The 144,179-nt window shown below is 35.6% G+C and overlaps 10 protein-coding genes and 1 pseudogene across 11 annotated transcripts; 6 read left to right on the forward strand and 5 right to left on the reverse strand.

The window, feature by feature from the left end:
* The first annotated feature begins 13,785 nt into the window (after positions 1 to 13,785).
* Positions 13,786 to 15,103, forward strand: LOC132622128 (heavy metal-associated isoprenylated plant protein 26-like). Its single transcript, XM_060336669.1, has 2 exons — positions 13,786 to 13,996; positions 14,434 to 15,103. The coding sequence occupies exons 1-2, from the start codon at positions 13,904 to 13,906 to the stop codon at positions 14,818 to 14,820; spliced, it is 480 nt and encodes a 159-aa protein (XP_060192652.1). The 5' UTR covers positions 13,786 to 13,903; the 3' UTR covers positions 14,821 to 15,103.
* A 6,441-nt stretch (positions 15,104 to 21,544) lies between these two features.
* LOC132621096 (vacuolar protein sorting-associated protein 35A-like) lies at positions 21,545 to 31,148 on the forward strand. The gene is made up of 22 exons (XM_060335248.1): positions 21,545 to 21,854; positions 21,932 to 22,028; positions 22,123 to 22,246; positions 23,898 to 24,083; positions 24,250 to 24,337; positions 24,530 to 24,586; positions 24,686 to 24,775; positions 24,872 to 24,994; positions 25,465 to 25,539; positions 25,614 to 25,673; positions 26,355 to 26,471; positions 26,731 to 26,970; positions 27,044 to 27,109; positions 27,228 to 27,317; positions 28,770 to 28,859; positions 29,114 to 29,203; positions 29,472 to 29,540; positions 29,621 to 29,701; positions 29,813 to 29,920; positions 30,008 to 30,111; positions 30,244 to 30,357; positions 30,451 to 31,148. The coding sequence occupies exons 1-22, from the start codon at positions 21,762 to 21,764 to the stop codon at positions 30,674 to 30,676; spliced, it is 2,388 nt and encodes a 795-aa protein (XP_060191231.1). The 5' UTR covers positions 21,545 to 21,761; the 3' UTR covers positions 30,677 to 31,148.
* A 1,001-nt stretch (positions 31,149 to 32,149) lies between these two features.
* LOC132621097 (ubiquitin-conjugating enzyme E2 10-like) lies at positions 32,150 to 33,856 on the reverse strand. The gene is made up of 4 exons (XM_060335249.1): positions 33,657 to 33,856; positions 33,189 to 33,316; positions 32,949 to 33,053; positions 32,150 to 32,568 (listed from the first exon to the last, which is right to left on the reverse strand). Exons 1-4 carry the CDS (start codon positions 33,724 to 33,726, stop codon positions 32,425 to 32,427), a joined length of 447 nt encoding a protein of 148 aa, XP_060191232.1. The 5' UTR covers positions 33,727 to 33,856; the 3' UTR covers positions 32,150 to 32,424.
* Positions 33,857 to 37,078: 3,222 nt separating this feature from the next.
* On the reverse strand, positions 37,079 to 40,435 carry LOC132621231 (rac-like GTP-binding protein ARAC11). Its single transcript, XM_060335415.1, has 7 exons — positions 39,840 to 40,435; positions 39,096 to 39,183; positions 38,860 to 38,969; positions 38,712 to 38,775; positions 37,732 to 37,796; positions 37,561 to 37,626; positions 37,079 to 37,469 (listed from the first exon to the last, which is right to left on the reverse strand). The coding sequence occupies exons 1-7, from the start codon at positions 39,936 to 39,938 to the stop codon at positions 37,368 to 37,370; spliced, it is 594 nt and encodes a 197-aa protein (XP_060191398.1). The 5' UTR covers positions 39,939 to 40,435; the 3' UTR covers positions 37,079 to 37,367.
* A 1,654-nt stretch (positions 40,436 to 42,089) lies between these two features.
* LOC132621230 (3-dehydroquinate synthase, chloroplastic) lies at positions 42,090 to 47,622 on the reverse strand. The gene is made up of 8 exons (XM_060335413.1): positions 47,147 to 47,622; positions 44,787 to 44,937; positions 44,530 to 44,697; positions 44,020 to 44,246; positions 43,404 to 43,527; positions 42,974 to 43,036; positions 42,670 to 42,813; positions 42,090 to 42,589 (listed from the first exon to the last, which is right to left on the reverse strand). The coding sequence occupies exons 1-8, from the start codon at positions 47,461 to 47,463 to the stop codon at positions 42,458 to 42,460; spliced, it is 1,326 nt and encodes a 441-aa protein (XP_060191396.1). The 5' UTR covers positions 47,464 to 47,622; the 3' UTR covers positions 42,090 to 42,457.
* Positions 47,623 to 52,218: 4,596 nt separating this feature from the next.
* On the forward strand, positions 52,219 to 61,560 carry LOC132621229 (cell cycle checkpoint protein RAD17). 2 transcript variants are annotated; one of them, XM_060335411.1, is made up of 12 exons: positions 52,219 to 52,662; positions 54,780 to 54,837; positions 55,673 to 55,752; positions 55,831 to 55,878; positions 57,528 to 57,581; positions 57,716 to 57,818; positions 57,935 to 58,242; positions 58,554 to 58,884; positions 59,470 to 59,595; positions 60,287 to 60,485; positions 60,558 to 60,618; positions 61,187 to 61,560. In XM_060335411.1, exons 1-12 carry the CDS (start codon positions 52,462 to 52,464, stop codon positions 61,400 to 61,402), a joined length of 1,785 nt encoding a protein of 594 aa, XP_060191394.1. In that variant the 5' UTR covers positions 52,219 to 52,461; the 3' UTR covers positions 61,403 to 61,560. The 2 variants fall into 2 exon arrangements, with proteins under 2 accessions (XP_060191394.1, XP_060191395.1); XM_060335412.1 differs by having other exon boundaries at positions 52,573 to 52,662; positions 54,780 to 54,827.
* Positions 61,561 to 62,252: 692 nt separating this feature from the next.
* On the reverse strand, positions 62,253 to 66,288 carry LOC132621228 (protein ALTERED PHOSPHATE STARVATION RESPONSE 1). The gene is made up of 4 exons (XM_060335410.1): positions 65,164 to 66,288; positions 64,886 to 65,067; positions 64,575 to 64,798; positions 62,253 to 63,423 (listed from the first exon to the last, which is right to left on the reverse strand). The coding sequence occupies exons 1-4, from the start codon at positions 65,873 to 65,875 to the stop codon at positions 62,643 to 62,645; spliced, it is 1,899 nt and encodes a 632-aa protein (XP_060191393.1). The 5' UTR covers positions 65,876 to 66,288; the 3' UTR covers positions 62,253 to 62,642.
* Positions 66,289 to 72,721: 6,433 nt separating this feature from the next.
* LOC132623929 (L-ascorbate peroxidase 3-like) lies at positions 72,722 to 76,368 on the forward strand. The gene is made up of 9 exons (XM_060338746.1): positions 72,722 to 72,946; positions 73,030 to 73,154; positions 73,938 to 73,987; positions 74,142 to 74,207; positions 74,307 to 74,355; positions 74,888 to 74,970; positions 75,071 to 75,150; positions 75,247 to 75,349; positions 75,949 to 76,368. Exons 1-9 carry the CDS (start codon positions 72,834 to 72,836, stop codon positions 76,144 to 76,146), a joined length of 867 nt encoding a protein of 288 aa, XP_060194729.1. The 5' UTR covers positions 72,722 to 72,833; the 3' UTR covers positions 76,147 to 76,368.
* An 8,158-nt stretch (positions 76,369 to 84,526) lies between these two features.
* On the forward strand, positions 84,527 to 94,881 carry LOC132623401 (L-ascorbate peroxidase 3-like). Its single transcript, XM_060338147.1, has 9 exons — positions 84,527 to 84,974; positions 85,716 to 85,765; positions 85,977 to 86,042; positions 86,126 to 86,177; positions 87,453 to 87,491; positions 90,231 to 90,316; positions 93,615 to 93,718; positions 93,810 to 93,906; positions 94,289 to 94,881. The coding sequence occupies exons 1-9, from the start codon at positions 84,740 to 84,742 to the stop codon at positions 94,667 to 94,669; spliced, it is 1,110 nt and encodes a 369-aa protein (XP_060194130.1). The 5' UTR covers positions 84,527 to 84,739; the 3' UTR covers positions 94,670 to 94,881.
* A 34-nt stretch (positions 94,882 to 94,915) lies between these two features.
* Positions 94,916 to 100,655, reverse strand: LOC132624640 (cell cycle checkpoint protein RAD17-like; annotated as a pseudogene).
* Positions 100,656 to 119,715: 19,060 nt separating this feature from the next.
* On the forward strand, positions 119,716 to 120,748 carry LOC132624641 (L-ascorbate peroxidase 3-like). Its single transcript, XM_060339388.1, has 3 exons — positions 119,716 to 119,990; positions 120,037 to 120,133; positions 120,518 to 120,748. Exons 1-3 carry the CDS (start codon positions 119,716 to 119,718, stop codon positions 120,746 to 120,748), a joined length of 603 nt encoding a protein of 200 aa, XP_060195371.1.
* Positions 120,749 to 144,179: the final 23,431 nt, after the last annotated feature.

Raw genomic sequence — 144,179 nt, forward strand, 5'->3', positions numbered from 1 at the left:
TGTTTGTCATCGTTTCATTTTTTTTCGGTTTGGAATCGTTAAATTAATTACAAGACAACACTTTGTAAAATCTTTATTTTTTACATATTGATTATTAATTGTCTTTACATAGTATATGTTGTACTAGTTATTAAATTAGAAGCCCAAAAATAATTAAATAGCGGAGGAAGGATCAACAATTCTCAGCCAAATTAATGGCCCAAAATACAAACACAATATTTTCAACCCAACAGACCAGCCCATTGGATTAAACTTAAATCAGCCCACATTTTACCCGGTCCAGCCCAAACGAAATTGACCCGATCCGGCCCACTACAATTAAAACCCCTAAAACCCTTCTCATTCCTTTCTCCTCTCTTATCTCCTCACCGCCGCACCTCTACCCTCTTCTCCCTCCTTCGTCTCTCTTTCATCGTCATCTTCACGCTCCCCTGTCCCCCACGTTACCCGCTCCTCTCCACTCACCCTTGTTTCCCCACGCCTCTGTCATACACTACTCTCTCTCATACGCTCCTTCTTTTTCCTTTTCTTTAGTACAAAATGAAGCTTATAAGTAGAATCTGGGTGGAATCATTTAGGGGGACACGAGTATTTTGTTACAAACACCGTTGATAGCAATCTTTACTTTCTACTTCCTAGCGTTTTCATTCAATTCGCCAAAAATGAATACAAAACTTTAGTTCACAAAAATCCGCAATACTTTCGTTCGAACTCGTTTGGCTCAAGGTTCGGGTCTATTCATAACGAGAGAGTAGATTCGAGGCCATCGACAACTCAGTTCACTGCACCCACAAAAGGTCGGTGAATCTTGAAGCTTTAATTTTTCCTCTGTTTTCTTTTTATTGGTAGTGCGTAATGAATCTGTTCGTTTGGAATAAAAGCATGAATTAGAGTTCTCTAGTGTAAAATCATGCCTTCGGAATATGTTAATGTCGTATATCTGATGCTTGTGTTGATTTTTGACATCTGTTATGTATGGTGAGAATAGAAGTCGAGCATTCCTCTAGTTTGATACCTGTGTCGTCTGGATTAAATCATGTGGTTATCTACTGTTTTTTAAAAAACTCTAAATCAGATGGTGTTCGGATGTAAATAGCAATCGTGCCCTCAACTGAAGATTAAGTGTAGACATTGTGCTAGAAACCATGCTTAGGGGTTATATTCTGGTTTGTATGGAATGAGCTATTTCGCCTTGACGATATGCCGACGCCTTTTATTTATTCTAAGACTCATAGTCATTTGGAGATGTCTAGTCTGTGTTGAGTAAATCTGATTTTGCTTTGTTCGTTTATACCCCCCCATGCCTACTGTTTTTGCTGGTTTGGAAATGCCATGTCCATGATTTTATCTTCGTGTGTTCCTAATGCAAATTTTTAAAACATAAAGATGATTCTGTTGTACTTGTTTAACTATGACTGTTGCATATCTATGTTGTCCTGTGCTACTGTTTCCTTCTTATTTTTGGCATAACACTCCAGCTCCTTTTTGACTTGCCTTCTTGTGTTTGTATAAAATTAGTTAAGTGCTCTCTCTCTTCCTTGGTATGTTATAAAGGTCTAAAAGGAACTGAAAACTAGGAGACAAATTGGAGGATTAGAATATCTAAATCAGTGGGGAATAAGTGTTGGTTCCTTGATAAATGATTCAGTTTAAACAAGATGTTTAATTTAAATTTGAATTTGGTTCCTATAGAAGAATAGAGCGCACGGAGTCATAGTCAAAATATTAGGCATAATTAGCATTGTTCATTCTTGTTGTTAGAAGATGGTAAAAACAGTCCAGCAGGGAGTTAAGGCTGACATTACATATTGAGCATCGAAATTGTTAGCTTCCCTTATATGATTTTATGGTTTGGCATTTCGATAAGTTCTCGTCTCTTATGCAAAGAGTTAAAGTCTAGATTCAGAATCAAAAGCCTGCTCTAAGTTCAAAAATGGAAACTGTAAACTAAAACATGGTGTGTATATGTGAACTATATCAAATAAAGTATGATGAATCAGTTCCCTATGTTTGAAACAAATATCATTTTGCTTTGTGTTATATGCAAATTCCTTTGATAAAGTGAAATTTTTCTCATTTGGTATTACTTTATATAACACCTGTCGAGTTCGAAAGGGAATTAACAAAACCAGCATTTTCCTTTAAAACTTGCTAGCTGTTTTCTGCCTAAAAACTGATTCACATTTATTCCTCATGAAACATCTGTTTGCACTTATGTTGTTGTGCTTCATTTGTTTAGTAAAGGAATAACTAAGTATGTTGTTTGTATAGCCTATGTCTGGATAGGTCAAGTTGCTTAAATCTGTTGAAATGAAGTGATCATTTTTCTCCCAAATACAGATTAGCTTGGATGTGGAGTTCCATACCTTAGTTGACATGCTAAAAAAACTATTACATGATAATTCATTTGATTCATACTCTCTTACTGTGGTGATGTTTCTTCCTCTCCATTGAATTACAAGTCTGTAGGACACTTCAAGGTCTCAGTAGGTATAAAAGATGAAAATTATATGAGGTTTATATGCTAAAAGGTGAATTCTAGTCTTGTGCATGAGTCAACAGATGTTTCTGTGCATTTTGGCTTCTTTTCATTACGTTTGGTCTTTGTACACTTTCCTATTACTACGTTGTGCTATGACTACAAAGGATTATAAGTATCACTTCCCTATAAGAGTATCCCAGAACAGACCATGAATTATCACCTACATGAAACATGTTCAAAGCAACTTGGATCCTGCTATGTCCTCTCCAAGTGTGAAATGATAAATGTGTGATCAATATATAAGATTCTAGACTGTTAGCATGTGTTGAATATGTGCTTAAGATGGAACAAATATAATACTTGTTTCAATGCCTGAAAAGGACCCGCCTGATTCAACTAATTTACACTTTAGCCTAAATATGCACGTTGAAATTTGACAAGATGAGCATGGTCCCCTATCCTACGTTTTCTTCCTTCACTTCTGAAAACTTTTGAGTGTCAACTAAGATGGCTTTATTTCAAAGTAATTATTACACAGTGTATGAGTTTTCTGCCAGTTTAAGGATTTGTGCTTGTTCCCTTTAGCTTTGAAATGCCTTTATTTTAGTGGTTTAAGGTTACTTTATGATTATATCCTGCACAACTTGGATATAATTTTTCATGAATCAAAAAAAATAATTCTTTCTTTGTATCCCATGTTGAATTCAAACAGCAGTACGAGAATCATGTGTTATAAGTTAGGAATCATTGTAATAGTTTTCAGTTGTTAAGAAGAATTACAAAACATACCTTCTTTTATTTGGAGATCATGCTTATATAGGATGATATTAATCTTTACTTTGAATGGATGTCATAATGTTGCTCTGTGCCAGCGCTATAAACATTTTTTTGTTTCTTGTGTTACCAAGAATCATATTTCCCCTCTATACCTCTTTATGAATGGGTATACATGAGACATACTCGAACATATACAATATATACATAATCTACTGATTTGTTTTGAACTTATATTTTACATGTTTAATCTTATTCGTTGAGTAGATACTAATCTTTTTTTTTTTTTTATGCATGACCATCGTATACGAGTCCGAGGACTCGTCATCTCTTGCATTCGGTGTTGGGTCAAAGCCCAACAAAAATCTTCTTCTCGAGTCAGCCCCATCCGCAGCCAAGAAATCAAAAAAATATTCTGGGCTGAGGCCCATAACAGTGGCAGCGAACAACAGCAATCCAGCCCATTTAAATCATTTTACTTCTTTATTTTATTTTCTTTGTGCATTTACTTTGTAATTACGTGACTAACACTTTTTTCTTATTTTGTCTTTCCTTAGCTAGAATGAACCTTCGTGGCATTAAGGGTTTAGTTTAGTAATGGGTAGTTAATTCCACAAATTACATTCACTTCTATTTTTTTTAAAACTATTTATAGTATCTATAACATTTATTTGAGTAATGGATTTTCAAAATAGCATGACTACATCATTTGGGTTAAAGGGATCATTTCTCATTATTACCACCTTAGGAATTTCAAAATATCACTAACACACAAAATATGAATCCAATTGTATTTTTCATAAACATTTTTCAAGATTTACTCAATTATACATATTTTTAGCCGAAATTTGTTAAATAAATAATGATAAAAACGGAAAGAAATTCATGACCTTTTCATCATATTTAAGAACATAAGTCCAGGCATTCATATTCATATAATATCATTTTTACTTAAAGATCACTTTGGTCAAATTATCTTTTAAAAGACTATTATTTATAGGAAAATCATCCTTTTTTTTTTACAAATTTTATTTTTTGAATAACATTACTATATTTTTTATTTAGGGCCTTAGCAATATCTTTTAGTATCATTTAACATTTAGAATCTTCTCTTACGCAAATTATTATGTTTTCACAAGTATTATTTTAAACAACACTATTATACTTTCGTTTAAAACCTTAACAATATTTATAAGTCGTATTTTAAAATAGCTTTCGAAGTATTCTTTTATACAAATTATTACCTTCTACAAATCCTATTTTTCAAACAACATTTCTATATATCTATCTGTAACTTTAGCTATATTTACAAAGCTATTTTCTTTTTTTATAATACTATATTTACACTTAGCCTAATTAATTATAAGTCCGGTCGGTTAACCATTGTTAATGGGTCTTAAAGGGTGCTTAATACCTTCCCTTTAGACTAATTGAACCCTTACCTAGAATCTTAAGTTTCGCAGACCTTAAACAGAGTTAACTTTAAACATAACTTTAATAAACTTCAGGTGTCCTAATTCACCGTAAATAATTAGGTGGCGACTCCTTAAAACAAACCAAACAAAAACAGGAATCTCCAATATGTCGTACTTCTATTTTAACCCGGTTAAAATGGGGTATGACAACTACCTGTCACCGCAATGGTGAGAATGACTTTCAAGCAGGTTGTGGAGCGATTTGTTGTTAGGACAAGGCAAGCTAGAGCGATATTAGCCGACGGCGGGACATGGATGCCAAAGCCCTTCAAAAATATGGAGCATTATAGAAAAAAAAGCGAGCATCACCAAATGATCGAGTATGACCCAATTCAACATGTGTATGAAGTTAGGACGGGTTATCGCAACGGTAAGGGTGGAAACGTGCATACCGTTTATGAGGCAACAAGAACATGCACTTGCGGTAAGTGGCAAACGTACCGCATGCCGTGTTCTCATGCTGTCAAGTGCTTCGAGAGAATGAGAAAAACGGTAACAAGTTATATGGCAGGGGAATACAAGGTCCACAGTTACCTTAGAGCATATTCCGGCCAATTCCACCCACTTGGTAATGAAGCTTATTGGCCAAACGAGCCGTTTTCGTTGGTTGCTAACAAGGATTACATCAGGAAATTGGGCATTAACTCACGGAGTCGTAGACCCAATCAAATGGATGTTAGTGAAAGAACTTATTCTCGCAAGTGCTCTACATGTAAGCAATATGGCCATGACAAGCGTTTGTGTGGGCAACAAGGTCGTGGTAGTACAAGCACGTCTCGAAGTAATAGAGCCTCTAGAACTTGAAGATTGTATTATTATTGTAATTTATTATTGTATTGCTTTGAATTAGTATTGTAATTAAATGGAATGAATTATTTTTTAATTAGTATAAACCTCTCGTATTGGATGAATTATTATTAAATCAAATATTTATATTTGTACATTCAAATTACTACTATATAGAAGCATGGGTCTCAACCCATGCTTCGTCGTCCGTAAGCATTAAAAAAAATTGTGTGGTCCCCATATTAAACACCAACCAATATTAAAAAAAATTAAAAAAAACACCAACCAATATTAAAAAAAAAAGTAAAAAAAGTGGAACCCGCCATCTCCAAACTCACGGAAAAAATAGTGAACCCCATATTAACAAAATCAAGCAATATATAAAAAAAAAAAACGAATCCCATATTAAAAAAAACAAACAATGTCAAAAAAAAGTGCAAAATTTGTATTCATAGCAAACACTAATATAATAAAGTTTTAAATACGGAGCACAAGCTACAATGTTATATTAATCGTGTTTTGAACATAGTATCCCATATTGACAAAATCAAGCAATATAAAAAAGAAGTGAATCCCATATTAAAAAAACAAACAATGTCAAAAAAAAAAATGCAGACTTTGTATTCGTAGCAAACACTAATATAATAAAGTTTTAGATACGGAGCACAAACTACAATATTATATTAATCGTGTTTTGAACATAGTATATATATATATATATTAAAAAATCAAACAATATTCATGTAATTTTCAAAGTATCTCATTAAGTCAATAATGATGGATTCATTGTCACGCGCGTATTCGTAGCAAACACTAATATAATAAAGTTTTAAATACGGAGCACAAACTACAATGTTATATTAATCGTGTTTTTAACATAGTATCCCATATTGACAAAATCAAGCAATATAAAATAAAAAATAAAAAAAAGGAAGTGAATCCCATATTAAAAAAACAAACAATGTAAAAAAAAAAGTGCAGACTTTGTATTCGTAGCAAACACTAATATAATAAAGTTTTAGATACAGAGCACAAACTACAATGTTATATTAATCGTGTTTTGAACATATATATATATATATATATATATATATATATATTATATGCATAAAAATAGTGCAATCTAATAATGTCCAAAAGGGTGGGCCCCATACTAAACAACACCAAGCAATATAAAAAATAAAAATAAAAAAAAGAAGAAACTATATGAAGCATGGGTCTCCGTTGTCCCTTAAAAAAAAGGGTGGGCCCCATACTAAATAACACCGAGCAATTAAAAAAAAAGGAAGAAAAAAAAGTGGAACTCGCCGTCTCCAAACTCATGGGAAAAAAAAAGTGAACCCCATATTATCAAAATCAAGCAATACCCCAAAAAAAAAAGTGAACCCCATATTAAAAAATATAATGTTAAAAAAAAGTGCTGACTTTGTATTCGTAGCAAACACTAATATAATAAATTTTTAGATACGGAGCACAAACTATAATGTTATATTAATAGTGTTTTGAACATAGTATATGTATAAAAATAGTATAAACTAATAATGTCAACAAAAAAAAAAATTGCACCCCATAAAGGGTGGACCTCATACTAAACAACATCAAGCAATAAAAAAAAAAAGTGGAACCCACCATCTCCAAACTCACGGTAAAAAAAAGTGGACCTCATATGAACAAAATCAAGCAATATCAAAAAAAAAAGTGAACCCCATATTAAAAAAAAAAAATATCAAAAAAAAAGTGCAGACTTTGTATTCGTAGTAAACACTAATATAATAAAGTTTTAGATACGGAGTACAAACTACAATGTTATATTAATCGTGTTTTGAACATAGTATGTATATATATGCATAAAAATAGTGCAAATTAATAATGTCAAAAAAAAAAGTGCACTCCATATTAAAAAATCAAACAATATTCATGTAATTTCCAAAGTATCTCATTAAGTCAATAATAATGGATTCATTGCCACGTGTGTATCAATTCATTAGTGGGAGCAAATGAAATTGCTTTTCTTCAAAAGGTTAAGTAGTCAAACCATACAATTTTCTTTCTTTTTTATATTAGCCTGAGATCTAATCTACATATTAAACTATTGTATTTGCTATTCCGCCATGTCATTTATTTGTTTTGTTTACTAAAATAAATATACTTAAAGTATTTATATTTTAAAATAAGATAGAATAAGTAAAATGAGCTAAATCGAAAATATTTACCAAAAATTAAAAAATAGTATTTCTTCGTTTAAATAGAAAATCAATTTCTACTTTGTTTCGTTTTAAACATGTAAAATTAATTTAATAATTTGAATTAGAATTATCCAAATCAAAATTTGATAAAAAATAATAAGTATTTTACACCTTTAAATTAATCAAAAAATTGAAAGTATCAACTGATGCTTAAATATTGCTATTGTTTTATCTCAAAGAGAGGAAAATAGTTTCGTTTTAAACAAGTCTTCTCTTTTAAAAAATATTAATAAATTTGCCGATTTTGTATTCGTAGCAAACATTAATATAATAAAATTTTAGATACGGATCACAAACTACAATGTTATATTAATCGTGTTTTGAACATAATATACTATATATATATATATATATATATATATATATATATATATATATATATATATATATATAATCACTATTTAAAGACAACCACATACACATAGATGCACTATAATCTAAAGTGTTGGGCCCGTGCGCAGCACGGGCATAGGCCGTCTAGTATAATAAAACACTTAAATCAAAACCCTATAAATATGACAAGTTTCAAAACTTACTTCGGGGCACTTTAGAACCCCTAAAACGACGATCCAAACGTTTAGGTGGACTTGATATAATGAGCCGACATTATTGTACTCAAAAAAAGATATTAAGTTTTATATAAAATATTGATATTTTGGAGTTTTGAAACATGACTAATCTTTGCCCAAAGTATGGAAAAAAATGTGATTTGAAAGGTAACACCAAAAAAAAAAAAAAACAGAAGAGCTGCTTCACACACGAAATTCGTGCGTGAAACCTATTAATTTTTTTTTATACTAGTTTGGTTCAACTATTTTTTTGTGCTAGAAAAGTCGCGGATTCTGATCGAGCAGATGAACAGTGAGGAACAAAAGCCACGAGAGAATTGATTTTCAAAGACAATGAAACTAAACAGTGCAACTCTTTACCCAGAGTAGCTATGCCTAAAGATGTGACCATTGGGCTGTTGCCCAGCGTTGCTTTTTCTATAATAGGTATATTTAGGTTTAAGGAGGGTATTTTTGTAATTTAACTTTTAAGTTAGAATTTTTTGCTTTTTATATAGTATATATATATATATATATATATATATTACACGTGTTGTTTATATGTTCACAACAAACGTGCAAATTTTGATACTATTTTCATTCGGCTTATCTTGTTAAATTGTCTATAAGTTCTACTAGACTGATAAAAACTAGCGTATATTGTTTAATCATTCATATTTGACGAATGGAAAAAACTTAATACTATTTTCATCCAATTTATCTTCTTAAAATGTCACAAGTTTTGTTAAATTATTGGCAAATAGTTTACTGTAGTTCAATTATTCATATCTTTGATTATATTCCTTTCTATTCTTGCTAATGAAGATTACCAAGTTAATTATAGGATCTTCAGTTCATTGCCTATGCTTAACTAATATTTTAAATCCAAAATTTAAAGGTTGATTTCTCATATGGTCATTTAATTAGCTAATAGTTATTACCTCAGTAAGTTATATTTTTTTAATTCTAATTTTCTTCAATAACAAAAGTGTGTAAAATAATAACTATTTAGTTGAGTGGTTATATATGAGAAAATCTAATTACCAAGTTTAACATGCTTTTATCAGTAAGAGAAGCTTCAAGCTAAGGTCATAGAAATTCAAAACGAAAAGAAGGTGCATATAGCTAGTAGAGTCTTTTGCTTATTAATTAATAAACATTGCTTATTAATTGATTTACATTAGCTAGTAGAACTCCATGCGATTAAGTTTTTTGCATCAAGTTCACGGTCTAGAAGAGCGCAACTAAGCATCAACTCTTGTACTTCCTTTTTTTAGCAAAGCGAGGAAGGAGGTCTCCCACAATAAATTGTCAGGCAATATTTATTTATGACAAAATTCAAACAGCAAAGTCAGCTGTTTTCTTATTCGGTAGGGAGTTGCAATTTGAGCTCGTGGATTCTTGAAAGACCAAAACAAATTCTCGTTACTTCTATGTAATTAGCTTGTGTGGCACTCGCCAGCACTTCCAAAAAATAGCCACGGAATCCATGCATTACTTTGAAGTTTCTAGTTTGTATTTCTTGCTTTTCCTGTGCTTGTCTCATATTGTCCATCTAGGATTCTCTCACTTTTTCGGCTTTTGTCTTTTTGAGTTTTGACACGACACTTTTTTAGTGGTTAAGATAGCATAAGGAATCAAATAGAACAGATCAATGTATAGAAATTTGGAGTATCCGTTTACTCTGTGAAATCTTTGATTATTTATCCTAATTAGTTGGGATATTTGTAATTATTGGGATGTAAGTTTGGCAGCCGTGTAGAGTTCCCGTATTTAACGTAGAGTTCCCGTATTTAACTTTTTGTAATATGTTCAAGTACCCGGTATATCTCCATTATTTTGATATGAATCTAGATTTATATTTTGGGGACCAGGAATAAAAATTAAAGTAGATTCAACTGTGGGGACCTAATTAAAGATTCTTGGCTTTATACTAGTGGTGGTGGAGCAGGTCACTAGAATAGTTGTTAGGGTCAAGGATACAGTGAATAAGAGTGCTTATATTACGTGATAAATTGGATGTATATCCTACTATTATTGCGCTACATTATTAACACTTATAATATGCAGTGCTCAAATAAATTAATTTTTTATATGGTTTTTGCTAGAAGATTAAAAATCAAGAAAACCGTAGCATTGCCAAAATTGTTTGATTTGACATGGTAATTATCTTTGGAACGGCTTCGATAAAGTCTTGGAGCCCATCAATTGCAGTGTTGAATAAATTCATCGGTTTATCAACCAAAGCTGGCCATATAGAAGCCACCAGTTAAGAGATGTACATGAAATTGATCAAGTGATAAGGCCCCCTAATTGATTAAATCTAATTGGATTTCCAACACTGCCTAATTGCCGCTTTAAATCAATGACATTTGGCTAGATTATATGTACTACGATTTAAGCCTCGTTGACCAATTGCAAATTAAGATCCCCGCTGGACTTGTTCGCTTCATTCACATTGATCAAAAGTTAATAGCCCAAGTTGAGACGCCGATATGCCATGCACAATTTTTAATCAAATGCGATTTTAAAATAAATTTTATGGGTTGAACTAAACTTATTGTCTTTGACCCGAACTCTCTCTCTATATATATATATAAAATATGACGTCACACACCGTATTGGTGCAGGGTGGATGAAATAGAGGCTTGCCTCTGGAGTGTTGTGTGACAAGAAGGTGTCACCGAAACTTAAAGGCAAGTTCTACAAAGTGGTGGTTAGACCGACTATGTTGTATGGGGCGGAGTGTTGGCCAGTCAAGAAATCTCATGTTCAGAAGATGAAAGTGGCGGAAATGAGAATGCTGCGATGGATGTGTGGGCACACTAGGAGCGATAGGATTAGGAATGAAGTCATCCGAGACAAGGTTGGGGTAGCCTCAGTGGAAGACAAGATGCGGGAAGCGAGGCTGAGATGGTTTGGGCATGTGATGCGGAGAGATGCAAATGTCCCAGTGCGGAGGTGCGAGAGGTTGGCCAGTGACGGTTTCAGAAGAAGTAGAGGTAGGCCGAAGAAGTATTGGGGGGAAGTGATTAGACATGACATGGCGCATTTCCTGCTTACCGAGGACATGACCTTAAATAGGAGGGTATGGAAGACTCATATTAGGGTAGAAGGCTAGTAAGTAGTCGTGTTTATCCTTTCTTACGAGTAGCTATGTTGCTCTATAGTTTCTTGTCTCTTCATTTCTGCGAGTATCTGTTGGTTTATAATGACTTATTTACTTTCATTGTTTTCATTTTCATAACTGCTTTGATTTGTTTGCCCGTATATGACCTTTCTTATGCTTTCTCTTGAGCCGATGGTCTTCCGGAAACAGCCTCCCTACCTAAGGTGGGGGTAAGGTCTGCGTACACTCTACCCTCCCCAGACCCCACATTGTAGGATTCACTGGGTATGTTGTTGTTGTTGTTGTTATGTATATGTACACGTATAATAATGTTATGTTCATTCTGAACTCGCTAACTTCAAATTCTAATTTCGCCTTTTATTTCGAGTAGTAAATGGTTCTTTGACCAGCAATTCTATTAGGCTTGTTTATTAAAAGGTGTTCTTGTAGATTAACGCTATGTAAGTACAAATTAAATATTCAGTGAAAGCTTTAGGGCATGTTTGGAAAGCCACCAGGTAATTGGAATTTGGTGCAATTGAATGTAATTACACAGTTTGGCTTGTCCGTTTAACTAAGTAATTACACAGTTAGGTAGAAATTGAGTGTAACTGAGAGGGTGTAATTACACTCTTCAATTCTCAAGACCCATTCTCTGTACTAACAATAGGATCAATTATAACCAGTCACACACTCATACTCCGGAAATACAGAAACAAAGAAATTCCATGATCGAACTACCAAAAGAAAATAGAATGGACTAGAACCAATGGGCGATGCTTGGTTACAATTTCAAATGCGTTATTATATTTTTGCTCTAGTTTTTGTTGTTTTTGATGTTGAAACAATTACACTCTTCAATTCTTTAGGGGGGGGGGGGGGGGGTAGTACTGAGAATTGAGTGTAATTATACCCTGTAATTACAGGGTTACATGTTAGTTTCTTTCTTTTTTTGTTTTATTTTAATTTCATTTCTTTTTAATTTTTTTTTATTTCTATTATTTTTTTTACTTTTAAATTATTTTAATTTTTTAATTTTTTTTTACATATATTATTTATCTTTCATTTCCTTTCTTCTCATTCGCAACCTTAACTTCTTGTAGTTCCATGTAATTGCTCGTATTTTTTAATTGTTTTATTCATTTAGCATAACCGTGTTATTATTCTAATTTTTGAAACTACACCTCTTAATATTAGAAAGAATGAGTCATTAATAAACTTGACATATAACGAGCGATGTTAGTAAAGTAGAATTTCACTGTGAATGAGGTTATAGACTTATAATTTCCCTTTATTTTGAATTATATTTACTTAAGTTGTGTTTGAACTTACTTATGTAATGTTGGAATTTGACATAAGAGTATTATGTTAAAAAATTTCTTTTGGATTTTGAAATTAGGTTATATTTTCGATTTTAATTTATTTGTTTTAGTACTATTGACTTGTTATTTCACATTGCATGCTGTTTTTTTCACTTACAATTCATAGATTTTTTTTGTCAAACATTTGAATAAGGTTATGACATTATGTTTATAAATATTAATTTTTTTTGGGTCAAACATCCAATCCATTATGTTCGCACAAAAAAAGTTTGCTTTTAAGTTTTATAATTAACTAAAATTAAAATATTATTAATTTGAAAAATAGATATCAATTATTTTTTACAATATTAGTTATAAATATATGGTTAAAATTAATATATTTTCAAGAAATAATGTGCTATTAAATAACTAAATTAATATCATTTATAAAGGCACATATTTTGAAATTTTAATTTTTATAATTAAATTTTATTTTTAAATTAAACTAACTATGTAATTACACTTGTGCAACCAAACAACATGCTTGTAATTACATTGTAATTACATTATGACAAACAAATAAGTCATTATAATTATAATGCTGTGTAATTATTAAGTTGTGTAATTACTACCCTACTAATTACACCAATTCCAATTTTCAGGTGGCTTTCCAAACAGACCCTTAATCTTACAAGGAAATACACTTTAAGAAGCTTTGATTTCGACATAATCTATGAGCACATCTAGGAACAAAACACAATTATGGTTTTTAGTCAAAGAAATGTACAGCATGTCGTAGATTGTTAATATATCGCGTCCATATATCTGAATATTTCATCATTATTTCATCATTAATCATTAATCACTAATCACGGAAAGGACATTAGCTGATAGCTCTACTTTTTGGACTGCAATAAGAGGATAAGTCTCCAGATTCCCACTAGATGAAGAAAGTAGGGACCCCCCACATAAGTTTTGCCACATGGTTCCACCACGTCACCACCATGGCTTTTAACCCGTGGCTTATTTGTACAAGCTGCACGTACAGATCAACATATTGCTAAGCTGCTTCCCCTTATATATTCTTATTACACCGTCTTGGTTACTTGCTGTCCATACTAGTATTCTCTAACGTTGCCAAAACTAATTCAGTGTACTTGCTCAATCATTTATGCAACAGAAATGGGCTTTCTAGATCATCTTTCTGAGCTCTTCGAATTCCATCGCGGCACCAGCAAAAGGAGGCTCAGTAAACTAAGGAAAAATGAACTTGAGGTATGTATGCTCATAAATACATGCATGCTTTAATTCCATATATACTACTCTACTGTTGCCTGTTTGATCAAGTTTTTGGAAAGTAAAAGATGCTTGTTTTAGAGATGATCAAACTTTTATTAGTGATTTTGGACAGTAACATGCAGAAGCTGAAAAAAGTATGTTACTTCTCATAAGTACTTTTTGATGCAGAAGCTGAAAAAAGTACGATGCTTCTCATAAGTACTTTTTGCAAATTTGCTCAAACATAAATTATTACTTTAACATAAATAAAAGTGTTTTTCCAATTGATTAGTCATAACTCAAATGCTAGTCTCTAAAAGTTCTTTTTTCTCAAAAAATATTCTCAAAACATTTTTCAAAGCAAATTTTGAAAGCTTGACCAAACAGTACATAGAATACTTAATCTTACTTTCTCTGATATATTAAATTTGTAGATAGTGGAGATAAGAGTGAAAATGGACTGCGAAGGATGCATAAGGAGGGTGAGGAAGTCGGTAGAAGGGATGAAAGGAGTAACGAAAGTAGAAGTGGAACCAAAGCAGCACAAGCTAACAGTAACTGGTTATGTGGACCCAGATAAAGTGTTGCGACGAGTAAGACATCGTACAGGAAAGAAGGCTGAGTTCTGGCCATACGTTCCTTACGATCTGGTGGATCATCCTTACGTACGTGGTGTTTATGATAAGAAAGCTCCGGCAGGATACGTTCGCAACGCCTATGATAACCCGCAGACTGCAAGCCTTGCAAGGGCGAGCTCTACTGAGGTCAACTATATTACTGCGTTTAGTGATGAAAATCCACAGGCATGCATGATTATGTGAGAAACATGTCCAGTGGCTTGGTTCATTTCGAGCTCTAACGAGAAGTACTGGCAGATACAAATTAAAAGTTGGTGCTTAGAGACTTCTGGATCCTGATCCCCTGAAGAGAGTGACGCGTGCAATAAATTAACTAGTCGATGTAACTTGTAATTAAGGTTGTTAATTAAGGTAACTTATTTTAATTTGTAGTATTAAATACGATGACAGTCAGCAGTTGTATCATATTATATAAGTTTGAAGTTACACATGGTTCACTACTTGAATGAACATGTATTGATCAATTTATTCATGAGTATGAGTTATTATTTGTCAAACCAATCCTAATATTCTCTCTATTTCAATTTATGTGAACTTATTTTCTTATTAGTTTGTGTCATATAGAATGATCTATTTCTATATTTCGAAATACTTTATTTTTATGTAATGAGTCATAGCCACATAAAATATATGTGACTCATTTAAGATTACAATTTTAAAAGTCTTTTTTTTTTAAACTCCGTATTTAATTAAATGGGTTCACATACATTGAAACAGAGGGAGTATATTCGATTTCTCTCTCATGAGAACCAGGGTTACGTTGCAAATTATATACTACTACTAATTTAGTTTGGGCGCTACATGGGAATGACGAAATTAAATCTAATAAATTATGATATATTAAACTTTAAAGGCCAATTTCCTGCATAAGACCAGCTAAAAGGGGAAAATAATTTCAACTTGTGCAATTTAAGTGACAAACTGGCAACTTGTTCAGATCAAGGAACTAAAGAGATTAAGTATAACATATTGGTGAGATAAAAATTGTGCCCTTTCAAGGAATTGTTCCTTTCAGTGGAAGGCATGAAAGTCCGATCAGCTTGTGCAATTTAAGTGAAAAACTGGCAACTTGTTCAGATCAAGGAACACTAAAGAGATTAAGTGTTTAACATATTGGTGAGATAAAAATTGTGCCTTTTCAAGGAATTGTTCATTTCAGTGGAAGACATGAAAGTCCAATCAGCCGGCCGCCATCGGAAGTATCACTTTCCATTTGAGTTGGCAAGCACGGGCCCAATTACATTCTCAGAAGTAAATGTTTCATGCTTAACTTGCTTAACTTTTTGTTAATATGGCGATATTTTTCCCTTTTTCTCCTTTACTAACTATATTAACATACTACTATAAGAAATTATATAGCATTTACTGATAAAAAAAACTCTGGAAAATAATAAAATTACCTACTTAATAACAATAAAATATGGTTGAATTTTGAAACAATAACATAAAATTAAAGAACTTTAAATAATTAGATTGTAAACAGTAATGTATTAGCTGCAAATAATAAGCGATTATATCATGGTTCATGTATTTTCATTTGATTTACAGTTGAACGTCGTCGTTAGTCAAATCTCTTTATAATGATGTCATTTGTCTCAATATTTTTTGGCTCAATAATGAAATATTATTATATAAAACATATAATACAACATAACATGATCAGTTTGAAAAAAAAAAATGATCGTGCAATGAATTTAATTAAATTGGGAACTACTTGAGAAACCAGGTGAAAGAACTGGTTCTCTGAAAGATCGTTGGTCCTTCACTCCTTCTTTTACTTTTTGAATACGTTCTACTCTAATTTTCGGCTATTTACTTTTGCTTTACTCGCTCTTTTTTAACGGTTGTATCTTTTTTTTTTTTATGCCCAACAGCCTAACATAAATAGAGTGGAAAAATAATTTTCTCAATTTAAGCTTGTATTTTCATTAAAAAGTATAAGTTACAATTATAATTCATTTTCCTTTGTTTCCTTTTCTAACACAATGTACGTTGTGATAAATTTTGAATCCGAAATTGAGCTCAACGGTAAATTGAACAAAATTTTGCTTAAAATAAATAAAATGTTGATGAAGTACTTTTATTTCAAGACAATAAACCCTTTTTTTTGTGTCGAAAAATATGTTTACTTTTGATATGCAAAAGTAATTTTAACTTCAAGATTTCTCATTTATCTTGAAATATATAATTTATAATCACACAAATATGTATGACGGTATTTAAATCACAAGTTTCAAGTGATTTTATTTTTTAAGCTTTGTGTGTAGTAAAAAATGATGTCATAGAGAGAATACCAAAATTACGAAATTGAATGTGTTGTAATTTTATAATATTATTTGTCCTACCAATTTAAAACATTAATACACAATTCTTAATTCAAATACTAACTTACATGTAGAAAACTAGATTAATCTTAATGAATGTAACATGGTATCAATTGAAATCTAACATCTAACATTATGATATATGTGATAATAATCAAACAAAAACCACAAACTTTTCAAGATAATTAATTAGCACAATGCTAAATGGCCACGTGGCTATGAAAGAGAAAAGTAAAAAAGAAGTGGTAATAAAGGCAGCAACATGGAAGTGATGACATAATATAAGGGCAATTTGGTGAAGACACATAAAAGTTTCTTCAACAGTAGCAGTAAGTGTCTTTTTTTTTCTTTGCCAATCATTTTATGTCGTTTTTTTTTAGTGAAAATGATCAGACTGCCGCTGCCCTCCAAATCCCAAGCAGCATGTTGACTTGCTGCCTACTAACTCCCTCTTATTAGATAGTAAAAAGGGTACTTACGTGTAGAAAAACCACATCAATCTTAATGAATGTAACATGGTATCAATTGAAATCTAACATTATGATTTATGTGATAATAATCAAACAAAAACCACAAACTTTTCAAGATAATTAGCACAAGGCTAAATTGCCACGTGGCTATGAAAGAGAAAAGTAAAAAAGAAGTGGTCTAAAGGCTGCAACTTGGAAGTGATGACATAATGACATAATATAAGGGCAATTTGGTGAAGACACATAAAAGTTTCTTAGCAGCAATAGTAATTTTTTCGGAAAAGGCTCATAAATACCCCTAATCTATTGAAAAAGGCTCATAAATACCCTCCTTCCACCTTTTGGTCTAAAAATACCCTTCCATCCACCTTTTAGGTCTAAAAATACCCTTAAGGTTTGTTTTTGGCTCAAATATACCCCTCAAACTAACAAGTTAAAATTAACTCTTTTAAAAAGCCAAATGGCAATTTGTAATTGGTCAATAATAAAATTCCGTAATTTTTAAAAAAAATCCAGATTTAAAAAAAAATTGCCAATAATAAATTGCCAGTAATTTAAAATTCCAGATTTAAAAAAAAAAATTGTCAATAATAAAATTCCGTAATTTACATTTTTTTTTTAAAATTGTGTGGAAACTTAAAAATTAAAAACTAAAAAATTTAAAAATATGAACGAAACTGATTTTTTTTTTTTTTGCATTTTGTGAATTAATCAACGAAATATGTTTGTTTTTTTGCATTTCGTGAATAAAAAAACGAAATAGGAAATTATAATTTTTTTTTTTGCATTTCGTGTATTAAAAAATGAAATAGGATAAAAAAAAATCGTTCATATAAAAACGAAATTGGAAAATTGGACAAAATATATTTTCCAATTTTGTTTTTATATGAACAAAATTAATTTTTTTATCCTATTTCATTTTTTAATACACGAAATGCAAAAAAAAAATATAATTTCCTATTTTGTTTTTTATTCACGAAATGCAAAAAAAAAAACATATTTCGTTGATTAATTCACGAAATGCAAAAAAAAAATCAGTTTTGTTCATATTTTTTAATTTTTAAATTAAATAATATATGTGTCCAATCACAAAATGTCATTTGGCTTTTTAAAAGAGTTAACTTTAACTTTGTTAGTTTGAGGGGTATATTTGAGCCAAAAACAAACCTTAAGGGTATTTTTAGACCAAAAGGTGGAAGGAGGGTATTTATGAGCCTTTTTCAATAGGTTAAGGGTATTTATGAGCCTTTTCCGTAATTTTTTTAAGCCAATCATTTTATGTCATTTTAGAGAAAATGACCAGACTGCCCTCCAAATCCCAAACAAGCATGTTCATCTGCTGCCTGCTAACTCCCTCTTAATAGATACTCCCTCCGTCCCATTATAAGTGTTATCTTAGCTAAAAATACGCATATTAAAAAATCAGTAATGCAATGAGAAGTTTACTAAATTACCTCTATATAATAAAAATAAATTACTTTTTCCTCTTGATTAGAGCATTTGACATTGGAAATTCAATTCTTGATCAGAGCATGCACAAGTAGTATTCATTTTGACATTGGGAATCCAACAATTCTAAGTTACTATGTGGTTTTTCCAATCATCATTTAGCTGCTACTTTAACTTGTTATTTTTTATCTAAGGGTAGAGTTGGAAAAAACTAGTCAATTATGTCTTGGTTTCCTAAGGTGACACTTATTGTGGAATAATTTTTTTTGGCTAAAGTGACACTTATTATTTGACGGAGAGAATACTAGTAGAATGTCATCCTGAGCTAGAATCAACTTGATGAGGTTCATAACGGCATTATTTATGATTTTTTCATTTATAGATAAGCGACGACAACAGAATTATCTTTTCAGGCATAATTTGTATCAGAATACAAATTATATTTACGTTGAGCTCGCTTCCAAAAATATATATAGTTATCGTTGTCCTCTTACGTTCATGAGCTTCTTATTCATTCTTTTTGAACAATGCCGGAGGAACAATCCAACTAAAAAAATCACGTCAAGTTTATGATACTATGATAATAAGATTCGAATAGACGATTTTCATCACTTGGTAGCTTACTTTCAAGTCACTACTAAATGACCATTTATAGTAATAATTGACTTAAAATAAATTTGTCTTATTTACTAAAATACTAGTTTAGAGGTTTTGGGTATGTCCGTCAAAATTCGGATAAATCAATTAACCCGCTTAACAAATGATCGATGAGATTCTCGATTGATTTGACAGAAGTCTTTCTCACTATATACTGGACCTTTTGGGTTATTTCTTTCTCCTTTCTTCTGCCTTCTCCCTTTCCCATTGAAAATAGAACTGATTCATCGATTCTAACTCCTAAGTCAAATTTTTTTTTCAATTATCAAGTTATAATGTTAAATCAAATTTATTTAAGTGCAAGGCCCACTATATAAGCTACATTAATTTCAGGTTTGTTTGACCAAGAAAACAGATTTTCTTTAGATATTTTTTTCTATCTTTTAAAAAATATATTTATCAACTACTTAGATCGACTTTGGAGTTCCATCTCAAAATGTAAGGCTGATTTGAGTAGGTTCTATCTCGAAGTGTAAGGAAATCATCAACCTTTCGTCACTCTTCCCGCCTATATATAGGTTTCTGCATATAAGCTTAGATATGGACAAATGAATTGATTATTATTACCATATTATTTTACTTCATGACTTGAAGAAACTAGTAATACTTCTTAATTCAATCCTTTTTCTTATGTTATTTGACATTATTACTTAATTAGAAAATCAAACAGTATTTTCTATATTTTTACGAGACCTTTGTATTACTCTTAAAATTAATAGTTCTAATAATGTAATATAAAAGAAATATAAATTTTAAGAATAATTCTAATAATGTAATATAAAAGAAATATAAACATTCAATGTCTGAAACTGCAATTACAGTAAAGGAGTTTGACATTGTATTCTGATCTACATTTATCTCCAAATTTCATCACCATTCTCCATATATATTTAAGAAAAAAAAAAAAAAGTCAAAAGAGCAAATAAATGAAAAAGGAAACGTTTTTTTGCGCGGATTGCCCTTCATATAGACCGGTCTTAATTACTTTTTGCCTCTCAAATTGCTGGTCTTTTATTTTTGCTTCCACTTCTCATTTAATGAAAATTTGTGGCCAAAGTTTCTTTATTCGTTGGTTTATGAAATTAGAGATTATGGGTTCAATCGCCGGCAGAGGTGATGAATTCGTTGTTTTCTTAACAAAAAAAAAATTGACAAGCAATAAGTTTAGAAAACCTTTGTCTTGTCCGACACAAATTCTGTAGGAATTAAATTATCCGGCATAAGTAGTGCGGTAACTAATTCGCAATACATAAGTTTATAGAAATTTTGCTTTGTCCGACAGAATTTCTGTAGGAATTAAATTTTCCGGCAAAAGTTGTATAGTGCCGAGTGAATTAGTTACTGAACATCTTATTGAAAATTTAATTCCTGTAGAATTTATGCCTCATGAAATTAGATGAGTAGGCAATTTTTTTTTTTTTTATTATTATTTGAAACCAGAGGACAAAAGTTAAAGATCAGAGATTTGAGTGACAAAAATTAAAGACCACCCAAGATAGGGTCATTCGTGCGAATGACACGAAAGGAAATGGGACTCTTGATCATTTTTTTGCGCGGATTGTCCTTCTTTTGGAGTGGTCTTTAATTTTTGACCCTCAAATTACTGGTATTTAATTTTTTTCCTTCACTTAAAAATAAATAAAAAATACTCAAAGTTTTTGGGTTCGAACTTCCGCTCAGTTAAAAAAAGAAATCACAAGACAAGGCTTTGAGAAAAGTCTGTCTTATGCCGCATAGGTTGCCTCAAAACATAATTAAAAGTCTGCCTTATAAGACAACCTATGTCGTATCAGCATAAATTTAATTATTTCTTAAGGCAACCTCTGCCATAGTTGCCTTAAGACATAACTAAGCCTTATAAGGCAATTTTTATCGGATCCGATAGAACTTTAGTTGTATCTTAAGACAATCTATGCCATATAAGACAGATTTTTTTAAAAGCGTTGCCTTATAATTTTCTTTATTTTTATGCCTAAATTGAGATTCAAACCCTCCGGGACAGTTGAGCTACGAAAATTAAAGACCACCCGAATAAGCGCATTCCTGCGAATTGCCCACTTTTGACCCCTGACCCGGAAGAGGAAAAAATTAGAAATCGGGTTTTAACGTTTAACAGAGTTCGAATTGCACGACCACTCCAATACAGAAAAGGAAAGGACCCTCACTAGCAGTTAGCAAAAACCATACTCCAAATCCCCCAAATTTGCAACGAACAATCCAAAATATGATAACTAGTGGAATTGAAGACGAAGAGAAATGGCTTGCCGCTGGGATCGCCGGCCTTCAGCAGAACGCATTTTACATGCATCGCGCTCTTGTATATCCCCTCAAAAACTCTATACTCAAAATTTGAGATTTTTTTGCATTCAAAACCCCTAATTTTGTGATTTTCAGGATTCGAACAATATGAAAGATGCATTGAAATACTCAGCTCAGATGCTTTCTGAGCTCCGAACTTCCAAGCTTTCTCCTCACAAATATTACGAGCTATGTAAGTGATTTTCACTGATCTGATTTGCTCTTAGTTAGGAATTGAAGATCCTTTTGACTGAAGTATTGGAATTGTGCGGTTTGATTTGTTTTAGATATGCGAGCATTTGATGAATTGAGGAAGTTAGAGATGTTTTTTAGGGAGGAGACAAAGCGTGGCTGCTCTATTGTTGAGTTGTATGAGCTCGTGCAGCACGCTGGCAATATTTTGCCCAGATTGTAAGTTGTTATGGCGATCCACTATGCTCTGATTTCTGAAAGCTTAATTGTGTCTTTGAGTTCTCATAAGATAATTTGATATTTTTGTGTATGATGGACTTATCGAAGGAAAGGAATTCGAGATGCTTTTGAAGGGAGTTCTAATTCAGTTTCGAATTAACTGTCTAATTTTGTTTTCCATTTTGGTTTAGAAGTGGAGTATGCAAATTAGGCCAAGTGTTTGCAAGACGCTATAGCGTAATTTGAAATATACTAGTGTTTGCCTTTTGCATTTTAATCGCATTGTAAATATTCCATATTACTGTTTGGTCATCAATGGAATCTTATTTTACTGATAAAAATAGAGTTTGCTAAAAATTGCAGTGTTAGTTTAAATATTTCAAATGCTGAATACCAAACAAATAGTAAAGCACATACTATCTGTTAACACCAAAAGTTTAGCACCAAAATGGGTTAGTCCAATTGGGGTTCAACCTATATGGATCTAGGGAAAGGCTACCAGTTGGACGTTTCAGTCCTTACAACTCAGAGTCTAATTAGACTAGACTAAAAATCAAGTGCAAAAACAACACTTCCACATTAAGCAAAGAAGTTACCACATCTGACTAAACCTCATGAGTTGTTCGCCACAAGAAGGACCTGGTCAAGTAACTACTTCACCACAACTTGGGAAGCAAGCGCAGTTGGCCTAGTACTACCAATCACTTGATTACATTTTGGTCCATTTTCTCCATGTTTTGTTTAGAACTCAGTTTTTTTTTTTTGAATGCAAGTTTCACTGCTCTAGCAGTTTGGAAACTGGGAATCTGCTAGACGTTGCATTTAGAGTATTTGTAACTGGAAAATGTCTCATAGATATGTGAGTATTAAGAAAGCAAGCCATAGGGTAATTAGCAATAGGCCAGTATCCTTTTTTTTTTTTTTTTTTTATAAAGTAAATAGGCTGGTATCCTTTTATGAAGTAAACTTACCAAATTTTGTGAACTGGTGATTGCTTTTCAAAATGGGAGGGATTTTTTTAGATATTATGCTTGCTTTGCAGTCATTTTAGATGGGCAGACAGAACAGGAGGTTGTCACAAGAATAGCTGAAGACCTCAAGTTTCCCACCCAGGGATGCTGAGATACAAATTCAACTTGTCTCAGATTTGCATTATAAATTTTTTCTTGATAAGATAATATTTTGTTGATGTCCTGGGGTAGTGGAACCCTGTACACAAGTAGTATACCAAAAGCTAGGGAACCTACTGCATTACTAGTATAAGAGGGCTGATTGCATTCAAGATCATGATACAACGTCGAATGGTGGAACTGTTATAAGGACACTTTATGCGATTATTCCTTTGTCTTCGGTTATGTACCTTGAATAAAAAGAATGCTAATACTGTTATAAGAACACTTGATTTCATTAATCCTTTGGTCTTCAGTGATGTACCTTATTTATATTAAAGAGAAATGCTAATATGGTTAGAAGGGCACTTGATTTTATTATTCCTGGGATCTCGGTTAAGAGATTAAGAGAATGTGCACTCAGATTTGTGCTACTAGTATACAAGTCACTGATTGCCTTCTTAAGCTTATGCTAATTCTGTTCTTATATCACTTGCATGTCAGTATTTTCATGGTTTTTACCCCTGCCTTTTCTTCCTTAGGTATCTCCTTTGTACAGTGGGGTCAGTATACATTAAATCAAAGGAGGCTCCTTCCAAGGATATTCTCAAAGATCTGGTGGAAATGTGTCGTAGCATACAACATCCATTACGTGGGCTCTTCCTAAGGAGTTACCTTTCCCAAGTCAGCAGGGATAAATTGCCTGATATAGGATCTGAATATGAAGGGTAAGGGCATCACCCAGCTGCTTTATCATCGATTTTGGTATATTATTATGCGTCAGATGCCCGAATTAGATGGGTTACCTAGCAATGGTCTAGTTGCAAAGTTTACGCGCTTTTGAAGAAAATCACAAAACTTTAGTTGCATACCCCTGACATGCTGTTCCCTCAGGGATGCTGACACTGTCATGGATGCGGTAGAATTTGTGCTCCAAAATTTCACAGAAATGAACAAACTTTGGGTGCGAATGCAGCATCAGGTTGGTTTAAATGTCTGTGAATGTTGTAACTGCTTTCATACTTTGACATGAATAATGAATGCCTGCATGTCATGAAGGTAAAACAAAATCAAGAGGGCATACTTTGTGGTCATGCAGGTGTTTTAATTGTTGTGAATGATACCTACTCTTTGCTGATGAGTTGAGGCTTGCGTCGGGCTTTCTGGTCTGCAGGGACTTGCACGGGAAAAAGAAAAACGTGAAAAAGAAAGAAGCGAGCTTCGCGATCTTGTAATGAGCTGTTACTTAGGCATCATTACTAGCAACTGAAATAAGCAACGGATGTGCACACTTATGTGAGGATTTTTCTTTTTGCTCTTATATTGGTAGGTGGGGAAGAACCTGCATGTTCTAAGTCAAATTGAGGGCATTGATCTTGATTTGTACAAAGATATGGTGCTTCCAAGAGTTTTAGAGCAGGTAATTTGCCTCTGGTGGCAGTCCAGTTTATCATACTTATATAAGTCAAAGTTTTTACAATATTCTAACTCATGGCATACCTCATGTTATGTTTAGGTTGTCAACTGTAAAGATGATATTGCGCAGGGATATTTGATGGATTGCATCATACAGGTTTTCCCTGATGAGTACCACTTACAAACTCTTGAAACATTACTAGGTGCTTGCCCCCAATTTCAGGTATGTCAGATTGTTCTTAAAATGGGATTTTCTTTAACTGCAATAGCAAACAGTAGAAGCAAAAATGTCATGCCTCGTGGTCCCAGGGGTGTGAGGTTAGTTTACCGTAAGATAACCTTTGCGTTATTAGACCAACAATTTGGTTACGGAACAATGCACTTCGTTTCTAATGCTACAAGATAGGTTAGCAACTTAACAGATCAGTTATGCAAAAGTTTGAAATTCTTATACCAATCAAAAATAAAAAATCTAAGACCGGATCTGCATCACTTATGAAGTTTGTTGTAAAATAAATTCTTGCCACTTGTTTGTTTTATACTATCTCTGTGACAGTTCTAAACAGTGGAAATCAATGTTCTTTATGATCAGAACTTAACCTAACGAGACTATTTGCTATGCCATTTGTGTTATCAGGTGATTTCCTATGTCATTTATGTCTTTATTAAAAACTTATGTCTTTGTGTCTTCAGCCATCTGTTGATATCAAGACGGTGCTTGCTCGTCTAATGGAAAGGCTTTCAAACTATGCTGCTTTAAGTGCAGAAGTTAGTAACAAATTCAAACTTCTCCGGAATTAGAGATTTGTACCTTGCGGTTTCTGAATAATTTCTTCCTGCAGGTCTTACCTGAGTTTTTCCAGGTTGAAGCTTTCGCGAAACTAAATAATGCTATAGGCAAGGTAATTGAAACTGCTATATGGATTCTGGAATGCTTTGAGAAGACACCTTTTTCATATCCTGGATTTTCTACCTCCACCTTGTAGAGATTTAACGTATATAAAGTTTTAGAATTTCAACAACAAATACTTATTGACCAGCAATCATTGTGTTCTCCCTTCTTGGAGATTCAGCTAAATCTAGGAATTAAAGTATTTTCATAACTTCATAGCAGAAAGTTTCATTCGGGGAGATTATCATTTGTCACAATATAGATTAATAACATTGTACCTTAGTCATGACCTGATGATTCTGATCTGTTCTCCATGTGAGATATTGGAGCAGAAAGCTTTCCAAGACATTCTTGATTGTTTCGTTTTTTATAGAATAAAGAACAATCACTGTTGTTTTCTGAAAGAAATTAATATGGTTTTCAGAGAACAAAAACTTTACGAAAAGGCTGTCACGAAAACAAAAACTGACTCTTGCAGAAAACAAAAACTGACTCGTGCAGGATCATATTGAATGACAGACATTGTTTTCCACAAAAAACAAAACGAACATGCCGTAAATGAACTGAATAACACGACTTTAAAGTCTTTGCACCAAGGTTTTTCCCCCTGATCCGTAATGACATTTAGTTATGTATATTTTCTTGGATTATAATGATGGGCTTCATTATGCCCGTCTCTCTGTTGGTGCAGGTGATAGAGGCTCAAGAAGACATGCCTATTGCCGGAGCAGTGACTTTGTATTCATCCCTTTTGACATTTACTCTTCAAGTCCACCCTGATCGCCTTGATTATGTAGATCAGATTCTGGTAGATTCTCTCTCTCTCTCAATAACTAGTTGCCATAGGCTTTATGGTTCTACGTTTTATGTTTTCATGATAAGTTTATTAGTTTGTTGCTTTTTCTGCATCCAAAATGAACATGTGAAATTTATAAAGCAGAACACAAAGACAAGATACGTTGAAGCTGAAACTTTTTTTCCTTTGAAAGCTATGTCAATTTAGACGGATTTCTGATCTGCCTGGTTCATGTGGAGCCTGTAATGATCACACTCTTATTTATTTATAGGGTGCATGCATTCAGAAACTTTCTGGAAAAGGAAAGCTCAAAGATAACAAAGCAACAAAACAGATTGTGTCCCTACTAAGTGCCCCTCTGGAGAAGTATAAGGATATAGATACTGCGCTAAAGCTGTCAAATTATCCTCGTCTTATGGAGTATCTTGATGATGCAACTAGTAAAGAGATGGCTAATGTTTTGGTTCAAAATATTCTGAAAAATAAGACTTGCATTTCAACTGCTGAAAAGGTTTGATTCTAGTTAATTTTGTGTATTGCTTACAATATTTCTTTTTGGTACTTGAAATTACTGGTCTTGTCAGGTTGAGGCACTTTTTGAGCTAATGAAAGCGCTGATTAGAGATTTGGATGAGGATGTTAATGATGAGGTGGACTGGATACTCTCTGCTTGCTTAACAGTTTCCTTAGTTCTTAGTCTCATATTTTCCTTGCATCCTTATTGGGATGCTATTAAAATTAGTTTATGTGTACCTTTCCACTTTTCAGCTTGATGAAGATGATTTCGCAGAAGAGCAGAATTCTGTTGCGCAGCTTATTCAGATGCTTCACAATGACGATCCCGAAGAGATGCTGAAGGTAATTATGATTTACTTTCTTTTAAATTACTTGTATACTCCTTTGAGGGACAGCCTCTGTACTTGTTATTGCTGAAAAATGTGTCCTTGTAGCATAATGTTTTTGCCTTTTTGGATTGAGGTTGGTTAAGAGTATTCTTATGCATGTCCTTGCTGGAGCATGTGTACTTATTTTCTTCCCTTTTGATTTCTCTTAGCTTATTGCCAGCATGTGGATTCATGAGACATTACAAAGATACTTTTTTTTTTGCTAGCAACATTACAAAGATACTTGTTTTCTCATTGAGTGTTAGTTTCTACCCTTCACCAAAAGTTGAAGATCGTGGTTTGATTGGCAGAAAAAAAGAGAGCAGGAAGGCCGTTTAGTTTTTTCCTTTTGTTTCTTTAGGTAAATGGTTTAAAAGTGGGTTTGGTGTATTATTAGAATATTCAAACAATAATCTGTGTAGTGTCAAAAATATATTTCTAGAACAATGGTCATTGCTGTTTGACATCCCAAAGAAGTAACCAGGAATATGGATTTGGGATAGAATTCTATTTATCATCCTTCTTTTAAGTCATTTTTCTTCTAGGACATGCTTCTTCAATATCAATATCTAACAAAGATTTATATTTGCTAGTGCACTGTCACAGACGCGCACGTGTGCAATCACAGTCTCACAGAGCTTGAGAGAAGTGTTGAAAACATCTTGTCTAGATTACCTGTTTGGCCATAAAATTTATTCACTTTTTTCCGAATAATTCTTCGCTTTATTTTGAAAATCGGTGTCTGGGGATTATAATTCCAAATAAAATGCTCTCTTCTCTCCTTCGCAAAAAGTATAACCAAACACAACTCCAACTTCAAAAATTCCAATAAAAGTTGCAAGAAAAGACAATGATATTCCCTATTATCCTCTAAGTTTCTAAGAGAATTTTAAGTTGGTCATGATTTGCTAGTTAAATCTTTTCATTTGGGGGTAATTTACAGAAATTAGAAAGGGTAAAAAAATGTAGACAGATAATAGCCTTGACTGTACGTCCCGGATTTGTTTGTATTAGGATATTAAGCACTTAACAGATAAATATGAAAAACAATAAAATGAAACATTGGCATTTCCATTTGATTAAAATGGAAGGAAACAATGTGTGAATCAATTGCTGTAACATGTGCTTGTTGGGTGTGGGCTATCTCCAGGACATGTTATGCGAGGTCCATCTTGTGTGGGGGAGTCTGCAACTTCTCAGCGTTGTATCCATGTACATACAAGCCCAACTTGTAACTAAAATGAACAGCTACTGGCTCCTGGCTCTGGGGTTGTTCCCATTTTTTTTATATGATTGTTTAAGCTCAAGACAAGACATGCATCTGATGATACTGTTGTATGATTTGCTTCTATGTGGCTGCAATGTTTGTTTTCCTATTTGTACATGTTTCAAGCTTTAAATGGTTTGCTATTTCATTGAATTGCAGATGATTTGTGCTGTGAAGAAACACATTTTGACAGGAGGGCCAAAGAGACTTCCCTTTACCATCCCTCCCCTTATTTTCAACTCACTTAAGGTTTGAATCCGCAACTTCAGGGCTATAAAAGGATTCTGGTGCTCAATATTTTTTGACTTTTCTTTGCGCAAAGCTAATTGAAGGAGAATTGTGCATATGTAGCATGTTGGGATGATCGAACAACAAAAATAGTATATTATTCCCCCCCTCCAAAATGGTCTCCATTAAAGAGAAGAAAGAGAGGATAGAGTTTCTTCGCAAAAAGGATTGACCTACTTCTGTTGTGCTGCTGATGTATTTTCTTTTGTTTCTAGTTTGTTCGGCGACTACATAGTCATGATGAAAATGCTCCTGAGGAAGAGGCATCTGCTATGCCTAAGAATTTTTTTCAGATTCTGAATCAGGTATTATAACATAATGGGGATGTTATGTTATTGGTGTAAATCTTGTTGTATGAGTTGTGTTGTCAGTCTGGTAACTTGTTTCTCTCCAAGCTGTTATGACAACCTCTATTATCTGCAGAAGAAAAAGAGAAAAAGTTTCAGCTTTTCTTATTCTTCTATTCCTTCTTTATTTAGCTTGCCTTCCTTCATTTGCAGTATTCATACAATCTACCATACTTAAGAATGTTTTGAGGTAATTGTGTTACTTATAAGCTGTCGTTTGTTCTAGATTATTGAGGCTCTCTCAATTGTTCCAGTACCCGAACTAGCATTGAAGTTGTACTTGGAGTGTGCTGAGGTACAGGATTTCCCTTCAAACTTGTGGAAGCTAGTTCATGTCTGTTTTTTCACTGACAAGCAGTAGTATCTGTTGCTCAGGCTGCCAATGACTCTGACCTAGAACCGGTGGCCTATGAATTTTTCACTCAAGCCTATATACTATATGAAGAAGAAATCTCGGTAGTATTTGTTTTATTATATCTCAATTTTATATTCTGGAATTCCTGGCATGCTACATGCTTGCGTAAAAGCTTTAGTTGATTTTCTAATATTAATTCAATTGTTTGACAGGACTCTAAAGCACAGGTGACTGCAATACACTTGATAATAGGGACTCTTCAGAGAATGCACATCTTTGGAGTTGAGAACAGAGACACGTTAACGCACAAGGCCACGGGGGTAATTATTTTAGCATCTCCAATTTTCTTATGCTGATTTTCACTACAAATAAATTCTGACCACTCTTTCCCCTTTTTTACCCTCAAGTACTCTGCAAAGCTCCTGAAGAAACCTGATCAATGTAGAGCTGTGTACGCTTGTTCACATCTTTTCTGGGTTGATGATCAGGACAATATCAAGGATGGAGAAAGGTTCATAACTATGCCATGCATATTTAGGGGATAAAATATGCGTTCAAGTCTTCTAAGGCTCTTTTGGAGTTCCTTTTGGTTTCATGCTTCTGTTGCCCCCTTACGTGTTACTGTTTTCTTCTTTTGATCCAGGGTTTTGCTTTGCTTAAAGCGGGCCTTAAGAATTGCAAATGCTGCTCAACAAATGTCCAATGCAACCCGAGGCAGCAGTGGATCGGTCTTGCTCTTTATAGAAATTCTAAACAAGTAAACCAACTCTTGTGACTCCTTTTCATTTTACCTTCTCAAGCATTGTTCTTTTGGAAGTCATTCACAATAGAATCATTTGTATGTTAACAGGTATCTATATTTCTTTGAGAAAGAGGTCTCACAGATTAATGTTGCCTCCGTCCAGAGCCTGATCGAACTAATCACAACTGAAATGCAAAGCGAAAATGCAACAGCAGATCCTGCAGCAGATGCATTTTTTGCAAGCACCCTGCGACATATCCAGTTCCAGAAGGATAAAGGTGGGGCAGTTGGCGAGAAATACGAGCCCATCAGGCATCAAGTCATAATCAAATAGAGCATTCTCCCGCGTAAATTGCATTCTTGGGTGTGACAGAAGCAGAACATTTTTCTTACAGCTACAAAATTGATTCCTTTTCACTCGCTCTAGAGAAAAATGCATTTGACACCGCGCTAGCAGAAGCAGCTGCAAAGATAAGTATATTCTGACCACCACTGTGCTGTATATCCTAATAAAGATTGTGATTGTTGTAACAATTTTCTCTCCAGCTATGACTTCGAGTGCCTACCACTGGCATTATTTTTTTTTTATTTTTTTATTTTTGGTTGGGGGCGGTGGGGATAGATTTTCTTTTGAGGCGGAGAGGAGTGGGGAGGTAGTTCATGAATATCTAGTTCAAAATGTGATTATGATAAGTACCAGAATAATTTATCCTTTAGTTTTGTATAACACGCTCTATCCCATTTGAACTTTGAGCATTTCATAGATTACCAATGGTAATTGGAGCAATCTTTTGGTGGTATCACAAGGAAGTTTTCATTTGAACCAATCAATTTTTGGTATGAGCCTATGATGCTATTATTGCTGATTAATTATAAAAAGTTTAATCTTTCAGAAAATTTGAACTACGCTTTTCATAAACTATGACCTTTTGCTAGTCTGACATTTACACTTTGATATATTTGAAAATCTGGCAGACCCGTGGGGTTAATTTTCACCGTCTCTCTTTTCTCGTTCACCTCCCTGTTCCCCTAATGTAATGGAGTAAAGAGTAAGAATAAAAATGTGTTAATAGGAGTATCTTGTTATTAAAGAGGTTATCTACTGGTGTACATGTTCGTCTACAAAAGCATCACACAGTTCTCTTGGCAAGAACTCATTATTGAAGAGGCATATCCCGTAGGAACTCAAAAGAACATTTCAGTAACACGAAATACATGTAGGATCATCATTAGGACCAATCATACTTGCCGACCATAGCTGAACTGATTGGATTAACCAACCAAAGTTGGCTTCAGTCTTTATGCATTGCAAAAGCCCCAGTAACGGTCGATAGTAGAAAGTCATAGCAAATCCAGTAGCTACTTGTACTAAAAAAAGTAAGCATATTTTCCCCTAAGCTATAAAATATATTGACGTGGGGAGGAACATATTTACTAGTTATATCATCCGCAATTGCTTGAATCGAGACGTTCTTCGAACCAATCGTATACTTTATTGAGATAGACGGAACTCCCCCTCTGAGAACTGTATATGAGGCTTTCATCTCGTACAGCTCAAAGCAAAAACACGCAAATACTCGTTGCAACAAATATAGAATAGAAAGTTTTAAATTTATTAAGTTCTGATCCCACTTCTTTGGAAAGTCCGAAAGATATATATTGCGTGCAACGACAACTTAAATTTCTCACCTCTCCATTTGCTTATATATTTCTAAATGGAAAAATCTTCCCAAAAGTTTATGTTTAAGGAAGAAGCAGTGTGGTTTGACGACATTTAGCCTTTAATTTAGTAAGGTACTTCTTGTCCTTGACAGAATCTGACTTGATACATTCCAAACTCAATCATGTACATAGACTTGAAGGAAGGATTACATCATCAGCTTAATTACAATTCTCTTGTTTAATGAGAAAAGAAAGTAAAATCACCCTTTTATTTAAAACAAATCCCGAGATTTAAATACATCCAAACTGCCACTCATTCTCATTTTTTAGCAGCAGTTCTCCTGAACATATTATATATTGGCCCCAGAGCAAGAAATTCATGTTTGTCACAAAACAGAGCTTTTCTTGAAGACCTCAGACTCAGTTCATAGCATACTTTTGAGTCCAACTGCGAGCCATTGATTCATACTTGTTCTTATCAGTCTTGCACATATGAGCTATTTCTGGAACCAGTGGATCATCTGGATTTGGATCTGTTAGCAGTGAACATATGGACAGCAAAACCTGCAACAACAAAACCGACATCAAATATATCAAAATTGGTTGAACTGTAGAAGTTTATGCTATACTATGTATGCTCAAAAGTAATAGTCCCTTGTTTAAATGTCGGTTGTTAAATGGATTCAACTTATATACATTGATAGTCTAAATAGAGTAATATTTTCTCCGACAATATCATTTAACTTTTTTTGCAAGTACTTACCTGATTTTTCAGGTAATTAGTTTCTTTTAGGTGATGTGGATTTTATCGTTAGTATAGTATATAAGTTGTAAAAACACACGCACACACATAATAACCAGACACTAACATTACCGGATTCCAACTTTTTATTGTCAAAAAAAGTGAACATATAAACCTTTTGTGTCATGAAGTAGTAAATCACCTTGGATATGGTGAGGGCAGGACTCCACTGATCCTTAAGAATGTCCAAACAAATATTTCCATTATTGTTTATATTCGGATGGAAAACTCTGGTCCTGAAAGCCACCTGCCAACATATATGATCAACTTAATATCATCAGGCATTTGCTATTTCCCCTTCTTTTCTTTCTTTCCGTCTGTGTCCCTTTTTCTTTTAGTAGGAGGAAGGAAATGATTGTGTGAGACCAATTAAAGAACACACCTTGGGAGGTTTGAACGGGTAATCAGGGGGGAAATGGATAGTGACTTGGAAAACACCACCAGCATAAGGGCTTTCATTTGGACCTATAATAGTTGCTTGCCAGTGAAGCATATCCTGAGCTACTGGACCTGAAAAATATTATAACAGATCTTGAAAATTAGCTTTAACCAACAAACTCCTTAAACTAGTAGAAGTTTGCACTTGACAAATTTCCTAGTCTTCCCTTTGTGTCAATTTATGTATCTTACTTTCCCTTTTAATCTGCTTAAAAAGAATGTCACTTTCTATATTCAGTAAACTAACTCTTTAGTCACAATATCTCACATGACATATTTAAAACCACAAGATTTCAAAAGGCATTTTGATACATTATATTGTACATATTACCACAAGATTTAAAAGTAAAACTCCGTGTCTAATCAAATTAAATCACATAAAATGAAACGGAGGGAGTAATATTTGGTGCACCTGCACTGCATGAAGTAGGAGGGTCTCTTTGCAAGTCCCTTAGCTCCTTGAGAATTCTCCTCGATGCCATTAATACCACCACCAGTACTTAAGTTCAAAAGAGAATGATGATGAGAAGATTTGAGAAGTTAAAGCAGAGAAAAGATCAACTTGATGAACAAAGTTGGTTTTCTTAGTTTTACATATCCTCATAAGTAATGAAATGGAAGGGTATATATAAAGGAGCTAAGAGAAGAAACACAACTTTCTTTTCTTAAGTGGCCAGCCAGGTCACACATTGACATTGGTATTAGATTCTGTACCAGCAAGCACTGCACTCTTTAAACTTGAAAATGTACGATAATTGATTCTCGGCCGTGTGAAAAAACACAGAGATTATTCTTCAGAGTTGGACCGATTTGAAAACAATTAAATTTCCCTTAGGGCCTGTTTGGAAAGCCACCTGGTAATTGGAATTGGTGTAATTACTAGGGTAGTAATTACACAGCCTAGTAATTACACAGTAGTGTAATTACAACGACCTGTTTGTTTGTCATAACGTAATTACAGTGTAATTACAAGTGTACTGTTTGGTTGCACAAATGTAATTACACAGTCAGTTTAATTTAAAAATAAAATTTAATTATAAAAAAATTAAAATTAATATTTAAAAAATATTGCCTTTATAAATGATATTAAATTAGTTATTTAATAACACATTGTTTCTTAAAAATATATTAATTAATAATCATATATTTGTAACTAATATTGTAACAAAAATAATTGATATATATTTTTCAAATTAATATTTAATTTTAATTAATTATAAAACTTAAAAGAAGACTTTTTTTGTGAGACCGTCATAGATTGGATGTTTGACAAAAAAAAAATATTAATAAATATAATGCCATAATATTATTCAGATGTTTGACACAAAAAATCCATCAAATGTAAGTGAAAAATAAACAACATGCAATGTGAAAGCAAATAACTTAAAATTGAAAATATAACCTAAATTCAAAATCCAAAAGAAAAAGTTCAACATAATACTCTTATGTCAAATTCCAACATTACATAAGTAAGTTCCAACGTAACTTAAGTAAATAATTCAAAAGAAAGGAAAAATATAAGTCTATAACCCCATTCACAATGAAATTATACTTTAATAACGTCACCTGTTATATGTCAAGTTTGTTAATAACTCATTCTTTCCAATATTAAGAGGTGTAGTTTCAAATATTAGAACAATAACACGGTTATGCTAAATGAATAAAATAAAAAAATAAAAAAAATACGAGCAACTGCATGGAATTACAAGAAGTAAAGGTTGGGAATGAAAAGAAAGAAAATGAAAAATAAATAATATAAAAAGAAAAATACATTTTAAAAAATAAAAATACTAAAAAAGTAAAAAGAAAAAAGAAAAAAGAAATTAAAATAATAGAAATAAAAAAATATTTAAAATCAAAAAAATTAAAATAATAGAAATAAAATAAATTAAAAATAAAAATGAATTAAAGTAAAAAATAAACAGACTAAAAAGTAACCCTGTAATTACAGGGTGTAATTACACCCAATTCTCAGCCCCCCCTTGAGAATTGGAGAGTGTAATTACACCCTGTCAATTACACTCAATTCCCACCTAACTGTGTAATTACCTGGTCAAACAGACAGGTCAAACTGTGTAATTACACTCAATTACACCCAATTCTAATTACCTGGGTGACTTTCCAAACAGGCCCTTAGTGCTTTCCACTTTCCACTTTCCACTTTCCACTTTCCTCATTCAGCATCATTATATATTCGCTACTATTTGATTCATCCATTTCTCAAGAAACTGCTTAAAACTAGACTTATAATTAATTGCCCTAAATCGAAAAGTGCAAGTGAAAAAGTCGAACCAAATTGAACCGTGAACGCGGAATACCCTATGGGGTCGTTTAGTTGGGGAACAAGTTATCCCGGATTATATGCCCCGGTTGTTATCCCACCCTCTCACGTGGATAAAATAACGCTACAATCCCGGAATAACTAATTCCGAAAATTAGTTATACTGCAATTTTATCCCAGACAAACATGGAATAAACTCATCTCAAATTTAATCCGGGGATTAATTATCCCTTATCTCTCGTACCAAACCAGCCCTAAGTTCTTAGATATTGATGGATATTTACAAGATTTGTTTACTTACAAATTGCTCATTAGAATTGATCTTCTCAGCTCAAAAGTGGGGAAAAGGAACAAAAGAAGTTTAAATATTTCAATTTTGTAGGTTAGATGCTTCAAATCTTTACTCCATATAAGAGATTATAGTTGATATTCTTTTAAGAAAGGGGGTGGGTTGGGGAGGCATAAATTTGGTTAATGGACGGTATACATTATTCAAATATTGTGAGGCTGTGAATTGCACTGCATTTGAATGAATATACACCTTTTCCCCACCTTTCTGTATCATTGCCTTCCAATATTGAAGAATAGAAAACCATAGAAGTGAATGATGATCAATCAACTTTATGTTATCTTTGACCAAGTTTGATGAAACGCACTACTTCTTTTGGCACTATTAGAACAGGATTACAGCATCCATATATTGCACTGCTGTTTGCTGTTTACAAGATATGATTTGCATTTATTGAATTTGAAAAAGAGTCAGAAGAAATGGTTCGACCTCTTATTTTATATGTACCGATATTGTAAAGATTTTTCACACTATCAATGTAAACATGTGATAGCAGATTAATCACTTTACCAGATTACAATTAATGATCACTCGTAATAACTTTATGAGTGACTTAATTGTGTTGTAACAATTTTTATACTGTTATAGTGCAGAATCTTGTACCCCATTATAAAATATTACAAAGTCAAAGGATCTGACACATATTGTACTCAATTAAAATATGAATTCTACTAATCAAACTATAATTGATATCTGGCAATCAAGTTGCCACTTCATCCCATGTTTGTAGAGTCGATATGCTCCATTTGATTTTAATTATGAAACGAAAGTATCATAGGACTAGGGTCAACTATAGTATGCAATGTATTTGTTGTCCACGACCATTATAGAAAGAGCACCTAGTAGTGGATCACCTCGAATTACTTCTGGTATCTTATCTTTTTAGATTTTCAACTTTACAAACTTGTTCCTTTTCCCTTCTGACATAGAAAAAAGAAAGCCAAATGAAAAAGCAGAAGGGGTAGCTTTATGATCAGGCCAAGAAAATATACTAAATTGAGAAGGAAAAAAATAAATTCAAACGTTTGTTTTTTTTTTCTTTCCAATTTTTTCTTTTCTCATACCACAACAAGAACTTAATGAATCAACGGAAAGAAAAAACGTAAAAGCAAGAGCAGAATGATACTTGAAAGAAAGTAATATATCACGTCTAATATGTTCAAAAGTTTTAAAAAGTGAATACAAGGAAAATATGAAGTCAACATTGCCGGGAAAATTTCTTTTTTCTAATTGGATTCTTTCAGTCATTAATACATAAAGCAAATCAAAACAGAGAGGGCACAATACAGTGGCCTACGACAAGGTGCTGTGACTAAACAATTAGGTATCACAGCAATACAGAAAACCGAGCCACCTGAGAATTCAAGAGATCGCTTGTAACTTTAAATGAGACATACATGGACCTCCTACTTCCCGAGACAAATGACAAAGGAATATGAGGGAGATATTACAAGGAGAACAGTGACCAGTAACATCATTGGACCTACTGTTGATCACAAAATTGAGCATGCCTTTTGGGACTTTCCCTTCTTTTTCTTCTGCTTGGGTGGCTGGAGCACGACCTTGATAGCAGCATCAAAGACTGCTTTCACATTCTGCAGCAAGGACGTTTCAACCATACACTTAACAAGAAACATCTAAAAAGTACTTCAGTGCAAAAAATAAGATACTCCACAGACAACATACCTGCTGTGTTTTTGAACTACATTCAATGTAAGAAGGTGCACCAATTGTTTTCCTCAGCTCCTCACCCTAAATGTTGAAACAGGGGGATTCAAAATAAGAGGTAAAAAGAAAAGAGCAAGCAAGGTATGTCCAGCCAAGCATCAAAGAGAGGAAGCATGCTGGTGATCCTACCTGAGCAGTAGTAATTGGCACAGCGCCAGGATGGTCTACGAAGAATTGCTTATCATCCCGAAGATCTGGTCCAAAACAGGCAGAAAGTAGGATAGTTAGGCCTTGATTCTTGAAAATCATCGGCAATAAAAACAAAATACCAAAGTATACAATTAAGTAATCTGAAAAGAAAAGCAATATGAAAAGAGAAACAAAATAACAAAAAAATGAAAAACAAGTTACATTACAACAGAACGTCATAACATATGGAGCAAAATGGTGCATTTCAATAGCATGAAGAGAACAAGAAGAGAAACATATATGTATGACAAACCATGCCAATTCAAGCTTGCCCGGTATGGTGAGTAGACAATGAACTACTCCACACAAAGTGGGCATTCAAATTCAAACTCAACTGCCAGGCTACTCCTTGATTTTACTTCTATCTTTTAAAAGAGAGATTAATTTTGATCTATTAATTAAGCATTGCATTAGTACCTCTAGGCAGAGTTAATTCTTTCAACTCAATCAAAAATGAGTAAATTGAGCAAAAGTAACAAGATTACCCACATTTACTAACAACTAACCATTCACCAGCTTCACAAGATAGAAGGCCCACCATTCTCTTTGTTTGCTCTTCAGCAGTTTATATAAATCTCCTATCAGTTACTAAGAACACTAGATCAATCAATCAATTAACTACACCTTGATCCCAAATCCATTGAGGTCGGGCTATATGAATCATCTTTAGATCCATTCCACTCTATTTAGGTTCACTCAAAACTACAAGCTTTCGAAATTCACTTAACCAAGCAAGTTAGGTCATAGACTCATAGGTGCTGAAACATCCTTATATTTCCATGGCCTTTTCCGTCACTTAGTTCTTTTTATCACTCAGAACTGAAGAACAAATAGCAAAGATTGATGAGACAACTTGATGATCACCATATACATATAGATGAAACAAAATAAGATCAAATCATGTTTAATGGAATACTCACCAAGTTTTGTTCCAACAAGCACTATTGGGACACCGGGGGCATAATGCTTCAACTCAGGAATCCACTGGAAATATATAAACAAAACAAGCTTAATATTGGATAATCAGAAAAATCATCAACACAAAGGAAACAGAATGAGAAAGCTTACCTTCTTGGCAACATTTTCATAGCTGGCTTTACTAATGAGAGAGAATGCCAAAATGAAAACGTCAGCTCCACGGTAACTCAGAGGTCTTAACCTATTGTAATCCTCCTGTCCTGCAATCCGTATAAAAATCATCAGGCTCAATAAACTGCACATTAGAATTTTTCACAGTAGAGATATATGCATCGAATCAGAAGTTCATCAGCAAATGCATAGCAAATGATGTCTAAAATAGTTACCAGCAGTATCCCACAGCCCTAGGTTGACAGTACTCCCATTGACGACCACATTTGCACTGAAATTGTCGAACACAGTAGGCACATAATCCTGTCAAACGTTTCAATAAATGAGAGGAAAACAATTGATGAACATGACCAAGAACCTTCTCAGAATACACAACATACGGAATCCTCAATATGATAACACCACAACTTTCTCCAAAGCCACAATGATGTAAAGGCAGCAGATAGGGAACATTAATTGAAGTGATCCAAAAATCATCAAGTCAACACAATAGAGCAATATATTCCTTAGTTTTCTCACATTTACCGCTAATTATCACAGCTAGATTAAAAAAGGGGCACATAACAATGGAATTACAAAAGAAATCTAAAGCAAAATTGTGGGAACCACGAAACTTTCTCCAAGAGAACAAAGAACATGCAATTTTTATGACGTAATGAATTTGTAATAAGACATAAATTAGTACAGGTTAAAAAGTGGCCTGAAGCAAACAAATTTGTGAACCTGCCAAGATAACATTTTTATACCCCATATAGAAGTTGAATAACAAAAGAAAGAAACCAAACCCCACCAGCAAACCAATGCCTAATAAAAGCAAACAACAATTATGTCTCAACAAGAGGGGAAAAAATAGAGGTCCCAATTCTTTTACAATGAATACCGTATAAATAAACATGCTCTTTTCAATCAATCCATTCATAAAACAAGAACAACATTAAGAAAAAAATAAAAATACAAACCGTGGGGAAGGTATTGCTGGTGTAAGAAATCAAGAGACACGTCTTTCCAACGGCACCATCACCCACAGTAACACATTTAATAAACCTTGAAGCACTCATTTTTTTTTCCAAGCTACCCCTAAATATTCAAGAAAACCGACAACAACCCTCCTTTTCTCAGATCTTCTTAAAGAAGACCTGATCCCAACAAAAAAAAATAAAAAAAAAAATATAGTGAAATGTGGTATCTTGTTTTCTTTTGTTTTAACCTCTCCAATTCCTTACAATGGCATGAAAACCCAGCAGAGAAGAAAACCGAGACATGCCAATAAATGGTGTTTCTTTTTTCACTTGGTGAGACCCTAACCCTAATTCTACGTAAAGGGGGGAATAGAATTGAATTGAGAGATAAATGTAGAAGAGGGGAAAGGGTGAATGGAAAAGGGTAAAGAGAGAAAATGAAGAGAAATGCAGATCTAATTAGAGGTAGAGAGAGAGAAAGGGTGAAAATAATACTAATGGGTGTTGTTCATCTTTGTTTTTTCTTTTTTGGTGTTATTATAAAGGAGACCTTTCTTTTAGCCGGGAAATAATGCCGTTGAAGTGTTCAATCAAATTATGTTTCTCTTTCTGTCTATCAGTTTGGTTTATTTATACTAAAAAATAAAAATACAGTATTAATTAACCGTAGCAAAGTGACCTGAGTGCATGTGAATGATACATGTTATATTATTGTATTGAATTGGTTTAAACATCGTGGGTAAATAACAAAACAGAAAAAAAGGACATTAGAGCTTTAGTGATTCAGTAAATAGAGAGAAAAAACTCTATTTTTAAAACTCTTATATTCACGTTGGAAGTGGACTTAAGCATCTTTGGGTTATATATATAGACAACTTTGAACTCCATCTTTTTTTCCATCATTAAAAATTGATACTCAAGTACAATACAAGTCTTTCTATCGTACTTTACGACGTATATTATAATAAAACTAGGTTACTTACATGAGTTTCAATTTGAATGAATAATCCATTTATTTAGTTTTATTTTTTTTACTTTCTTATTATTTTATCTTGAGATTCTAGACCATGATAATGAAATAATATTTACCAATTAATAATATAATAAGTCTGATTTTCAATGACAAACTTAGGATATGCTGTACTAGATATCCAAAATTTTCAAATTGGGTATCTCTCACTTTTAAGTCTAATCTTGATAGGCCATGTTCACGTTTGCCTCTTTAAATTTTCAAACTTGGTATCTCTCACTTTAAAGTTTAAAGAGTTTCTGGATTTTTTTGTTTCTTATGAATTCCTCAAAAGAGAAAAATAAAATTCTCACCCTTTTTATTTCCAAAGGTCCCACCATATCTTTTCTAGACAAAAAGTACAAATCGTAGTGACAGTGTTGTGATTAATTTCCACCAACTAGTTAGTGCCTTGTATCAAAGCAGTAAGTTGGAAATTGTATTAGCCAGCGTTATATAGCTAACTCTGGAATATATGATACCTATTGTATAATAAAACATTTTTTGGTTGGAAATTTATACTTGGTCCCCAAACTGCGTCTGTCGATCTAAACGGCAGAGTAATGAAGTGCCTGAATTCCAAATAATCATTTGCCACAATTATGAAATAGATTTCCACTACCTGATCATATTACTGCTAGAAATTGGAGTTCAGTGAAAGATGTGCACCTATCATTTTCTTCTGTTTTCCTTTTCATATTTTTCTCCCAAGCCATTCTTCCATTTGACATTAATTTGATATCATCATTGAACAAAAGTAATAGTAGTACTAACTGATTATAAGAGAGTTAGCATTAGTTATTATGAATTGACAGAGTGATTTAAGACGATTGAGACCACCGCAATTAATACTAAAAATTGACGCTACTAGTAGGCGCCTATAACTTTATCAATATTTGTTAGGTACAAGCTTTTTTAGAATGACAATTTGGTGCAACAACTGCAACCATGTTCTCACGGAATTGTTTGCTTAATTTAGTGGCCAAATTCCAGCTGTTTAAAGGAGGTACCTAGCAGGTGGATATTGGTTCACAAGAAATCCCAACATAGAGGTATTAATTGAAAAGAATCAGTCACTAAATTCAAGTCCAGTTGTCTAATTGAAGTGGCCAAATAGCAAATTCCTCCATAAGTAGCTGTAAGTTTACATGTTTGACCAAAAATATAAGTACATGGGACTAATTTTATCATCATTCGTGGAATGAACAGCTAAAAAAGAACAGCATTTGATTCAGCAAGTATACTAATTGAAAAGACAACCCATCCATTATGAATATTATTAGCAGATACAACAGTATGGGGCTCCACTATTAAGCCAATGTCCAAATCGATAAAGCCCTACAAGTATAATGAATAATTGACAGCGTAAAAATACACACACAAATGCTGTATACAAAACATTTGAAAGCTCGAGATATTATTACACTAACCAAGGGTAAGAACCAGCAAAAAGGCATCTAGTATTTCATGGAGGGCATGAGCATACCTCCAAGTGAAAACTGCCCACAACCTTGAGCCACCTTTTCAGAGGAGGACTAAGGGTTTCAGCAGATCACCAGCGCTTGTATTTTAACCGAGCAAATTACCTCTATGTCACAACCACGATTGATTAAGATTTGGAAAATGCACGCAGTGTTTCGTCAAGGGCCTTCTGGTCATATTCACCTGTAAAGACACAGTTACCTAGTGGACCTTTTAGAAGTATCAGTCTTAGCTTCCCATCTGCCACTTTTTTATCAACCTGACACCCAAAACAACAAAATCAATGGTTGAAGCAATGACTTCTAACTATTAAGAGCTCAAAAAACTAGTGACTCTTACAGCCATGATAGACTTGAACATTTCCACAGTCATAGTCTCTGGAGGTGAAGTCGGCAACTTTGCCTGTTGTAAGATCTTGTGCACCCTCTCTACCAGTGAATCATCAATCCAACCAAGGCGGCGTGACATGTCAACAGCCATGACCTGAAAGAAATTTGTAACTAGTTCATGCATCACGTACACTAATATAAAGTTGTCCCTCTATTTTCTTATGCTTTCTCCTTGTTTCACGTTTCGCTGAGAAGCTGTCTAGTAGGGGAAGAGACAACTTGCATAGGAGGTGATGGAAGTATGAAAACCATACCGTGCCAGCAGCAACTGCTTCTCCATGAAGCCACTGCCCATAGCCAAAGCCAGTCTCAACTGCCTGCAAGTGAGAGGATATTACCTCAAGAAATTACTTTAACAGAAGCCTATGTAACATTTGATATTATCCTTAAGATACAAAGATTTGATTGTTTGACCATCAACAAAAGCATTCCTTTCCAAACAAGGTAGTAGAGACTTCCAGCCAAGCGTCAAAGTCCCTTGAGCATTTTAAGATGAAGACAAACAAAACATTGAAACTTACGAACTGGCATAAAGTAGTAATGACACAACTGTTTCCTTTAACAATGGTAGACTTAACTCTTAACAGGCAAACAAACAAGTCAATGATGAGACACCAAGAAATGGTCATCAAGCTCCTGTAAAATAGCAGCAAAAGGAATGCACAACAATTGTCAAACACTTACATGACCAAAGGTATGACCCAAGTTCAAAGTTGCCCTCAGTCCGCTTTCTTTCTCATCTTGAGAAACAACATCTGCTTTGTTTTCACAGGAACGCTTGATAGCATAGGTAAACGCAGCGGGGTCCCTGGAAAAGCATAACCGTTTTCAGTAACGTGTGAAATTGCATCAGATAGCCAGCTTACATTACTCTTAGCAAGTATGAAAGCTTCAGGTTATGATATGGATGACTCAGTTCGAGTCATACGAACATTGCTGTAATACTTGTGACACCAGCTTGAGTTTCGACTTATCCAGAAAAGGTTATGATATGAGAAAATAATAACATTTATATTTATGCAGGGATGTTAAATACAAAAGAAGAGAAACTTCCAATTGATGCACAATATAAAGCTAAAAAGATTTAACACATTCCTAACCAATGGGTGGGCCACATAACTCCTCCACTCGGATTCCTCTATTTCTCAGCAGGGTGTTTTACATTCTTAATGGGCCATATAAGATGGTAGAAAATTTTAGCTTTGTGCCTATGTAAGTCTCTTTCTAGAGATGAAGCTGGACAAAACTAAAAGTTGGCAATCGACTACTCAATGACATATAAATAATAATTATTGTTTACCTTGCTAATAATAATGGCATATTCTGTTCTTGCCACTCAAAAAACTCAGCGTCTCTAATAAGTCCATATTTTATCACCTCTGCAAGGCCAGATGCTAATTCTCTATCTGGTAAAGTATTCAAGGTTTCCGTGTCTACAAGCACACACTGCGGTTGGTAGAATGCTCCAATCATATTTTTACCAAGCGGATGGTTTATTCCAGTTTTGCCTCCAACAGAAGAATCTACCTAAAGACATTGGGCCAAAGAACAGGATACAAAAGTTAGCCTACTAAAGAGAAGAATCCATAGTCATCAAACTAGAAGACATAATGTGTAACTGTAATGTCCATCTGATATGCATGGAATTGATTATAGAAAACAAAAAAATCAGAGAACCTATGGCCAAAGAACAGGATATAAGAGTTAGCATCACTAAGTGAAGAATCCATACTCATATCAAACTAGATACAATAATGCACATTTCAAGTCACATGTAATTGGTTATAGAAAAGAGAAAAACTCAGCGAACCTGTGCCATAACAGTGGTAGGAATCTGAATAAAATTAACTCCACGGAGGTAGGAAGCGGCGGCATATCCACACATGTCACCTATGACTCCACCACCGAGGGCGACGAATGTACAACGACGGTCCAGCCTTGATTCAATGGCTTTATCAAAGACTTTCATAAGAGTTTCCTGAAATAGCATATTGGCAACGTCACATAAACCTTATAGATAAAATGTTTCTCCTGAAACTCATATTCTTGAAGCCCAAAGCTGCTTACCATGTTTTTAAATTGCTCACCATCTGGCAAAATGACACTTTCTACAGTAACGTTAGGGTTTCCATCTGTCAAAGCGCGTATAGTTTTATCGAGATATAGAGGAGCAACTGTAGTGTTAGTAACTACAAGGACTCTCTTCCCATGAATATGTCTGCAAATAAGACAGAAGGAAATTAAACATGGAAATTCACAAGAAGTCGCAAACGAATATACAGACACACACACAACATAGAGAAAGTTCCAAAATAAAACTGGAAACAACTCAAGTTAGGCCAAAAAATATTATAATGATCGATCAAATGGGTTTCTTAATTTCCTTTGAATAAGTAAAAACAACCAATCAACAATCAAATGAAACCAAAACTCTGAGATTTTCATATTTCTTTCTGAAAACTTATAAATCAATATCCACATAAATCAGCAAATGAAACCATAACCTTGAGAGTGAGAAATATTTTGTATTAGTGCTAAGCAACCCGGACTAGCACAATCCAATATTATTTGGTCCTCCGGACCAGTTTGGCCCTCTTTTATAGGAAAGCGGGGCTCACAGTGACAGGCAACAGTAACATTCGTTCACCTCACTACCTTTTTATTTTGTTGTTTTCTGTATCCATTTATGCTTGGTCATTTTTTACTACAAAAACGAAAAGCTATTGTTGTAAGCCTGTAACAACATTCTAGGTTTTACTGCTGGATGTCAATATGTTGATTTCAATACATCTCATGTTGCAAAGTGGCAGATTAACTAATTGTGACTTGTGAGTCACTTTCATGCCGTGACAGCTTGTAATGGACTATGTTTTCATGAAAATCATTGGTCCAGAGAGAGAAGGTTTGTGTATAAATTGTTAATCTTCATTTATATGCACCTTCACCAACTAATCTTTATATGCATCATAAAAATAACACGTTTTTGAGCGCATTCCTATCGCTTTTACATACAAAGAAGACTATAAGTCAAGCTAACCCATCATTTATAACTTTTTTTTTATAGGTAACCCATCCTTTATAACTAGCGCCGCATGTGCACTTTACCAATCTCTGCTCACGTTTTGTACCATACTTGCGCAATGTGATAGAAGGTTTACAGGAAATCCAATATTCATGAGTTCTGATAACACTACCAGTATATTGTGAAAATACATGTCGTTTGAAAACTCTATTAAGACGTAGCTAAAATTCCATTGGAACCAACTATAGGAACAGAAAATGAAGAACTTTTAGGAGGTACTGAATTCATTGCCCAGCGAGTAGACCCTTCTCTCCCCTACTTTAATTGTAAGCTGGTGTTGCATGTAGGGGGAGGATGGTGATCAGTTGCTGTCACACTGTAAAGTGGCCTCACAGTTTTGGGCGGTAGTTCTCTTTGTTTGACATCGATGGAGTGCACCGATAGACAGTGTTAGAGGTTATGGCGAGTTGAAGGATAAGGGAGTTGGCGAAAGCATATTGGACCGCTAATCCACCATGCGTTTTTGGTTTATATGAAATGAAAGGAATGGAAGGATGTTCCAAGGCAACAAGAGAAGTGTAATTAACACCCTTTGTATAATTTATACTTTGGTGTCTAGAAAGAACGCCATTTTGTATAGATGGTTGTATAGGCTTGATAGGACATCAAGATTAGCCTACGTTTCCACTTTGTACTTGTTTTTTTCTGTAACCTTGGTCAATTAATTAAATGATATTTCACTTATCAAGAAAGTCCTGCAAACTCAACCACTATCACCAAAACAGAACTTCTCCCTGTACAGCCTATTTAGCTGAAAGAAATTGGCAATGATGAGCTAACTCTTAAAAGCATAAGACATGGTGTATATTACCAGCATTATAATTGAGCCAGACATATGATTCTACGCTCTATACCACCTAGGACATCGAATGTCATAAAAACCTGGCATTTTGTCTTCAGAAACAACCAAATTCAGAACAATCAAATATTCTTATCCTGTACTCTATCCTAATTCGCCAGGCATATTTCTTTCTGCAGATGTTAAGAGCTCTCCTTCCCCACGCGAACTTTTCAGTGAAAGAATTAAGTTCCTAATTTAACTTAACATCATCGATGTATCTGATTATAAGCAATTATGTTCACTCTGTCAGCCCAACTGATATTAAAGAATGCAAAAAAAAGTAGTCCAACCGAATGCAAAAGTTCTCTTGTTATTTGTACTAAAGAAAAGTTTTTACTCAATTGCTAAATTCTAAATCTGTCTAATTTCCTCCTCCTCCTTCTTATATAGTCATTTTAACTTTACAAAAAGGTATGCAGCTAACAGATAACATTTAAAAACTCGAATCTAAGCAGTAAGGAAGACTTGGTTAAATTGAAGGTGGAAATAGCAAAAGTGAAGTACCTTTGAAGGAGGTCAGGTTGATCAAGAATTCCAGCCCCAATATAAATGGGGTAGCTCCGATTACCCAGATCCACTTCAACAACTGTGGGTGTCTCAGAACTCGCTTTACTCGGGGACTTATCCATCACTTTCGTCGCAGAAGTTGCCAACACCTTCAATCGTGTGGCTTTCGACTTCAACACACACTTGGAACAAGGTAAAGAGCCGGCAGCAGGGAAACGCACGTGGATGTCACGTGGAATTGCTTTGGATTGGTGGAGTTGGTGGGCGGAACTGGTGAAAGATAAAGCCTGTTTTGGGCAGAAAGACGACGCCATGGAGGTTGGTGCCAAGGAAGGATTGTGGCGTCGATAATTTGTGGGTGGTTTGGTGGGTTATGGGACTTTTCATTTCATAGTCATAGTGTTATAAGATTAAAAGATTGTTTAGGTGGGAATAGAGATGGAGGGCGTGGTAGGTGGAATTTTGGAAAATGCTTTTTTCTGGTACAAGTTTTTCGAGGCCCTACTGAGGGGCGAAATGCACAAATAGCCATTTTTACGACTTGCTATTTAACAAATAGCTGAAATTTATAAAAGTTTAATCGCCTCCTATTCTCCTAATGAAACTTCACAAAAAATATGAACTACTATAACCTAACTTTAGATCTCGAGTTTGAAGGGTTCGAGTTCACGAATCATCGTTTTTTGAGCGATGTTTAGGTTTTAATTAAGATTTACAAATTATTTAAAATTTAGCCATAACTTAGATAAAAACAGTGATCGCTTCTATTCTTCTTCTCCTTCTCGTTTCTTCTGCACAGCGTGTTTCTCCTCCTCTTCTTTTTCTCCTTGTTGTTTCTTCTGCGCATTGTGTTTCTTCTTCTTCTTCTATTATTATTATTATTATTATTATTATTATTAATGACGATTTTCATATCCCAACCAAAGATGACACTCATATCGTATAAGTTTCAACACCTTATTTTCCTAGGAATACTAATTGAAATTTTAGCTACATAATTTAAACTTAAAGACACTGAGTCCTTAAGTTTGAGCTGTGAAATTCGAACATAAAGGACACAGTTTGATAAAAAGCGACATCAAATAGGTCACTATTATTGTTGCTTAGTTTCATTTTTTTTCTTTCTTCTTCTCCGATGGCAATTGAACTTCATAGCACAAACCTAAAGTTACTACATGTTCCAGACTTCATGACACAAAGTCCTGAAGTTTAAATTAGAAAACTAAAATCTTGAACGTTTGAGCTAAAAAAAAAATAACTTCTACAGTTTCGTGAGGTATTGAAAAATTTGAACTTAAGGATACAATCTCCTAAATTTAAACGGGATTATTAAACTTCATGAGATACTGCCTTGAAGTTTGAGGAAACGGAGGGGAAGAATTAGCAATATTTGTTCACTTTTTATTGTAAGTAAACGTTAAATAATTTGTAGTCTTTGGCTTAGATTTACACAACAGTCCCGGAATTGGTTACATAGTGTCATTTTCACTGTCTGAAGTTCAAATGGAGTTCTATTAGACAGTTAACATCCAATTCAAGTAGTCCGAATCCTAGTCCGAATATAACTCCTAATCCTACAGCAATTGGTTAATTGTTCGTAGTCTTACGTTGTATGTAGGATTCCTAGACTTGGTTGTCTTTGTTTTGTATATATTCCCTCACGTATCAATGTAACACTGTGCAAGAAATAATATACTTCAAGTTCTGGCAAATACCGATCTTTGTGTTCTATTATGGTATCACAGCCAATATCGGACTCGTCACCCACCTCTCATTCTCAAGCAATCACGATGAATTCTGGCAACCGTCTTTTCCATCACCCCTCCATCATGCACATCACCTTATCTCAATCAAGTTAAATTCTTCTAACTACTTATTCTGGCAAACACAGATTCTCCCATTCCTTCGTGGCCAAAACCTTTACAGATACGTTGATGGCAGTATCCCGTGCCCTCCATCTCACATCTCGGGCAAAGAAAACAATGATAAAGAAGGTCTTGTTCCGAATCCAGCCTATTCTCAATGGATTCAGCAGGACCAAGTTATTCTTAGTCTCTCGTCACTTTTCGAAGAAATAATTCCAATTGTTATTGGTCTTTCCACAGCCAAAGAATTTTGGGACACGTTGAAGGCTGCTCTTTCCTCGCCTTCTAATACCAGAATTCTCAATCTTCATATGCAACTTCAAAATATGAAGCAAGATGATCTGAATATCACTCAATATCTTCATAAAGCCAAACTCATATATGATGAGCTAGCTGCTGTCGGTCGTCCTCTCACATTTTCCGATCAGAATATCTACCTATTCAAAGGACTGCGAAGTGATTTTAAAGATATCGTCACAACTTTATCTGCTCGGCCATAACCTGTTTCTTGTAGCTATTGGTTTTTCGCCCTCCAAAACTGATATGTCTCTTTTTCTGTATGCTGCCAACAATGTAGTTGCCTACTTGCTCGTTTATGTTAATGACATTATACTTATTGGAAGCCAACCTCACTTTTTTGACTCTATCATCTCGAAGCTGGGCGCGGAATTTTCCATTCGTGACTTGGGTCTTCTAAGTTTCTTTTTGGGTGTTGAAGTGAGAAGATCTAACAGCGGGCTGTCCCTCTCGCAGCAGCAATATGTTCACACCTTGCTGTCCAGATCAAATATGTTGAATTGCAAACCTGTTCGCACACCTATGGCTCCAAATACCAAGGTGTATGCTGGAGATAGCTCTCAGTTTGATGATCCGACCTTGTACCGTAATATTGTTGGAGCTTTACAACATGTAACGCTCACTAGATCAGATCTTGCATTTGCGGTCAATAAGGTGTGTCAGTTTTTGCACTCCAACTCAAAACCATTGGCCCGCTGTTAAACGCATACTTCGATCTCTCAAGCACACTGTCAATAGTCATTTCTTCATTCCCAGATCAGCCAACTTCTGTCTCCAAGCTTTCACTGATTCTGACTGGGCAGGGTCCTTGGATGATCGCAAGTCCACAGGTGGTTACGCTATTTATTTCGGCACTGGTTTCTTGGTCCTCTATAAAGCAACGTACTGTTTCTCGCTCTCTACTGAGTCTGAATATAAAGCCCTTGCTGGTGCTGCTGCTGAGCTTACTTGGCTTCAATCCCTGTTGTTTGAATTTGGCATTTCAGTCCGCTGCCCTCCTGTTCTTTGGTGCGACAAATTAGGAGCTGCATATCTTTCCATCAATCCCATATTTCATGCTCGCACTAAGCATGTGGAGATCGACCTTTATTTCGTCCGAGACAAAGTGGCACGGAAGGACCTTTCTGTTCAATTTCTCTCAACGAAAGATCAACTTGCTGATGTTCTCACCAAGCCCTTAGCTACTGCCAGATTTGAATTTCCAATCTCCAAACTGAATGTCGTTTCCCCACCTTCAGCTTGCAAGGGGAGTATTAGACAGTTAACGTCCAAGTCAAGTAGTCTGAATATAACTCCTAATCCAACAGCAATTGGTTAACTGTTTGTAGTCTTATGTTGTATGTAGGATTCCTAGACTTGGTTGTCTCTATTTTGTATATATCCCTTCTTCGCGTATCAATGTAACACTGTGCAAGAAATAATACACTTCAAGTTCTGACAAATACCGATCTTTATGTTTAATTAAGTTCAAACTCCGATAATTTGCAAGGAAGTTAGGCTCCTTTGAGTCTGAAGTTTGGGTTTTGACAATTTAGATTTGAAGTTTAGTTGTGACCGTTCAAAATTTCAAACCCAAATAGTCTAAAAAGGAAGAAGAGGAATATGAGCATTATAAAATTTGTCAAATGTACCAAATTTTAAATGTTCCCTTAAAAGTTGCTAGAGTTTAAATAGCATTTTAAAAAGCAACTACTCAGTGCTATTTCAACTACTCCTAAATTGAGGGTAAATTGATCCTTCTTAGCAAATTTAATATGATAATTTAAAATAAAGTAGTGACGTGGTATTGTCAATTTAATCGAACTGACGCCACACTATTTGTCTACAATGAGCCTACTTGTACACATTTTAACTACAATTATCAGATTAGTTTGACCAGGAAGAAGATTATTTATACATTAGACCTCACTTGTACTGAAATAACTAATAAGTGGTCATTTGGTACGCGGACAAAATTATGCAGGGATTATAGCCCTGGGATTATAATCCTGGGACTAAATAATCAATTATTTAGTACTTGTTTTTTATTTGGTTCATTGGATTAAAGGCGGGATATACCATGTATAATCCAAAGCATGTGCTTGGTATTAGTTATACCACCTAGGAAATGAGATAATATTATCTAAGATTGTGGTATAGTTTTATATCGGGACTAATTAGTAACTCAAACCAAATATGGTACAAATTCAACCCAAAAATTTAATACCGGTATATCCTGCCTTATACCACCTACCAAACGACCCCTTAGTCTTTCTCATTTAAACGATAGTCTTTTTTTCCGCCAAGTACCTACTACTTCTCACCAATTAAAGTATAAGGCACAAAGTATTTAATTTTTTGTGTAATTTCGAGAGTCAGTTGCATCTTGCATCCTAATGTATACTCCAATTTGTGATTTGCAACATATCCTATTATCTTTAATAATTTGCACCATAATCCCTTTATTTTCTTGCAAAATAAATAATTTGCAATTTATTAAATTGAATTTAGATACCGAGGAAATGACATAAATAGTCACTTATGTTAGAGGTAAGTTCAAAATAGTTTATTAAATATACATTTGAATAGATTTGCAATGTATTTATTTGTTTTGTCAATTTTTAGTGGGCTGGTGTAATCCTTTAGTGATGCATTTTTCAATACTGTAGTTTATGGATTTGACGTAACTTCTCTCGGTGTTTATGGTTAATTTTTTTTTATTTTCATAATTCACATTAAATCTAATCGCTACAGTTTGTTAAATAAAACTGCATACTTTTAACTAATTCAAAGAACCAAAATTTACTCAAAAATATATTCAAGGGACTAATCAGAAAAACATTAGCTACCATTGTCATTTTCTCCGAAATACCCCTTTAGTGTTCTACATGTCCAAAAGGCTTTCTATTTGCTTTACCAGACTATATAAAACGCGGGCATCAGCTTCTCAGCTACGCTAGCGGGTTTTCTATAAAAAAGTACCCGCGTTTTTTTTTTGCTTTCGAAAACAACCAATTCGGCAGTTATGCATTTTGCTCAGTTTTGTCTAGGGTTCCAATAATCTCACTATCGTCCAATCCTCACAAAAAAAGGCGCAACTTCCCTGCTTTTGAAACTCTTCTAAGTTTTTGGTATTTTTAAAAGAAGATTGATATCCTTCCTCCTGTGATAATGAAGAAATCCAAGAGGAATGCAGCCATTGTAGTGTTGTCATCAGATGATGATGATGAAGACTTGTCATTGAAGTCCAATTTCACCCAACCCAAATCAAAATCGGTATCTGTTCCAAGGAAGAACCCTAAAAGGGTTAAAACGGTGTCACTTTCGGCCTCATGTCCTCGTTCATCTAAAGATGGTAGTGTCTTCGATGAGGTAAAACATCGGATTCGTTTACTTATATTATTATTTAGTAAAAATGCTACTCCCTCAGTTTTAATTTGTTTGCCTGGCTTTGACTTGCACTTAGTTTAAGAAAGTATTGAAGAATTTTGAATCTTGTGGTCTTAAACTAAAGATGTGTAGAGTGTACTTGTGGTATTAAGCATTCCATGTGAAAAGTTGAAATTAAAGAGCTGCCAAAAAAGAAAAGAGTCATTCTTTTTGGAACTTACTAAAAAGGAAAGTAAGACAAACAAATTGAAACGGAGGGAATATTCTTTTACTATGCTTTTGCATTTGAGTGAACGTGAGTAGTACAAACTTGGAAACCAAGCTTCGTCGATTTAGCAATAGCAAATGTAAAGTAGTGGCATTGGTGAGGGTGCATCCATTGCTTTCGGTTTGATCTATGCATACATTAGTTAAAAATTGGTAAGGATATGTTTATGTTAAGGTCAATCTCATTTGGAATAAATGAGTAGCAGGTGCAGTGCTATTTTGTACCCACTAGCTAAGAATTTTTAGTCCACCTCTTGTCTATAGTTTAAAATTGCTAACTACTCTTATTGTAAAGCTGAATTCATTGTGCACTGATAAAGATTGATGGGTAAAGGTTGAACTGCAAAATTGAGTCTTTTTGTTAAAGATGGGATTATCAGGTCAATATTCCACACAGCCTTTTTGTTTCTTGTTGTCTGATTGCGGCAAATAATTATCACTGAACGTTTATGAAGACTTTTTACCTATAGGGGTCATTTGGTTAGCATACTAGATAATAACATTTTCATCTACAGATGATTTTATTCGTGTTTTGTTAATACAAAGATTCCTATTACACATTCTATCTTCCATAATTAATACATCAATTCCCTCATAAGTTATGCTGGGATAATACTCCCTACAAAACACTAAAATAGCTATGTCGAAATTGTTTCTTCTCGTGCAGCCAAGCAAACACTGCATTAGTTATATGGAGATTAAGTTTTCTTATGCGGTCAAACCGAACATTGTATTACTTATGCAATATTTTATGCTGGAATATGCCAACCAAATGGCCCCTTATCAAAATATATTTTACCTCCAATCCCTGGATGCTTAAAAAGGGGTTTCACACCGAGGTCACATGAAGAGGCACAATCATAAATAGACTCAGTTGCTATGTTGAACAACTATAGAGCAAACTCTTTCCCGTTTACCTTACCTTATTAAAAAGGAAAAAAAAAAAAGAACAAACTTTTTTCCCAAATATCTTGTTTCACAGAGGTAAAAGAATGTATGTTACCAAGAAAATTTATAGGAGTTGGTTACAAATATACCTTGAATCTATGCAAGCTCAAGTGAAAAACTCCTGGGCTTTACGGAATATATTTATTCAATAGTCTTTTTTGGGGACCTTGGGTTATGTTTGCTTTATGGTTTAAGTTCTCGTGTCTTGTCTAAGCTAATTGTATTGGTGGTTAATGAGCTATATTCTCTATTGTTTCGGGATACACACTGTTCTGCTAGTTTTTGCTTTGAATACCTCAGATATTATAATGACATATGGAGAACCTAGACAAAAGTATCGCCTTCCAGGAAGATAGTGAATAAACTGTGGTAACAGAAACTTTGTGGGTGCACAAAAATTAACCAACAACAGCAGAGTAGACCTTAGATATGAAAAACATTTCCACCTCCTAAAAAGCTCTACTGATTCCCCCGAGTACCAAAAATAAGAACGAAAGGATCCACATTTCTAGGAACCTACAATAAAATTTAGAAATCAAGAACAAACCTGAAAGGAGTAGAAAATGTATTATCCTCCCATTAGTATATTGTTATCTTCTTCTTTCCAACATCTTTTTGTTGTCAACGAGCTGGATGAGCTCTAAAGCAAGCCTCAACCCGTTACAGCAAGATAAACTAGCAAAGCATGCGCAAGACAGTATAAAGTAACTTAAAGATTTTCTCAAGTAATTATGTCTACTGAAAATAGGCTAGTTTCATTCATCTAGAATGCCAGGTTTCTCAAGGAGAGGGAATGTTTGACCCAAATGCCTTCCAAACTTCCATTAAAGAAGTAGCAATTTTCTAAAGAAACTAACCTTGCCAACATGTATAACTGATTGCAGATGAAACGGTTTTGTGAGGAGTTTGATGACGATTTCACAGGCATCAAGGTATCTGCTGGTATGCTAGTTTCATCAGATTGGTTATAGTATTTATTTGTATTAATGTCAATAATGAACTGGGATTGGTTTTGCCTCTCCGTTTTTTTGAAGGCTTCTGACCGTGTTGGTGACAGTATCTTTGTCAGTATAAACATTAGTTTGTCGTAGGTTAGATCTTATTTACATATCAAACATTTCACAACTTTTTCACCTTTCTTATACATCCACGTTATCAGATCTCATTAAAATGGTCTGCTGAATTTGGATGTCTTAGTTTTATCATTTCGTTTTGCAGAGTAAATTCATTAAGTTTTGCATGCAGTGGAAGCTTCAGTGTGATATTATACTCTTGCTCATGATGCTATGATCTTTCAACTTAACAATATGATACTTGCTATTCCTTAAACTCGAATGGAAACACTACCTAAGATGCCCCGGTTTAGCAATTGTTTTTACTCTGTTTTATTAAGTCTTCACTTTTTGGGTGATGTTTTTCCCATTTTAAAATGTTGGATCCATACCATGACGCAAGTATCATCTAAGTATGCAAGGTCTTTAGACTTCGTGTTGACGATTCAGTTGGCAAATGATTTTTGGCCTGCATTTACCGTGAAAATTCCTCCCTCAACTCCTTCTGATTTTGTGATGTTTTGATTGCCAGCACATGTCTTCTCGATCAGTGTATTTATTTTTCCTGTCCTCCCATTCCTCCTTCAGCTCTTCCTGATTTTGTGATGTTTTGATTGCAGCACATGTCTTCTCGAACAGTGTATTTATTTTTCCTGTCCTCCCAACCCCTTTGTCTTCAGTTAATCATCATTGTCAAAAGACTAAATTGTGTGAAACTGAATCAGGTCTTGGAAGCAACAATGACATGTGGGTTGACAAACATAAGCCTCATTTCCTGGAAGAGCTTGCTGTTCACAAGAAGAAGGTAAAGAGCTGTATGTATTTTTCTTAGTCTTCTCAGATGTGAAGTTTTAATGATTGTTTCCTGTGCTTGATTTTGCAGGTCGAAGAAGTGAAAACATGGTTTGAAGAGAGACTAAAAGCTGTAACGGTACTTAATTAAGAATGTCTAAAAAGCCATATTAGTGTCTTTCTTTTCTCAGACTTCTGATATTGTGACAAGACATGGTCATCAATTCCTGGTTCAGCCGGGTGAATATTGCTTTTCTATTTTTCTTCTCCCTAAAATCTTAATATAGTTCATTGTTTCTTATTCTTCGGTAGTGTTCTAAAATTGTTGTAGAAGATATTGTAAATAATTACTTGTTGTTGCTTTGCTGAGGAGCCTTGTCTAATGAAGGATGAGTGGAGCGTTGACTATAATCAATAAATGAACTATGGCTAAATCCCGAATAAGTAGGGCTCGGGCACATAAGTTTTCTGTATCCATTTTGCTTTATTCAGTTCCATTTCATTCACATACTAAATAATTTGTCTTCCACAATGTGGTTTTTCTAAAACTAGAGGTTCCATAATCTTACGCATATCCTTGCATCGGGATATGCGTCTTTAACCAGAACTAAAACTGTTGCAAACGTCAGATATAGTACTGTAATAACAACTAAGCATTTATCTGAAAAGTTAGCATCGCCTATAGGAATCCTGTGCTTCCATTGTATTTTGTTCTTAGCCAAGTCTGCAGTAACTTTAAGATTTTTGACCTTCAATCATTATATTGTTTCGCCTAAAATCGGTGCATAGTCTGTTAAAATGCACTCCTTTTGGGTTTGTTGCGTTATTATGCTCCCTTGGGAAAGAGTGCTTGTCAGTGCACACACAAAGCAGTGAGAAGAGTTATTAAGCATACACATGCTCAAATAAAGTTTCTTTTTTTGTTTCCCTGTTTGCATTGCGTTGCCTGGAACCCCGGGGGGGGGGGGGGGGGGGGGCTCATGAGTGCCGAAACCGATTTCGGTAAGATGATGATGGCTCCTTCGGGCGCATCAAGCTCTGAAGATCCAAACTGGACGGAAGCCCTGAGATCTTCTAAAGGGCAGGGAGAGACTTCAGAAAGGGAAAGACCTGGCAAGCACATAAGCTCGATTGGGCCTTACTCACTCAACAAGGGCAGAAACTTCACTCGCCGAGGAAAGAAAATCAGGAATTTTTAGGGAGAAGGATTTCTATCTGACAGGACAAACGAAGAAATAGGAAGGGATGGTTCTTTCATTCCGTTGATAGAAGTCTAACTAGAAAAAGACTCCCTATAGTCCTGGGTGTCTTCCAGTGGTCTTCTAGCCTTAGAAGAAGTCGTGTCCGGGCATCTGCAACGTCCTCCTTTGATATTCTAATCTTTTGGGGGGGGGGGGGGGGGGATGTACTTGGGATTTTACCACAACTTATGGACATCAGGTGTGTTCTTGGTTGCCATGCTTTGTTAGCAAATCAGGAATAAATTTTTGTTTCATAGTTCGGAGTTGCACCTGCTTGATCCCAAAAAGAAGTTTTCGCTTGCCCTTGTAATTGCTTAGACATGTAAGTGGAAAAGGTAAGCAGTTTATGGTGCTAAACGGGAAAAAGTTTGATCCAGGAAATTGTTATTGGTAACTTCTTCCTGTCTGACATTTAGTGTCCGTAATTTTGAGGGTTTAGCCTTTCCAGGTGCACATGTTTTCACGGTATTATTGACATGACAGGTGTTTTCTGCACTCTTCAGACTTTACATTTCCGGAACTGAGATTTTTCCTCTGCTGGATGCAGGATGATCATAATAATGTTCTTCTTGTTGCTGGACCTTCTGGTGTTGGAAAAACTGTATGCCACTGTTTTCTTTACTCTTTATTTAATTTAAACACAAATGACGTGGGACAATTTAGTTTATCTGAGAATTCTGAATTAGGTGTGCCATGTTTTGAATTTTGTCTTACTCCTTTGACGTCATCTTCTAGGTTACTATCCATGCTATTGCTTCGCATCTTGGTGTCACAATATTCGAATGGACTACGCCTACTCCAACAATTTGGTCAGAACATTTACATAATTCTAATTCAGGTACATATTCATGTTTGCATTAATGGTAAACGAAGCTGCTCCAAGCTATCAAGTGTTTGTTCAGAATATTGGTTCCTTCATATTATCATTTCACATTTCTTCTTGTGTTGATCTAGGGTTACAATACAGGTCAAAACTAGATGAGTTTGAAGGTTTTGTTGAAAGGGTGAGAAAGTATGGATTGGCTTGTCCAACCTTGAAGGGATCGCATGCTTCGGTCATACTCTTAATTGACGATCTTCCTTTGGTAAATGGAAGAGCTGCATATGGAAGGCTTCAAAGGTGTTTGAAGCTTCTTGTGCAGTTAGTCCGCATTCCAACAGCCATAGTGATCACCAACTATGACAAGGATGACTCTGCAGACTTTAGCACAGGCTGCTGGGAAGAACTCCTTTTATCTCTGCATAGTGCTGGTGCTTGTAAGGTTGCGTTCCTGGATAGACTGACTTTGGATTTTGCATTCTTTAAATCTGTTTATCTTGAATCAATGGTCAAACACCTCCCTATGAGGATGAAAACATAATAAAGTAGCTTCCTTGGCCAATTTTAAGCATTTTGACCTGCAACTCCACCCACAGCCTGCAGGCGAAGGGCAAAATAGCTCTCTCTCTGAACATTAAAGGTTCTTTTCTTGTCTTCGATGATAAAATGCCAGGGGAGGAAGCTGTTATTCCACATTTTAGATTCTAAGTTACTGAGTTTGTCAATTTTTTTAGGCGAGTTCATGGTTTTCAGGTCAACTTCAACCCTGTCACTGTCAATTCAGTCAAGAAAACACTTACAACTATATGCAGAAAGGAGAAGCGTGAATTTGGTGCTGATACGATTGAGCTAATAGCGAAAGCGAGTGGAGGTGATATCAGACATGCAATTACTTCTCTGCAGTATCTCTGTCTGAAACCACATAGAAGGCCTATTCTACCTTCAAAAGAAAGACTGGATAATGCTAGTTATTTGGATGATGTGTTTTGTTTGCCATTTGGAAAAGATGAAAATCTCTCTTTATTCCATGCATTAGGCAAATTTCTACACAACAAAAGAGAAAGTGAGCACACAACTGCCTCAGGTACATCCGACTAAACTTCATTCTCAGGATACATTGAGTTTGCAGTGCTTACAGAACTTAGTAACTGTGTGCTTCCACACCTCTTCTACAGTAGTGACAAATTACTCCACCTTTGCTAGTAATGCTTCCTCATGAGGACTGCATATCTGTTTGAATGGTCGAATCTTGCAATCTAGGGTTGTCTTTTATAATCTGCATGAGCAATACTGTATTGTCGAAGAGTTTTTCAATTGCTAAATGTGGTTTCATTGCATGTAGACACCATTCAAATAAAGTCGTTAAGCAGATTCGCTAGATGTAATAATGAGCATTGTTTAAGAATGACTGATTTGAGAATAGGTGATTATCCAAGGAGTAGTCTCCCAAGTGATGGTGGTAGGAAGAATATAGAAGATTAACCTTCTGCCATATGTATGAACTTACAAGTTCAGATATGTGAGGTTTCTTCTATTACAAGGTTACAGCTCTGCTTTGAACATGTTATCTTATGCCCTTCTGTAGTAAGATATGAGAATTCTCTGCCAAGTGAATAATTGAGAGAACCGCCTTTGGCAAAGCCTCTGATACAGACTCATTTTTTTGTAGATAGAGACGCATTCCTTTTGAAGGAAAAATTTGTGAGATTTCCTCTTAAAATGGATGCTCCAGAAGTTGTTCTTTGTCAAGCACATGGGCAAGCGAGGACTCTTTCTGATTTTCTGCATGAAAATGGTAAATTTTCTTCTTAAGTTGGATGGGCTTTTCAACTAATCTGGTCCTGTTGTTTGATTTTTGCATGTTCATGATTTGGAATGAATTTGGGGGGTTTTTTTTGGGGTGGGGGGGGGGGGGGGGGTGGTGGTTACTGGACTCAGTTTTTTTTTTTTTATTTAAACTCAACCACCAAAATCTGCCATTCTGTGGCGTAATGCTATTTCTGGATCATATTTGACTGCTTTGTTTGTGAGCTATATCAAAAAACAATAGATTCAGCACCAGTCCCAATAGCTTGAACTTCTTCTGGTCTTCTTAGTTTTTCATCTGCCTTTGTGCTGAATTTTACCAGCAAACTAAATGTTAACAGAGAATGTGTTTTTTGATCTTCTTTCCTAAATTATAGGAGAAATAACTGCTTCTTTTATTCAGCTTGCATTTACTACCTAATAGATTGTTCATGAAATGGGGTAATTAAGACTTATAGCTACCATATCTGTGCATAGGAATGCTTTTATTTTCTTTCTTCTGTGCATAGAATGTAGAATATATCATTGTCTAACATGTAAGTGGGTTTTTAGAGTCACCAAAGCAATAAAAAATGCATTAATTCAAATGAAAATTTATTTAAGCTTAAGCTTTCTGCAGAATTACTTCTCTAGAAACTTGGCTGATGCATCTGATAAATGATCCTTGTGTTTGTCTGCAGTTTTAGACTTCCTGAGTGAAGAAGCAATAGATGACGCGTGGCTTGTGGCGTCATATTTAAGCGATGCGGATTTTCTTCTATCTTCACTTAATGGACATCTATCTAGAGACTATGGAGCTGAGAACATCATACAGTCAGCTGCTGCTTCAGTTGCTGCTAGAGGAGTATTATTTGGGAATGCTCATCCAGTGTCTTCCAGGTACAATGGCATTACCTGGTCTTTATATAAAGCACCTAAAATCATTTATCACAAATTCCCGTGAAAAAGCAGGTGGCATGCTATTCGACGTCCAAAACTGTGGGAGGCTGAACAATCATCACGCCGCAATAAGGTAAGTTTCTTGCAGTCCCGTTCTCTGCACTTTGCTCTTGATCTTGTTCACATAGCTTCTTAACATGGATTTATCTGGATTAAGTCCTGAAGTATAATGTTCTCCACTAGTGTAGTTGCTTAGGAATCACTACTATAATTTCCTAGGGGTCGTTTAGTTGGTGCAGTAGGAGATCTAATCTCGACATAAAATCCAGCATTATGTAATGTAATGTTTGGTTGCTATTTTTGTTTTCCTTGTAAATAATACATACATAAGTATGTGAAATCTATGTAATATTATGCGGGATGGAATGTAGAATAAGAATACAAACATTATAATGACAACTAATCCTCCTAATTGTAAACCTAAAGCTGCCTTTTTTTTGTTGATAATGTAATATATATTTTAAATTATACATTGTATACTAATTTGTAATTATACCAAACCAAACATCCAACATGAAATAATCCCTACATTATAATCCGTGCATTACTAACCTGGATTACTTATCTCTTAATGGAACGACCCCATGTAGTCCACTGATTTGGATTTTGATTTCATCCTAACCAAGTTGATGTGCTTGCAGTGTCAAATGCTGAGTCAGAGGGGTGACTTGTATAATAGCCTAACCATATCGGATCAGATAGTTATGGCAACCGAGTTTAGACCTGTCCTTAAATGGCTTGGATACAGAGCATCTGAAAGTTTCCAAGCAGACAACATGGTTGAAGATGACTCCGATAGCACCTGTTTGCATGAGAATAAGCTGGATATATCAGACGATGAGATAGAAGATTGCTAATTCGAAGCAGTGTATCAATATTTAGTCCGTGCTGGCTCCTTTTCACCTGTAAATTCTGTACATAGCTGAAATGATGTAATTTTTGGAGAGAAAACATACAGCTAAGTTCATACCAATTGAAGTAATTTTTTGAAGAGTGTAGGAAATGGTGACTTCAACCTCCGTTTTAGTATGAAGCTACTTTGATCTAGCTCACCAACCTATCACTTTACAATAAAGTGAAGACTACCCATCTAGGAAAACAAGGTTACTCGATCAGAACTAGTAAGTAATTCTTTTGAAAAAATCCACGTTTCCTTGGAGCCGTGTTTTAATCAAATTATGACACATGCATTGCGATTAAAAGTTCCTCAGTTCTTCCTGGTGCGCTAAGCATCACTTTCCTGTGGAACTTTAATAGGAGAACTATGTTGACACAATAGTACTATTTGGTTACTAACCCAATTGGCATTGAAGAATTGAATCTAAGATTTTGTTTAGTTAAATCTCACGAGTTATATTCCAGGAAAGGAAAAAGATAATCTCACCGAAGGAATATATGTTTGTTTTATAATCTATTTATTCATTCATTCAGGGTAAAATCCAAGTGACCTCACAAAATTGGAGACGAACAAAAACGATAGATCTCACAAGTTTGTTTGGTCAACTTGTGTAGTTGCTAGTAGTCTAGAATACGTTCACTCCACCCTTTTTTCGAATAGTAGTTGTCTAGTAGAGCAAATCTAATTTGCTTATTAAAGACACCAATCCCCGAAGACTGGATTTTCTGTATACAGTACTATATTTTGATGCGGTACAGGGAAACTCAGATCGAGCCTCACACTCGTTTAAGATACAAGTGAAACCAGTGAGCACCCGATTGAAAACTACATATAATGTCAACTTTCGCAAAACTACTCCCAACATGCAATCCAAAAGGAAAAATGGAAAACACTTGCAACTGTAGGAACTGTTTTCCGAGCAAAGCTAAAACATAATTCAAAAATCCTAATATCTTCTAAAATGCCAAACGCAACCAATATCATCTACCTCCATCAGCAGCCATACTTACACGGCCAAAGATTGCTTAAAAACTGTAATCATCTCATTTGCACTCTTAAGAAAATCTGCATTTCCAATAAATTACAGCACATACTGGAAAACCCTCTAGGCTGCAGGAGGGGAAAACAAGTTTCAAGAACACATATATACATTTTATCTTTTGGCTGGCCCGACCACAAGGAAGCTTGCTCTGTATCTCTCAAGGTAAAATCCTCTTCATTTCATGAACCTGATCAGTATTTTTTGCTTGATTATATACCGACTCAAATGCATGTGTCCACACATTGGCAAAACCCGTCACAGCCTGAAAAACATGTGGCAACCCCATTTGTAGATTGTTCAATGTCATTGCCCTCGTTACACTCACCGCTTTGTCATACTTGGCCTTCTCATCCTCGGCTTTTGCTCTTATTGCCTCCACCTTAGCTCGTTTTTCGGTTACAGGGTTCTTGCTTCTTGTACTAGAGGAATCAGGTATAGAATATGGGCCATACTTGGACTCTAATGACCGAAGCTCGGAAGACTTCTTGTCAAGCTCTTTAAATGCCATCTCCGACTTCTTTTTTTGCTTGAGCTCTTCTGATTGCTGCACCACAATGGCATGGATAACAGTTAGTAGACTGTTGATTCCTTCCGATGCTACTTTGTCTGGAGCATTGTTAACTGCAAGATGCCACTCTTCACAAAGGGAGTAAACTGCGTTGTCCTGGTCAGTCTTATGTACTGGATTGTTGCCAAGTTGGAAGAGGCTAAGACGGAGCCAGCCAGTAAGGGACTGAATATAATCGCGGTGAGATTTCACTAGGTTGCAAAAAGATAGGTGCCATTGTTCCAGTTCAAGCTCAAGTTGTAGTGTTGATTGTCGATGAAGCTCAGAGGTAGGATAAGTTGATGGCACGGTATTGAGATACTTCAGCTGCTGAACTATGTGCGTTTGAACGTGATGGCACTCATACATGCTTCTCCACATGTACATCAATCTGTAAACCACAAACAATAAGGAGAAGGGAGACAAAAGAGAGAAATAAAGGTCTAAATGATTCTCGCAATACTTTCCTTTTTGCTGAAAATTGGAAAAATGGTTACTCAAAAATGTAACAGAAAACCACCCTTATTTCTTAAGGAATTAATAATTTGTTAAAGTTAAGATTGTCCCATGAAATATGAAGGAGCAACATTGAATTTCATAGCTTTATCCCAATGCCAAAGTCATGCTATTAATATTGCCTTTATTCATTTAGCAACAGAGGACAGTGGGCCCTTGTTTCTAGCTATGAATTGTCTTTAACTTCCATTTAGCACCCTCCTCTCCCTTCCCCTCCCCCACACACCCCACCAAAAAAAAAAAAAAAAAAAAAAAAGAGAAGGGTCACCTTAACTTCAGTCAACTATTGACCACTTTGAAAAATTAAAAGGCAGCTCTTGGTAAATGAAAGTCCCACACTTCAAAAGTACTGTAATAAATAAAGAGTTCTTCCTTGATGTTGACATAAAAAGCAAAAGGCAGGGATTATGACCCAATTAATACCAACTCTTCACCATTGGCTAATATAGGTGATCTAGTAGGAATGAATAAAATCTTGAAAGAGTCAATCTGCCGTGAGGAAGGCAGTCTCACTTCTAAGAAAAATCCAATGTTCTGATACTATTTCAGTAGAAATAAATGAAAACCAGAAGAAAAAAGAATTTATTGAGTTGGTCTTTTCACGGTTTTTAACAGTAAAGCAGACTGTAATACACTGCTTTTGTATATTTTTAGGTGGCAAAAAGGACAAATCAAAGACATACACCGAATCAGTTAAAGGAGTCAAAAGTTCGTTGCTCTTTAGTACTAGTAACTAGTAATAATGTCTGTGTACAAATTGCTAGAGCTGACTTTGACCCCCTCCCTCTTTGCTCATTTATTCACTGACCTATCACAGGCACAGGACCAGAACGCCCCAATCCCCATTGATTTACTACTACTTAGTAGTAAATATTTTCCAAGATGCATCTCTTCTCCTTAGAACAACAAACATTTTGGATAAAGAAAATAATACTTACCAGCAACTTATGTAACATTCAGCGTACGTCACAAAAATAAAAATATTTTTTTATAAGAGATGACCAAAGGGGGATGAGTTGGACTAACCCTTTGACCAGTTCAACGAGTTGTGGATAGAGCTCTGACTCCCTTAATTTGATGATTTCAGCTGATGTGGTCTCAATAGCTTGTGAAGCAACCATCATTTGTGATTCTAACTTCTCCACTTCCTTCTTAGCTTTCTCAGTCTTCACATAATCAGCCCTCTTCATCTCTAGCTTCCTCGCGTGGGCTCCCTTTTTCTCATGCTCCAATTTTAATGTTTCAGCATGCTACAAATAACAAACAAATTATACCATAAGAAAATAAATGATCAACACAATCTATAATTTATCAAAAAATGGGTGTTGTTAATTTACCTTGACCTCGAGATAGAGTTTTTTCTCCCAAGCATATAATCTCTCCACTGTAGAACAATGCGAAGCTTTAGCATTGTTAGCCCCATTCATAGCTTTGTTCATAGGATCATCACAAAATCTGCCAATTCCATTCCATCTTGAACTTGCACCAAACGACCATGAAAATGGACTCATCAACTTATCTACAAACAAACCCCAAGAACCAATTTTTAACATAATGAAGGGTTATAATAAGCATGCTGTACCGTGTGCAGTTATATGTGTACATTATTACATACCTGCAGATCTTTGTTCAGAAAAAGCACAATTAGGAACTTCCAAAAGCAATGAGAGTTGTCCACCAGCATCAGCAGCATTAAGAAAGTACTCATCAAGCTCTTTAATAATCTCCACCAAGTCTTTCCCTTTAGTAGACACCACCACCGCCAGCTCACTAGTAGTAGTAGTAGTAGCAGTCTCTTTACTAAACTGACTCACCACAGACGGCGGCGCCGCCACACTCGCCGCCCCAACCGTGGCGGTAACTGCCACCTCAGACGTAACAGTCGTCTCATCCCATTCTTCCTCCGTAACTGATCTTGAAGATGACGGTGGCGGCACAAATGGGTCCCAGAAATCCCAGTTTGATGCTGCCGGAGGCGGCGGTGGTGGAGGCGGCGGAGGTGGTGGTGGTGGTAGGGCGGAGGAAGTGGTGGTTGAGGTGGTTGTCCAGGATGTGGGGCTCATTGGGGGTGGTGGGGGTGGGGTGGTGAGACGCCGTGGTGGTGACGGAGGAAGTGGTGGTAAGTGGTGCTTGTGTGGGTGGAGATCGGTTTCTCCGGTAGCGAACTGAAGTAAAGCGGAACCAGTGTTTCTAAGTGAACGTAAGTACATGGAATGTGAAGCAGAGAAAGCTTGTCTTGATTTAACTAACTGTTTCATGTACCTCTTTCGAGCCTTGCATCTTGAGACTAACTCTTCTCTCTCTAATCTTGAATACCAGCAACCCATTTTTTGATTTGATTTTTCTCCTCTTCCAAACACAACTAAGAACAACAATAAAGAGCAAAGCTAGTACCTAAGACTCACTTTAAACTTTTTCCTTTCTTAAATTATCAACCATGTTCCATGTGTGTTGTACTTCAAAGACTGACACAGCAATTTCAGACCAAAAAGAATAATTTTAAAAAATAAAAGTACTCTTCTAGTCCTTTTTTTTTTTTTAACTTACTCTGACAGATCAAATACTGAATTTTTACACCAGCTATCCCCACTTTCAGAACACCAACAAAAATCCCATTTCAAAATTGAAATACTTTATAACGTGAAAAGGGGGATGGGAGAGGAACAAGAGGAAGTGACACAAAAAAAACATCAAATTTGGATTTATACAGAGGCAATAGTTGTTGGACAGTGTGCCAAATTTTTCTTATAATCTCACGGTGAACCAAAATGCCCTATTTGAGGATGTTTTACTATTTACCAAATAAGACATCCTGTTGTCACATGCATGTAATTTTGCAAAGCATGCCCTGTTTGAGGAAGTAAAGGGTAGTTTGGTAATATAGAGATTACAACGGACACGAGTCAATTTATATGGTAATAAAACTTGAGTATAAATTCCGGGGGGGGGGGGGGTGGGGCGGGGGGGGGGGGTTGGGTCATGAACCATGAATGAGATGATAAGAGCCAGAAAGAAGAGTGCAATTTGGAAAAATGGCATATTCATAAAGCCAATGCATCGGTTACGAGGTAATCTGGCTAAGGATAACGACCCACGGTAACCTTATTAGGCGTGTTTGATAGAAGGTATAAGCTGGATATCCTGACACTAATTTTTATATCATATTTGATAGAAGGTATAAATTTATTTTAGGATAAATTTATACCTTGTATCAAACATGGTAGAAAAATTAGTGCTGAGATATCCTAGTTTATACCTTCTTATCCCATTTATACTGGGATTATTTTATACCATCTTTTAGATGGTATAAAATAAAAGATGGTATAAAATAATCCCAATAGATGGGATAAATTAGTCCCGAAATTATAATCCCGGGATAATTTTGACTATCTACCAAACGAACACTTATAGTCTTCCCCTTCAGATTTTTTAAAAGTGCTATGGGGAGTGGAACACCTCTTCATTTTTTGAAACCATGTTGGTTAAGAGTGCCGATTAAAATGATTTGAGTTAATAAAGGTCTTTTGATTTAAATGATTTGAGCTAAAGCGACTAAAAAGCGAATCATATAATCCAACATCCTAACTCTTGATAAGTTTAATTTCTTTTTGCATTCTTTTATAATTTTTGACGTATTTAATAATATTTTTTTCTTTATTACGACTATATATAACATATCAGTAAAATAAACATTTTGACAAAAATTATCATGGATTAATTTGACTACATATCAGCGTAAGTTTTAAATAAGTTGAACCGAGTAAATCAAGAAGGACTGAAACAATCAATAAGCAAATTATTTTGAACGAATTAGACGGGTTATTTTCCAAAATTAATTTTATAATTTTGATATTGACTTTAAATTTGGAATTCATTAATATTCTTTGCATTAACTGTTATTTGTTTGCTAGTTCGGGAAATAAAGAGGTATTTACAAAGGAGAGTACATAAAAAGATTTTCTCCCTTCGTTTGAAATGAGGAAAGGAAAATATTATGTCCTAATTTGTATGAAGTGTTTGACTGGACATGAATCTTAAGAATGAAAGGAAGAATTTTATAAATTGTGGTTTCAAATAAGTCATAGGTATTCATATCACTACAAATCACCTCATTAAAAATAAATGCATATTTTAAATTAAATTGCTACTAAATATAAAAGTAGTGTCGCGTCATTCTTTTTTAAACCGACGAAATAGGAAAGTCTGTGTGAATTAAGACAAAGGAAGTATATGTTTACTTAACTACTCCCTCTATTTCAATATTAATGGATTTCAGACAATTTTTTTATGGTCCAAAATGAACATACTCCATCTATTTCAATTTATGTGAACCTATTTCCTTTTTAGCCCGTCTCAAAATGAATGATTTCTTTCCTAATTTGGAAACAAATTCACTTTATGAATGATTTACAGCTACACAAATATTCAAAACTTATTTTGAACCACAAGTTTCAAAAGTCTTCCCTCTTTCTTAAATGTCGTGTCCAGTCAAATGGGTTCACATAAATTGAAACGGAAGGAGTATTTTTCAAAGTCCAAAAATGTATTAATAATTTTCTTTTTTAAAATTAGCCTTCTTTTTGATAGGTAATATTGATTATCAAAAAAAAAAAGTGAAGAAACAAAAGGATAATATTGATAAATTACTTTTTGATTTGTCTTTAATTAACTTACTGATTATTTAAGTGACTACGTTCAAATATTAATATTTATTCCTATTTATTAAATTTCTTAATAAATATATCGGATTTGAATCAAAATTATTTCGTAGAGCTTTGTAACTTCTATGATTCTATCATGCATCCACACCCCTTAATACAGAAACAAATAGAAAGGTCATACTCTTATTTTAAAGTGCATAATAAGTTATACATCAGTATCATATTGGTAAAAAAAACCAATAAGAAATATCCAGTTTTGAAAATTTATATTTTGTGTATAAGTTACTGAGTTACTATATTTCTACTCATTCTATTGTTTTTTTATGGAAAACTGGCAACTCTTGGACATTTCAGCAAAATGATCGCCCTTAAAGGTCGCGAGAATGAACTAGAAAAAGATTAAATGACATAATTTAATCACATATGCTGTTTATAAAAAATAAAAAAAACTGTCTTGCTCGAATATCACCTAATTATAATACACTAATACTCCCATAATTTAGAGCCTGTTTGGAAAGCCACCTGGTAATTGGAATTGGTGTAATTACTACCCTAGTAATTACACAGCCTAGTAATTACACAGTATTATAATTACAATGACCTGTTTGTTTGTCATAATGTAATTACAGTGTAATTACAAGCGTGCTGTTTGGTTGCACAAGTGTAATTACATAGTTAGTTTAATTTAAAACTAAAATTTAATTATAAAAAATTTAAAATAATATTTAAAAAACATGTGCCTTTATAAATGATATTAGATTAGTTATTTAATAATACGTTGTTTCTTGAAAATATGTTAATTAATAATCATATATTTGTAATTAATATTGTAAAAAATAATAGATATATAATTTCAAATTAATAATATTTTAATTTTAATTGATTATAAAAATTAAAAGCATACCTTTTTTGTGAGAACGTCATGAGATTGGATGTTCGACAAAAAAAAAACATTTATAAATATAATGCCATAACACTATTCAAACGTTAGACAATAATTCTATCAACTGTAAGTGAAAAATAAACAACATACAATGTGAAATAACAAGTCAATAGTACTAAAGCAAATATTTTTAAAATCGAAAATATAACCTAAATTCAAAATCCGAAAGAATATTTTTAACATAATACTCTTATGTCAAATTCTAACATTACATAAGTAAGTTTCAATGTAACATAAGTAAATACTCCTATAATTCAAAGAAAAGGGAAAATATAAGTCAATAACCTCATTCACAACGAAATTTTACTTTAGTAACGTCACTTTTTATATGCCAAGTTTGCTAATGACTCATTCTTTCTAATATTAAGAGATGTAGTTTCAAAAATTAGAATATTAACGTGGTTATGCTAAATGAATAAAATAAAAAATTTTAAAAAAATATGAGCAATTACATGGAACCACAAGAATTAAAGGTTGGGAATGAGAAGAAAGGAAATGAAATATAAATTCTATAAAAAGAAAAATATATTTTAAAAAATACAAATGATTAAAAAGTAAAAATAAAAAAGAAATTAAATAATAGAAATAAAAATTTAATTAGAAAAGAAAAGAAATTAAAAAAATAATAAATTAAATAATAGAAATAAAAAATAAATTAAAAAAGAAAAGAAATTAAAATAAACTTAACAAGAAATAACTTGAAAAGTAACCCTGTAATTACAATGTGTAATTACACCAAATTTTCAGCCTCTTCTTGAGAATTGGAGAGTGTAATTACACCCAATTCACACCTAACTGTGTAATTACCTGATCAAACAAACAAGTCAAACTGTGTAATTACACCCAATTCCAATTACCTGGGTGGCTTTCCAAACATGCCCTTAGTATAAATAACAATAGTGAATAAACATTTTCCTTCAGTACAGTTATCCCCCTTTGCCGTTCGTGGAATAACAGGTGGTTTGCATGAGAGTTGAGACCGTGCGGTGAAAATTTTGGGAGGCTTAAGATGGCATTACATTCTGTTTTACCTTATAATAATAATATTAAATTAAATTGTTTTGCTTTTCATGGGGAAGTGTGACAGTGGAATAGAAACTGACACAACAGGCAATTATAAAATTGCACCGGTCCACTTTCATGACATTTTTACCCTCAGAATATTCATTTACAGATTATCTTTAGGTAAAACCCACAAAAAAAAAAAAAAAAAAGAGATAGAGAGTTTAATTGTTTCCATTTTTTTTCCTTATTTCGTTATCGAAAGAGAATCTGCCTCACTTCCTATTCTTTTTGTCCTCGTCCTCCTCCTATTTTTGTTCTCCTTTCAGATACTTTTACCAGATTCACTTTTCCCTTTAGAAATTGAAAAGTAGCAAATTGTTTAATATTATTTTTACTAGATTTACCATTATCTTTGCTAATTATATTTTTATTACTTATTCTCTGGCCAAACAAGAAAGACAAGTACTTTTCATTTTTTCTTCCTTATAATAATGACAATTTTGTCTCCACGCCCACTACTTTAAACTAATTTCACTCATAAAAAGTTGTTGCGGAAAAAAGTGAAATTTACCATTGCAAATTTGCAATATCTCATGTCATATGCGATAATGAGAGTTGTGCGGGTGATAGTACTGGTAAATTACTAGATAATCAGTTTTTACTCAATTCGTCACATGCAATGTGAAAGACCACTATTTATTTTGTATTTTTTCGGATATACCAAGTCGATTTCATTTGAATGGGAAGAGCAACAAACAAAATTAGATAAATCTCAATGGAGATTTCTTAATTGGCCCCGCATTAAAGTTTAAATGTATGTTCAATTTTTAAAATGAGGTCATTTTAGTATTATTTAAAGGGATCGGCCGCTCTACTTAAAGCTTGTTTGTAATATTTTTGGGGAATGACTAGGATTAGACGAGGTAACACGTGAGGAGACCTGCAAGCAGTAATCTAATTATTCATCCTTTGGCAGTTCTCTATTAATTTACAGATTAAAGTTATTAGTTCTATAGTAATAAATTCTTGCAAAGGTATATACAATTAAGATGGTCCTCATCTGCCAAGGATCAATTAAGATTTTATGATGATTTATGACTCATTTTTTGGAAGATTCTACTTTGATTCTTCCAACGTTTGAAAAATTAACTATTTCAGATGCCTCATTCCTTAAAAAGCTCTATAATCTATACTATAATTGATGTTTGATAATGTCAAAAGGATATAAAATGAATTCAAGATACCACTGTTACGAAGAGTATTTACCCTCTTTACTTAAAAACTCTATACTACAGAATATCAGTGGAGGTTTTAGCCAATTTGTGTACTCTAAATTATTCAAGTAATTAGTATTGTGCTAGAGCCTATATAGAAAATAAATTGAGATTGTCATTATTCAAGTAATTAGTATTGTGCTAGAGCCTATATAGAAAATAAATTGAGATTGTCTCAAATTTTATATTGTTGAAGTTAAGTTATTTTTGTCAAATCTTAGCTATTTTTGCTTGAACAACATTGGTTTTTGCGTTACTTCAAGCATTTATAGCTGAAGTTTAGCCATTTTTGCCTGACTTCAATTATTTTTTGCTCAAACTGCAATCATACATGGCCGAAGTTTAGTCATTTTTGTCTGACTTCAGCCATTTATGTCTGACGTTCATGCACTTATGGCTGAAATTCAAGCAAAAATGATCGAAGTCAGGCAAAATTTAGGCAAAAATGATTGACGTCCAACTATTTTTGTCTAAACTTAATGCAAAAATACATGTACTTCACTCATATATAACTTTAGACACTGCATAGCTAAAGTTAGGTAAAAATGTCTGAACTTCACTCATATGTAACTTCAAAAATATATGACTGTAATTTAATTTTATTAAGCCTAACTTTAGACACTGCAGATCGAAAGTGCTATATGTGCAAAAAAATTTAAAACATGAGTACAAATTAAATAGTGGTGTCAAAACAAGTTATCTCATGAAATTTTACCGTGAAAACGGGTGATTTACGAGAATGAAATTAGAGGTGGGTACTCTTGAACTTTTAACTTCACTTGTCCTATGTACAAAACTCTTTTTTTTTTAAAAAAAACTTTTAACCTCAAGGTTTTCCCATAACTAAAAGAGAGTCAAAAGTTCAAGACCATCATTTTCTAGGTCATTAGTGTAATTATGTATGAAAACACCTAATGCGGGCTAAAGATTACGGGCTTTCCCTCCGAGTCAGGCAGGGTCCAAATTCTGAAAGCCCATAAACCATGAACAAAATAAGCTGACGCAAAAAATGAAGGTTCGTTAGATCCGCCAACACACGAGGCTCATCGGGCAGCCAATCAGATAAGAAAATGCCCACGTCATAGCACGCATATCAATACATTCTCCAACAATACCCCACGCTTTTCAACTCCCAAGTTTATCCACGCGCCAATCACCTTGCAACAAATGTTCAGTGTCCTTAACGCGCTTATTGAAAGCGATTGGATAATCCTTTTTGGGTTTTCCCTCCAATATTATTATTCATAACCGGTGCCACTAAAAGAATAAAAAAACAAATTCGTTTCTTGTGTTCTTCCATATTCATTGCTTTATACTAAAAGTTCTCTCTTTATTATTCTTCTATATAATATAATCCTTGTCTTTCATAATTTCATTCATCTAGCATTGTGTCATAATACCAATGGCGGGACCAGTAGTGGATGCAGAGTATATGAAGGAAATAGACAAGGCACGTAGAGATCTTCGAGCTCTTATCTCCAGCAAAAACTGTGCTCCTATTATGCTTCGTCTAGCGTATGTGTTATGCAAAATTATCAAATGTTGTGTTGAAATGAAATTTTGATCTGACATAGTAATAAGGATACTTTAATTTGCAGGTGGCATGATGCAGGAACCTATGATGCTACAACAAAGACGGGAGGACCTGATGGATCAATAAGGAATGAGGTAGAGATAAAGCATGATGCTAACAGTGGTCTCAAAATCGCAATTGATCTTTGTGGTACGCTATTTAGCCTTGCTTTTCTAGAGCCTTCGCATAATTATAGCCAGTACCTCAGGAGATCTATTGATAATCTGCTGCAAATGAGTTTGTGTTCATTGATATAGATTGTCAATTAGATGGTTAATGATCAATGATTTTAGTTTAAGTACATGAATGCTTTTGATTGATTTTGGATGTTAACAAGCTAATTACTCCATGTTTTAGTATATCGCTCATGCTTAATTACTGTTTCTGAGTTTTCATTCGAAGATGGAAAGTTGATCATATCACTTTTTCTGTTATGAAATTCTGTTAAGGATTACATTGTTTATATGTTTAGTAATTAAGTTAATTTGTTCTGCATATAATTGGAGTGTTGCTTTATGTTGAACAGTTTCTTATGCCTCCTTTTTCTTTATATCGGAAGTGAATTTTTCTTCGCACCGTTACCATCATTCAGTTGAAAGCATTTTGGAGAAATTAGAATCTGTTTAATTTACAGTAGCCACTTAAACTGCTTTTCTATAACATGTTCTTTTAAGTGGCTTGAAGAATTTGTGTATAATGTATTATCTTCTCTCTGTTTAGCGTCAATATTTTTCTTTTCAAGAAAAGAAAAAAAAAACACAATTTCTAACTTTGCTCTAGATTAATACAGATTGGTCATTGTCTTCTGAATACACATCCTCCAAAGCCCATATTTTGTTTACATTAAGTGTTTCTTTTATCAGTTTAATCAACTTTGAGGCCAGCAATACTAGATTCTATCTTCTAATGCCTTTTCTTTTATGAGGAGTACAGAAGAAATTAAGGCCAGACATCCTAAAATTACGTATGCTGACCTCTATCAGGTGATTATACTTGTGTCTGATATTTGTTTTCCATTTTGGGAAGGTTCTACTTAATGTTAGTTGTATTAGCAGCAGTAATGCAGGGGAACAAAAATATTCTGGTTTTATGGATTTGAAAGTGTGCTTATTATTACCTTTTTATTTGGGACTGCAGCTTGCTGGAGTTGTTGCTGTTGAGGTAACTGGAGGTCCTACCATTGATTTTATCCCTGGTAGAAAGGTACAGAAAAGATGAAAACATGCCTCCTTTTTGTATTTTAATGTTTTAGATACATTTGAAAGACTCGTCTTTAATTAGTAACTTCCACCTTCCTATCAGGATTCATCAAGCTCACCAGAAGAAGGGCGCCTTCCCGATGCCAAACAAGGTTAGTCATCCTAAAAGGATGGCTTAGCTGATCTATTATTTGAATTATCCACATTATGCCATATTTGTTGCCTAATTATTGTTCTTGCACTATATTTTTGTGAGCAACTTGAGTATAAGCATTCTTGTTTCTGCTTCTATGTGGAAGTCAGATGTTAATTTTGGAGATGACATTATTTTAGTTTCTCTGCTAATTTGCACTTACCACATCATCCCCTAAACATGTTTCTACGTGATGATCCCATTATTTCAAAAGAAAATTCTGTAAAGGATCTTAATAATATATATATATATATATGTTCCTATTGGTGGGAGATCTTGAATGTTATGAACAATGACACTGAACTGGACTTGGTGATATCCTATTGCGAAAACTGTAAATATTGCCAAAACTGCTACCAGCTACCTTGTATTAATAAAAAGAATTGACATGATTTTCTGAGAGTGCTCTATAACTCAGTGCTCTGATCTTGAAACATCTTCTCAGCATATTGCATATCACATATCACTTATTCTTCCTAATTTCCTTTTAGGTCCACCACACTTGAGGGACGTCTTTTACAGAATGGGACTCACTGACAAAGACATAGTCGCATTGTCTGGAGGCCACACACTGGTATTATACCACATGGATCTGCATCTGGATATTGATATTTTCCACACATGAATATAATTCAGTTTGTCTTAAAGTTCCTCTTTCGTGTTTACTGTTGTAGGGAAGAGCACATCCAGAGAGATCTGGCTTTGAGGGCCCTTGGACTAAAGAGCCTTTGAAATTTGACAACTCATACTTTGTGTAAGATTCGTATATGCATGAAGCTCTTTTATATTTCACCATTGTTAAAAGAAAATTTTCATGACTACTTGCCTAAATGATACAATAATCTCTTAGGGAGCTTCTCAAGGAGGATTCAGAAGGTCTCTTGAAACTTCCCACTGATAAAGCTTTGGTTGAAGATCCACAGTTCTGCCCTTTTGTGGAACTTTACGCAAAGGTATATAGCTCATATTTCTGTATACGTTTTTAATGGTCAAGTGTTACAACACATCGTTTGAATTTGTTACCACAAAACATTGCAATAATGCTAGACGGAAAATAGCATAAAAAACCAGTAAGGCTGGCTAAATTGCTGGAAATTTATCTTTAATTAGTAAGCAAATGAATGTGGAATGATCCTATTAGAATCTTTCTTGCAACTTAACCAATATGCATGGCTAAGGAGCTGCACTATTCTTCAAAATTTCTAGCGGTATCACACAGATAATTTTTTCCTAAATCTCACTCAAAAACTTTTTATGTAATAGCTTATGAGCCCGTTTGGATTGGCTTATAAGTTGCTTATAAGCTGTTTTCAGCTTTTGTGAGTGTTTGGCTGGCCAGCTTAAAGTCATTTTGTGCTTAAAATAAACTCAAAAAAATAATTGGGCCCATTTGACTTAGCTTATCTAAAACAGCTTATAAGCTGAAAACAACTTATAAGCCAAAAAATAAGTTAGACTACCCCAACTTATTTTTTTTAGCTTATAAGCTGTTTGCAGCTTATAGGCATAAGCCCATCCAAACAGGATCCATATCTACTTATTTCTGTGACAGGACGAAGAGGCTTTCTTCAGAGACTATGCCGAGTCACACAAGAAGCTCTCAGAGCTTGGATTCACACAACCTTCATCTTGCTTCAAGTTAGCAGTAAAGAACAGCACGGTGTTGGCACAAGGTGCTGTTGGAGTTGCAGTTGCAGCAGCTGTTGTAATATTGGGTTACTATTATGAAGTCAACAGGAGAATCAAGTAAGCATTAGCAAGCACAAAAGTTCCAATTCATTCGCGAAGTCAACTGAAGCATATTGGAAACTGAATAGCTCCATATTCAATGGCATTAAAATTGATTGTTGTTATTGGCACCGCATGCAAAATAGTATGATAGTATTTCTTTCTGTTTTCATCAATAATTCTTGGGATGTGCTGCTTGCAGCTATTCAAGTGAAAATAACATGTCTTTAGTGGCTTTGAAATATCATAGGTCTACTTAAGCCTGGCAACCGGTTTGACCGGAACCGAACCAGTAACCGATTATAAAACCGGCTGGTTTCCGGTCTAAAAACCGGAACCTTTATATATTTACTGACTAATAGCATATACGTATATATATATATATATATATATATTAATTTATACTACATATACCTAAAATATACTAAGAATATACTTATATATATCAATATACTTAGGTTATATATATATATATATATATGTGTGTGTGTGTGTGTGTTTAAGTTATATGTATACTATATATACTTATATATGTTTTATACATATAACTTAAAACATATATATATAACTTAAAACATATATATATATATATATGTTTAAGTTATACTACATATACCTAAAATATACATATATATATAACTTAAAACATATATATATATATATATATGTGTGTGTGTGTGTTTAAGTTATACTACATATACCTAAAATATACTAAGAATATACTTATATATATATATCAATATACCTAGTTTATATATATATATATATATATATATATATATATATATATATATATGTTTTAAGTTATATGTATAAAACATATATAAGTATATATATAGTATACATATAACTTAAACACACACACACACACATATATATATATATATATATATATATATATATATACATATATATATATATATATATGTTTAAGTTATATGTATTATAACTTAAGTTATTTATAGCTTAAGTTTTTTCTAAGTTTATAAATTCCTATTTTATAAATTAAGTATATTTATATTATAAGTATATTTTAGTTATTTTTCAAGTATATAACTTTCTACTTTTTAATTTAAGTAGATGTATATTATAAGTATATTCTTAGTATATTTTAGGTATATTCCTAACTTAATATAAGTAAAAATATGAACACAAGTAAATAGAAGAAAGCTCAATGAGCCATATATTTTATTCATTCATGGATAACATTTATTTGCAAGTTGTAGTTTTTTTTAACTTGCAAATAATACATGAGTTGCAAAGAAATAGTAGAATAATAAAATCAAAAAGTGTCAATCATTTGGCTAATATCCACCATATCATATTCGGTCATGGAGATATCTTCAAAGTCTTCATATTGGTGCACTCCACTTGCTATCAAATCTTCAATCTCTTCCTCTTCGCCTTTCACCGCTTCTAAGTTTTGGTTGTGTCGCTCCGATCTAATCCAATCGCGAATGGACACTAGTACGTGCAAGCTAAATCAGGATAATGAGTGTCTATGGTCTCCAATTTGTTGTCTTCTTTAGCTAAATGCACTCTCCGAAGCCACAGTTGATATTTGAACCGTAAGGATATCTCGAGCCATTCTTGAAAGTATCGGATGACTCGCCTTGTATTTCTTTCACCATGCTAAGACGTCCAAATCATCTAGTTGGTTGATATCCACATTTTCCTGCATCAAATAAAGGTGATATTCATCAAAGTTTGCATTACAAGAAGGAGTTGGATTTGAATGTAAAACTTTTAAATGCGACAAACCCGACAAGCCCTTTATGCTACTTTGAGAAGTAGTAGGGCGTGGAGCAACGGGTGTAGCATTTTCTTCCAAATTAGAATAATGACTAAAAACTTTTCTAAACTCGGCATCAATAGCGAGCTCGGCTTCAGTTAAAGATGGTTCAACTTCCTCTTTAACTTCTAAAAAGGTATAAATTTGATTAACCAATGCTCTAGTTTAAGACATTTTTAAACAAGGATTTAAAAGAGAACCCAATATAAATAAAGTTGGGATGGAAAAAAAAATACTTCTTAAATTTTGTTGTCATATTAAAAATAGCCGCTTGATAGCCGGATTTATTTTTATACTCTTGTAAAACTCTAGCTATTTCCGCTAAGTAGGCTAAAATTCCGGTTACCGTGGGATAGAATTGTCTAGAAAAAGCAAGAGCTGCATTATAAAATTTTTGTAAGAGTTCAACACATTCCTTAACATCTTCCCAATCGGTAATATTTAACCAATCATCACTATTTGTATTAAAATGGTTGTGAACTTGTTGTATGAGAATCCTATACTCATATGCTTGTTATAACATAATGTAAGTGTAGTTCCACCTAGTTTCAACTTCTACTTGAATTTTCCTAGGTCTAAGGCCATTTTCCACACAAGAATTCTTAAAATCTCTCAGTTTTGCCCTATTAGCATTACAAAAAAGAAACACAACCGCATTTCTAACTTTTTGAATAGAATCTTCAAAACACTCAAGACCATCTTTAACAATCAAGTTTAAAATGTGACAACTACATCTCACATGAAAAATATTTTTTAGCGGAGGGTTTAATTCCCTTTTTAAAAGACCAATTGCCATTGTATTATTAGAAGCATTATCTAAAGCAATACAAAGTGTTTTTCTATAAATGTTAAAAAATCTCATAATGGTAGACATTGAATCCGCTAAAATTTTTCCATCGTGACGACCTTTCCTTCATCATATAAAAAAGCTATAATTTTTTTTTGCATCACCCAATTATCATCAACCCAATGACATGTAATAGCAAAAAAATCTAATTTGTTAAGACTAAGACCCAAATCGGCGGTAAGAGAAACATTACAATTTAAAGAATTAAATACATGACACAAATAAAACCTATATTTTTTAATACAAATCTATAACATCCGCTCTATGTGTACTTCTAGGAATACCCTCAAATAACATATTATAACAACGTTGAATATAAGTAACAAACCCCAAACCCGAAGGAAAGGAAAATGGTAGAGCATCAAAAGCAACCATTTTAGCTAATTCTACACGCTCTTTTTTCTTGTCATACTTAAAATTTTTACCGATTCGTGGGTCTATCGTCATTTGAATATCCACCACATTTGAACCCGTTTGCTCTTCCCAAACATCCATATGTTTAACTTTCATATGATTATTTAGTGTACCCGTTCCACCATCCTTATTAGTTTGTTGCCTAAAAGCAAATACTTGTCCACATATGGTACATTTAGCTGTTTGGCTTTCCTTATTCTTAGTCATAAATTTTCTAATTTTAGCGGTTGGCTTACGAGTTCTTGGCAGTTTGTCTTGTGTATGTGATTGTGCAGGACCTGTATCTCCTATGGGATTTTCGAGGACTTGTGTTTCATCATCATCATCATCATCATCAATTTCATTAAAAGTGTCGGTATAATGTTGTTGCATTGCCTCATGATCTAAAAGTATTATTTCCACCAACATCAATACCTAAATTAGGTGTTTCGTTCACAAATGTTTCCTCATTAAACCCACTCCTAATAATACCACTACTACCGGCACCACGTCTAAATCTCTTTGTCATTATTAAATAGAATTAATTTAAATCACAAGCAAATAAATTGCAACAAATTAAATAGCTAGAATTAAATTGCGTAAATTAAATAGCTAAAAATAAAGATAGAGTTGGAACGAAGGTATCAAATTGTCGGACTAATTTCCAACAAAGTGAAGGCGGCTAGAATTGCAAAATCACCAACTCCACCAATAATATTATAATTACAAAATTAATAATTGAAACTAGAATAAAACTTTATAATATTTAATTGAGAGAAATTTAAAGTGGCTAATTGTTGCAAAGTAACTATAATTGAGAGAAAGAGAAGAGTGAATTGGTGTTGATTAAAATGAAAATGGAGAGGGGTTTATATAGGGATGGGGGATGGGTTAAAGTGTTAAAAAAAATTTGGGGGGTTGGGGGGCCAAAAGTGGAGTTTGGAATTGTTTGCCAACGACCATTTTTGCAAATGGACCGTTGGCCAACGGTCCAGCTCATTTATCCAACGACTACATTTTAAAAATTAATTTTGACCGGTTTAACCAGTCCGGTTCCGGTCCCAAAAAATCAAAACCGGACGGGTAGGTTTTAAACGGTTAACCGGAACCGGTTCCGGTTCCGATTTTACCGGTCCGGTTACCGGTTTGAACCGGTTAAAGCAAACCGGTTGCCAGGCTTAGGTCTACTCATGGTTCAAATATATTCCTGATCGAGGAAGAATTGTTCACAGATTGGCATCACCACGTTTGTTAATTCTCTCTGTTTTCTACTAGTTGTCGCTTATACTAACTCATTGCAAAAGTAACAAAAAAGAGATACCGTTGTAATTTTAATCTCATAAACGGGAGAGTCGCAATTCGCAAGTCAAAACTCTATGAGATGTCGTGAACATCCTTTAATTTAGTTCAAATGCTTGTAACAATTTTGAAATGGGGCCGTCTTAGTCCAATAATCTATGCGATCGACCATTTTTGTCGTTTGATTGTTGTACTGGGTAAGTTTAAAGTTTGGTGCATGACCCGATTAGGATGAAATGAGGTAAAAAGGGAGGTATTGCTGACCTGCAAGTGATTTTTCAATTAGTTGTCATTTGATAGGTCTCTATTCATATAGGGATAGTTTGGTTCAGAGGCAAACTATACATGAATCTGGATAAATATCGTGAATGTTCACTTAACTATCATTTTTTTCCACGAAAGTCGCTTAATTATGTTTTCTAGTACAAAAGTCACATAACTATCAATTTTTTTTCACCAAAGTCACTTAACTGTATGTTTTCTAACACAAAAGTCACATCACTATTATTTTTTTTTTACCAAAATCACTTAATTATATTTTCTAACACAAAAGTCACAAAATTCAAACCTAGTAAAAAATTAAACTTCCGATGGGTAATATGTTATTTTTTATATTTAATCTAATAGATACAAACTTAATTAAAAAGAATTGTCTCGATCCAAAACTAATATGCGGCTATTAAAATACCAAAAGGGTGAATAATTACCACAAGATTATTACTTCCGATGCAAACAATAATAACTATTGATCCGTATAATTCAATTTCCTACTATCCAACAATATGTAACACTTTTCAATATATATTGGAAAAAAGGGCCAATAAAATTCACATATTTTTTTCTTGAGAACGCCTACAGAGAAGGATCGTATATTAGGTGAAGGATTGATTTTCTTTATTTAATATTTGCATGAGTTTTGGATCATGTCGATTCTTTTTAATTGAGTTTGTATCGATTAGATTAAATATTAAAAAAATTATAAAAATATTACCCATCGGAAGTTGGACTTTTCTGTAGGTATGATTTTTGTGTTAGTAAGCTAAAAAATTTATGACTTTTGTATTAGAAAACATAGTTAAGTGACTTTGGTAAAAAAAAAAAGTGATAGTTATGTGACTTTTGTGTTAGAAAATAGTTAATTGACTTTGGTGGAAAAAAAATATAGTTAAGTCACCATTCAAGAAAATTACCCCATAAATCTTGGATTATAATGCATACACTAATAATGTACGTATTATAATATTATAAAAATATTTTTTATTGAAATATTTGGAGTTTCAAATGTGCAGTTCAAATTCTAGAATTTCTTCGTGGAGTTTTAAACTGTGCTAGTTCAAACTCCAACATTTCTTCCTGGAATTTTTGATTGCAAACTCGAGGAATTTGTTAAGTGAGTGTTAAAAGATTATTTCAATTACAGTACCTCATGATACAATAGTAGTATAAGTGTTGAAATAGGTGCAAGAAGTGAAATAATGTTAAAGAACTAGGACTATATTCACTTATGGTACCTCCTAATAATTAAGTTGGAATTTTTATTCATTGTAGCTTCTTTTAAGACCTAATTATTAATATTAACTATCCTTTTATTTAATTATATTTAGTAGCTAATTAACTTTTCTAAATTACAAATGGTAGCTATATAAAAAAATACATACCCAAACACATATATCTTTCTTTTTTCTCAATCACTACCCATTTCAGATTTTTCATTTCTCAAAATTCTAAAAAATCTCTCTCCCCTTCTCTCAACCACCACCACCATGGCAGCACCACCCCCTCTCTCTTCTCCCTCTCCCTCTGTGCTCACCCCTCTCTCTCTCTCCGCCGTCCCTCTCTCTCTTTTCCGTCTCCCTCTGTGCTCATCCCTCTCTCTCTCTTTTCACTTTGCAGATCTGGCCGTGTGCATTGTTGGTGGCGGCGGTGATGGACTGATTTTGAGATGGCGGCGGAGAAGATGACGTAAAGGTGGAGAGATTAGGGTTTTGTTGGTGATGGAAAGATTAGGGTTTTTTTTTGTGGTGGTGGTGTCTCAGATTTGGGTTTTTGGTGGTGGTGGTGTCTCAGATTAGGATTTTGGTGGTGTTGGAGAGATTAGGGTTTTTGGTTGTGGTAGTGTCTCAGATCTGGCCATGTGTATTTGTTAAAAGCCAAATACAAATACATTAAAAAATCTACATCTCACAAATACACTGTTTTTGAATATATTTGTCTTTGTATTTTTGAGTGCATTTTTTAGTGTATTTTGTTAATAGCCAAACACATTATTTTTTTGAATGTATTTGATTTTTTTGGTCTTGTATCTGAATGTATATGTTGAAATCCATTCAAATACACGAAATTTGAATATATTTGGCTTCATAGTAGTTGGAATGTACACAATGTATTTGAAATACATCAAAAAAAAGCCACTGAAATACATAAAAAAAAAAATCAGTAAAATACATAAAAAAAATCACTGAAATACATAAAAAAAAAGACACGGAAATACATTATGGCAAAAAAAAAAAAAAAAATCACTGAAATACATCAAAAAAAAAAAATCACTAAAATACATCAAAAAAATATATATTAATATATAATTTAATAGCTCCACCATTAAAGACTAAAATCAAGGATCATGTTTTTTTTTACCCTGTTCTCATGTATTTGTTGGCAACAAATACACGTGAAAACATATACTATTTTGCCAAAATGTAGCTACAAATGGTAATATTTAAAAGAGTAGCTACAAATGGTAGGAAACTACAACAAGATAGTCATTTGAATAAGTTTGCCAATTAAGTTTCTCAAACAAAGTTAAAGGATCAATTTCACTCATGTTAAATTTCGAACTCAAGGGAATCTATGACATTGCCCCAGAGTACTATAAAGAGATAGATAGTCCAAACTTCATGAATTACATATTTCGAACTATAGCATAACAACGTGGAGTATAGTTTCATATGCAGAAATTTCAAATTGAGTGTGCTTGAGTTTTCTGATATTTTTGTCGAAATTTAATCCGTCTTACAAAGTACCCAAATGTTAAAAAAAATCGAAGTAATAATTAAATGTTAATTTCCCGGTAGAAAAAGTAACTATTTATATATTTCTTCCGTCATACAAAATTACAAATGTTCTTTTCTTTTTTCGTCCAATAAAAGGCCCACGCGTACGGCACGACTTTTTTCTAAAAAAGGATCCCTCCAGTAAATGCGTGTCCAGTAATGCTCAATGGCATTCTAGATTTATGCCACGTGTCCCTTAATTACTCTATGGCTGAGATCATTCATAATTTGCTATTTGTTAAAAGGAGTAAATATATGTTAACAGAATTTTAAGCAAAGGTAACGGAGCCGTCAGCCCCACCTTTCTTACTTTTTTCTTTAAAAGGAGTAAATATATGTTAAAAGTACAGGAAAATCAAGATGGCGGAAGTTTCATTTAATTTATGTAATGTATATGTTTTATTTGTTTAGAAAAGATTACACTTCTTTATTTATAATCATTTTTTTAAAATTTGCCTCTTCTCAATGAGATATTTTATAGTCGCACAAATATTTATGATATATTTATATCATAATTTCTTAATTTTCTCTTAAACTGTGCCTTGTCAAACATCGCTATAGAAATTTAAACGAGGAAGTATATATTCTAAAATTTTAAAAGAATCTTTTTTTTTTAAACGAGCTCCGTACTTATATTTAAATCATGTTAATCAGTTATGTTTTGTTTTTTCTTCGAGTTTAATCCATTCTTCAGACACAGTGATATTTGTTGGTTTTATCCGTAAATGAGGTATTTACATTGATTGAAGGAAAATATTCTAGTAAAATATGCATTGCAAAGAAAGAGTCAAGAATAATTATTGCAGTGGGCCACATCTTCTGGATTTTGCTTATTAAAAAAGAAGTTGGAGCTGACGGCTCCAAATAACAAATTATGCGATCTCAACCATAGTGTTCTCAATGGACACGTGGCATGACTCTAGGATGCCATTGAGCATTACTTGACACCCATTTACTGGAGGGGATCCTTTCCCCTTTTTCTCCTCCTTAATGTTTATTCACGAGTCATATTCAGTGTCATACGACAAAGCAAAATATAAAATTCGTTTCTTGTGTTGTTCCATATTCATTGCTTCTTTACGTCACGCTTATAAAATTCCCCTCCCCTTGCTCTATGTATAAACCCCATTTCATAACTTCATTAATCAAATCAAAGTTGAACCAAAAGCACGATCATTCGGCATAATATATAGTTTCAGTGTATAATTACAACGCTATCATATTAATACTATCAATGGCAGCACCACAAGTTGATAACGAGTATTGGGATGAGATAGCAAAAGCACGGGTTGAGCTTCAGAATCTTATATCCAAAGAGAATTACAGTGCTTGGGATCTGCTTCGTTTAGCGTATGCATCCCAATTCTCAATTGCCAATTTTCATCATGCTTATGCAGGAACTAGCACTTCTACTGATGCTACAACAAAGAAAACTCAATCTGCTATTAACAATCTCAAAACTAAAATGGGTGAGCTTCAGTTTAGCCTTAACTCTTTCTAATCTTCGCATAAGATAATAATATGCATGTGTCTAGAGTGCAATGGTTAATTAGTGCTGAATTGATACTTATCATTTTAAAATGCATGAATATTATTTTTGCCTGCTCGTGGATCTTCGTAGCTAACTAATGTTTCAGTAACATATATTATATCGCTATATATGCCAACATTGAAGGAGTTTCCATTTGAAGATGAAAAGTTGACTATTCATCTTTTTAATTGCATATACCATGCCTATATTTTTTGTTTATATTAAGTTCTCTTTTGCAATACTAAATACTAGTTTTTTTTTTTTTTTGCGTCTTGTACCCTTGATATATGTTCTTTTTTTTAATTATTTACATCCTATCCTATTTTTTCAATGATTTGTACCCTAATCTGTTTTCTTGCAAAATAATAAAACCACTCCTTTTAAAATATATGGGGAGCGAAAAATAGGAAAAAGACAAATATTATATTATTAAATTTAACTTATATGCCATATTTTTTTCTTTATTCGAATTTTCCTACTTTGCCCTCAAATATTTTAAAAAGAAGTGGTTTTATTGTTTTTGAAAGAAATTAAAAAAAATAAATTAGAGTGTGAATCATTTAGAAAAAAAGGATAGGTGCAAATCATAAAAAATAACATTAGGGTGCAAAACACAAAGAATTCGTAAATTCTACCACCTTCTAATTAATGCCTTTATTATATTTTGTCTGGAGTGCAGAAAAAATCAAACGCAACCATCTCAAAATAACGTATCCCGACCTCTATCAGGTGAGATATATACATCTTGTGTCAATAATTGTAATCCCATTTTACAGTAGGGGCTGCTTAAGTTTTGTAATAACGTGTAGAAAATTGCTAAAAAACGCCGTTCATGTTAGCTAGTAATAAAAAATATTAAGAAAAGAATATACTGGTTCTTACAGAACGGACATTGTGCTTAATTAATTAGTAGTACTATCTTTTTTATTTGGGATTGCAGCTTGCTGGGGTTGTTGCACTTCAAACGCTTGGTGGTCCAAAAATCGAGTTTGTCCCTGGTAGAGAGGTACGTAAGGAAGGATGAAAAGATTAAGTACTCCTTTCATTTATTTTAAATCCATCACTAACTTTTTACGACCTTTCTATCAGGAATCGGAAATTCCACCAGATGAAGGGTGCCTTCCTGATGTATCTGTAAAAGGTTGACATAATTAGTTGATCCATCATTTTGAAATCCGCGTAATGGATAGACGGGCTAAAAGATTAAAAAATTTAACTCCTTTTGTCCCAATTTATATAACACACTTTTTTTTAGTAAGAATGACACATTTTCTTATTTGACAATAATTTAACTTTAAACTTTTTTTCATTTAACAAGATTATTTATAACCACACGTATGCATTTGACTTGTTTTAAACAAGAAGATTTAAAAGTCTTCCTTTATTTCTTAAATTTCGTGTCCAGTCAAACTACTATCAAATAAATTGGGACGGAAGGAGTACTATTTACTAGTATTACATATCTAATTTATCTGCGAAGTTCACCCTTTGAGAATGCGTGGAATGACCCAGGATATTATAAAAACCCCTATGGAAACCCTTTTACAATCACTTAGGGATACGTGTGTTGAGAATCGTCGGACACAACTTGAATTTTATTATTGCAAAGCAAGAACCAGCTTCGGTCTTACAATTTCTTACACTAAATTTTTTCCTTCCACTCACTCTAGCAACTCTTTTTGTTTCTCTCTACTATTTCTTACTAGCTCTCACACTTCTCACTTCTCACTTGTTACTTTCTTGCTTGCTTACAACTCAAATGAACCATCTCTATTTATAGGAGGTGATGGAAGGATCTAGTTAGGGGTATTTACTATTCTATTCTAGAATGTTCCCAACTACCTGCTTCTAGAATTACACTTCTCCTTCTTTCTAGAGTTGTTCTTTCTAGACTCTACTCTAGAACTTTCATTCTAGAGTTCTTCTTTCAACTCTCTAGAACTAATTGAACATTCTAGATTGATTGTCCATTGTCTTGGAGATTAAGTTGGGGATGACTTTTAACGGTCCCCCTCAGCACCAACTTAATTTGTTCTTTGCATCCGTTGTGAGTGATTCTTGAAACTCTGCAAACATCATGATGTCCATGCCTTTTGGGAACATCTTCTTCCGTCGGATTACTCCGGTCCCTACTCTTTGAAGATTCTTCAAATAGAGTAGTCTTTTTTATCTTGACCACCTTAGCTAACGATGCATCTATATACTTGGGGTTTGGAAATTTTTTCCGTGTAGACCTCCTTAGCTGTGAATGTGGTGCTTCTTGGACTTCCTCTTGCACCACGTCTGGAGTTTCACAGGCTCTAGTTTTCCATGAACTTTTTATTTTTTATTTTTTATGGAGATATCTCTTCTATATGTGATTTATGGTTTTCACATACTTCTGATTTTACCTTACTTGCTTGTCCTTCCTTTTCAGGTTTATGTTGCAGCTTTTGCTCCAATTCTCTTGAATCTGGTAATGTGACTTCTTCATACCACCGTGTCGGTTATTCATTAAGTGCCACATAAGTTGTCTCAATTGGCATGACATAAATTTGACTATAATTTTCTTCCCTTCATGATTGGCGAGCTTATAACTTCCAAGCTTCGATATACTTTTACGTCATTCGGCCCAAATATGACATAATTTCTTAAAGCTATTTGCTGAGATACAGCTAGTAAGTTCTCTTTCATACCTGCAACGTGGTAGACATTCTGAAGTTGCACTTGTGTCGAGCTATGACAAGGCACGGACGCCATCTTGCCAATGTGAGTTATTGGCATTCTTGAATCATTCACAGTCACAGTTACCCGATCGCCCTTATATTTGCTCACGTTGATCAACTTCTTCTTATCACCGGTTATGTGATTGGAGCATCCCGAATTAACAATCCAATCATGTTCGTAATCGACCAGTTTCTCACTTAGAGTTGCAAATGCAAACTCCTTTTCTTCTCAGAGTGAGAGGTGACAAGCTCTTCCTGTCGATTACTTTCTTCAACTGCATAAGAGGTCTCGAAATCCCAAGCTTCTTCTTTATCTTGCTTTTTTTTTTGGGTAGAAGTAGCTACGTTACCTTCGGCTTTCCTGTACCAGCAATCTCTGGCATAGTGTCCTTTCTTTTCGCAATTGTAGATTTTGTCTCTTTGCCAGTTGTTGAAACCTTTGTTTGCCTGCTTGTTGGCTCGCAGGCTTTTTTGATGCTCATTCTTTTTGTCTCTCCCTGGCTGCGAGCTTCTCTGCTCATCCTTTTTTCAGTAGCCTTGCCTGCTGAAGGGCACCTTATCTTCATCTTTTATAGAAAGACTTGATAATGGCTTCTCCAAGTCTTCTTTATTTGCCAATAGATTTTCCAACTCAGATAAAGTTGGTTCTATGGCCCACTCTTATGTGGCTATAATTATACCTTTATACTCCGGCCTTAGATCATGAATAATGATTCTCCTGATCCTTGTCTCCGTGATAGCATTCTCTAGATCTAATTTTGATATTTCATCACATAAAGATTTTACCTTTGAGAAGTATTGACTGATCGTCATATTCCGCTGGGAGATCGACAAAAGCTCATTCTGTAGCCTTTGTAATCTCGTGTCATTTGTCTTCGTAAAGGTCATCGCCAGCATGTCCCAAGCTTCTTTGGGTGTCTTGGCATTCTTAATCCGTTGGAGGAACTCATCTTCAATTCCTACAGTGAAAGCATACATGACCTTTCCAGCTTTAACCTTCCACCTTTTTGCTGCTTTGGCATCAGTTGGTGGTGTAGTCTCTGAGCCATCAACAATATCCCATAATTCCTGGCAGAGTGCATTCTTGTGCTCCACGATCCGTAGTTGCTTGCATTAAGCTTCTCAACACTATTGAAAGTGCTCGCAAAATCAGCCATTTACCAATGCCTCTTGACTTGTAGCTTATGACAGTAGCTTGTAGGATCTCCCTTGAGCTGCTACCTCTCTTGATCAACCAGGCTCTGATACCACTTGTTGAGAATTGTCGGGCACAACTTGAATTTTATTATTGCAAAGTAAGGACCAACTTCGGTCTTACAATTTCTTACACTAAATTTTTCCTTGCACTCACTCTAGCAACTCACTTTGTTTCTCTCTACTATTTCTTACTATCTCTCACACTTCTCACTTCTCACTTGTTACTTTCTTGCTTGCTTACAACTCAAATGAACCACCTCTATTTATAGGAGGTGATGGAAGGATCTAGTTAGGGGTATTTACTATTCTATTCTAGAATGTTCCCAACTACCTAATTCTAGAATTACACTTCTACTTCTTTGTAGAGTTATTCTTTCTAGACTCTACTCTAGTACTTTCATTCTAGAGTTCTTCTTTCAACTCTGTAGAACTAATTGAACCTTCTAGATTGATTATCCTTTGTCTTGGAGATTAAGTTGGTGATGACTTTTAACAACGTGTATGCTCTAACGTGGGATTCTTTTCACAGTTGATACATCTCATCACACAGGGAAAGATAGTTTTACTTATCATGTTGGAAATAGGAAAAGAAAATTCAAATTAGCTAGTACTTGTTATAAGATTAGAATTACAATTATAAGAGTTTGTTTAAACCAAATTTGTCAGTTTCTCCATCGATTAGAAAGATTTTATAATGCTAGAGGAAAAACGAGCTATCTAACGCTGATATCCTTGGTATTGTCTCTGCTGAGAAAGATCCGGATTTCACACCGGAGCTGTAATGAGAGGAGTTAAACTAGGAGGGACTTGATTATTATCATATTTGGTGCATAAGTGTAGTAGTTCTTGCAGTTTATTTGTTTCTGAACAACTTGAATATAAGAACTATTGCTTCGTTCTGCATCAATGTGGCGGTTACATGTCAATAATCTTGGGGATGACATTTTTTAGCTTCTTTGTAATTTCACTAATTCAGTCTAATTGCATTATCCTCTGAAATGTTGTTTCCACTTGCAGTTCCATATATTTCTCAGGAGAACTTCTGAGAATGAAAAGAAAAAAAAACATAGTCCATCTTGTAAAGCTCTTGAATATCATGGACAGTGACTATGAACTAGCTTGGTTACATCCCCTAGTGCTAACATTACGGATATTGTTAAAACCGTTATCAGCAACCTCGGAGCAATTATAAACTTGGCATGAGTTTTTGAGAACTCTAGAGCTCAGTGCTATATTCTTGCACACGTCTTTTATCACTTATTGTGTTCCTCTTTTTGACGTTGTTCTTTTAGGTCCATCAGATTTAAGAGCTATCTTTCACCGAGTGGGAATCTCTAACTCCGATCTTATAGTAGCATTATGTGGAGGCCTCAAACTGGTATTATATAATACGAAAAAGGGACTAAAATACCCTTGAACTATTAGATTTGGTGCAAAAATGTCCTCCACCCACCTTTGGGGCCTAAAATACTCCTGACGTTAACTTTTGGGGCCTAAAATACCCCTGGTGTTAACTTTTGAGGCCTAAAATACCCTTATTTTTAATGGATCATTCCAAGAGCAAATTAACAATTTCATTTATTACGTGGCAGCTTCTCATTAATTAATAAAATAATTAACTTAAACTAATTAGTCTCCCATTTAACCCGATCCAACTAATAAGCCCTACGTGCCTAATTAAATCCCCTTTTATCCATATCAAAGAAACCCTCGAACCCATTCAACTAATAAGCCTGACCCTCGAACGGTGCTGACATGTGGATGTTGATTCATCTAATACATGAAACACTGAAAGAAACGAACCATGAAACAAAAATACACTATTTCTATTTTATTTTAGTTCAAACTTTCAAAGTAGAATTAGTCAAACACCACCCTGCAAAAGTAATATTCTTTTCTCTTTTCTTTTTTGCATTGCTATATATATATATATACATGTTGCTTCATACGTTCATGATTAACCAATAAATAACATAAAAGTTATCAGTTAAATTGATAAACCTTTACATTGAAACACTTGAGGATTACCAGAATTTTACTACAGGAGATTTCTTGTTAAAGGAAATTAAATACGTTTTCAACTGAAATTACGACCATGAAATACTGTAAGAAACAAACCAAGAAATAGAAATACACTGTTTCTTTCAGTGTTTCATGTATTGGTTGAATCACCACCTAAATGTTTGCACCGTTCGAGGGTCGAGCTTATTAGTTGAATGGGTTCGAGGGTTTCTTTTGATACGGATAAAAGGGTATTTAATTGGGCGGGTAGGGCTTATTAGTTGAATCGGGTCAAATGGGGGATTAATTAGTGTTGACACCCAATTTTGTCCCTCCTTTACTCCAATTTATTTCTTTGAGCTTCTAAATTTATTGACGAGCTGAACACTTTATTTTCACTATTACTAATTTTCACTACTTTACTATCAACATTACGAGCATTACTTTATCACAATGACTCGTCATCATTTTATCTTCGGATTTTTTGTGTTCGTTAAATTAATTATACTTTATTAAGTCTTTTATTTTTTCACATATTTATCATAGTAAATAAGTGTACTAGTTATTAAATTAGAAGCCCAAGAATAATTAAGATAGAGGAGGAAGGATCAACAATTTTCAGCCAAACTATTAGCCCATATTCTAATTAATTCAACCAGTCCATTACCCTTAAACTACCCAAACGGACCAGCCCATTACCACTATTTTTAACCAGCCCACGTTACCTTTCACCCGATCCAGCCCAAAAATTATCAGACCCGGCCCAATTTTGTTTCCTAAACCCTAAATCCCTCACTCTCCTCTCTTTCTCTTTCTTTTCCCCTTTTCTCCGCCTCTCTCATCTCTCTCTCCCTCTCTCTACTCTCCTCACCCGCCGCTCCTCCTCTACCCTACTTCCCTTTCTTTTTTCTCCTTTCATCATCATCATCGCCGCACCCCGCTACCCCACTCTCCACTCACCGCCGCTCCCCTACACTCCACTACGCTCCTCTATTTTTGTTTTCCATAAAAGGGGGATTATTCAGTGTTTCAAGGGGGGGAGACGATCTTCCAAACTTGATTTTCTTTCCGGTGAACTTTAGCCGTGAGGGACAACAAGGACTGAGCGTTTTTTCAGACAACAATTACTCAGTGTTTTCCAAAGCTTACCTTCCAAATTTCATCCACTTTCAATCAATCGCCATTTTATCCTTGAACATTTTTTCGCTACATAAATCATTTTGGTCTGTTTCGATCCGGTTCGAATTTTGTTCGGGCATAAGAGGGTAGATCCGCGACTCCGTGTCCCGTTCACTGTACCGCAAAAAGACGAGTCCGAGGGGACTCACCTTCTCCCGTATCCGGTGTTGGGTTAAAAGCCCAACGTAACTTCTCCCTCTGTGCAGCCCTGTCCGCAGCAAGACAAAAACAAAAGAAAAAGAAGAAATAAATCTTGGGCCAAAGACCAACAGCCGCAGATTGCTGCAATCCTAAATGGGCTGAGCCCATTTAATCATCTTTGCTCCTTTATTTCTGTGCCTTTAATTTATATTATTTGACTAACACTTTTTTTTATTTTGTTTTTCCTTAGCTAGAATGAACCTTAGTGACATTAAGAGTTTTAGTTTAGTAATGAGTAGTTAACTCCACAAATCACATTCTCTTCTAAACTATTTATAGTATCTATAATATTTATTTGGAGTAATTGATTTTCAAATAGCATGCCTACACATTCTTGGGTTAAAGGAATCATTTTTCATTCTCACCATCTTAGGATTTTCAAAACATCATAAATGATACACTAATGTTAGCTTATTTTAGGAAATAAAAAGGAAAGCTAGTTCTGTGGATTACTTCTTCACTTTAGCTCTTTTTCAACGCTTGAAACATATATTTGTTAAAACAATCCTTATATAGTCCATATTGAACTAATAGTCTTTTGTAAGTCTTACTTTTAAATAACACTCAAAACCTTCTTTTATACAAATAATTGTTTTTTGTACAAGTCCTCTTTTAAGTAGCATTCTTACAGGTCTGTTTATAACTTTAGCCACATTTACAAAGCTATGTTCTTTCTATAATACTATATTTACACTTAGCCTAACTAATCATAAGTCCGGTCGGTTAATCATTGTTAATGGGTCTTAAAGGGTGCCTCATACCTTCCCTTTAGATTAATTGAACCCTTACCCAGAATCATTTGGTTTCGTAGACTTTAAAAATCAACTTTAGATAATTACTTTAATTAACTTTAGGTGTCCTAATTCACCGGAAATAATTAGGTGGCGACTCCTTAACATTAAACAAAAAATAGGAATCACTAATATGTTGTACTCTACTTTAACCAGGTTAAAATAGGGTATGACAATTAGTTTAAGTTAATTATTTTATTAACCAATGAGAAGCTGCCACATAATAAATGAAATTGTTAATTGGGTCTTGAAGTGAGTTCGTTAAAAATAAGGGTATTTTAGGCCACAAAGGCCAGTGGTATTTTTGGCCCCAAAGGTTAACATCCGGGGTATTTTAGGCTCCAAAAGTGGATGAAGGGTATTTTTGCATCAAATTTAATAGTTCGAGGGAATTTCAGGCCGTTTTCCGTATATAATATGGATCTGCATCAACATACTGATATTTCTCACACATAAATGTTATTTGTCTTAAGGTTCGTCTATATATTGGGTTTGCTTCTGCAGGCCAGAAGAGCTGATGCGGAGAAATCTGGAGGTCAGGGCCCTAAGTCTGGAGATCAGGCCCCTAAGTCTGGAGAGACTTTGAAATTTGACAATTCATACTTTAAGTATGATTACTATACACCCAGACTTCTTTTTATTGTTCACGATTGATTAAAAGAAAAACTCTCATGTTAACTTTCCAAAATGATCTGTTAGGGAGCTCAACAAGAAGGGGAAACTTCCCGTGGAAGCCATTGATAAAGCTCTGCTTAACGATCCCGAATTCCGCAGTCGTGTGCATCTTTATGCAATGGTATTACGATTGCTCATGTTAACATGTCTATTCTCAAAGCTCAATTGTTGCAACACATCATATAACTTTGTCAGCACACAACTTGCATCATTTAAGAAGAAAAATGACGTTAAAATACCAACAAGGCTGGCTAAAATGACTGGACATTAATTTATCTACTCTTGTTTGTCACTCTCTGATAATAAGTGAGGAAATGAATGGAATTGCTTGTGTCACGAGATATCAATGATATTGTTTGAGTAACTTCTTCTGATGATACAATATGCTCATATCTACTGTGGCCAAAACAACTGCATTATCTTCAACTTCCTAGCTAAGCAGTCTAACTCAAAGGTTTTTCTGTAGTAATTGATTAAATTTAATAAACTTAATTCTGTGACAGGATGAAGATGAGTTCAAAAGACATTACGTAGTGGCACACAAGAAGCTCTCTGAGTTTGGATTACTGCATTCAACATTTTTCGGATCAGCATTTGAAAATAGCATGTTACGTTTGAAGAACATGCCGGTGACACTTGCTATTGCAGCCGCTGTAATATTCAGTGTCTTCTATCTAATCAACAGGAAGCTCTCTAAGTTTGGATTACCACATTCATCATTTTTCGGATCAGCATTTGAAAATAGCATCGTACGTTTGAAGAACATGCCGGTGACACAAAGGGCTGTTGGAGTTGCTGTTGCAGCCGCTGTTGTAATATCCAGTGTCTTCTATCTAATCAACAGGAGGAGAGCTAATAAGTATTCGTCACAGCAGTTTCACTAACATTGGTCCACCAGAACTCAACAGAAAGAAATAGTAAACCAGAAATTGAATCTGAGCAAGAATAAAAGAGACTGTTCTCCACTGAATAGCTCCATGTTTCATCAACAATAAATGTTAAGGATATCTCCATGTTGCATCAATAATTTGAGTATGTAATCTACTCATCAAAAGTATTAGTGTAATATAAAAATGTGCCTTTGGTGACTTTTAAATATTCAGAACTCTACAAAAGGTTTCAATTATTGTTCATAGATTGCACCACATTTTCACATTGAAAAACCTGATACTGAAAGAGTGAAAATTACTATCACATGAGAAACAAGAGAGATTTTCATCTTTTCCAAATGGCAAACAAAACACATCATCCAAATAACTAACATTATCTAGTCTTTCTTTGGAAGGTAGAATAGGCCTTCTATGTGGTTTCGGAGAAATACTGCAGAGAAGTAATTGCATGTCTGATATCACCTCCACTCGCTTTCGCTATTAGCTCAATCGTATCAGCACCAAATTCACACTTCTCCTTTCTGCGTATAGTTATAAGTGTTTTCTTGACTGAATTGACAGTGACAGGGTTGAAGTTGACCTGAAAACCATGAACTCGCCTGACGAAAAAAATTTGACAAACTCTAGTAACTTAGAATCTAAAATGTGGAATAACTGCTTCCTCCCCAGGCGTTTTATCGTCGAAGACAAGAAAAGAACCTTTAACTCAATTTGCAAATGTTCAGAGAGAGAGCTATTTTGCCCTTCGCCTGCAGGCTGTGGGTGGAGTTGCAGGTCAAAATGCTTAAAATTGGCCAAGGAAGCTACTTTATTATGTTTTCATCCTCATAGGGAAGTGTTTGACATTTGATTCAAGATAAACAGATTTAAAGAATTCAAAATCCAAAGTCAGTCTATCCAGGAACGCAACCTTACAAGCACCAGCACTATGCAGAGATAAAAGGAGTTCTTCCCAGCAGCCTGTGCTAAAGTCTGCAGTGTCATCCTTGTCATAGCTGGTGATCAATATGGCTGTTGGAATGCGGACTAACTGCACAAGAAGCTTCAAACACCTTTGAAGCCTTCCATATGCAGCTCTTCCATTTACCAAAGGAAGATCGTCAATTAAGAGTATGACCGAAGCATGCGATCCCTTCAAGGTTGGAGAAGCCAATCCATACTTTCTCACCCTTTCAACAAAACCTTCAAACTCATCTAGTTTTGACCTGTATTGTAACCCTAGATCAACACAAGAAGAAATGTGAAATGATAATATGAAGGAACCAATATTCTGAACAAACACTTGATAGCTTGGAGCAGCTTCGTTTACCATTAATGCAAACATGAATATGTACCTGAATTAGAATTATGCAAATGTTCTGACCAAATTGTTGGAGTAGGCGTAGTCCATTCGAATATTGTGACACCAAGATGCGAAGCAATAGCACGGATAGTAGCCTAGAAGATGACAAGCACCCAATGATCATGCAAGGTTTAAGGACGTCAAAGGAGTAAGATAAAATTCAAAACATGGCACACCTAATTCAGAATTCTCAGATAAACTAAATTGTCCCACGTCATTTGTGTTTAAATTAAATAAAGAGTAAAGAAAACAGTGTCATACAGTTTTTCCAACACTAGAAGGTTTAGCATTAAGAAGAACATTATTATGATCATGCTGCATCCAGCAGAGGAAAAATCTCAGTTCCGGAAATGTAAAGTCTGAAGAGTGCAGAAAACACCTGTCATGTCAAAAACACGGTGAAAACATTTGCACCTGAAAGACTAAACCCTCAAAATTACAGACGATATATGTCAGACAGGAAGGAGTTACCAATAAAAATTTCCTGGATCAAACTTTTCTCCTTTCAGCACAATATAACTGCTTACCTTTTCCACTTACATGTCTAAGCAATTAAACTTCTTTTTGGGACCAAGCAGGTGCGACTCCGAACTATGAAACAAAAATTTATTCCCGATTTGCTAAAAAACAAAGCATGGCAACCAAGACACACCTCATGTCCATAAGTTGTTGTAAAATCCCAAGTACATGCACCCCCCCCCCCCCCCCCCCCCCCCCCCGTTTCCGTGCAACACAATGCAAACAGGGAAACAAGAAAAGACACTTTATCTGAGCATGTGTATGCTTAATCTCTCTTCTCACTGCTTTATGTGTGCACCGACAAGCACTCTTTCCCAAGGGAGCATAATAACGCAACAAAGCCAAAAGGCGTGCATTTTAACAGACTATGCACTGATTTTAGGCGAAACAATATAATGATTGAAGGTCAGAAAACAGCATAGATAGACCAAATTTCACACGAGTACAATCGCAAAAGACCTACAATCTCTGAGAGTTACTGCAGACTTGGCTAAGAACAAAATACAGTGGAAGCACAGGATTCCTATAAGAGATGCTAATGTTTCAGATAAATGCTTAGTTGTTATTACACTACTATATCTGAAGTTTTCAACAGTTTTAGTTCTGGTTAAAGATGCATATCCCCATGCAACGATATGCGTAAGATTATGGAACCTCTAGTTTTAGAAAAACCACATTGTGGAAGACAAATTATTTAGTATGTGAATGAAATGGAGCTGAATAAAGCAAAATGGATACAGAAAACTTATGTTACCTAGCCCTACTAATGCGGCATTTAGTCATAGTTCATTGATTGATTATAGTCAACACTCCACTCATCCTTCATTAGACAGGGTTCCTCGGCAAAGCAACATAAGTAATTATTTACAATATCTTCTACAGCAATTTTAAGAACACTACCGAAGAATAAGAAACAATGAACTATATTAAGATTTTAGGGTAAAGGAAGATAGAAAAGCAATATTCTCCCGGCTGAACCAGGAATTGATGACCATGTCTTGTCACAATATCAGAGAAAAGAAAGAAACTAATATGGCTTTTTAGACATTCTTAATTATGTACCATTACAGCTTTTAGTCTTTCTTCAAACCATGTTTTCACTTCTTTCGACCTGCAAAATCAAGCACAGGAAACAATCATTAAAACCTCACATCTGAGAAGACTAAGAAAAATAAATACAGCTCTTTACCTTCTTCTTGTGAACTGCAAGCTCTTCCAGGAAATGAGGCTTATGTTTGTCAACCCACATGTCCATTGTTGCTTTCAAGACCTGATTCAGTTTCACACAATTTAGTCTTTTGACAACGATGACTAAATGAAGACAAAGAGGTGGGGAGGACAGGAAAAATAAATACACTGATGGAGAAGACGTGCTGGCAATCAAAACATCACAAAATCAGGAGGAGCTGATGGAGGAATGTGAGGACAGGAAAAATAAATACACTGGTCGAGAAGACATGTGCTGGCAATCAAAACATCACAAAATCAAGAGGAGTTGAAGGAGAAATTTTCACTGTAAATGCAGGCCAATAATCATTTGCCAACTGAATCGTCAACAGGAAGTCTAAAGACCTTGCATACTTAGATGATATTTGCGTCATGGTACGGACCCAACATTTTAAAACGTGAAAAAACATCACCCAAAAAGTGAAGTCTTAATAAAACAGATAAAAACAATTTCTAAACCGGGGCATCTTAGGTAGTATTTCCATTCGAGGTTAAGGAATAGCAAGTATCATCCTGTTAAGTTGAAAGACCACAGCATCATGAGCAAGAATATAATATCACCACTGAAGCTTGCACTGCATGCAAAACTTAATGAATGTAGCCTGCAAAACGAAATTATAAACTAAGACATCCAACTTCAGCAGAACATTTTAATGAGATCTGGTAACATGGATGTATAAGAAAGGTGAAAAAGTTGCTAAATGTTTGATATGTAGATAAGATGTAACCTATGACAAACTAATGTTTATACTGACAAAGATACTGTCACCAACACGGTCAGAAGCCTTCAGAAAACAGAGAGGCAAAACCAATCCCAGTTCTTTATTGACATTAATACAAATCAATGCTAAAGCCAATCTGTTGAAACTAGCATACCAGCAGATACCTTGATGCCTGTGAAATCGTCATCAAATTCTATTCGGTTTTTAAAAGATGGGGCAGCAAAAAAGGTTAAAAGTATTGATTCAAATTGTCTCTGGATGATTTTATTAAGCATATGAGGGCTTTAAATAGGCAACTTGATAATAGAAAATTTGCATAAAATCTGCATAACAATTTTAAAAAGCCTAATAAAACTCAAAACCTAATCTCTTTCTAAAGTTTTAAATTCAAATAAAGTAGACTCATCCTATAACTAATCTACCTATTATTTTAAGAAGAACATTACTGCAGTAACTAAAAGCAATATTCAACACTCCTCACAAAACTGTTTCATCTGCAATCACTTATACCACGTGTCATTATGATGTCTGAGGTATTCAAAGCAAAAACTAGCAGAACAGTGTGTATCCCAGAAACAATAGAGAATATAGCTCATGAACCACCAATACAATTAGCTTAGATGAGACATGAGAACTTAAACCATAAAGCAAACATAACCCAAGGTTCCTAAAAAAGACTATTGAATAAATATATTCGGTAAAGCCCAGGAGTTTTTTACTTGAGCTTGCATAGATTCAATGTATATTTGTAACCAACTCTTATAAGTTTTATCGGTAACATACATTCTTTTACCTCTGTGAAACAAGATATTATGGAAAAAAGTTTGTTCTTCTTTTTTTTTATTTAGTAAGGTAAGGTAAGGTAAATGGGAAAGAGTTTGCTCTATAGTTGTTCAACATAGCAACTGAGTCTATTTATGATTGTGCCTCTTCATGTGAACTCGGTGTGAAACCCCTTCTTAATCATCCATGGATTGGAGGTAAATATATTTTGATAAGGGGACATTTGGTTGGCATATTCCAGTATAAAATATTGCATAAGTAATACAATGTTCGGTTTGACCGCATAAGAAAACTTAATCTCCATATAACTAATGCAGTGTTTGCTTGGCCGCACGAGAAGAAACAATTTCGACATAGTTATTTTAGTGTTTTGTAGGGAGTATTATCCCAGCATAACTTATGAGGGAATTGATGTATTAATTATGGAAGATAGAATGTGTAATAGGAATCTTTGTATTAACAAAACACGAATAAAATCATCTGTAGATGAAAATGTTATTATCTAGTATGCTAACCAAATGACCCCTATAGGTAAAAAGTCTTCATAAACGTTCAGTGATAATTATTTGCCGCAATCAGACAACAAGAAACAAAAAGGCTGTGTGGAATATTGACCTGATAATCCCATCTTAAATAAAAAGACTCAATTTTGCAGTTCAACCTTTACCCATCAATCTTTATCAATGCACAATGATATCAGCTTTAAAATATGAGTAGTTAGCAATTCTGCACTATAGACAAGAGGTGGACTAAAAATTCTTAGCTAGTGGGTACAGAATAGCACTGCACCTACTACTCGTTTATTCCAAATGAGATTGAACTTAACATTAACATATACTTACCAATATCTAACTAATGTATGCATAGATCAAACCGAAAGCAATGGATGCACCCTCACCAATGCCACTACTTTACATCTGCTGCTACTGCTATATAGACCAAGCTTTTCCCGTTTATACAACTCACGTTCACTCAAATGCAAAAGCATAGTAAAAGAATACTCTCACCGCTTCAATTGTTTCAATTTGTTTGTCTTACGTTTCAAAAAGAATGGCTCGTTTCTTTTTTGACAACTCTTTAATTTCAACTTTCCACGTGGCATATTTAATAACATAAGATTAAGGGGACATTTTGGTACTCTCTGCGTATATTTAGTTTAAAATCACAAGATTCAAAAGTGTTGTTTAATTTTTTAAACTTAGTGTCTAGTGAAACTAAGACAATTAAATTGGAACGGAGGGAGTAGCATTTTTAACAAAATAATATAAGTAATTAAGGACCAACGAATCCGATGTTTTACCTCATCGAAGACACTAGCCTCTTTAGATGAGCGTGGACATGACGCTGTTTTAGCCCTTTTAGGGTTCTTCTTCGGAACCGATGCCATTTTAGCCCTTTTACAAAAACCTTTCCTTTCGGAGAAAATGACAATGGTCTCTTTTCTCCTCAATGTTATTCACGATTTCACGAGTCATATTCAGTGTCATACGACGAAGCAAAATAAACAATTCGTTACTTGTCTTGTTCCATATTCATTGGTTCTTTACGTCACGCTTATAAAATTCCCCTCCCCTTGCTCTATATATATAAACCCCATTTCATAACTTCATTAATCAAATCAAAGTTGAATCAAAAGCACGATCATTCGGCATAACATATAATTTCAGTGTATAATTACAATGCTATCATATTAGTACTATTAATGGCACCACGAGTTGATAACGAGTATTGGAATGCGATAATAAAAGCCCGAGTTGAGCTTCATAATCTTATATCCAACGAGACACACAGTGCTTGGGATCTGCTGCGTTTAGCGTATGCATCCCAATTCGCAATTGCCAATTTTCATCATGCTGATGCAGGAACTAGCACTTCTACTGATGCTACAACAGAGAAAACTCAATCTGCCAATAATAATCTCAAAACTGCAATTGGTGAGCCTCAATGTAGCCTTTTAACTTTTTTTTTAGTCTTCGCATAAGCTAATAATATGCTTGTGTCTACAGTGCAATGATTAATTAGTGCTGAATTGATACTTATCATTTCAATGTATGTGAATATTATTTTTGCCAGCTTGTGGATCTTCGCAGCTACTAATGTTTCAGTATCATACAGTATATCGTTATATATGCCTACATTTATGGAGTTTTCATTTGAAGACGAAAAGCTAGACCATTCATCTTTTTAATTGCATACACCATGCCTATATTTTTTGTTTATATTAAGTGCTCTTTTGCAATACTAAATACTAGTTTTTTTTTTTTTTTTTTTTGGCGTTTTGCACCTAATATATATGTTTTTTTTTTATTATTATTATTTACATTCTAATAGATTTTCAATGATGATTCGCACCTTAATCTATTTTCTTGCAAACAATAAAACCACTCCTTTTAAAATATAAACCCCATTTCATAACTTCATTAATCAAATCAAAGTTAAACCAAAAGCACGACCATTCGACATAATATATAGTTTTTGTGTATAATTACAACACTATCATATTAGTACTATCACTGGCACCACGAGTTGATAACGAGTATTGTAATGCGATAAGAAAAGCATGGGTTGAGCTTCATAATCTTATATCCAACGAGACACACAGTGCTTCGGATCTGCTTCGTTTAGCGTATGCATTCCAATTCTCAATTGCTAATTTTCATCATGCTGATGCAGGAACTAGCCCTTCTACTGATGCTACAACAAAGAAACTCAATCTGCCATTAATAATCTCAAAACTGCAATTGGTGAGCTTCGGTTTAGCCTTTAACTTTTTCGAGTCTTCGCATAAGCTAATAATATGCATGTGTCTACAGTGCAATGGTTAATGAGTGCTAAATTGATACGTACCATTTTAAAGTACATGAATATTATTTTTGCCTGCTCGTGGCTCTTCGCAGCTACTAATGTTTCAGTATGATATATTATATCGCTATATATATGCCTACATTTATGGAGTTTCATTTGAAGATGAAAAGGCTACCCTTCATCTTTTTAATTGCATACACCATGCCTATATTTTTTGTTTATATTAAGTTCTCTTTTGCAATACTAAATACTATTTTTTTTTGTTTTTTTTTTGCATCTTAATATAAATATATATTTTTTTAATTATTTACATCCTATCCTATTTTTTCAAAGATTCGCACCCTAATCTATTTTCTTGCAAAATAATAAAACCACTCCCTTTAATATATATGAGGAGGGAAAATAGGAAAAATACAAATATTATATTCTTAAATTTAACTTAGATGCCATTTTTTTTCTTTATTCGAATTGTTCCTACTTTGCCCTCAAATATTTTAAAAAGGAGTGGTTTTATTGTTTTTGAAAGAAATAAAAAACAATTAGAGTGTGAATCATTTAAAAAAAAGGGATAGGTGCAAATCACAAAAAATAAATTAGGGGTGCAAAACACAAAGAAATCGTAAATTCTACCACCTTCTAATTAATGCCTTTATTATATTTTGTCTGGAGTGCAGAAAGTATCAAGTGCAACCATCTCAAAATAACGTATCCTGACCTCTATCAGGTGAGATACATACTTGTTGTGTCAATAATCATTGTCCCATTTTAGAGTAGGGGCTGCTTAAGTTTTGTAATAATGTGTAGAAAATTGCTAAAAAACGGCGTTCATGTTAGCTAGTAATAAAAAATATTAAGAAAAGAATATACTGGTCCTTACAGAACGGACATTGTTCTTAATTAATTAGTAGTACTATCTTTTTTATTTGGGATTGCAGCTTGCTGGGGTTGTTGCACTTCAAACGCTTGGTGGTCCAAAAATCGAGTTTGTCCCTGGTAGAGAGGTACGCTAAGGAAGGATGAAAAGATTAAGTACTCCTTTCATTTATTTTAAATCCTCACCCACTTTTTACTACCTTTCTATCAGGAATCGGAAATTCCACCAGATGAAGGGTGCCTTCGTGATGTATCTGTAAAAGGTAGTTGATCTATCATTTTGAAATCCGCCTAATGGATAGACGGGCTACAAAGATTAAAAAAATTTACTACTCCCTTTGTCCCAATTTATATAACACACTTTTCTTTTTAGTAAGAATGATACATTTTTTTATTTGACAATAATTTAACTTTAAATTTTTTTTTAAAATCTTTAATGAGATGATTTATAACCACGCGTATATATTTGACTTGTTTTAAACCACAAGATTTAAAAATCTTCCTTTATTTCTTAAATTTCGTGTCCAGTCAAACTATTGTCACATAAATTGGGATTGAAGGAGTACTATTTACTAGTATTACATATCTAATTTATTTGCCAAGTTCACCCTTTGATAATGTGTGAAATGACCCAGGATACTATAAAACCCCAATGGAAACCTTTATACAATCACTGAGGGACACATGTATGCTCTAACGTGGGATTGTTTTCACAGCCGATACATCTCATCACACAGGGAAAGATAGTTTTACTTATCATGCTGGAAATAGGAATAGAAAATTCAAATTAGCTAGTACTTGTTATAAGATTAGCATTACAATTATAAAAGTTAAACAAACCAAATTTGTTAGTTATAGGCTTTCCCCATCCTTTAGAAAGATTTTATATTGCTAGAGGAAAAACGAGCTATCTATCTCTGATATCCTTGGTATTGTCTCTGCTGAGAAAGATCCGGATTTCACACCGGAGCTGTAATGAGAGGAGTTAAACTAGGAGGGACTTAATTATTATCATATTTAGTGCATAATTGTAGTAGCTCTTGCAGTTTATTTGTTTTTGAACAACTTAAATATAAGAACCCTTGCTTCGTTCTGCATCTATGTAGTAGTTACATGTCAATAATCTTTGGGATGACATTCTTTAGCTTCTTTGTAATTTCACTAATTCAGTCTAATTGCATAGTCCTGTCATGACCTTAATTACCTATCGTGCGAGCACCTACCTTATTATTACTAGTAGGCGAACCCTTACCCATTAATCCATTAATCATTAGCCAATTTCAACTTCTTTAATCTTTTATACTAAAACAATCAATGAACATGTAAATGAACATATAGTCTACCAAGTCATAATTAATAAATGATACAAGTGTGGAAATCTAACTATTACACCCCCAAAATCTGAAAGTCATCGTACAAGGACTCTAGCTAACAATGTCTAAAGATTGAAGTGTATGTCAAATATAATAACACTTAATGTCTGGAATAAAAGTAGATATCTGGAAAGAGAGATCTTCAGGTGGCATGGCATGGGTAGAAGCTCACCCTCAAATCTGATCGAGCGAACTAGCTTCAAGCTAGAGATGTAGTCTGGAGGGAATCTCTGGAACACAATTTGCACTAAAAAAGGGTGCAACAAGGTAGTATCAGTACAAACACTATGTACTGGTTAGCATCATAGGCCGAGTAAGATTAGTTCATGTATATAAGCATAAAATCAACAAGATAAACAGATAGGCACTTAATATACTCAAATCCAAGTCACAAAATATCCCATACAGAGTCACAACCTAAGATGAAGCTTCTAACCCATCAGTCTATCAAGTTTCGAATCTCACCTGATCTATCAAGTTTCGATAATCTCACTTGACAATCACAAGTCCAAGTTCCTTCCCTAGGTAGAGTCACTAATCCACAATTTAACTCAATCAATGATCATATCAATACCATAACAGTCGTTTCAGCAAACATACCAAAATCAGAAACAACGAGTCATATAATAATGTAGAATAAAACATAATGATGTGCAATGCAAAATATGATGACGTGCAATGCAATGCCCTTGCCAAATACACACTGTACACACATGCTACTGATGTCATAGCTCAGTAGTCATGACCTGCAGGGGACTCATGGTGTCCATGTATCACTCGTTCCAGAACACTCCTCGGACCCGAGCCATAAATCCTCCGCCCCGGAAAGAACCACGGTCACGAATTCACATCCTGTATCACTTGTTCCGGAACACTCCTCGGACCCGATACACTTACTGCCCTCCGTCCGAAATTTACCTCGGACTCGAGCTTATACACCCTCCGTTCCGGAAAGAGCCTCGGACCTGGAGCCACTCGATTCTACAAGAAACACTGTTACATCCCTCTAAATGAACAATTATCAAGTAGTATATTATTTTCATCGAGAAGATCATATTGGCTTCTCACCACAATTGTCATCAATTTGTATCACAAGTTCATCAAGAAGATTATATTAACTTCTGCATAATTTCACATCACAATGTATGTCTCAATGTATTTCAGTTCATTAGTATGTATGGACTATGAACAATCAGCAATATCAATGTCAAACACAAGGCATCATGCCACAAGTCTTCCAAACCATTTCCATCATGCATGAGTGTACGAATGCATAAATGAATGTAAACGTGGTAAATCAATACAAGCCAAATAAGCAACAGTGAAGGTACAAGTCATAAAGCCACAAGTCATATCAAGGCTTGGATCAACTCAGCCATGAAATGAATCATACAATCATCTCAACCAACATAATAGTCTATGTCTCTCTTTACTTCCACATGTAGCAAGTGCGCCTCACAACTAAGTCTTGTATCACTAAGAAGCTCCACTTTCTATATATTATCATCAACAACAATCATACATCAAGTTTTCATCTACATGCTGTCATAAGTTTATATCACAATTAAGGCCTAAACTCATTATCCTTCCTTTCCCTGATAATACATGTCACAATAAGAGAGAACTGAGTACAAAACAACAGTTTAGGCAATAAGTCTAATCACAATAATAGGGCAAAAAGCCACCATCAACAACAATCAACTAAATAGAAATCCTTCCCAAATCGCCACAGTATGAATACAACTACACCTTATATTTCAGTACATAAAGTAACTGCGACGAGCCCACAAAATCAGAAGTCATACCAACCTAGCTAATATCAAGCCAAAACACCATGTCCGAAGACCTAATCATGCTTTCTCCCGTCAATTCTATACAATACATATGTTTCGCTAATCAAAGTCTAACTAAAGTAAGCCATAACCTACCTCGAATGCAGAAAGGAGCCACGAAGTACTCCATACGAGCCTTCTATTTTCGAAGCGCCTCATAACGGTCAATTTCTAACAATAAGATGCTAAGTAAGAAATAAACCATGTATTTAAACAAGAACAACAATTTGGAGAAGAAGACCCACTTACTTCAACCCTTTTCAATTGGATGAAACCATCCTTCAATGGTGAATTAATCATAACCTATATCTCTACAATCATTAACCTTCAATTCGTGGGTTTCTAATCAATTTTACCGTTAAAACAGATTTTAGGACAAAGATTCCATTTTTATTAGAACCTAAGTCTCAACATGCAATTTCAACCATAAGAAATCAAATTCCTTTCCTAGAAAGTGATAATATATACTCCTAGATGATTAATCAACAACAAAATCAACCCGCCAATTATTTAAGGGTTTACTAATTCTAGGATTTTCACCCACCATTGATGGACCTCTTAAAATAATCATAGAACTTGAAGAAGAAAGGAAAAGGAATAAATAAAGATGGGAACTTACCCTCCAAGATGTTTCCACCAAAGAATGGGATGAATTTTGCCTCTTTCTCTCTTGAAAACTGACTTTGGGATCTTGGGAATAAGGGTTCGAAGTTGGGGAATTAAAATAGGAGATTCTGGCCCCGTTGGCCGCTGTGTCAGTCCCGCAATAGCGGCCTCTTGGTTGCTATAGCGGCCCTACCGGACAGGCCAGTACTAAAATGATCATAACTCCCTCATCCGGAGGCCAAACGCGTCGATTCTTTTTCTTATAGCTTCGTAATTTCGATACAGATCTAATGGTTTAGACCTCACTCAAAAAAGGTCGGATGCTCAATCTGGAGCCATTTCTATCCACAAACCTCCGGCGAAAACACCGAATTGTGGACAAGTTCAAAATCATCATAATAGCATGTTGGAACTTTCAAAACATTGACACGGGTTCATCCTAACCCGACATTGACTGTGGTCAACTTTAACTCGTCAACTTAACTAGTTTCTCCATCAATGACTCAATTACACTCGAACCTTGCGGAAACCAACCCAATGAATTCATTAAGTCATAGATCATACTAACGGAAATTGGGGAAAGGGTCAAAAAGGTTAAATGGGTCAAAACACTATAACGACTAAACGGGTCATTACAAGTCCTCTAAAGTGTTGTTTCCACTTGCAGTTCCATATATTTCTCAAGAGAACTTCTGAGAAAGAAAAGAAAAAAAACATAGTCCAACTTGTGAAGCTCTTGAATATCATGGACAGTGACCGTGAACTGGCTTGGTTACATCCCCTATTGCTAACATTGTGAATATTGTTAAAACTGTTATCAGCAACCTTAGAGCAATTATAAACTTGGCATGAGTTTTTGAGAACTCTAGAGCTCAGTGCTATATTCCTACACATATCTTTTATCACTTACGGTGTTCCTCTTTTTGATGTTGTTCTTCTAGGTCCATCAGATTTAAGAGACGTCTTTCACCGAGTGGAATCTATCTCTCCAATCTTATAGTAGCATTATGTAGAGGCCTCAAACTGGTATTATATAATATGGATTTGCATCAACATACTGATATTTCTCACACATAAATGTTGTTTGTCTTAAGGTCCGTCTATATATTGGGTTTGCTGCCACAGGCCAGAAGAGCTAAGGCTCATACTGAAGAGAAGTTTGAAGTTTGGGCCCCTCGTACTGAAGATAAGTCTGGAGTTCAGGCCCCTTGTACGGAAGAGAAGTTTGAAGTTCAGGCCCCTCATACTGAAGATAAATCTTGAGTTCAGGCTCCTTGTATTGAAGATACTTTGAAATTTGACAATTCGTTCTTTAAGTATGATTACTATACACCCAGGCTTCTTATTGGTTAATAGGAAAATTCTCCTGTTAACTTTCCAAAATGATCGTTAGGGAGCTCAACAACATGGAAGGCATTGATAAAGCTCTGCTTGACGATCAGACCCCTTGTACTGAAGATAAGTTTGGAGTTCAGGCCCCTCGTACTGAAGAGAAGTCTGAAGTTCAAGCCCCTCGTATTACAAATAAGTCTGGAGTTCAGGCCCCTTGTACTGAAGAGACGTATGATTATTATACACCCAGACTTCTTTTTATTGTTCACCATTGGTTAAAAGAAAAATTCTCATGTTAACTTTTAAAATGATCTGTTAGGGAGCTCAACAACGGGGAAGTTCCCGTGGAAGGCATTGATAAAGCTCTGCTTGATGATCAGACATCTCATACATAAGATAAGTCTGGAGTTCAGGCCCCTCGTACTGAAGAGAAGTCTGAAGTTCAGGCCCCTCGTACGGAAGATAAGTCTGGAGTTCAGGCCCCTTGTACTGAAGAGACATATGATTTCTATACACCCAGACTTCTTTTTATTGTTCACTATTTAAGAAAAATTGTCATGTCAACTTCCAAAATGATCTGTTAGGGAGCTCAATAACGGGAAACTTCCCATGGAAGGCATTGATAAAGCTATGCTTGACGATCAGACCCCTCGTACTGAAGATAAGTCTGAAGTTTAGGCCCCTCCTACTGAAGAGAAGTCTGAAGTTCAAGCCCCTAGTATTAAAGATAAGTCTGGAGTTCAGGCCCCGTGTACTGAAGAGACATATGATTATTATACAACCCAGACTTCTTTTTATTGTTACCATTGGTTAAAAGAAAAATTCTCATGTTAACTTTCCAAAATGATCTGTTAGAGAGCTCAACAACGTAAAACTTCCCGTGGACGCCATTGATAAAGCTCTGCTTGACGATCTAGAATTCCACAGCCATTTGCATCTTTATGCTACGGTATTATGATAGCTCATGTTAACATGTTTATTCTCAAAGTTCAATTGTTGCAACACATCATATAACTTTGTCAGCACACAACTTGCATCATTTAAAGAAGAAAATAGCGTTAAAATACCAGCAAGATTGGCTAAAATACGGAACATTAATCTATTTGCTCTTGTTTGTCGCTCTCTCAGTTAATGAGTTGGGAAATGAATGGAATTGCTTGTGTCACGAGAAATCAACAAAAATTGTTTGAGTACTTTCTTGTGACGATACAATATGCTCATATCTACTGCGGCCAAAACTACTGCATTATCTACAACTTCCTACCTAAGCAGTCTAACTCAAAGGTTTTTCTGTAGTAATTGATTAAATTTAATAAACTAAATTCTGTGACAGGATGAAGATGCTTTCAAAAGAGACTACGTAGTGGCACACAAGAAGCTCTCCGAGCCTGGGTTACCGCATTCATCATTTTTCGGATCAACATTTGAAAAATAACACGTTACATTTGAAGAACATGCCGGTGACACAAAGGGCTGTTGGAGTTGCAGTTGCAGCCACTATTGTAATTACCACTAACCAGTGTCTTCTATCTAATCAACAGGAGGAGAGCTAATAAGTATTCATCACAGCAGTTCCACTAACATTGGTCCACCAGAACTCAACAGAAAGAAATAGTAAACCAGAAACTGAATCTGAGCAAGAATAAGAGAGACTGTTCTCCACTTAATAGCTCCATGTTTCATCAATAATAAATCTTAAGGATATCTTCATGTCGCATCGATAACTTGAGTATGTAATCTACTCATCAAATGTATTAGTATAATATAAAAATGTGCCTTTGGTGACTTTTAAATAGTCAGAACTCTACAAAAGGTTTCAATTATTGTTCATAGATTGCATCAGAGTTTCACATTGACAAACCTGGTACTGAAAGAGTGAAAATTACTATCTATCACATGAGAAACAAGAAATAAATTTTTATTGAAGATTAATTGGAATTCCAAATTAAAGGCACCAACAATATCAATAATTATACGCTGCCTGAAGACATTAGCGGTGTTACCACATACGACCTCCTTGAGGAAGTATGGGGTAAAGGAGAACAAGTTTATCTCCAATGATAGTTAAAAATCAATGATGTTACCGTAATTTAAAAATTCAATTAGATTATTAATCATAGTTAAAATAAATAAAGTTAGTCAGGCTCGCGGACTCATAGACAAGTGTCATGAGTAATAATGTTAAAAGATTATTTCGTTCACAGTACCTCGTGATACAATATAGTATAACTGCTGATAGGTTGATGGAGTGAAATACTGTTAAAGGACTATATTCACTCATGGTACCTCCTAATAATTAAGTTTCTCAAACATTAATGTTAAAGGATCAATTTCACTCATGGTACATTTTCGAACTCTAGCATCAACTTCTACAAATGAAAAAAAGCCTTGAGTGCCAAATAGTACAAGTGGAACTCAAGGAAATCCTCGACAGCTAGCACTATCCCCGGAGTTCTATAAGGAGATGGTCCAAACTCCATGAATAGCATATCTCGAACTCCCGTATAACAACGTGAAGTTTTACATGTGGAGTATTTTGGTATTTTTATCCAAATTTTATATCTGCATTACAAAGTGTTGGTGATCTTGTAGTGAAATTACAATTACAATTGAAAAATAACAATGACGCAATAAAAAAAAATTTATGGCTGAGGCGCGGATATCTCGCTCTCTTTAAGGAGATTCAAGCCCACTGCAGCAAATTTACCGGTCCAGCAGTAATCTTTCTGACTTGTCCCCTCCAGGATACAACAGCCCGAACACGTCGTATAACTCAACGAACTCTGGACAAGATGTTGAGTCCAAAGCTCCACCAAAAGAACACCTTCCTTCAACTAATAAACTCTTTTATTTTTCACTTTCCTCACTTTTCCTCTCTACACCCACAAGTTAAGGATTGAACTTATTTTTTTCTTGAATGCATATAATGGTGAATCATAATTCATCCTTTTATAATGGATGAAAATGTGAAAAACTTGTTCAACAAAAAATGTGAAAAACATTGTCACATTTTTTTACTACAAAGCAATGTGAAACTAAGACCAAATATGTTCATACGGTGGCTACCATGTTCATATGGTGGCTACCATGGTCTTCACATTTTTTTTCACAAAAAATGTGAAAGATATGGTCAACTTTTGTGGCTACCCAAATGAAAATAAAATTACATGGCAAGGCACAAAACATGTGTGGAATTTGGACAAAAATGTGAAAGATATTTGTAATATTAAAATGCTCAAAAACCTAACAATCCCCCACTCATTTTAATATTAACATAAGAGAGTTTATCAGCTGAAGGTAGATTAATATGCATAATAAAGGTGTGCTCTGCATTGAACCTCCACTTAGTAAAACAATAATCTTTACTCCAGAGCCGTAGTGGTCTCAGACTTGAACTATGACTGCTTTAGGGAAATAAAGAATTACTGCTTACACATAATAATCAAGATGTTGACATGAGCTTTAATAGCCAGCACAATACGGCCTTGTGCTATCCCGGTTTTCATGAGTGCTTTTGAGAACGAGCCCAATTCTCATAGAAAGCAGCCTACTTCCACACTCACATAGGTGAAATCTGTCAAGAGTGCTTCTGTAACTTAACACCCCACTCATACGAGCTACAGAGTTTCATTAAGAGTTTATAAACTCAACCTCCACAAATTGTTACAGAATAATGCACTTACATCATAGGGAGGGATTAAATAAAATAGTGCATTTTTCTCAACAAGTCATCATATGATTCGTTTTTCCCATTGAACCTGGTTATAGGATCTCTAGTCCCCAGGTTGAGTTTCCTCATATACGACTCATGAATTTATGGGCTTCAATCCCATCCCCCTCGATGTGCTCCAGACCTTTTCTCTTGCCAAGGCCTTGGTTAGTGGATCTGCAAGATTATCACAAGATTTGACATAATCAACATTAATGGTACCACTTGTCAAATATGATCTCATAGTACTGTGTTTTCTCCTTATAGATCTGGATTTACCGTTATAATAACGGTTTTGAACTCTACCAATTGCAGCGGTGCTATCACAATGAATTAAAATAGGAGGAATTGGTTTTTCAAAATAAGGAATTTGAAATAATAAATCTCTTAACCAATTCGCTTCTTCAGTAGCTGAAGCTAAAGCAATTAGTTCAGCCTCCATGGTAGAGTTAGCAATAATAGTTTGCTTTTTTGATTTCCAACAAATAGCACCACCTGCCAATGTAAAGATATAACCAGTGGTAGAACAGGAATCACCAGATAAAGTGTTCCAATCTGCATCAGTAAAGCCTTCAAGTACAGCAGGATATTTTTTATAAAACAAGCCATAGGTTTTTGTACCAACTAAATATTTCATAACTCTCGTTATGGCATGCCAATGTTCACTACCTGGCTTGCTTGTAAACCTGCTAAGTACTCCAACTGCATACGCAATATCAGGCCTAGTGCAATCAGTCACATATCTCAAACTTCCAATTAAGCTAGCATATTCCTTTTGATTTATCACATCATTGTCACTTTGAACAGGAAACAAGTGAACACTTGAATCAAAAGGAGTTATAACATGCTTGCAATCAAGAAAGTTATATTTTTTCAATATTTTCTCAACATAATGTGACTGGTCAAGGAATATTCCATCACATGTTTTAGTAATTTTTATTCCAAGAATTAAATTTGCCTCACCAAGATCTTTCATGTCAAAATGGCTTCTAAGAATATTTTTAGTTTCATCAATAACATTCATGTTAGAGCCAAAGATCAATAAATCATCAACATAGAGGCAAACAATAACATGTGAATTATTCCAAGAATTATGATAGATGCACTTATCACATTCATTTGTTTTAACACCATTTTCAATCATGCAGGAATCAAATTTCTCATGCCATTGCTTTGGTGCCTGTTTCAAGCCATATAAAGATTTAGTAAGTTTACACACTTTGCTTTCTTGGCCTGCTTCAATAAAACCTTCGGGTTGTTCCATATAAATTTCCTCATTTAGGTCCCCATATAAAAAAGCAGTTTTTACATCCATTTGGTGAATGTGTAAATCAAAAATTGCAGCAATAGTAATTAAAAGCCTTATGGATGTAATTCTAGTTACCGGAGAAAAAGTATCAAAAAATTCTAGGCCTTCTAGTTGTTTAAAACCTTTAGCAACTAGTCTAGCCTTATATTTATCAACAGAGCCATCCGGTTTTAATTTTTTTTCTAAGGACCCATTTACACCCAATTGTTTTACAACCCGGTGGTAAATCAACTAACTTCCAAGTTTTATTGGAAATAAGTGATTCCATTTCATCATTTACAGCCTCTTTCCAAAAAATAGCATCATGTGAAGATAAAGCTTCTTGTAAATTGAGAGGGTCATCTCCAACATTAAAAACATAAAAATCAGGACCAAAATCTTTTTCTACTCTAGCTCTTTTGCTTCTTCTTAACTCAAAATCATCACTTTCTTTATTTTTCAAAACAGAAGTAGAAGAGCTAGGTAGTGACAAAATATTTTCATTAGTCCTATGACCCCCACTATTTTTAGAATCAAATGGAAATTTATTTTCATGAAAAATAGCATCTCCTGATTCTATTATTGTATTATCTTCAAGACTAAAAAATCTATAGGCTGTACTATTTGAAGCATAACCAAGAAAAGCACAAGTAGTAACTTTTTTACCCAATTTACTTATTTTGGGATCCATTAGCCTTACATAAGCTAGACAACCCCAAACTCTTAGATATCCCAAGTTTGGCTTGTGACCTCTCCACAACTCAAATGGTATTAATTTAGTCTTTTTATGAGGCACACGATTTAACACATAACAAGCAGTTAAAATAGCTTCACCCCAAAAATTTAAAGGTGCACTAGACTCAATAAGCATGGCATTTGTCAACTCAACCAAAGTTCTATTTTTTCTCTCCGCTACACCATTAGATGCAGGAGAGTAAGGTGGAGTAGTTTCATGAATTATTCCCAACGATCTAACAAAAGAATTAAACTCGTTAGACTCATATTCACGGCCTCTATCACTTCTAATTCTTTTTATTTTCTACCAAACTGATTTTCAACTTCATGGAGATAAATTTTAAAATTTTCAAACGCATCACTTTTATTTTTCATCAAGAAAACATATGTATACTTAGAAAAGTCATCAATAAAAGTGATAAAATATATATTTCCTCCACGAGTTAAAATTCCTCCAAGTTCACAAATATCAGTATGAATTAACTCTAATAATTCAGTTTTTCTTTCAACTTGAAAATGAGGCCTTTTTGTGATTTTGGCTTTACTACAAGCTTCACATTTTTCAAAATCCTTTTTAATCATTGGGATTAATCCTAAACTACTTATGATTCCCACATAACGATTATTAATATGACACAAACGAGCATGCCAAAAATTAGTGGAAGAAAGCATGTAAACATAATTAGTAACTTTATTCATCTCAACATTCAGCTTGAACATCCCATCACAAGCATACCCCTTTCCCACAAAAATACCTTTTTTCACTATTACATATTGATCAGACTCAATAATTTGTTTGAAGCCTGCTTTATTAAGAAGAAAACTAGACATCAATTTTTTTCTCATGGAAGGAGTAAAAAGTACATCTTTTAGAGTTAACACCCTTCCTGAGGTAAAGCTCAACTCGACATCTCCCTTTCCAAGCACTTGAGTGGTGTGAGAATCACCAAGCATGATGGTTTTGGGCTCCTCAAATGGAGTATACACTTTGAACCAATCTTTGTCATAGCAGACATGACGGTTTGCACCAGAATCAGCCCACCATCCATCAACATTTTCAACTATATTTATGTCTGTTATCATCGCCACAAGTGGCTCTTCGGTAACGTTCGCCTGAGGTGTAGGACCACGTTTCCAAAACTTGCAAAATCGAGCAATATGCCCACTCTTGCCACAGACAAAGCATGGTCCTCTATTTTGTGTTTGTTGATTTTGTGCTTGGTTGATACCACTATTATTATTCTTGGGAGGTCTACCGTTATTTTTCTTAAATATTTTCTTCTTAGGCTTCATAGAGGTATTTTTGTTAGCATTAGGAGCAGCATTATTTGAAGTAATTAAATTTACCTTATTTGTGACGGGTTGTAAGTTACTCTCTTCCATTTGCAAAAGTGCATCTTGGCCCCTTGCTTCTTCCTCCATGCGGATTCGCATAATCAACGTCTCAAGAGAGGTTTCCTTTTGTTTGTGACGCATAGTTTTTTGAAATTCCTTCCATGAAGGTGGAAGTTTATCTATTATGCCACAAACAATAAGGTTATCTCCAATTTTTATATCCTCGGACCTGAGCTCTCCAACGATCATTATAAAATCTTGAGCTTGGTCTACCACTGATTTGTTGTCCACCATTTGGAAACGAAAAAATCTACTAGCAGCATATTTTTTCGCTCCAGCCTCCTCGGTATCATATTTACTCTGCAACGCTTTCCAAATTTTCTTTGCAGTAGAGTAAGTTCTATCATAATAATCATAAAAATTATCTGATAGACAATTAAGTAAATAATACCGACACTTGTAAGAATCTTCATCGTACTGTTCAGTTTTTTCTTGAAGAGAAATAAGCTCTTCATCATTCATGGAAGAGTTGTCTACTTTATTTGGATTCTTCTCATTTAACACATAAGAAACATTGAGAAGACTTAAGTAGAAAAGTACTTTACCCTTCCATCTCTTAAAGTGAGTACCGTTGAACCGAAATGGCTTGTTAAGATCTCCTATTTTGACATCCGCCGATTTTTCAATTGTAGCCATTTGAATCTCCTTAAAATTGTTGGTGATCTTGCAGTGAAATTACAATTACAATTGAAAAATAACAATGACGCAATAAAAAAAAAATTATGGCTGAGGCGCGGATATCTCGCTCTCTTTAAGGAGATTCAAGCCCACTGCAGCAAATTTACCGGTCCAGCAGTAATCTTTCTGACTTGTCCCCTCCAGGATACAACAGCCCGAACACGTCGTATAACTCAACGAACTCTGGACAAGATGTTGAGTCCAAAGCTCCACCAAAAGAACACCTTCCTTCAACTAATAAACTCTTTTATTTTTCACTTTCCTCACTTTTCCTCTCTACACCCACAAGTTAAGGATTGAACTTATTTTTTTCTTGAATGCATATAATGGTGAATCATAATTCATCCTTTTATAATGGATGAAAATGTGAAAAACTTGTTCAACAAAAAATGTGAAAAACATTGTCACATTTTTTTACTACAAAGCAATGTGAAACTAAGACCAAATATGTTCATATGGTGGCTACCATGTTCATATGGTGGCTACCATGGTCTTCACATTTTTTTTCACAAAAAATGTGAAAGATATGGTCAACTTTTGTGGCTACCCAAATGAAAATAAAATTACATGGCAAGGCACAAAACATGTGAGGAATTTGGACAAAAATGTGAAAGATATTTGTAATATTAAAATGCTCAAAAACCTAACACAAAGTGCCCAAATGTTATAAAAAAATCGAAATAATAATTAAATGTTAGCGGCACGAAAAGTAACTATTTGCATATTTCTTCCGTCATACATAATTACAAATGTTCTTTTCTTTTTGCTCCAATAAGCGGCCAACGCGCACAACACGACTTTTTTCCTCAGTGTTATTCACGAGTCATGACCAGTGTTATATGAAGAAGCAAAATAATGAATTCGCTATTTGTGCTGTTCCATATAATATTCATTGCTTCTTTACGTCACGTGTGTAAAATTCCCCTCCCGTTTGCTCTCTCTATAATCCCCGTTTCATAACTTCATTAATCAATTGAAAGTTAAATCAAAAGTTGACAGCCATTCGGCATAATATATAGTTTCAGTGTATAATTGCAACGCTATCATATTAGTATTATCAATGGCACCACGAGTCGATAAAGACTATTGGAAAGCAATAACAAAATCACGGGCTGAACTTCTTAATCTTATATCCAAGGGGACACACATTGCTTCGGATCTGCTTCGTTTAGCCTATGCATCCCAATTCTCAAATCCAATTTTCATCATGCTGCACTTCTACTGATGCTACAACAAAGAAAACTCAATCTGCCAATAATAATCTCAAAACTGCAATTGGTGAGCTTCAGTTTAGCCTTTAACTTTTTCTAGTCTTCGCATAAGCTAATAATATGCATGTGTCTACAGTGCAATGGTTAATTAGTGTTGAATTGATACTTATCATTTTAAAGTATATGAATATTATTTTTACCTGCTCGTGGATCGTCGCAGTTACTAAAGTTTTAGTATCATATATTATAACGCTATATATGCCTACATTTATGGAGTTTTCATTTGAAGACGAAAAGTTGACCATTCATCTTTTTAATTGCATACACCATGCCTATATTTTTTATTTATATTAAGTTCTCTTTTGCTGTACTAAATACTAGTAGTTTTTTTTTTTTTTTTTTTTTTTTTTTGCTTTTTGCTTTTTGCTTTTTGCACCCTTAGTATATGTTTTTTTTTAATTATTTAAATCCTATCCTTTTTTTTTAATGATTCGCACCCCAATCTATTTTCTTGCAGAACAATAAAACTACTCCTTTTAAAATATATGAGGAGGGGAAAATAGGAAAAATACAAATATTATATTCTAAAATTTAACTTATATGCCATATTTTTTTCTTTATTCGAATCGTTCCTACTTTGCCCTCAAATATTTTAAAAAGGAGTAGTTTTATTGTTTTTAAAAGAAATAAAAAACAATTAGAGTGTGAATCATTTAAAAAACAATAGGATAGGTGCAAATAACAAAAAATAACATTAGGGGTGCAAAACGTGGAGAATTCGTAAATTCTACCACCTTCTAATTAATGCCTTTATTATATTTTGTCTGGAGTGTAGAAAGTATCAAGCACAACCGTCTCAAAATAACGTATCCTGACCTCTATCAGGTGAGATATATACTTGTTGTGTCAATAATTGTTGTCCCATTTTAGAGTAGGGGCTGCTTAAGTTTTGTAATAATGTGTAGAAAATTGCTAAAAAACATCGTTCATGTTAGCTAGTAATAAAAAATATAAAGAAAAGAATATACTGGTTCTTACAGAACGGAAACTGTGCTTAATTAATTAGTAGTACTATCTTTTTTATTTGGGACTGCAGCTTGCTGGGGTTGTTGCACTTCAAACGCTTGGTGGTCAAAAAATTGAGTTTGTCCAGGGTAGATAGGTACGCAAAGGAAGCATGAAAAGATTAAGTACTTTTTTCGTTTATTTTAAATCCAGCACTAACTTTTACTACCTTTCTCTCAGGATTCGACAATTTCACCAGATGAAGGATGCCTTCCTGATGTATCTGTAAAAGGTTGACACAATTAGCTGATCTATCATTTTGAAATCCGCGTAATGGATACACGGCTACAAAGATTAAAAATTTACTACTCCCTTTGTCCCAATTTATATAACACACTTTTCTTTTTAGTAAGAATGACACATTTTCTTATTTGATAATAATTTAACTTTATTTTTTTTTTACGTTTAACAATATGATTTATAACCAAACTTATATATTTGACTTGTTTGAAACCACGAGATTTAAAAGTCGTCCTTTATTTTGTTAAAATCCGTGTTCAGTCAAACTACTATCAAATAAATTGGGACGGAAGGAGTAGTATTTACTAGTATTACATATCTAATTTATCTGTGAAGTTCACCCTTTGACAATGTGTGGAATGACCCAGGATATTATAAAACCCGTATGGAAACCCTTATACAATCACTGAGGGACACGTGGATGCTCTAACTTAGGATTCTTTTGACAGCTGATACGTCTCATCACACTGGGAAAGATAGTTTTACTTATCATGTTGGAAACAGGAAAAGAAAATTCAAATTAGCTAGTACTTGTTATAAGATTTACATTACAATTATAGGAGTTAAACAAACCAAATTTGTCAGTTATAGGCTTTCGCCATCAATTAGAAAGATTTTATATTGCTAGAGGAAAAACGAGCTGTCTAGCTATGATATCCTTGGTATTGTCCCTGCTGAGAATGATCTGGATTTCACAGCTGAGCTGCAATGAGAAGAGTTAAACTGAGAGAGACTTGATTATTATCATATTTGGTGCATAATTGTAGTAGTTCTTGCAGTTTATTTGTTTCTGAACTACGTGAATATAAGAACTCTTGCTTCGTTCTACATCTATGTGGCAGTTACATGTCAATAATCTTGGGGATGACATTCTTTAGCTTATTTGTAATTTCACTAATTCAGTCTAATTGCATAGTCCAACTTCTAAGAAAGAAAAGAAAAAAACATAGTCCAACTTGTGAAGCTATTGAATATCATGGACAGTGACCAAGAACTGGCTTGGTTACATCCCCTATTGCTAACATTGTGAATATTTTTAAACTGTTATCAACAACCTCGGAGCAATTATATACTTGGCATGAGTTTCTGAGAATTCTAGAGCTCAATGCTATATTCCTGCACATGTCTTTTATCACTTACGGTGTTCCTCTTTTGATTTTGTTCTTTTAGGTCCATAAGATTTAAGAGACGTCTTTCACCTAGTTGGAATCTCTAACTCCAATCTTATAGTAGCCTTATGAGGAGGCCTCAAACTGGTATTATATAATATGGATCTGCATCAACATACTAATATTTCTCACATAAATGTTGTTTGTCTTAAGGTTCGTCTATATATTAGGTTTGCTGCTGCAGGCCAGAAGAGCTGATGCGGAGAAATCTGGAGTTCATGGCCCTCGTATTGAAGAGAATACTGATGTTCAGGCCCCTCGTACTAAAGATAAGACTGGAGTTCAGGCCTCTCATACTGAAAAGCAGTCTGGAGTTCAGGCCCTTTGTACTGAAGAGAATTTGAAATTTGACAATTCATACTTTAAGGATGATGACTATACACCCAGACTTCTTTTTATTGTTCACCATTGGTTAAAAGAAAAATTATCCTGTTAACTTTCCAAAATGATCTGTTAGGGAGCTCAACAAGAAGGTGAAGCTTCCCGTGGAAGCCATTGATAAAGCTCTGCTTGACGATCCAGAATTCCGCAGGCGTGTGCATCTTTATGCAACGGTATTATGATAGCTCATGTTAACATGTCCATTATCAAAGTTCAATTGTTGCAACACATCATATAACTTTGTCAGCACACAACTTGCATCATTTAAGAAGAAAAATAACGTTAAAATACCAGCTAGGCTGGCTAAAATGACTGGACATTAATTTATCGACTCTTGTTTGCCACTCTCTCAGATAATGAGTGAGGAAATGAATGGAATTGCTTGTGTCACGAGAAATCAATGATATTGTTTGAGTACTATCCTCTGATAATACAATATTCTCATATCTACTATGGCCAAAACAACTGCATTATCTTCAACTTCCTACCTAAGTAGTCTAACTCAAAGGTTTTTATGTAGTAATTGATTAAATTTAATAAACTCAATTCTGTGACAGGATGAAGATGCTTTCAAAAGAGACTATGTAGTGGCACACAAGAAACTCTCTAAGCCTGGATTATCGCATTCATCATTTTTCGGATCAGCATTTGAAAATAGCATGTTACGTTTGAAGAACATGCCGGTGACACAAACGGCTGTTGGAGTTGCTATTGCAGCCGCTGTTGTAATATTCAGTGTCTTCTATGTAATATTGGGTTACTTTTATGAAGTCAACAGGAGAATCTAGTATGGAATCAACAGGAGAATCTAAGTAAGCATTAGCAAGCACAAAAGTTCCAATACATTCGGGAAGTCAACCCTCTAGGGCCTAACTAGTAACATGCTCTCATCACTAAGGGTTGGCACGACCCCACACTTAAGCTCAAACATGCTCCTCAACTTTCAATTTCAGGTACTCAGACTTCCCCTAATTTGCCAAAAGAAAAAAAAAAAAACGTGACACTATAAAAATAAAAATCTAAAACTATTACACATTGGGTTGCCTCCCAACAAGCGCCTTAGTTAACGTCGCGGCACCACAAGAATCAACTTTTTCCTCCACCTTGAACTTATGAATTTCATCCCTAATTTTGCATCAAATTTTCTATCACGCTTCTGGAGTGGTGGTGTAAAAATAAAAGAGCCAAGCAATAGGTACCGCGTCTAGCACTTCTTGGCCCTTAAGTGAGGAATGTTGTTTTGTCTTTTTGGCATGGCAAATTTCAGGATGTAAGGCTTGTGTTCCTCATCTATACACTTCTCCAAAGGCTTGGAAGGCCAGATTTCCATGTCGCCAACTAAACATAATGTAGAAAAATGTTTAGAACGAGGACCAACACGACCCAACTCTAAAACTGTATTATTTCTGACATCCTCACTTTTGTACACCTCCTCAACAATGACATCATCAATAAAGATCTGATCGAATGGTTGGAATTCCTCTATTTGCTCCACAAGTTGGCCATCATCCTCGACAATTGGTGGTTGGGCATCAGACGCCTCAACCTTTTTATTTATTTGAGCCTGCAGATCATGGATATCTGAGCCAAATTGGTCTATCTCTTGTCTGAGCTCAGTTCTTCTCTCTATGAGTTGGGTATCCATGTTTGTAAGACCATCACGGAGAAACCCATGAAATTTTATTTGTTGAGCTTGTTCCGTTAGCCAAGATTGGCTCACTATCTCTGCTTCTTCAAAGTTATCTCCTTGCAGGAACTCGCTCTCTTCTTCTGTTTGAGGTTCACCTTGGGTATTGACTAAGTTTGTAACTTGCAAATCATTACAAGTTTCAGTCTCAGCCATCTCTGTGAGTTTGGCACGAATCCTCTCTATGGCTTTCCACATTTTTGAGTTTTGCTCTCTCATGAATGCATCATGCTCCATCATTTGCTCCCCTATTTGTTTCATCATACCGCTAACCCGAGCAAGACTTTCCGCATCCTCTACTTCACTACTCCTGTGAACATCACAAACAACAGGAGAATCATAATAGGGGTTTGGGGATGGGGAATAAGAGTTAGGACAACCATTGCAATGACCGTCATGACCGCCACATATATTACAAATAGTCCACTCAAAAGATTGGGAAGGTACACACATATATTACAAATATTCCACTCAAAAGATTGGGAAGGTACACACAACTAATTCTCGGAAATATTTTGACAGTGTTGCCACAAGTGGGGTCCTCCACAGATCAGACACGAATCACCAAAATAGGAACAACCAATATTCGACCAATTTTTACTCTAAGATGTCATGTCAAGAAAGCTAACCAAATTATTAAACTAAAAAAAAAAAAAAAAAAAAAATAATAATAAATAAATAAATAACCTTGGAAAGACAAAAAGAAAAGTCTAATCTAGAAAAACAGTTAATTTCTAAGATTCTAAGTCCCGGCAACGGTGCCAAAAACTTGTTGCTCCCAAACACACACGCAAGTATACGCGGTCATACAAGTAATGTAGGATTTTAAAGTCCAGATATCGTACCCACAGGAAGTTATGATTAACTATTTACTAAATTAAACTAATGCTAATTATCTAAATAAGAAATAAAATCTCAATTATATTTGTAAACTAACTAAAAATAAAAGAAAGAAAATAATGAACTTCAACCAAGAAAGAGCGAATTTTTATCGGAGAAGAGATAGATCTAGGGCTATGACCATTAACAATCCAGTTGAGTCTTCAAATCGTTCTACCTATGGGTTACTAGTTGACGGGTTAATTATAACTTTATGATATTCTCTCGAACTACTCACAAGCCTGTAGATGTTACTATAACGCCTATATCTCTATGGTCGTCATAGGTAATAAGAACGCATTTATTTTTCCGTATTCAACTAAGTAGGGCGAAAGAGTATATCTCTATCCTCAGTAGCGAAATGATTAAATCGAACAAACTCTATTTATTCTTATTACGTACGTGAATTTCGTTTCTCAAGTCCAATTCATGCACCACAAATAGTGTTCAATTAGTGATCAAGTAATCAAACAATTAAGCACAAGAATAAATAAGCAACCCAAAAATATGAAAATTTAATAGATAGAAACGATAATCAAACGTCAACTTTCATGTTTGTGTCAAAGCCCTAGAACTAAAGAGTTTAGCTCCATATAGACATGGAAGAAAAATAACAAATCATCCGAATAAAAATATCAAAATAAGTATTACAGAGAAGAGAAGGTAAAACTCTGTAACTATGGCCTCCATGGCGGCTCCAAATTCGCTCTAGGTCCAAAGTTCTGAACCAAGGATTTCAAGTCATCCAAAATTATGTCCAAATCGTGTAGAATATGTATTTGTAGGGTATCAAAAGACCTGAACTTTTAAAAACCAAATCTAACTTGGATCAGGAAAAAAATAGCGGACCTCGTGTCACACCGGCGTCGCGGGTGCAACGCCGAAGACAATCAGAAAAACAAGAATCAGTGCAACACGGAAGACAATCAGGAAAACAAGAATCAGAGGCTGCTTGGCTCCGCGTTGGGCGTGCAACGCGTGAGCAGCACAAGCCACAATTTCAATTTTTTTGCTTCGGTCGGTGTCTGCCAGGTGAGTTCTTTCTCCTTTTACAAATTCTTTGCTTATTCCTTTCCTTTTTGTTTTGTCTTGCAAGTAATCATTACACATCAGCAGCCCATCATTAAATAATAATCATATCATTACACATCATCAGCCCATCATTAAATAACAATCATTCTGCCTCCTTCCTTGTCTCTTTTTTTTTTTTTTTTTTTTTTTTCCTTTCCTTCTTCCGTGTTTTATATAATTTTGCTCCAAATCTCTTCATTTTTGCACCGCTTTATTTCTATATAGTAAAAATATAATATTAAGCATAAAGTGATATAATAAATACTCAAAATACAATTAAAAATACTAAAATGTGAGGCAACTAATAGTTAAATATATGCATTTTAAGCCGAACATGACTACTCAAAGTGTAAAATAACATGTCTTTGGTTGCTTTGAAATATAGTTCTACTCATGGTTCAAACATATTCCTGATTGAGGAAGAATTATTCGCAGATTGGCATCACCACATTTATTAATTCTCTGTTTTCTACTAGTTGTGCGTATACTAGCTTATTGCCAATATAACAAAAAAAAAGATACCATTGTAATTTTAAGGCCAAATACATATCCCTTGAACTCGGTCAAATTTTTCATTTTAGCACTGTAATCCATGCTTGTTCCATTTAGACCCTCCAACATCATCTCAACCGTGTCTTTAAAACACACAAAAAAAAAATGAATAAGGCAAATGAAGAGCGTGAGATTCACTCGCATGACATGGCAAAAATGACCAATAAAGAAAGTCCATGTGAACTTGAGTCTAATTAATGAGGAAAAAGAAAAAAGAAAAAAATAAGTCGTGTCTTCCAAGTTTTCAACAATGAATCCATTTTGCCATTCTTGGCCAAAACTAGTAGTGCTCCTCCCCATCACCAAAAATCTTCTTCTTCCATAATTTGAAATCCAAAACAGTGACCATCACCTTTAGGTCCATGAGTCCATCATCTTCCATTGTTTCCTCCTTTGTAAAAGAAGTCAGCAGAATCTTGAAACATCAAAAGATCTGAAATCAATAATTTCAACAACGAACAATGGAGTACACTAATTGTTTACCCTAAATTTGGATAATCAATTAAATTTATGAGTGAGGCATAGATTATGTGGTTGAGCGTTGATCTATTTGATAGAGAAAATAAATATATGAATATGCTACGAAGAAGCAACTGAGAATCAGTGGTTTGCTATAGATTTTGTATCTAGCAATATATAAGTATTGTTTGATCGAACAGATCTAAATGATGAACACGAGAATCCGGACCAAAATCAGATGTTAGAGAGCGAGATTTTATATATTTTTCTATTACAAAGTGTTCTTGGTATGAGGAAGCCAACCCCTCAAAAGTAGGGCAATGAGCTCTATTTATAGTATTGCCCCATGGGCTTCATACAACATGAGAAACTAAAAAATAAAGAAAAAACTCTGAGATGGATTAGGTTGGGTTAGGTTGGCCGTACGGTCTGACACCCTTACGATTGGCAGTTGAATATGGCAGGACGTTATCGACGCGTGGCAATTGCGTAACGGATCTCCCGGTCCAACGACCACGATCAAATGGACTAACGGCCACGATCAAACGGAGGAACGACCATGATCAACTCGGCTATGGGAAAATCGGACCAAACGATGTTCTTCCCTTTCCTCGGTTCAAGCACTCCTCCGATCCAGAAAGTAAATCTCCATACCCATGTTGATTTCTTTCTTCCCTCGGTCACCGGTCTCACCAGTTTAACATATATTCGATTTTTACCGTATACAGATAGTCCCCACACTTTTCGGACCGTAGTTTTATCGGAGTAACGGGAAGTGGATGAATTAAGAAACCGGCGTCTCAATTTATCCGTTGCTATCTTTTCATTTTGGCGGGAACAGTTGCGTCACGTCTCTCTATCATCGGCCACGTGTCTCATCTCGGACGGTCCGCTCTGACAACCGCCGCAACGCACATCGCCTCAAGTCATTCCTCATTAATGATAGGACACGTGGCACTCCCCGGTTGGCTGGGAACTGTAACCGCCCAGATTTCATGCCTATATAACGTCCCTTACCTCTTCATTTGAACATTTTCACCTCTTCCAACTTACTTCTTCTCTGTTTTCAGTTCTTCATTTCTTATCTTCCAGCTCACATTTAGTTCACATTTCTTGTGGATTCGCTGCTCATAGTACGTAAAACGAAACGATTCTGCCAACTTCCTCTCTAATTATTCTTGTGCGCTGCTGCTTCTTTACTCTCTACCACTTCGATTCCTCATTTGACTGCTCTTAACTTCCCTTTGAATTTTTCCAAATCTTTCTTCGCCATCTCCAAATGTCTGCTAACACCGAAACTGCTTCCCATGATCTTCCCTCGGTCTCGTCTTAAGGAACCGAGCCAACTTCACCACCTAAGGCAAAAATCACTTTCGAGCCCACTGCCTCGGACATTATACCGGCCAAACCTAACTTCAACAAAGATTTCGAGGTTGAAAAACCTTCTCCGGTATCCGATAGAGGGTTTGATGTGAGACGATATCCCTCATCCATTACCGAGGGAAGACTCAACTTAGTCCGGGCTAATTACGGGTGGGACACCCGTTCAGTTAAAGTTTTTGCCCCCGGGCCAAGCGAATCAGTCACTGGCTATCAGGAAGGTTTCTTATACGTTTATACTTACCCTTTCACTCTCAAGCTCGACCCCTCGGTCGATCTGGTCATCTTAGACATGTGCCGGACCTATAACGTAACCTTGGCACAGATTGTTCCGATTGTTTGGAGGGTCGTGGCCTACCTCCGGTTGTTGGCCAATAATACCGGGAAGGAGTTCACGCTAGCCCACTTGATACGCTTATATTCCCTAAGGTTGTTCTGGGGTGGCGTAATAAAACTCGCAAAGCGTAGCCGGAATCTATTTTTCTCAAAAATGGATGAAGATAGAGACAGGGGCTGGTTGGAGCGATATGCCCGGGTGCGGACCTCGAACATTATCCCGGACAGCTACATGCCTTTTCCGGAAAGGTGGAACAATAATCGTAAGTTTGAACTCTTTTAATAATTGCTTGTGTGTTTTGTCGAACTTCAGTTCATCCACCTTCTCACTGCTCTTCTTATTTATGTTAGCCGTGGGTTGGATTCCTCCGGTCGTCCGGGATCTCAACGAATGGGTTACTACTCTCCTCAACCAATATGCCCACGACGATCGGACGTGGGGACACCTGTCATGTGGCCGATGGGTCGCCCAGAACCACGGTAATACTCGACTTATACCCGTATTCATTACATTTTCTACCTTTCTGTAACATCTTCGATTTTCAAGTCTACCCAAGGGCTCGGTGGATCCATGGCCAGAGTCAGCAGTAGAACCAGCAACGTCGGCACCCGAGTTCGATTCAGCGGGTGCCTCTCGTATCCTTGCTGCCGCTGCCAAGAGAAAACGGCCCTCGGACAAAGGGCAGAAACCGAAGAAAAGGGCGACGAGCGTCGTTAGGACTTTAAGGGATGAAGTAGAGCCCGAGCTCCTCGTTCGAAGTATCAGTGCGGCCCTTTCCGTGGATGCTATTCCGGAGGAGGGTATTACCGTTTCACCCCTTCCTTTAGCCGGGGAAACACCTTCGGTTCCGGCATTACACACAGGTGCGGAAGAAATTCTTTACCCGATGTTGACACCCAATTTTGTCCCTCCTTTATTTCAATTTATTTGTTTGAGCTTCTAATTTTTTTTTTTTTGACGAGCTAAACACTTTATTTTCACTATTATTAATTTTCAATATTTTTACTATCAATATCACTTTATCACAAATTTTAAATGGTTCGTCATTGTTTCATTTTAAGATTGGTGCTCGTTGAATTAATTTTAATTTATTAAATCCTTTAATTTCTACATACTAATCATTATTTTTTTTTTACATACTAATCATTATTTATCTTCACATAATATATATTGTACTAGTTATTAAATTAGAAGCCCAAAAATAATTTAAATAAAGAAAGAAGAACCCATATTTTCGGACCAACATTTTGAGCCCAACAATTAAATCGCCATTCTTTATACCAAACCAACCCATAACAACACCCGATTAGCCCACATTATTCTTCTACCCGTCCAGCCCAACTCCCTTCCATCCCATACCCGTTCCATACCCAACCCGACCGGCCCATTCCCCTAATACACTTCAGTTGAAACCAAACAAAACCCTACCTTCATTCTCTTCCTTTCTTCTTCTTCATCCGCCTCCCCCTTCTCTCCTCTCTCACGTTCCTCATCTCCCCTCATCTCTCCTCTCCCTCACGTTCTCTCCACACCTGCTCCACTTACCCCTGTCCCCCGCTTCGTTCTGCCATCCCCACGCCTCACACCCACGCTCCTTCCACTTCTCTCTGTCTCCCATTCCCAATATCTCTCTCTCATATGCTCCCCTCTCCTCACTCTATAAAGGGAGAGGGAGATTGAATGGAAAAGAGGAAAGAATAAGATCGAAAAAAAATCGAAAAATCTCCCGACAAAAAATATATAAAGTTTGCACCTTGAAGAATAAGAACTGTTATATCCCGTGTTTTCACACGTTTGAAAAAAAACTTGAATTATATTGGATTCTTGAGATATAAGGTCAAATTTGATATTTTGTTGGACATAGGAGTTATGCATGAAAGAATAGAGTCATGAAAGTGTGAGACAAGGCTAAGGGCAATTTTGAAATTTTGGAAATTAGTTTCGGGAATTACAAAACGTGGACTATAAGTCATTGGGCCAAAAATAATGGAATGAAATTTAAGGCCCAATGCATTGTAGTGGCCGGCCATAGTGGCCCAAGCCCAAAATTTTGTATTAAATTTCCATGTGATTAATTAACATAAGGTCTTGATCCAAGCCCAATTAATTAGTCATGTGCATGATCATGTGACAATTAATATAAGAAGCCTAAAGTCTTCATTATATGCATTAGAACATTCAAGAAAAATAAGCAAGAAAGAAGTCAAGAACAAGAGCAAAAAACCAAGAGGGTTTCGGGTTTGGCTTAGAAAAATAGCCACAAAAAATATTGCTCCAAAAATTCATTTCTTGTGATTTTCCTACTAAGTCAAGGTTCCTTTGTAACTTGGTATAGTTGGTTTGGAGTGGGGAGCATTAGATTCCTCAAAGTGAACACAAGTTCAAGTGAAGAAGACTTGAAGAAAAGGTAAGAATTTCTACCTTTTTATTGTGTTATGAAGTTTTGATTGTGTTGTAGTTTGTAGAAATGTGTTGATTGTATGGAAAAATGGAAGTTTGTAATGTGGGTTTGGAATTGGAGGTGTAGCCGTGTGTATATATATGTTGTATAGCCAAACTGTATAGAATTCATGTTATATTCTAGTTGTGATTGTGATGAAATGCATATGGGAATTGAAAGTTGGATGAATTTAGTTGATATGGGAAAATAAGCATATGGCCGTGTGGTATATTGCATTTGGAATAGAAATGAATTAAGTTGTTTAGTGTATTGGAGTGTTGTTGTAATGCTTGATATGTAAATGAAGTTAGAATGATATAAGTTTGTATTGAATTGGAATGTAGAAACTTATGTCGTTTTAGTATGATTTTCCGACATTAAGGAAATGAAGTTGTTTGGTTGCTAATAGTGATGATCATTGATGAATTTGGAAGTTGGAAACTTGTTATGAAGTTGTATGCCAAAGATTTGATGTGTTGCATAAGTTATGACTTTGGCGGAAAGTTGTATATTATGTATATCGAGTGTATATCTTGAGGAAAACGATATGAAATGTTTCTAGAACTATATGGTGATGATTATGATTGTTGTTGAATGTGAAATTATTGATCTTAGTTGAAAGTTGGGTTGAATTGAAGATTTTGTCAACTTGTGAGAAAAATGACTAGTTGAAGGACATTTATGTTTTTAATGTTCATTGTTGATATTGTTGTTGTCGTTTGGGTTGTTGTTGATGATTTATAGCCGAGTTGAATTCTCGGGGTGCTATATGTATAGGGGAAGTGCTGCCGAAATTTCGGTAGCCAAATATGCATTAAGTTGGAACTTTGGTATTCATAGCTTACAATTGGTAAACTTGATCAATTGCAGTTTTTCGACGAAACGGGAAATGAATTTGGAAAGGCTTAAGGAGCGTGAAAGGTATGTAAAGCAACCCCTATTCTTCCCTTGGCATGCCCTTAGTGTGTTAGGGTCGGATCCGGGCCTCGAAGGACCTCTTGGCCCTCGAAATCCGCAAGAGAAAATTTCAGTTTTTCCTTCAGTAGAATTGAACCATTTTGATACGCTATTTCTTGGAATTATGCAATTTTGCTCTAAATCACTTGGAAATTCATGGAATATCTGTAGAACCTTTTTAGGTGACACCATAAGCTTAGAGGGCATAATTTGAGCCCGCCGCCTTATTTGTCCCGAGGCGGGCCCACTATTTCCGGTTTTGCCCTTAATGTGCTAAAGCTTCCTTTTTAAGCGATTTTTGAAAGAAATGTTTTGATTACCCTACTAATCGCTTAACAAATATTGTTTTAAATATTCTATTAAATCTTATAAAGTATTTTTACACTCGGAATGACTTCAGGAAGGTTATATTTCTGTAATTTATTATGATATCCGAAATGCATCTATTATGATCCCGTCCGACTTCATTGGATTTGTTTATCTTTGATATGCCTCATCGAGTCTTTGAAACCATTTATGATATTTTTAAATTGCATTAGTCTCTCACTACTCCACTCGTGGATGTCCCAATGTTTCCCACACTGAGCCCGGGCCAGGATATGTTGTCAAGCGTAATTCTCTGCATTGTTCGCCGCGCCCCGATGTGAGGGGGCAGGTATACGCGTACATGGGTCTGTGGAGTATGATGTGCCATGTCCGCCTATTCTGATCTGATCTGTTATGGCCATTCTGATATGACATTTTATGATACGGGGCCACGCCCCTTTTTCCGATTCCTCTGTATTGTGGCACCAGTGTCGGGAGGGTGACCACGTTCTGTCTGCCGAGTCCCGTGGCAGGGACCGGATATGATATGACATATGTTTCTGTACACATTCTGTCTGATTTGGAAATATGCATTTGACACTCTGGATTTTGTACTCATTTTCTGTAATCATTATGATTTGACTTCTCTGATTCCGCTTTACATATTCAGTACATATTTCGTACTGACCCCCTTTCTTCGGGGGCTGCGTTTTCATGCCGCGCAGGTACAGACGACAGGTTTGCTGACCCATCTGTTTAGGATCCCACTTCTGCTATTTTGGGGCGCTCTCTTCTACAGAGCCCATCTTTTGGTACAGTCTGTCACTGCTATCTGGATATGTACTTTGATCAGGGTATGACGGGGCCCTGTCCCGTCTTATGATTATGATATGTTCTGTAGAGGTCTGTGGATACATCTGTGTGGGTTCTGTACATATGTTTGGGATACTTTGTTCTATGATGGCCTTATCGGCCTATGTGTGCCAAGTCTGCTTTTTCTGCTAAATTCTATAGCATCCGCTAATATTATTACTATATTATTCTGTTAATATGCTAATTTGGGTATCGGGTACGTATAGGTGCCCAGCTCGGGCACCGGTCGCGGCCCACGGGGTTGGGTCGTGACAAAAGTGGTATCAGAGCGGTTCGTCCTCGGATTGTCCACAGATCGTGTCTAGTAGAGTCTTGTTTATCGGTGTGTTGTGCACCACGCCTATAGACAGGAGGCTACAGGGCATTTAGGATACTACCCTTCTTTCTGTCTTAGATCGTGCGATAGAGCTGTGTTATCAGGATGACCCCTCCCTAACGAGTGGCTATATTTGCAGATATGCCTCCAAAAAAGGCAACAGCGGCCCAAAAGGCCAAGTCAGCAGCCTTGGGAGAGACTAGCCGGGTCCAGAGGATTACTAGGGCCCAGGCAAATATTGCTCCGGAGACTTTGCCCCAGACAGAGGGTTCTTCTACACCGCCACTCGTGGAGGAGATTGGGGCAGCCGTAGCTGCAGATCGGGGGGCGGCTCTACCGCCAGCTCCCGCAGTTCCAGAACCTGAGCCTCCATCTCCACGGCCAGGCACTGAGGATCAGTCTATGAGGGAGGCAGTCCAGTTGCTGACTAGACTTGTGGCAGGGCAGGTTCAGGGGCATGGACTGGGAGGTGACCGGGCAGTCAAACGTGATAGTTCGAGAGCCCGTGAGTTTTTGACTTGTAGTCCTCCAGAGTTCTTCGGGACAAAGCCCGAGGAGGATCCTGAGGAGTTTTTCAGGAAGATGCGACGCACTCTAGATTTGATTAATGATTCCGAGACACGGTCAGTCGCGTTAGCTTCGTACCGGTTATATAATGTGGCGGCAAACTGGTACGAGTCATGGGGGCTATCCAGAGGGGACGGCGCTCCCCCAACAGTTTGGGGCGATTTTTCTCAGGCATTTCTTGGACATTTTCTGCCCCCAGAGTTGCGACGAGCCAAATCTGATAGATTCTTATTATTGAGGCAGAAGGGCCGCAGTGTCCGGGACTATAGTTTGGAGTTTGATTCCTTAGCCCGATATGCACCTGTTGTGGTGGCTACTATGGCAGACCGGATGCACAGATATATCATGGGGCTGGACCGGTATTTTGTTGATAGCTGTTTAGTATTGGCTGCTCAGCCTGGTATGGACATTGACCGTATTCAGGCCCACGCCCAGGGCATGGAGGATCGGGGCAGAGGAGGACATCAGCCTGACAGGGGCCAGGATCGGAGACAGCCCAAGAGGGCCAGGTCATCTGGAGATTTTCGGGGCAGACAGCCCCAACAGCCGCAGCAGCCTAGCAGATTTTCATCTCAGCCGGCGCAGAGCGCGCCTCCCCAGCCTACAGGTCGCAGATTCGATAGCCCAGGGTATTCAGGAGCAGGCCAGAGCTCCAGGGCTTCAGGTTCACGGACAGATAGGGGTTTTGGTCAGATGAGGCCACCCAGGGTTCAGTGTTCTTTTTGCGGCAGATACCATACGGGAGAGTGCTACAGAGCCACCGGTGCATGCTTTTCTTGTGGTCGTCAGGGCCATTCTGTGAGAGATTGCCCGTATAAGGGTAGTTCGGGTGGTGCAGCGCAGCCTACCGGATCAGTCGCTGGGTCTTCATCTTCGTCAGTGGCTATGCGCCCTACGGGGCAGGGTATTCCAGCGCCAGCGGGTCGCGGCAGAGGCCGTGGTGGAGCTTCTGGTATTAGCGGTCCTTCGAACCGCATTTATGCTTTGGCCAGTCGCCAGGATCAAGAGGCATCTCCTAATGTCGTTACAGGTACTTTATTGGTCTTCTCTCGGTCTGTGTATGCATTAATTGATCCAGGTTCGACTTTATCATATATTTCACCCTTTGTTGCTGGAAAAATTGGTATTATGTTTGAACCTATAGAGCCATTTGAGGTAGCCACACCGATCGGGGACTTTATTGTAGCGAAACAAGTATATAAAGATTGTTCCGTAATTGTTTGTGACCGTGACACTAAGGCAGATCTGGTAGAGTTAGATATGACTGAATTTGATGTTATTATGGGTATGGATTGGCTAGCTTCCTGTTACGCTAATGTTGACTGCCAGAATAAGGTGGTTCGCTTCCAGTTTCCCGGGGAGCCAGCTATAGAATGGGCTGGTAATACAGCATCGCCGAAAGGTAAGTTTATTTCATACCTTAAGGCACAGAAAATGATTAGAAAGGGTTATATCTATCATCTGGTACGGGTACAAGATTTGGACGCAGAGACGCCGACACTTCAGTCAGTCCCCGTGATTAATGAGTTTCCAGATGTTTTCCCCGACGAGCTTCCAGGTCTTCCTCCAGAGCGGGAGATAGACTTCTCTATTGATTTACTCCCAAACACTCAGCCTATCTCTATTCCTCCGTATAGAATGGCGCCTGCAGAATTAAAGGAGTTGAAAGATCAGCTGAAGGATTTGTTAGATAAGGGCTTCATCAGACCCAGTACTTCGCCTTGGGGAGCCCCGGTATTATTTGTGCGTAAGAAAGACGGGTCGCTGCGTATGTGTATTGACTATCGGCAGCTGAATAAGGTAACTATAAAGAATAAATACCCCCTCCCCAAGATTGATGATTTGTTTGATCAGCTGCAGGGCGCTAAGTGTTTTTCGAAGATAGATCTTCGATCCGGCTACCACCAGGTTCGAGTACGAGAGGCCGATATCCCTAAGACAGCTTTCCGGACCCGATATGGGCATTACGAGTTCAGGGTTATGTCTTTTGGGCTGACAAATGCTCCCGCTGTATTCATGGATTTGATGAACTGGGTATTCAGGCCATTCTTGGATATGTTTGTAATTGTATTCATTGATGATATCCTGGTTTATTCTCGGTCTGAGGCGGAGCACGCAGATCATCTGAGATCGGTATTAGGGGTACTCCGGCATCAGAAGTTATATGCGAAATTTTCTAAGTGTGAATTCTGGCTGTCTTCAGTGGCTTTGAAGATATGGAGACACTATTTATATGGCGTTCATGTGGATATCTATACTAATCATAAGAGTCTCCAGTATATTTTCAAACAAAGAGAGCTTAATTTGCGGCAGCGGAGGTGGCTGGAGCTTCTGAAAGATTATGACGTGGATATTCTGTATCATCCGGGTAAGGCTAATGTTATTGCTGATGCGCTCAGTCGGAAGTCTATAGGCAGTTTGGCCGACTTACAGCCAGACAGGAGAGAGATAGCACGTGATATTCAGCAGTTGGCTAGTCTCGGGGTTCGTCTGGCCGATTCTGGAGATACACGGATTTCTGTTCGAGGGGTTTCTGAGTCGTCCATCAGGGACGATATTAAGCGGCGACAATATGAAGATCCTGTCTTAGCTCGGTACAGGGACACAGCCTATGATAAGGAGGAGACTCCGTTCGAGTTTTCACCGGACGACACTTTGTTGCACAGAGGCAGGTTGTGTGTACCGGATAGTGCAGGCCTTCGGCAGCAGGTTATGAGCGAGGCACATTATACTTGCTATTCAGTCCATCCTGGGTCTACGAAGATGTACCATGATCTTCGATGCTTATACTGGTGGGACGGTATGAAGCGGGATATTGCAGAATTCGTCGCCCAATGTCCTAATTGTCAGCAGGTCAAGATTGAGCATCAGAAGCCGGGTGGACTATTGCAGGAAATGGAGATTCCGACTTGGAAGTGGGAGGTTATTAATATGGACTTCATTACAGGTTTGCCTCGCACTCCACGGAAGTATGATTCCATCTGGGTCGTTGTGGATAGGCTGACGAAATCAGCCCATTTTCTTCCCGTCAGGACTACTTATTCCGCCGAGGATTATGCCAGGCTCTATATTAGAGAGATTGTGAAGCTTCACGGAGTTCCTATATCTATTATTTCTGACAGAGGCGCCCAGTTTACGGCGCGTTTCTGGAGGTCGTTTCAGGAGGGTCTAGGGACTCAGGTGAGTCTGAGCACAGCCTTTCATCCTCAGAGCGACGGACAGGCCGAGCGCACTATACAGACGCTGGAGGATATGTTGCGGGCCTGCGTTATTGATTTCAGAGGCAGCTGGGATGATCACTTGCCGTTGATTGAGTTTGCATATAATAACAGTTACCATTCTAGCATCCAGATGGCTCCGTACGAGGCATTATATGGCAGGAAATGCAGATCGCCGATCGGCTGGTTTGATATTGGCGAGTCAGAGTTGATTGGCCCAGATATGGTCCAGCAGGCCGTGGACAAGGTAAAACTTATTCGAGAGCGACTATTGGCAGCCCAGAGTCGACAGAAGTCATACGCGGATAAACGGCGTCGACCGTTGGAGTTTCAGGTAGGCGATTGGGTATTTCTGAAGGTATCGCCTATGAAAGGCGTGATGCGGTTCGGCAGAAAGGGTAAGCTCAGTCCGCGTTATATTGGGCCTTATCAGATTGTTCGGAAGGTTGGAAATGTCGCCTATGAGTTAGATTTGTCATCTGATTTGGAAGCGGTACATCCGGTATTCCATGTGTCTATGCTCCGCAAATGCATTGGTGACCCTTCCAGAATATTTCCTGCGGATGATATTCAGGTGACGGAGCAACTATCGTACGAGGAGCAGCCCGTATCTATTTTGGATCGTCAGGTAAGGAGGCTCCGGAATAAAGATGTAGCCTCTGTTAAGGTACTGTGGCGGAACGATAATAGGGAGGAAATGACGTGGGAGGCTGAAGAGGAAATGAAGAAGAAATATCCTCATCTGTTCCCTATGCCCACAGGTAACCTTAAATTCCTGTTTAATTTCATTTCAATATCAATCGTATGACGTATGTGTTCTCTATAATCAGAAACTCCCCCAAAGTATTTTCCAACCCTATAAGATTAATTTTACATTCGAGGACGAATGTTCTAAAGGGGGGGGGGGGGGGAGGATGTTATATCCCGTGTTTTCACACGTTTGAAAAAAAACTTGAATTATGTTGGATTCTTGAGATATAAGGTCAAATTTGATATTTTGTTGGACATAGGAGTTATGCATGAAAGAATAGAGTCATGAAAGTGTGAGACAAGGCTAAGGGCAATTTTGGAATTTTAGAAATTAGTTTCGGGAATTACAAAACGTGGACTATAAGTCATTGGGCCAAAAATAATGGAATGGAATTTAAGGCCCAATGCATTGTAGTGGCCGGCCATAGTGGCCCAAGCCCAAAATTTTGTATTAAATTTCCATGTGATTAATTAACATAAGGTCTTGATCCAAGCCCAATTAATTAGTCATGTGCATGACCATGTGACAATTAATATAAGAAGCCTAAAGTCTTCATTATATGCATTAGAACATTCAAGAAAAATAAGCAAGAAAGAAGTCAAGAACAAGAGCAAAAAACCAAGAGGGTTTCGGGTTTGGCTTAGATAAATAGCCACCAAAAATATTGCTCCAAAAAAACATTTCATGTGATTTTCCTACTAAGTCAAGGTTCCTTTGTAACTTGGTATAGTTGGTTTGGAGTGGGGAGCATTAGATTCCTCAAAGTGAACACAAGTTCAAGTGAAGAAGACTTGAAGAAAAGGTAAGAATTTCTACCTTTTTATTGTGTTATGAAGTTTTGATTGTGTTGTAGTTTGTAGAAATGTGTTGATTGTATGGAAAAATGGAAGTTTGTAATGTGGGTTTGGAATTGGAGGTGTAGCCGTGTGTATATATATGTTGTATAGCCAAAATGTATAGAATTCATGTTATATTCTAGTTGTGATTGTGATGAAATGCATATGGGAATTGAAAGTTGGATGAATTTAGTTGATAAGGGAAAATAAGCATATGGCCGTGTGGTATATTGCATTTGGAATAGAAATGAATTAAGTTGTTTAGTGTATTGGAGTGTTATTGTAATGCTTGATATGTAAATGAAGTTAGAATGATATAAGTTTGTATTGAATTGGAATGTAGAAACTTATGTCGTTTTAGTATGATTTTCCGACATTAAGGAAATGAAGTTGTTTGGTTGCTAATAGTGATGATCATTGATGAATTTGGAAGTTGGAAACTTGTTATGAAGTTGTATGCCAAAGATTTGATGTGTTGCATAAGTTATGACTTTGGCGGAAAGTTGTATATTATGTATATCGAGTGTATATCTTGAGGAAAACGATATGAAATGTTTCTAGAACTATATGGTGATGATCATGATTGTTGTTGAATGTGAAATTATTGATCTTAGTTGAAAGTTGGGTTGAATTGAAGATTTTGTCAACTTGTGAGAAAAATGACTAGTTGAAGGATATTTATGTTTTTAATGTTCATTGTTGATATTGTTGTTGTCGTTTGGGTTGTTGTTGATGATTTATAGCCGAGTTGAATTCTCGGGGTGCTATATGTATAGGGGAAGTGCTGCCGAAATTTCGGTAGCCAAATATGCATTAAGTTGGAACTTTGGTATTCATAGCTTACAATTGGTAAACTTGACCAATTGCAGTTTTTCGACGAAACGGGAAATGAATTTGGAAAGGCTTAAGGAGCGTGAAAGGTATGTAAAGCAACCCATATTCTTCCCTTGGCATGCCCTTAGTGTGTTAGGGTCAGATCCGGGCCTCGAAGGACCTCTTGGCCCTTGAAATCCGCAAGAGAAAATTTCAGTTTTTCCTTCAGTAGAATTGAACCATTTTGATACGCTATTTCTTGGAATTATGTAATTTTGCTCTAAATCACTTGGAAATTCATGGAATATCTGTAGAACCTTTTTAGGTGACACCATAAGCTTAGAGGGCATAATTTGAGCCCGTCGCCTTATTTGTCCCGAGGCGGGCCCACTATTTCCGGTTTTGCCCTTAATGTGCTAAAGCTTCCTTTTTAAGCGATTTTTGAAAGAAATGTTTTGATTACCCTACTAATCGCTTAACAAATATTGTTTTAAATATTCTATTAAATCTTATAAAGTATTTTGACACTCGGAATGACTTCAGGAAGGTTATATTTCTGTAATTTATTATGATATCCGAAATGCATCTATTATGATCCCGTCCGACTTCATTGGATTTGTTTATCTTTGATATGCCTCATCGAGTCTTTGAAACCATTTATGATATTTTTAAATTGCATTAGTCTCTCACTACTCCACTCGTGGATGTCCCAATGTTTCCCACACTGAGCCCGGGCCAGGATATGTTGTCAAGCGTAATTCTCTGCAGTGTTCGCCGCGCCCCGATGTGAGGGGGCAGGTATACGCGTACATGGGTCTGTGGAGTATGATATTCCATGTCCGCCTATTCTGATCTCATTTGTTATGGCCATTCTGATATGACATTTTATGATACGGGGCCACGCCCCTTTTTCTGATTCCTCTGTATTGTGGCACCAGTGTCGGGAGGGTGACCACGTTCTGTCTGCCGAGTCCCGTGGCAGGGACCGGATATGATATGACATATGTTTCTGTACACATTCTGTCTGATTTGGAAATATGCATTTGACACTCTGGATTTTGTACTCATTTTCTGTAATCATTATGATTTGACTTCTGTGATTCCGCTTTACATATTCAGTACATATTTCGTACTGACCCCCTTTCTTCGGGGGCTGCGTTTTCATGCCGCGCAGGTACAGACGACAGGTTTGCTGACCCATCTGTTTAGGATCCCACTTCTGCTATTTTGGGGCGCTCTCTTCTACAGAGCCCATCTTTTGGTACAGTCTGTCACTGCTATCTGGATATGTACTTTGATCAGGGTATGACGGGGCCCTGTCCCGTCTTATGATTATGATATGTTCTGTAGAGGTCTGTGGATACATCTGTGTGGGTTCTGTACATATGTTTGGGATACTTTGTTCTATGATGGCCTTATCGGCCTATGTGTGCCAAGTCTGCTTTTTCTGCTAAATTCTATAGCATCCGCTAATATTATTACTATATTATTCTGTTAATATGCTAATTTGGGTATCGGGTACGTATAGATGCCCAGCTCGGGCACCGGTCGCGGCCCACGGGGTTGGGTCGTGACAAGAACAGCCAACAATTACTCTACTTTTACCTTTTCGGTTTGAAACTTTAGCTACTTTAATCGGGTTCGTTCGTGTTCGAGCGTAGATTCGAGACATCGACACCCCAATTCACTGCGCCAACAAAAGGTCGGTGCTATTTTTTCTCTTGTCATTTGGTTCAGATTTTGAGATGTATTAATGATTCTGTGTTAGGTTCAGTTTGTGGTGCTGTGAAATATGTTTATGTACTAGCATAATTTAAATAATTGTGTCTGTTTAGTTAGTTAAGCGCGTGTCAATGGGTTGGGTTAATTTGGTTTATTTGACCGCGTGGATCATTCTGAGATTATCATTATATATTCTATGCGTTATAGTCTATTATGTTAAGCGTCGCCATTTGTTAGTTTAGCCCGTCGAGTTTAAATATATCTCTAAGCATTATGTAATCAGTTTGTGTTAAACATGTATTCTAGATTAGTTGGTTATTCTGTAACAGAGTTAAGATATGGATGATTTCTGATCTTTTTTGTGAAGGATATGCTGGTTTGGTGTGGCTTAGTATTTGTTTGAGCATTGGTTCTGTTTTGGATCATATTTGAATCGAATTTGTAGTTTTGAGTGATTGTCCTCTTGTTTGGAACCTCAGAATTGCATATTGAAATTCAGAATCAGCCTGATATACTCACTGATTGCTATAATGTTTAAGACTATTGAAAAATGAGAATGTGGGAACATCCTGTTTAGTCTCTACTTTGCTGTTTTATTTGAATCTTATCCAGCTCAAAAGAATACGGAGGTTTTGGTTTTGAAAGTTTATTCGGATACGCACATCTTGCTTAACTAATATGAGTTTAGTTTAGGAGCATGTATTAGATGTTAGTTGCCAACTGCTTCAACTTTAAAAAATTGCTTAAAAACAGCCCTGTAGACCTCTTGTTCTGTGTAGATATTACGGCTATCAATGGGTCTGAACTGTTTCCCCTCTTATGTTGGTTTTTGATCTACCTATACTGTACATTATCATATTTTCACGGATGTGTTTACATTGGGATATCCTCTAAATTCCTTATGCCTATCATACTGGAAACTAAACAGACCATAATGGACAAAACCCTGCCTTGGTCTTGCTATATCTAGAAGTGATTTAAAACTTCCTTTATGAATTATGTGTTTGCTTAGGTATGTAGCTTTCTTATACAGGACAAGCGTAGTATCAGCATTTTCCCAAAAAGTTGTGAATCTCTTTACTTTTGATAAACCTTTCTTGATCTGTATCAGTGTGTTCTAAGTCTGAGGGTTATTTGGTGTTTCTGGGAAGTTAATGTTGTTTTGATATGAGTCCTAAATAGTGAAATCTTGTGTTAATCCATCATTGTGTTTCTCTGTCTATGTTGTTTAGAGTATTGCATTTATCATGATGGTAAAGGTTCCTGCTGACTCAAACAGCTTCGAAATGCATGAATGATGATCTGATCTTGCAAAATTTGACCCCCGCAGGTCATTCTAGTGTTTATTCTCGTTTGTGTTTTGGTCCCTAGGCATTGAGCAGTATATGGCCCCCTTTAGATTAGTTGATTTGATCATACGATGCCCACCATAATTTGTTTAGCCTCTTGTGTTAGGAGGACCATTAGTCTATACTTAGGAACGTGGTCAGATTCTTTTAGTGTTCCTGTGAGCTTACAATCTTGTATCATCTACTGTTAATTCAGTTTTAATGTCTTCTTCCTATGCTACATGTTAAAATAGGTCATCTTCCTTTATTTACTCATTCTGTTGCTTTGACATGTTGCTGGGCTTGCTGCCCCTTTGATGTTAGGCTTGGGTTTTGTTGTGGCATGAGAATTAGTTTAAAAGAGAGTAGATCAGTACTTATGTAGTTACATTAAATTCGTTTTAAGTGCGTATTTTAGATTTCGATTCCCTTGTCACTAATCTTTGTTTTTCTTTCTCTTGTATGTACACGTCGGAGAGATGGAGTCCCAATTCGGGACTCGCTCAAAAAATGGAGTTTTAAAATTGAGACCCGGCGTTAATACATTACCCGTGCATGGAGTCGACATCTGTCCTTATTCCTTAATCTCATCCTACAACAAGAAAGCGATGAAATTCGCTTGAAGCTCGCCCATGGCGATTTCCTTTTCTCTTTTGCTTTTAATTTTTGTCTTTTCACTCTGTTTATTATGTTGTTCGAATGTGCGTTGAATGATTTCTTTGGATGCATGTTCGATATTTTGATACTTGATATGATGACTTAAGATTAGCATGATACTAACTTTTAAATGTAGAATTGGGCCAATCGAGTTTTCTAAAGAATTAAGTCCAACTTCAAAACCATTCACATAATATAATTTTTTTTCTTCAAAACATCACAAATTTTACACTAATGTTGGATTATTTTGAGAGATAAAAGGCAAACTAATTATGTGGGTAACTTCTTCACTTTAACTCTCTTCCGACACTTGAAACATGCATGTGTTGAAAACTTTTACATAATTGAACTAATAGCATTTCATAGGGCTTACTTTTAAACAACACTTAGAATCCTCTTTCATGCAAATTACTATAGTTTCTATAAATCTTATTTTTAATAACATTATTATATTTAAAACTTTGGCGATACTTACAAAACTATTTTTTTTCTATAACATTACATTCACACTTAGCCTACTAAATTTAGTCCGGTCGGTTAACCATTATTAATGGAATTTAGAGGATGCCTAATACCTTCCCTTTAGACTAATTGAACCCTTACCTAGAATCTTAAGTTTTCGCAGATCTTAAACAGATTTAACTTTAAACACAACTTTAATAAAATTTAGGTGTCCTAATTCACCATAAATAATTAGGTGGCGACTCCTTAACATAAACAAAATAGGAATCACCAATATGTTGTACTTCTAATTTAACTCCCGGGTTAAAATGGGGTGTGACACCCGACTCCTCTAAGGTCGATTGAATTCGTCGATATTTCAGGTGAAGCTTCTTCCGAGGAAACCCCCCTGCAAAGGACAAGAAGATCCGGGGGGGGGGGGGGGGGGCAGCTGCTGCAGAAGGTGGTCAAAGAACTGAGTCGGTCCCGAAGACCGAAGTCCCCACAGATGTGGGTCCGCTGCCCGACTATGAGACTGCTGCGACTACGAAGACCCCTGCTTTTGCTGAAGCTGCTGAGGCCGCTCTAAGTTCTCCAACTCTGGCTTCAAGTTCGGATGAATTTGTGGACATGTTCTCGGACACTCCTCCCGCTATCGGTGAAGCTGCTGGATTCGGACACCTCCCGATCCCTCGGGCCACGAGGACAGCTAGTCGGACCACCGAATCTGGTGCCAGGGACAGTTGTGCCCACCTTTCCGGCCCCAAGTGTGGAACCAAGGAGGACAAGATCGGCTACGATCACCGTTCCCAGGGATTGCAGCTTTCTTTCTCGCCCGGTGTGCGTGGTAAGCTATCTGAGGCCCCTTGTCTCGGACTCGGACAAGCGAAAGATGAACGGGGTCCCTTGGCAGTGCCTCATTAACTAGGGTATGCACGCGGGCAACCGGGTAAGTTTATCAGCCATCCTTGCATAATTTCACTAAGAATTTTAGTCTCGTTTGTTCAAGTTTTTAACTTGCTTCATTTTGCAGAGTGTGGTGCTTGTCAACGAGGCTTTCGTCCGTGCCCAGCAAGAGGTGGACGATCTCAAGGGCCAGCTGGATGCTCAAAGCCGAGAGACAGAGAAATTTTTGCACCTTCTGCGGGTGAAGGAGGATGAGTTGAATCAAGCAATTACTCTTTCCAACCTCCGACCCGAGCTCGACGCAACAAAGGTCGAAAACCGTCAATTAAAAGGTAAGCTGGCCGGGATGGTCGAATATAACCGGAGTCTCGAAGTGGACAAGATCGTCCTTAGCTGAGATAACACTCGTCTTTCTTCAAAGCTTGGTGAGCTCGAAACCGTCATCTCTCAACTTCGGGAGGAGCTGGACTCCATCAAGTCCGAAGCTATGAGCATGGCCGAGAGGCATTGGCTGCTCGAATCTGAAAGTGCCCGGTATAAAGAGTGTATGAGGGTGTTTGAGGAGAAGGCGGAGAAAAGGGGCCAGATGTGTGCTGATCTAAAAATCGAGCTCGAAGAGACGGTTGATGCTAATGACACTCTCAAGGCCGAGCTCGAGTCGGCCACCCAAATGCAAAATGTCCTCGGAGAGGCTCGGGATGTTCTGGCAGCAAATTTAGCCCAGGCCGAGGCTGATTTGGAAGAAGCTCTGAAGAGCGTGGATGTCACGCCCCGAACCATGGCCTGGACGTAACACGACACTCGGTGCCTGACTGCATGTAACCGAGCGAACCACATGGCTTGCTAAACTATCATGAGGCATACATGAGCGGAAATATAACGTGAAGTGCATGATGAGCCTTTATAAAAACATAGTAAGTCATAATATTAAATATAAATACTTGTTTAAACATGAGTGCGGAAATAACATGAATGAGCCAAAATGGCTATACGACTCTGAATGTCTGACCTGACATAACTGACTTGTCTAGTCTATGAAACCTTTATCATGAGTCTGACTGGAAAACATACTTACTGGGACAAGACCCCCAGCATACCTTCAGATGCATAACTAAGCCTAAACCAAAAGTTGACTAAACCCTGAATGAGATGGGGCTCACCAATAAGCTGATACGAATGTTGTCTTACTGAGCAGATGTGTCGTCCTGTATATCAGTACTTGCATCGTGAAATGCAGACCCCCGGGCAATAAAAAGGGGACGTCAGCACATTGAATGTACTGGTATGTAAAACAACTGAAAGAAATAACATGGTGTCACACCCATTTTTAACCGGGTCGATTTAAGGAGTATGACATATTGGTGATTCCTATTTTTTTTTTAAGGAGTCGCCACCTAATTAATTTAACGGTGAATTAGGACACCTTTATGTTAACTAAGGTAAAGTTAAAACTAAACCTCAATTAATAATTTGCTTAACCAGTATGATTCTAGGTAAGGGCTCTATATTATCCTAAAGGGAAGGGGTTAGACATCCTTTAAAATCCGTTAACTCACGGTTATCCGACCAAACTTAGGTTAATTAATTGAGATTAAAGATGTAGCATTTAAATTTCAAGAAGTGGGCTTGTAATGCTGCTAATGTTTCAAAGAAAAATATGAACTGCTTAAAATAAGACTTATACATATTGCTAAGGCTTTAAATAAGAAGGTTATTAAAATAA

The sequence above is a fragment of the Lycium barbarum genome, chromosome 12 (assembly GCF_019175385.1).
Source record: "Lycium barbarum isolate Lr01 chromosome 12, ASM1917538v2, whole genome shotgun sequence".
NCBI lineage: Eukaryota > Viridiplantae > Streptophyta > Magnoliopsida > Solanales > Solanaceae > Lycium > Lycium barbarum.

Excerpts from the sequence above, each read along its gene's own strand:
- LOC132622128 (XM_060336669.1), top strand. The coding sequence starts at position 13,904 with ATGGGCTTTCTAGATCATCTTTCTGAGCTCTTCGAATTCCATCGCGGC. Across the intron at positions 13,997-14,433 it reads TAAGGAAAAATGAACTTGAG|ATAGTGGAGATAAGAGTGAA; the intron begins GTATGTATGCTC and ends TTAAATTTGTAG.
- LOC132621096 (XM_060335248.1), top strand. The coding sequence starts at position 21,762 with ATGATAACTAGTGGAATTGAAGACGAAGAGAAATGGCTTGCCGCTGGG. Across the intron at positions 24,084-24,249 it reads ATAGGATCTGAATATGAAGG|GGATGCTGACACTGTCATGG; the intron begins GTAAGGGCATCA and ends CTGTTCCCTCAG. Across the intron at positions 30,358-30,450 it reads TTTATAGAAATTCTAAACAA|GTATCTATATTTCTTTGAGA; the intron begins GTAAACCAACTC and ends GTATGTTAACAG.
- LOC132621097 (XM_060335249.1), bottom strand. The coding sequence starts at position 33,726 with ATGGCATCGAGGAGAATTCTCAAGGAGCTAAGGGACTTGCAAAGAGAC. Across the intron at positions 33,317-33,656 it reads TCCTACTTCATGCAGTGCAG|GTCCAGTAGCTCAGGATATG; the intron begins GTGCACCAAATA and ends AATATTTTTCAG. Across the intron at positions 32,569-32,948 it reads CTGCCCTCACCATATCCAAG|GTTTTGCTGTCCATATGTTC; the intron begins GTGATTTACTAC and ends TTGTTGTTGCAG.
- LOC132621231 (XM_060335415.1), bottom strand. The coding sequence starts at position 39,938 with ATGAGTGCTTCAAGGTTTATTAAATGTGTTACTGTGGGTGATGGTGCC. Across the intron at positions 37,627-37,731 it reads TGCCAATTACTACTGCTCAG|GGTGAGGAGCTGAGGAAAAC; the intron begins GTAGGATCACCA and ends TTCAACATTTAG. Across the intron at positions 37,470-37,560 it reads GTAGTTCAAAAACACAGCAG|AATGTGAAAGCAGTCTTTGA; the intron begins GTATGTTGTCTG and ends TCCTTGCTGCAG.
- LOC132621230 (XM_060335413.1), bottom strand. The coding sequence starts at position 47,463 with ATGGCGTCGTCTTTCTGCCCAAAACAGGCTTTATCTTTCACCAGTTCC. Across the intron at positions 44,938-47,146 it reads CAACCTGACCTCCTTCAAAG|ACATATTCATGGGAAGAGAG; the intron begins GTACTTCACTTT and ends TCTTATTTGCAG. Across the intron at positions 44,247-44,529 it reads CTACCACTGTTATGGCACAG|GTAGATTCTTCTGTTGGAGG; the intron begins GTTCGCTGAGTT and ends CAATGTCTTTAG.
- LOC132621229 (XM_060335411.1), top strand. The coding sequence starts at position 52,462 with ATGAAGAAATCCAAGAGGAATGCAGCCATTGTAGTGTTGTCATCAGAT. Across the intron at positions 54,838-55,672 it reads AGGCATCAAGGTATCTGCTG|GTCTTGGAAGCAACAATGAC; the intron begins GTATGCTAGTTT and ends AAACTGAATCAG. Across the intron at positions 60,486-60,557 it reads GCTCATCCAGTGTCTTCCAG|GTGGCATGCTATTCGACGTC; the intron begins GTACAATGGCAT and ends GTGAAAAAGCAG.
- LOC132621228 (XM_060335410.1), bottom strand. The coding sequence starts at position 65,875 with ATGGGTTGCTGGTATTCAAGATTAGAGAGAGAAGAGTTAGTCTCAAGA. Across the intron at positions 65,068-65,163 it reads TTCTGAACAAAGATCTGCAG|ATAAGTTGATGAGTCCATTT; the intron begins GTATGTAATAAT and ends GTTTGTTTGTAG. Across the intron at positions 63,424-64,574 it reads CTCGTTGAACTGGTCAAAGG|ATTGATGTACATGTGGAGAA; the intron begins GTTAGTCCAACT and ends TGTGGTTTACAG.
- LOC132623929 (XM_060338746.1), top strand. The coding sequence starts at position 72,834 with ATGGCGGGACCAGTAGTGGATGCAGAGTATATGAAGGAAATAGACAAG. Across the intron at positions 72,947-73,029 it reads CCTATTATGCTTCGTCTAGC|GTGGCATGATGCAGGAACCT; the intron begins GTATGTGTTATG and ends TTTAATTTGCAG. Across the intron at positions 73,155-73,937 it reads AATCGCAATTGATCTTTGTG|AAGAAATTAAGGCCAGACAT; the intron begins GTACGCTATTTA and ends TGAGGAGTACAG.
- LOC132623401 (XM_060338147.1), top strand. The coding sequence starts at position 84,740 with ATGGCAGCACCACAAGTTGATAACGAGTATTGGGATGAGATAGCAAAA. Across the intron at positions 85,766-85,976 it reads CGTATCCCGACCTCTATCAG|CTTGCTGGGGTTGTTGCACT; the intron begins GTGAGATATATA and ends TTGGGATTGCAG. Across the intron at positions 93,907-94,288 it reads GTGTGCATCTTTATGCAATG|GATGAAGATGAGTTCAAAAG; the intron begins GTATTACGATTG and ends ATTCTGTGACAG.
- LOC132624641 (XM_060339388.1), top strand. The coding sequence starts at position 119,716 with ATGTTGTTTGTCTTAAGGTTCGTCTATATATTAGGTTTGCTGCTGCAG. Across the intron at positions 119,991-120,036 it reads CTTTTTATTGTTCACCATTG|GGAGCTCAACAAGAAGGTGA; the intron begins GTTAAAAGAAAA and ends ATGATCTGTTAG. Across the intron at positions 120,134-120,517 it reads GTGTGCATCTTTATGCAACG|GATGAAGATGCTTTCAAAAG; the intron begins GTATTATGATAG and ends ATTCTGTGACAG.